Source organism: Dreissena polymorpha, chromosome 13 (assembly GCF_020536995.1).
Source record: "Dreissena polymorpha isolate Duluth1 chromosome 13, UMN_Dpol_1.0, whole genome shotgun sequence".
Taxonomy (NCBI): Eukaryota; Metazoa; Mollusca; class Bivalvia; order Myida; family Dreissenidae; genus Dreissena; species Dreissena polymorpha.
Window position 1 is genome coordinate 3,281,557 of NC_068367.1, and position 125,771 is coordinate 3,407,327.

A 125,771-nucleotide genomic window follows, 5' to 3' on the forward strand; every position below is an offset into this window, starting at 1 on the left:
AAACAAATGATAATTCTGTCTAAATGTAATACGTTAACAAACACAATAAAATCCAACCAAATCTGGTATGATTTATTGTAATGGCAGAGATTGTATGTGAGAGCATGGAACGACAAGTCTGCGTAAAACTATGAATCTTTGTCCTTTGTGCTGCCCCCGGTCCCAAGTTGGGAACGAGGCACCTGCGAAAGTGGGTTTCTTTTTGGTTTAATACTTTGTGCTGAGTTTTTCTTAGGGATAAATAAAACAAATCAGTTTTCCAGAAAGAAACAACATGTTTTAGTTAAGTTAACAAACATTTTTCGTCAAAAAGTCCCAATCAGCCTTATGCAAAAAGCCCATGGCGTATGTATTTTACATATGTTAACATTTTGTATTACAATTGATTTGCATTAAAACCTTATTTTCTAGGGAACGTTGATGTTAATGAATTATTTTGTATTGATGATCGGGTTTTTCATGAAGTTACATGTAGTATTTTTGCTTATAGAGGTATATTCGGTATATACTAGTAAAACATTGCACATTGTAAGGATTAATAATTTTTTTGTATTTTTAGTAATTTACCGCATGTACATCAGTAATATATATATATATATATATATATATATATATATATATATATATATATATATATAAGAGAAAAAAGACGGATTATATGGACTTGGTAACTGGCGTTATGTAGAATACTGCACATCCTCCATAATTACATGTTCTGAGCAAAGTTAACGACTAAGATACAATAGCAATCCATTAAAAAGTTATTACCAATACTGTATTTGCAGAAACACAACGATGAAACTATTGAAAATTCGGGGATGGGGCTGCATTTATATTCGGTATGTTATAGCTGATAAGGTTAGACAATTTATAGGTTTTAAAAAACAGAAAAGTGCACGAAACGTTTCAGAAATCAACAATTGTGAAATTTAACTTTGACCTACTGTTGCAGTCGTTGGTAGAAAGCGATCTTCCGAAGGGCATACAATGTCCCGGATGGAAAAACGGGTCATTTGCTGGTATGGGGATGTTCAAACAGTTCACACTGAAACAGTAATATGTTCATGTATGCTTATTATCTTTTTTATTTAACTTTATGCAAAGTTTAAGGAAGCTATACATTACAATGACATTCAAAAAAGATAAAAAGAAACAACTTTAACGTTCGCCTTATATTTTCTCGCGTGTACTTTATTTCGAATAGTTAATATACATGTATATTCTACATTGCTTTTTGTTTGTCCTTCTCCTTCAATACAAAAGTACGCTTATTATATGATACTTGAGGGAAAACGTTACACTTACTTGCTTATATCCCTAGTACAACATAAAAGGCGATTCCGTCGTCTCCTGTAACACGGTTTGAATACATTCACAATTATTATTATTATTAATATACCGGATTTATATAGCGCCCTTTTCGTGCAAGAGTGCACGTTCAATGGCGCTTATAGTGTATAGGAATATTCGTATTTCTATAGATGTCAAGTGCCATAGTCTATAAGAGTAAGAATATTTCCATGCAACAAACCGCAAGAGTTTAAAAATAAACTATTACCCTAAACAGTTTTCACGTATTTAACTCCTATGTACAGTTGTTCAACACTCTTCGGATTCATATTGTTTAAAAGTCAAATGGAAATAATCAGAATGACCCCGTTGTAGTTTGTCCAAGCAATTATCATCGTCCGCCTAATTTATATATAAAGGGTTTATTTTGACAATCTGCTTCTAAGAAGGATGGTGTAATAATCAAATATAAAAGTTACATTAGCCTAATCATATATGGCCATTTTACGATTTATAATTAAGCTGAAACACTTACGTCTTAACGTTTCCGTAAGGACAATATCCTGTGTAATGAACTGTCCAAACTGCATGACCATATAGCTGAAATGCTTCTCCAACGCCATGTATACTCCGGCTGCATGCATAATGTTACTTACGGTCCGTGGGCTCGGGAGGGGTGTCATGTCGCATCCCCTGCTTCGCGGAGAGCCCAGGCCTGGTTGACGAGAATGGGAATTAGTGCAAATTGTTTATTTGTATATATGTTCGTTGGTATCCTCAGTGATACACATTAATTTTTACAATGCACTGTTAGAATGAAAACTTGTTCAAACTAATGCAAGACAAGTTTAATATTCTAAATTTGTTTTATATTGTGTTTTTCAATGTCAATCAACACTGCATCCCACAGATATCCAGTTGCAAGCATTATTTATATTACTAACAAAAACTTCAAATAATATTTTAATACGTTTGTTTATCAACCTACCATCGGCATATGCATTCGATAGAATCCTTGTCTGCAGACCTCGCGACTTCCCCCAATTAGGATTGGCCAGATTGTTACACGTGCCGTCAATCGTTCTTAAACGATCGTTTTCAGAACAAGTCACGGATGAGGGTGAAGGGCACCTTGGCGTCACTTCTGGTGCTGCTATTGCTCGAATAGCCCGCAAGAACGAAGGTTGGAGTGAAATACGAACGAGACTGTCACAGTGGCCTATGCATTGAGGTCTTTAAAAAAAATCGTTTTAGTGCAGTATGCATTCCTGGCTAAAATGCATTGTGATGCGAGTTTTCATTTAAATACCAAACATTTTCACATTTCAGTTTTAATTACCTTTCTTATCCACGTATATTCAACGTGTTCTTGATGTGTGATTTAAAGGGGCCTTTTCACAGATTTTGGCATATTTTAAGTTTGTCATTAAATGCTTTATATTGATAAATGTAAACATTGGATCTTAAAATCTCCAGTAAAAAATCAAGAATAAAATTAAAAAAAGGGAAAAAAAGTAGCCGGTACCAGGGCTCGAACCAGTGACCCCCAGTGTCCTGAAGTTAGTCTGAAGTAAAAAACGCATTAGCCCTCTCGGCTATTCCGCCGGGTATACTAAGTTCAAGTATTTTATACCTTATATAAGCAATCTTCGTAGTTTCGTAAATTTAAACGACAACAACAGAATTCTCCAAATTATTCAATCGTTTCGCGTTGCAACGCTTTATAATTTTTAGGTTTTCAAATCGTCAAAAGATACATATAATGGCTATATTGGACTATGGTAAATGTTCAGTTATACTGTTACCTCACAAATATCATAACTAAAACGAAAATTTGCTAATCTGAAACAACTTTTTTCAATTTTGTCAATTTACCAAACCGTGAAAAGATCCCTTTAAAGTCAGATAACAATTTTTATCATGTATAATTAACCTCCCCTAGACTGGAGGTTTTCAAGAAAAAAAACATGGCTTGGTGCAAAACTGTATTTATAACTTAGGACCAACCTTTCCCTAACTGTAAGATTGTGTTTAAGTAAACTGCAGTCGTAAGAAACAGTAGCATAATTGATGACAAACACTACCTTAATGACAGATTCTTATGATTTAAGCTTACATAATTGAAAAGGACCACTAGCTGCAAGAGTTTCGAGTGTTTAGAAGCTCTACATATCGGTATTAATAAATTGCTAGTCTCACCGCCAAAGATGTCATGACCCGTGTTCACAAAACGATTTTGCAATAGAAAATCGATTTTAACTGACATCGCTTTTCATTTTTGCCTATCAACTACAGCGGAAATCCATTTTCAATGGAAAATCGATTTTAGATGCAAACAATGTTTTGTTAACACGGGGCCTGGCCAACCAAAATCAATCTTCTCTCTAGCTACCCTTTAACAGATTTGAAGAATTCTTAGTCTAACCTGTAGTTGTCCATCAAGGTATTTCTTATATTATCGTTGAATTAATTTTTCTTAGATGCGATGTTTTCATGAACTATCCGACAATTGGTACATTGAATTACCATTGATTCGGTAAAAGTGCCACTAGTGGTCCTTAATTGCATATAACGATATTACCATGACCATTGGAAAGAGGTATTCGTGAAATACCAAGCAGTGGTACTAAACGTACCCTCCTGGTAGTTGTTGACGTTTCTTCTCATGATGATAGGTGTTCATGAAATGTCATTCTGTGTAAATAGCATTATGTAATGACAGCGTTAACTGACACTCCGAAAGATGCGATCTGTTTTTGACTTATTCTGCAGTGTTACATTATAGTAATAAATTGGTGACCTTTTTTCGTCTATAACATATTTGAGGTGTTCTTGAAGTTTCATGCAGTGGCACGTAAAGTTAATTCCAATATTAATCATTTTGGCCCACATTATAATAGATACAAGATGTCCTTGACCTTTCCTGCAGTGGAACATAACATTATAGACAACTAAAGGTTTACCCTTTCTTAGATGCCATATATTCGTGCATTGCCTCGCAGTAGTACATCACATCATAGACAACTGAAGGTTTACCCTTTCTTAGATGCCACATATTCGTGCATTGCCTCGCAGTAATACATAACATCATGGACAACTGAAGGTTTACCCTTTCTTAGATGCCATATATTCGTGCATTGCCTCGCAGTAGTACATTAAAGAGCCTCCGTGTGATACGTGAAGCAGATCATCGCACAGTATCATCGGTCTGTCTGAAAAATGTAAAAATGTAATAACAATTCATTAATTAACAATAGAGTTAAATGGTAATGATTGTAAAAAAAATCGTACTGTGTGGTATTCATGATCGGCATTAAAACACAACAATCTTCGCGCATATGTTTTTACAGATTGAACCAGAAACCTGAATTGAAAACACACATCCTTATGCTTATGAAAGGAAATATATTAAGCTTCTATATTCATCAAATGAAGCGGAAGCTTACACATGTTTCTTGACTATAGAAGTTCACAAATGGCAATATAGCAAAACATATCACGGTCTAAACATAATGACTGTTTAAACGTTAATAGTTTTAACAAAAAATATATAAAACAAATAATAATATTATAAAAACAATGCGTGTATAAGTATATACACTTGTTCGCATTATCACGTTAATTTAGTGTGTACTTATTGGATCCAATATACAGATGAGCGTCATGTATGAGTTGGTCACAGGACTTGTTCTCGGCTCCCACAAATGAGGTCATCAGCAGAATCGTTGTGACAAGCGTCAGACCAATGCTGTATGATCTAGCACTCTCACCCATTTTCAACCTGGCTTTATGTTACAATTAAACAAAAACCGTGAAATGCCATTAACGATTTTGGGGGAAAATTCAAAAAGACATCAGCATTTAATTGAAAAATTATAACTACCCGTTGAATAATGAAATACCCTATCATTTTAGGTTAAAATTGAAATCTGTATATTCCATCTGTATTGCCCCTTCAAGATAAAACAGGCATGATGAAAATGAATGTTCCTTGGCTTGAACAATGTTTTGTAATACAAAGTTTTTAAAAAAGTGTTTTTGCTTGGCAAATGCTCTACACACGTGTTAAACGTCTCGCTATGACAGACCTAAAGCGTAATACATATACTGACGGAAAAAAGTTTAGCTACATGGTTTATGTTACGGTATAAGAAATATCAAATGACCTTGGGCTTCGTTTATCTTTGCATTTCGTTTGGATGTTGGTCCTTAAATCGGTTCAATATGTTTTCGTGTGTAATACTGTTCCTTGAAAGCATACGGGCGGAGAAACACAAAACCACGTCGTGCACGTGCACAGCAATGTATGGTTAGTAAAAACAAAAACGATTTGAATGTGTAGATTGGTAGAAGAGTGACATAAAGAAAGCCGGATAAAAAAATCGATATTCCAAATGGGACGTGTTCCAGGACTGACGTTGGAAAGACGTCAACAAGCGCTTGGAATGCTTGTTGCTGGCATGCCCGTAAATGACGTCGCCAATCACTTTGGTGTCAATAGATGTACTGTAGGTCGCCTAAGGACACGGTATTGGCAAACTGGAATCGCTAAAGACCGACCTCGCTCCGGTAGGCCTAAAAAGACCACCCAACGTGAAACAATTACATCGTGACGTCATCGAGGCGTCATCGATTTTGGACGAGTGGTAAGATTGCCGCTAGGCTGTACAACACTACAAAGGACGCTCGTTTGCAATAGGACTGTGCGCAACCGATTGCGAGCGTCAGGATTACGTGCCCACAGACCCTACGTTGGGGTGCCGTTGTCACAACGCCACCGCCAGGAAAGGCTCAACAGGACGATACTTAATCAGCGATGGACACGTGCCGACTGGAACGATGTTTTATTCACGGACGAATCGAGATTCACCGTTGATTTTGCCGATAGAAGAGTGAGGGTTTGGCGGCGTCGTGACGAACGGTTTCATGACACCAACGTTAAGGAACACGACAGATACGGAGGTGGCAGTGTTATGATGTGGGGTGGCATCAGTCACCAGTCAAGAACAGATCTTGTTCACGTCCCCGGGAAACTCACATCCGTTCGATATTGCGACGAGATCATCAGACCTGTTGTCGTACCTTTCATACACCAAGGACACGCCCGCATATTTCAACAGGATAATGCCCGTCCTCACACTGCACGTCATACACGGGCTGTATTACAACAAAACCATATTGTAACACTGGATTGGCCTGCCAAATCTCCAGACCAATTTCCAATTAACACATGTGGGACGTATTAGGTAGAAGAGTACGTAAACGTCATGACGTCGACAACGTAAACGACCTTGAGCGGGCCCTTCAGAGAGGGTGGGCTAGGATCCCTCTAGGAGTTATACGTGACCTTATTGGCAGCATGAGCCGAAGATGCATGGCAGTTATTGCTAAAGCGGGAGGCCATAACAGATATTGACGAGTATGTGACATTGGATTATGATATGCCGAAATTCACGAAACATTTTTGACCAGATGAACTTGAAGAAATAAATTTGTTTTGATACAGAAATGTGGCTTAATGGTTAATCTTTCAATATTAAAAAATAAATTGGAAACAATTTTAATGTGTCAATATATATATGCATGTGAGCACATGTAGCTAAACTTTTTCCGTCAGTATTTTAATATACGAATAAAGAGCGATATAACACATTTTTTTAAGGAACAATACGGGAACTTTGAAATATTGCATTTTGCGTCACTTCGATCTTTTATTGCCAATCAGTGTAACAGCAATTGTTGCGATAAATGTACTAGCATGCATTCAAGTCTTATTTCATGTGAAGCAATTATTTCCGAGATTGTTTGACCAAGTTGTATTTGAAATCGCCTTGACGTGTACGCACACATTATTTATATATCTATATATTCAGTTGATGGTTTACATATTGAATAACAACACTTCATAACAATGTCTTTAAGAATGTTCGATGTTTTCAATTTCCATTTTATTGAAGGACCCTTTCACTCATGTTAATATTCATAAAATGGTTTTCACTATTCAAACACGCCGAGACATGAACGTTGATGCAATACGTGTTATCTAAGAATGATTGAATATTATAATCACGTCATACATGTCCTGAATATTCAGAAAGGGATATCAATATGTATTAATATAACATGAACAACATTGCAAAAACTCTGCAGTTTACTATAAAATAACAAAAATCAAGTACACAATTTATAAATATGTCTCTATGTATTAAATAGAAAAAAATGTATACATGTATCTACTTTTTATGCAAATATACTCGCCAGATAAATGTGTGCTTATTATTTACATTATCAATGCATTCGCGTTATCTAATGTTGAAATTATTTTAATTTGTAGATCGTCTGATAAGTAAATATTTGTTGTCTGGAAATTAAGCGCTCAATTAATCTTTGTAAACGTGAAATTCAAAGGTGTAAACTAGCCTTTGCGGTTATAAAAAAAAGCATTTTTAAACAAAATTGATAAAAGTTTTAGGGAATTCTTGGAGATGTTTGTGATATTTATCTAAATTGTTCGCAAAGCCAAAATAAAACAATTAAAATCTCTAAGGTGAAGCGAATCGCGTGCTGGCAAAATGGACACAGCGGATGCAATAAATAGTGTTTAACTTTTAGATTTTTAACCGCAGAAAATCGGACGAACATATTATCAAGTTTTATTGGCGTAATATTTAAAATAATTATTTATTTACTTTGATATTGTTATTGTTTTAACATCCATCTGTTGAAATAATGTACATAATGACCAAAAACATGTACACATGTATCTTCTTTTTATGCAAATATACTTGCCAGATAAATGTGTGCTTATTATTTACATTATCAATGCATTCGCGTTATCTAATGTTGAAATTATTTTAATTTGTAGATCGTCTGATAAGTTTATATTTGTTGTCTCGAAATTAAGCGCTCAATTAATCTTTGTAAACGTGAAATTCAAAGGTGTAAACTAGCCTTTGTGGTTATGAAAAAAAGCATTTTTAAACAAAATTGATAAAAGTTTTAGGGAATTCTTGGAGATTTTTGTGATATTTATCTAAATTGTTTGCATAGCCAAAATAAAACAATTAAAATCTCTAAGGTGAATCGAATCGCGTGATGGCAAAATGGACACAGCGGATGCAATAAATAGTGTTTAACTTTTAGATTTTTAACCGCAGAAAATCGGACGAACATATTATCAAGTTTTATTGGCGTAATATTTAAAATAATTATTTATTTACTTTGATATTGTTATTGTTTTAACATCCATCTGCTGAAATAATGTACATAATGACCAAAAACATTATTAAATAAAATGTTTTAATTTGTGATTTTATTCTTTCTATCAAAATTATCTAACTAAACATTAAAAAGGTATTCGTCTTATGTTGGAAGTGTTCAACTAATTCGTACAACATGTAATAGTAATTGTTGTTAACGAATATTTTTGGGAGTTTTATTTTTTCATTTCATAATGAGCCAAACTGCGAATAGTTAAGTAGGGTGTTTGTAAATGGGATCATAAGTCACTTTTGTTGCAGATCAACACAACTGCTTATTCGCTTTATCAATATTATATACAAACACGTATTTGCAGCGGGTACTGTGAAACCATTTATTTTCGTCAGCACGAAATTTCGTCCTTTTAAAAAAATGACTATTTCGTCAGCACTTAAATTCGTCCATTTCTGGTTTAGACAAAAAATTCGTCCGATTTATTTGTTATGTTTGTAATCCATGTAATACGCGGTTGCGAAAAAATCGTGCTGGGGAAAGAGGGGTGACACTTGGTAGTCACTTGCAGGAGGTGGGCCTTGTTTGGCATATGCATATTAACAAGTCTGTTATTTCAGGTGATAGTAACTGTCCCTTATTATTTTATGTCATTGACACGTTCTTTGTTATGATTAGCGGATAAGTGGGACTGAATAACCGTTAACGAGTGTTTAAAACAACGAAGCCAATTGCCAATTAGTCTTTTTCCATTACAATCACGGACAACCAAACACAAATCAATATGTTCTTTATTAATTTGTAATAAAAGCGCAGAATATATTTCAGTCAGGTGTTGATCACACATCGTCAGATTTTAATTGCGTTTAATAGTATTGTCTTTAATCTGGATTCGCCGAGTGTTGGCTGTATAATCTGCAACACCCCTGAAAAACACAATACACACAATGGGTAATAAAGTTGTTTACAATTAGCGCTAATCAACTCTATTATACCTAAACGAAGTCGACGCATTCGATACAGCCTTATTGCATTCGCGTTTTACAGGAAATGTCAATTGTCAGTACACTGTATAATGTACACCCCTTTGTGTCAAAACCGGATTTAACTTGAGTGTGAATAGTCGACTGTTTCATGTCCTTTGTATCAATACCATCCGGGTATCTGTACTATAAGTATACCAGTCTCCAAACAAGGTGCGCGCTTCCGCATATAGGTATTCGGACGTTCAAAAAATTGACCTACGGTTTAGCGTTCAGGCCGTCGAACGCATTTAGCAATATAACTCGTTTTTTCACTATTTCTTTACTTGCAAAAAATACTAGTGGCTTATAACTTACCTTGCAATCTTTTTTTCTCGCATTTTGCGAGTGTGCGAGTGTTAATTTCGAGCCCTGTGTATATGCGTGGATTACGCTGGATTTAAATGCCTCATGCCTACGGTAATTCAGTCTTACTCGTTTTAAATATGGGACATGATTGTTCGTTAGGATCTTGAATTCGTCCATCGGTCGAAGGACGTAAAAGACGAAAATTAATGTCTGACGAATAATAATGGTTTCACAGTATATTAATTAATGTATCCTGCCTATGTTGCAATCATTGACCAAATAAAGCAGGACCGAATACATTTTCCTATCTCAAGTCAACAGGAAGTAGTGTATTCATACGCACGATGTGACATCACATGTTCTTAAATTTGACCTTTGGGATGTAAACAGTCGTTAAACTGCTGGACTACTGACATCCTCAGTCGAGCGCTACCGGTCACTGAATGTTTCGACCCTTTAATCTCGATACATTCTCCTGGTGGTGGTTCCGCAGGGGTTGATCAATCCCCTACGTTTCAGTAGACGGCTGCCAGCTCCTCTCTTCTCTCCTTAGCCAGAGCCATCTCGATGCTCTCTCCGCTGCATCCCCAAGTCTGTTGACCGCTCGCTTTCTGTCTCTTCCTGTCAGGCCAAGTGCAGTGAAGAGTCTCCAGAGAGACTTTGCCGGAAAGCCTCGGACGCCGACCTCCACTGGGAATAGCCATGTGTGCCACCCCTTCTCCATGCATTCCCTCTGCAGATCAGCATATTTCGCCGTTTTCCTCTCCATCGTCTAATCACAGCGCGACTCCCAAGGAACTGTGAGTTCAGGTTGGGTCGTCAAGTTTTCCCCATCTGTGCAGGTTTGCTGTTGAAGGTAGCAGGTCGTAGACTGACCTGAGCAGGAAACTGATGCGTAGAGGTTCGCTACGCCAGATATCCCCCAGGTCATCTTCTTTCCTGTAGTCTGCCACTTTGTCCAAGCACCCTGGCACCCCATTGCCACTGTCCTTATGGCTCGATCTTCTTCTTCGGCCAGACGTACCTCTGCCTGGACCATCTCCCTCCTTGTCCTACTGTCCGCCTTATTCCAGCTCCTCAACTCCGCAGAGCGCAGACCTTGTGTTCCAACTGCTGTTGTTCCCACAATATCTTTGTGTCGCAGGCGGCTCTCGGCTTGCGCTACAGTCTGGCTTGCAGACCACTTTCTTCCAGTCCTACTCTCAACACCTGCTCTTCGGACCATGTCATCCCTTGAATCCTTTAGCGTCATGACAAGTCTGGCCTTGGACACCTTGTACTCCTCCACCAACGAACTCAATGGGAGCTGTAGTTGATTTGATCGTCCGTAGAGCCAAATGTTGCTGAAGCTGGGTGGTACGCCAAGCCACTTTCGCAAATGCCTACTAATGGTTCCCTCCAGTCCTGCCACTGCTGTTGTTGCTACCTCATGGTTGGTGCCGAGAAAAATATTTTCTTTTTCTAAGCCTCACCGGATAAACTTTCTCCATCTCGGCACCAACCATGTATTCTCTGTTTAAGTACCATTGAGTTGCATTCATTACATAACTAAGTGACAATAAAGTTAATCTAGTTAAATGTTTACAAATTATTTACAAGTTATTTTGCTGCTACACACGAGTTGTATATATGTAGATTTATGTGTGTATTTCGACGTGTATATCAATCCACTCCTGTAGCTGCATTATAAAAGAATCCGGGGTGCATCCCAGCACTTTCTAATTAATTTGTTAAACTCACAAAAACTAGAACCAGTGTATTATTATTTATTCAATGTCCAGCTGTTTACCTTTTTATGGGGGGCATTCAATGTGTTTGAGGTGATAAGCTATGTTGGAAAACGGAGTACCCCAAAGATAACCCCACCCGTCCGGTTCAGTGATCACCATCCAAAGGGTCGAAGCAGGGTCTATTGAGCCGGGGTCACATAAGCAAGAAGCACATGATGGCGTTTAACTACTACTGCACTAACCAGAAGGCCTCGGTATAGATACTCTAGCTCGTCTATTAAAGGGACCTTTTCACAGATTTTGGCATGTATTGATGATTGACATTAAATGCTTTATAGTTTATATTGATACATGTTAACATGGGATTTAAAAAACTCCAGTAAAAAAAAAATAAGAATAAAATTAAAGAAAGAAAAAAAGTAACCCTCAACTGGGCTCAAACCACTGACCCCTGGAGTAAAATTCTAACGCTTTAGCCACACTATGCCATCCACGCTCATACAATAAGTGATGTATTTTATACTGTATATAAGCAATCCTCGTAGTGCCACAAAATATAACAACAACAACAGAACTCTCCAAATTATTCAATCGTTTCGTTTTGCAACGCTTTATAATATTTAGGCTTTTAAATCGTCAAAAGATGCATATAATCGATATTTTAGAGCATGGTTAATGTTCAGTATTGTTGTTTCCTCACACACATAACTACAACGAAAATTTGCGAATCTGAAAAAGAAATTGTTTGTAAATTTACCAAAACGTGAAAAGGCCCCTTTAATACACGGCGGAACAATTGAACGCGTTGAAGTCAACGTGAAAATTAAGATCAAGATAATGTGAACGTCTATATTTTATGGTTTTAAGTAGTTCTGCGATGTATGTTTTCATTGTTCGATGTCGCAAAATCATAAAGGCTTCAGAGTACCATTAGGGATTATGCTTAACAGTAATAATATGTTTCTTATAGTCTATGTAATTATCGTTTTTGTGAAATGAAGATAAGAGATACAATTGTGCTCAAGCACAGATTTAAACTTATAATATAATTTGATTGCAAAAAAACACTTTAAATTTGTTTTCAATGAAATACACCAAATACGCAAACAAAAAAAACTGGTATTACAGACTTGATTGTAAATTAAGATCCGTACGCGTGTCGACGTTTAAGTTACTTGAACCAAATTAAAGATATAAGGGAACAAGGCAAAATAATTTTTCACAGCACAATCAATAATGCTACAATAGAAATAAATACATGTTAAATAAATATTTACATTTTTCATACGCATAGTTATTTTGTTATAACATTTCTTGTAAATATGGTCACATACATATAACGACACGTCTAGCATGCATTCGATTTTCAAATAAACACAATATATAATGAAATTAGTAAAATTAGCATGGCGATAAACTGATACAATTCTTCTTGTTTTGCAGGCTTATTAACGTAAACATACATATAGATTTTCACCATATTTTATTCATCAAAAATATTTATGTAAGACACAAATAAGTGTTAAATTGAAGACGATTTTGTCTATATAAAACATGGCATTTTCTTACTGATTCATGTTCACGCTAGTTTTTTAGTAAAAATCTTGTTGTTTTTAATTATTATTGGCTCACCATTTTTCAATTATTTTATGACACAGAATTATTTCAAAACTATAAACTAAGAAATCCTCAAAATTGCTCCGATAAATATACTGCATCACCATTTAAATTCATATCGTATAATTAGACCCACCAACATAGTTGAAAATTCAATTATAATCCTTGTGAAACGTTGAAATATTATCTTTATTAAGAAATTCTTGCACACGTGCATTGTTGTTTTGCTGGTTTTTAAGCGCGCATTATTAAGTTTACCTTAAAAAATGAAATTTTGTTGAAAAAATAGCAATTCTTCTGCATGCGTATTGCTGGTATTTATATTTTAAAGACTAACAGGTAAAAGTATACTGGTGTTGAAATTTTGTGGTAACAAAAGTCTGTTAATCCTTTTACGGATTTTATAAACAGGACAATGGCAAATAGTCATATTGACATAAGAAGTTTTATTCCCTGCGTCCAACTCACTTTAATCGTCAACAAATTTAAGTAACATGTTTATTGGAATTTCGTTTCTCGATTTTGTTTCTTATATGTGTTTTGCATATGTTTTGCAGATCTGCTTTTGTTAAGTTGTCAAATAAAAAAAGACACGAAAAAGAGCTAAATCATTTACCATTAAAAGTGTATGATACAGGCACATATATCTGACAAACACATAATATGCTGCTTGATATTTCAGAATTAAGACGGGATTGAATTAAGTTTTATATCCAATGTTTTGAAATCTCTTACTCGCATTACCCCGTTCTTAAGATAATAACAAATAAACAAATTTTGTCTTTTACCATTGCAATAAAGATTTATAACATCATAACAAATAGTACGGTTATTGTACATATTTATAGAAAAATATATTAACCATTTTTCCTTGTTGTATTTCACAAAAATAAATATTCTTTTAAAATTTAACCACTCACCTTCAGAAGCCAGTGAATATCCAGCCAAATCCTTCTAGAACGTTGAAAATGTGTGAAATCACACAATAATATAACTGTAATTACGAGGGGAAGTTCAAAATGTTTTCACTTCTTGAACTTAATGTCATATCAGAAGAATATGAAACATTATGGAAAATGGTTTTCCATTAACATTTCCACGCAATGTTTGCGAATTACGCGGATTGCGGGCATTTTGGCTATATAGGATATATTGTTTCCGTTCACAAACGTTTATGGAACAAATAACTATTACGCAGATTGCATGCATTTGTCTATATAGGATATATTGTTTCCGTTCACAAACCTTTATGGAACAAATAACCATTACGCATATTGCAGGCATTTGGCTATATAGGATATATTGCTCCGTTCACAAACTAAGATGGAACAAATAACTCATAAGTGTAGCATTTGAAAAAGTAGATAGTTACAAATTTCTATCAAACAAAACATCGGGAAATTGTCAATCTTACAAACGTTTGTATCATCCCTTGAACCGGATTGTACATTTTGGAGTAGACTATGAGTTGGCTGTTTAAAGCACCAGCCCACCGAAAAGTATGCAGTGCATGCTAATATGACATTAGAAAATGAGGTGTATTTCACGAAAACTATTTCGTTTGCGAGAAATAAATCCTATGATGTTGATATGCTTTTGTTCTAATGGAATATTCGTTAGTGTACGCTTGGTATCGGTTAACTGGTGTACTTACCCAAAATGCATCCCACGATATTGTGGGCACAGAAAAATTATACGATCAATTATTAAAAAATGATAAAGATGTCTATTAAAATATATTTCTGCAGTAGTGCTCTAACAATATTTTAATAGTGGGACTTTAACAGCCTTGATCACATTGTAATTTTAACAAGATAATTTATGAATATGTGAAATGTTAACAAGCCCCTGTCGCCGGTGCTCATGTCCGCGGGTTATATGACTTCGATTAAAGTATAAATCAAATTGAAAATAAACGTCGAAGCGTTGTTACTGCCCCTGGGTAGTAGACAAGGCGGTTCGTTGAGCTTACACTTGTTGCCCCGGTTGTTGGATTCAAGTAGGCGAGGCAAACGTGCACACAAAGTATGCACCATGCGTATCAAGATACGCTTACCGCTCATCGGTTGGTTAAACCATGATATGAGTCGCGTTCTTAGAAAACTGGACATCCCAGATTAGCCCTTGCAGGGACGACACTTTCCGCTTTAATGACATGTTTCGTTAAAATGATGTCTCTTCTTTTAGCTAAAATCCAATTTAGGTTGAACGTGTCGTCCCTGATTAGCCTGTGCGGACGTGTGCATTATGCCTAGTTTTCTCAGAACACGACTCATATGAAAACGGGTGGTCTGGGTCGTTCGAGCATTTGCAAGGTTACTAAGTTATTTGATCCAAGTTTAGGCCTTGATCAGAATGTTCTTCTACAGGGAATGAGTAATTCACAATAAAATTTGCAAAAAGGGCTTTGGTAGTTGTGGGAGCCTTATGACTGCAATAAAGGACTGTCTTGACATAACTGGTAATGTGGTCCGTTATTACCACCTTTTCTTTTATCAACTTTGATATAATCAATGCAAATAACTTGCATCGGCTTGGCGGTCTGTATAGAAACCGAATTTCCAGTGGGAATAAAGGATGTTTTCCTGCAAATACAAATCCTACGGTGAGAAACATGACTGTCAGTGCACTGGTGTATTCATGGCCAGTAAAATCAGAGGCCGGAGTGACGTGTCACGCCCTTTATGGCCAACATCATCATTCCGACTTCGACACGCTGATCACTTTTCTGGTATGGCACAACGAGTTGTTGAACGTGTTCGCCATGTAATGTTGAATTACGATACATAACTTCATCAATAAGGGATAGACGACCAAATCCGTAATCAATGTTTTTACACTGATTGAAAGGTCACATCTCTTAATTTGAGCGAGAAAACAATGCTACCACTGGGTATTCCCCACATTTCCTTATGTGCGGATGAAAGTTGCTTATCTATGAACAACCACAAACAATTAAGGAGAGGCGCAGCAATCTATATATATAGGGAGAGAGAGATTGCTGTTCCTTTCCTTATTTTGATTATATATAATTTGTATATAGAGTGAGAGGTGATAGCGCAAAAAAGAAATAAGCACGAAACAAAGCTCTGTATGGGAGTAAAAATACAGACTATCACATCCGCATACTGGGATTGTAATTGTTATGCAAGTCAATGTGCAAGAAAGACATTAATAAGCTGATACATGTGAGAGAGAAGCATTCATGGTTCTAGATACCCCATATCAAAGCCAGTATTTGTATAAAAACAAAACAGGAACATCTTTTTGCCGTTTGTTTTGAAGAGGTTGGCGACTATTTTGTTTCAGGCTTCAATTTTCAGATTTTCAAGTTTGGTGTTTTGAAGTGGCATGTTATCTTTGACAATTTATTATCATTCTTGATTAATAATGGTGCAGTTTTATAAATTTGTTTGTAAGTGATTTAAACTAAAATTGGTCCAAACATACTTATAAGCGAAACTCAGTAAGATTTCTAGTAGATGCATTTTATTATTTAAATAAAATTTTACGTGTAAAATCAAAGTTTAAAGCTCTAAAAAACGTATTTGAGTTGTTCTCAATATTTACTAAACTGATTAAAATACGTTATTTTGTTTTCTTAATATATTAGTTAACGATAAAAAATATTCAACTATGATGATATGATGCCTTAAGTAAACTTTAAAAGTTGCAATAATATTCGGTACATTCCATAAATGTATTAATATCTTTATTAAATTTTCACTATTAAGTTTAGATTTAAAATACACAATTTCAACACGAACAAAAAATAATTGATGTTTTTCTTCGATAATTACGGATTGTCAATTTAAGCAAGATACTGGTCTTGAACAAACATCTGCGATCGATGCACGAAAGCATTCCCTCAGTTGGAGACGATATGTCCCAAAAGTGGATTTAAAGTATTAATCGGTATGTCTGTGACACCACATGTCTGTACATGTATAGATGCAGTTATTAAGATAAGATACCATGCTTCACCTTTTAAAGCGATAGTATGGGCATTGTTCACTGTTGAATTGAGCTGAAAATAATTAACTGGTCAAAAGAGTTAGTTAAAATGTGGTAACTGACCAAGTATCTGCAACTCATCTTGCTACCAGTTATTTATAAAAAATATATATATTATATTCGATATTTTACATGACTCAACCAGTTCTCTAAGCCGAAATGATCCGTAAAACAAAATAGTGTCTGTGTGTCGTATGAACGAATCTGCACTGAAACTAAATTGAGATTAACATCGTACATCGAATCATTTCTGTCGTCAGTTGTCAAAACGAAAGTACGGTTGATATTCAAATGCATTATTTTTCTCTTTCCGGGATATTGTTTTAGTACGTTGATGCTGCATTAACAAATATACATGTGTATGAAGTGAAAACACCAAAAATAAACAACGGTTGCGTTAGACACCTATAAACTGTTAGATGTCCATAATATCACTTTAATAACTTGTAAAATGACAAGCAATGCATCATTAATGCTGAGTTTTATGAATCTGAAAATTTAGATGAAACTAGTTTCTATTAATCAACAAATAACGGATACAATATTTATTTAATACATCCGTACTATTATCTGATGATCAAATCTATAACATAAAATATTAAAATCTTCAGATATATCAAAGAAACTTGCCTCATTTCATTTTATGGTTCAGGGACTGATATATATATATATATATATCTATATATATATATATATATATATATATATATATATATATATATATATATATATATATATATATGTCATATAGATTTAGCTTTTTTTAAGATACCTGTATCGTTCTTTAGTACCGTAATGGCGGCACATGAGAGTATGCAGCGGCGGTAATTAGGATGTTATCGATTTCTGTGACTGTCTGTAATTTAAATAAAAACAGACCCAATAACTGCTTTCACTCGTCTGCTTAATTTAATGGATATTTAATATGGAAATTAATCATTCAAATTATATAATTTAGTTTTATCTATTCATCAGGTTGAAATGTTAAAAGATTCCATGAATTATAAACATTATCTTTATTTTGTCTTCATTATTTAAATTTTCATCACTTGAGCTTATCGAATTTGGAAAGCAACTTATTAAAAATACATTTCAGATTCTACTAAGTAACTCCCCTTTGACAACTGATGTATTCATGATAGTCAAATGTTTGTATCATTTATTTGTCGATTGTTATTCAAAGTTAAATAATTGTTTGTTTAGGACCATCCTACTTTTGTCTGACTAAATTCGTACCTATATATATAAGAGATTATAATTTACTGACTATACTTTTATTTCATATAACTAAAGACTATTTTGACTATTTGCGTTGATGATGATGATGATGATGATGATGATGATGATGATGATAATGATGATACTGATGATAATGATGTCATCATTATCATCATCATAATCATCATCATCATCATCATCGTCATGATCATTATCATCATTATCATAATCGTCATCATCATCATCATCATCATCATCATCATCATCATCATCATCATCATCATCATCATCGTCATGATCATTATCATCATAACCATCATTATCATTATTATTATCGTCATCATCATCATTATCATCATCATCATCATCATTATCATCATCATTATCATGGTGGTGATGACGATGACGACGACGACGGCGGCGGCGGCGGTGGTTATAGTAGTAATAGTAGTAGTAGAAGTAGTAGTAGTAGTAGTAGTAGTAGTAGTAGTAGTAGTAGTAGTAGTAGAAGTAGTAGTAGTAGTAGTAGTAGTAGTAGTAGTAGTAGTAGAAGTAGTAGTAGTAGTAGTAGTAGTAGTAGTAGTAGTAGTAGTAGTAGTAGGGGGTGGAGGAGGATGTGGGGGAGGAGGAGGAGGTGGAGGAGGAGGTGGGGGAGGAGGAGGAGGTAGGGGAGGAGGAGCAGGTGGAGGAGGTAGAGGAGGAGGAGGAGGTGGAGGAGGTGGGGGAGGAGGAGGAGGTGGAGGAGGAGGAGCAGGTGGAGGAGGAGGAGGTGGAGGAGGAGGAGGAGCTGGAGGAGGAGGTGAGGCTGGGTTTAATAATGTTACAAGTTATCTCCAAGGTGTTAGTGTTACAAACGGTTCGCCGATTAAGTATAAGTTTAAAGGTTGAGAAAGTAGTTCCAAACCGTTTTAGAAAAGTCATCTATGAAAGTGTTATATTACCATGAGAAAGTTACAAGTTATATGACAAGGGAAGGCACTGACCAAAACATGACTGGATATATCGCATTAATGATCTTCGCTGAGATTATCGCTTAGTGTGTAAAGTAAAATATGTAACGTTTACAATTACTTGTGATTCGTGGGCTTAATTTGAGTTATATTATCAAAGCACATGCTAATCAGGGATCTAGCTTTCCGCTTTAAACGGAACTTTTCGTTTAATGGAAGCCTCTTCTAAACGAACATTGAGTTTAGGCGGAAAGGGTCGTTCCTGATATCCCTGTGCGGACTAAAATGGCTAATCTGGGACGACATCTAACTTATATGAATTAATCTCTGTTTTCCAAATCTTTTAATATTTTAGATATATATCGTTCGTTTACAGATAATCATTTATCTATAGGATTGCATGCCAAACTGTGTGCTATGTTGCAGGAATTCAGAAAATACTATAACTTCAACATACTGTTTAAACTTCTAAACACAATAATAAATTCAGACTTGGCAGGTTGTAGCGGGTTACATATCTCTCTAAAAAGACACGGATTTAAATACAAGCGAATGCACTTCTGTTCAACTTCATATTCTTAATCAAATAGTTCTTTTAGGTTTTCCCAATTATCGTTATCGTGATGAACTGTATCAACAGGACGCACACCTGTAATTAAATTAAGTTATCTAAAATGCTTACATTTTCAATAAAAATCCGTATGCATTAACACGTTGTAACAAGGTATAATCTTCATTTTAACTACATTTAAGTAACAACTAAACACAATAAGTTAAACTTCTCCTACTTAAAAATCCTCCAGTTATTGCAAATAAATTTACTCGGATGGACAGGGTATTTGAGTGGTGTGTCAAACAAAAATCTCTGCGCGGTGATTTCACTTATTTACATCAAATCCTTGTGAACTAGGCCATGCCAGCAGTCCGCACAGGCTAATCAGGGACGAAACTTTCCGCTTTTATGATATTTTTAGTTTCAATGAAGTCCCTCCTTATCGAAAATCAAATTTAGGCGGAAAGTGTCGTCCCTGATTAGTCTGTGCAGATTGCACAGGCTAATCTGGGATGACACTTTACGCACATGCATTAAGCCCAGTTTTCTCAGAACACGACTCATATGGTAATCGGGCTGACCGATCATGCTTGTAACCGACAGTCATGGGTCACTATGACCATAGAAACTGGATAAGATTACACTTGTCGAAGTCGTTAATTGTGCAATAATTGAAAACGTGTTTAAAACAGTACATGATTTTATTTAACAAATAATACAAATAGTTATTACAGTATGCAATAGTTGAAATAAATAGTATAATCTATATATATTATATATGTGTATGAATGACCGATGCAATCTTTAAAATGTCTGTATAGTTATAGTACTTCAGATCATGTTGATAACGTGTGATAGTAACTAAGCAGTGATCTGTTAGCAACAACGTTTAAATGCTGCATACTGAATTTCTTTGTTCAGATTATTCTTTCGTTTTGATATAATATATTTAAGCTACTCCTCTTCATTATCAAAGACCGAATACAATGTATAGAATATAAACACACAAAATATTATCAGGTCCGAAACAGTCAAGAACAATGCAAAGTTAATAAAATGGAAGTCCCATTCAATAACGAAGGACGGGCACTCTAGTTTCATGGCTCGGTAGTTTCCAAAGCACCATGCCATTCCTGCAATGAAAGAATAATATTCGACTATTTGTGCCGCGTCGTGCGACAATGGGTTAATGCCATATGCATCGCGCAGACTGGTCGGGAGCCTCCTGACCGCTTTTAATTCATGCAATGTTTCGTGGTCTTATTAGCCAACATGGTAGCTCCTTACCAGACTGCGCGCGTATGCACAGGCTGCTCTGGAGCTACGCTGGTCGCATAAACCATATGAACTTTTTTCGCATGACGCGGCTCAATTTATATATGCTACCTTACGCGAGTTAGTATTACATACCATATTTTATTGTATTGCTCCAAAAATAAAATCCTCATCACATGATAATCATGTTTTAATTAGACTGCAATTTTATCAAATCGCCGCACTTACGTTTTAGCGATTCAGCCGCTTCATTCAAATGAGTACGTTAAAGAGTTTGCAAGGAGTAATCGGGAATCGTTGTGTATTTGGATGCATGACAATAAAACCTTGATTAAAAGCTGCGGGTACGTTTTACCTGTTCAGAGCAAAACCTTATTTCGTTCTGGAAGGATTTTAAATGAATATGGTGTACAGCGGCAACACGAGCAGGAATTGTGTCACCGGTTTTTATATGAAAAAAAAATGCATGTAACAAAAAAATGGGATTTTAAAAACGTATTTTACCCTTGATGCTTACAAATATTGCTTTGCTATTTGAGGATGAGAAGTGAGTTAGTATTTTTGTCTTTTAAACAAAAACGACGACAGCTTACGTGACATAGAAACCGCTCCAAATGGTAGGTAAACAAATAATAACTTTAAGCGATGTTGTAATTGCTGAATTTCCTTAGCACTGTAAAGCAAATCACATCACGGAAACATCAGTCTAAGATTAATTGCATTATACAAAACATTAAATTAATCCTTTGCATGCTGGGAAATTTGTCGTCTGCTAAAATGTCGTCTGCAGAATTTCTAAAATTAGCATTTTCTTTGATTTTTTTCAAAGAATACTATCAGAATAGCAAACATTCTGTGGCGTCTCATCTGGATCCAAACTGTTTGCAAAGGCCTTTAAAATTCAGCTCCAGCGCTTTAAGGGTTAAAGACGTTTTCTCATTTGAAGGGTCAATAAAAAGGCTCATAAAGGTAAGTGTAAGAATGCCTATATGCTAATGATTATAATATGTAATTATACTTCGTGTATACTAAATATAAGTGAAGTTTTTGCTTATAAAAGGTATAACTTTGTTAAAACAATCTACGATAAATTTCAATCAGTTGTGGAAAATTATTTACTAGACATCATACCTACGATAAACCAAACAACGGCGAACAAGAAGTCAACGTATATATAAATCTCCACAAACAAATTTTTCAAGGCTCTCTCCATGTGTCCTTTAACCCCCAGGACCAGAAAGGCGATCCAGAATATAAAGCCTAACGTGGCTTTTACGATCAAATATGTTCCGACGTTCCGTTCTTTTTCACAGTCAGATCCAAGTTTAGTGGCACCTTTAACAAATAAATAGATCATGCTTATGTAAACATTCACAATTGGAATTAATGGGTATTATTAATGTTTTTAAATTAGGTTTGGCTTTTAATGTTGTTACGTACATGTATATTTTAAACATACACGCTTGGTTGTTGCTGTTGTTGTTTCTTTCATACTTTATATTTATGTGTTCAATATAACAGAGACGTAGATAACTGTTATCCACGTCTCTGAATATAAGAACAATCATGCTGGTGAAATATCTGAAAGTATCATAACGAAATGATATATCATCTTAAACAAAGACGGTATAAAGTATTGGAATTTTATAAACGCTGGCTGTGATACAATTTATGATATATACGTGATCAAGTAAATAGATGAAATGTACAATATTTTTAAAACGTTACCTGCGACAAAACGGGCAACTGTTATCAGAAGGAAAATACCACATATAATGCCTGTAAAAAGAAACAAATACGTTCATTAATTCCCGATAGAAATAAAGGTGGCAGTTGTGTATGTATGTGTATAAAGTTTAATGTAAGGACCATAAAACAAAACACGGAGGCGCAAGTTGGCAATTATGCAACTCCGCCATTATCACCAAGGTGATCGGGAACTGGCAGGGGCACTCTCGAGATCTCAGCAACAACCAGTTTACGGATTTATATCAGTCTGTCAACGATTCAGGTATACAGATTAACGTCGAAATATACGATAAGGAACATAGTGTGCATAACAACCGGGGTAAAATCGTTTAATCAAGTATTCGGATCATCTTTTACAAATCGGATACTCGACCAGTATTCGGATATCCGGATAATTGTTACCACCAATAGTATAAACGGTATGTCTGTCTGACGTTCCATCCGTTCTACATGTCGTCCGTTCGTTCGTCGGTCTGTCTGTTCTCTGAAAAGCAAATGTTGGTAATGTCTTTATTTCTATGTGCTTGCATTTTGCATGCTAAGTGGGTAGGTAAATGAGTTGCACTCTTCCTGATATGTCAATCAGCGATATTGAAAAATTGACAGTTAGCATGTCACTTGGCTGAGCTTATGAAAAACCAGAATTCTTAGCGAGGTTAGAAAGTGTATTTATAATAATTGAGTCTGTAGACATTAACTCAATAGCATCAAATCCGACATTAAAAGGATTACATTAATTTAGAAAGCACAGCATACCTTTGTTGCGTTCGTAGTGGTCCCTTACAAATCTGCGTAGAACATTTTTAACAGTCTGTCGAAATTTGTCTGCAAATTAGATTATAAACGCCTATATTTCAAACAATCGAATTGAAATGTAAAGGTGTTATTGTTATTAGAGTTGGGGGTAATATTTAGAACATAAATAAATTGTCAGCAAAAATATTAAGTGTTTATACAAACATTACACAAGCAATATTGTCCTGATTCATACCTCTGTATTCTCTGGCAGTCGCAATCCTCCCGGGAGAACTACTGCAAAGAAATCATACGATCTGTAACTGACAAATGATGACAAGATAACGCTTTCGTGCTCATAACGAGTTCTAACATATCGAATACCATTTGCATAAGAATAGTAAACGAAAACACGTAATGCCATCCTTTTTCGATTTCCCGCATAAATCGTGCTTTCCATATTCTATTTTTTATGACTAAGATTAACGAAAATCATTGTCTTACAAAGTACTAGATGGATAGTTCCATAAAGCCGATAATATAATGGTATAATGACAAATACTTTTCTGCGTGAAAACTGTACTTATTTGATTTTGGAAAATGCCACGATAGCTCTAACTGAAAACGCCACATGAAAAGTGTTGAAAATTTCACTTACGGCACCGTGGGAATTTGACGCGTATTTATCATATCCGACACTGGTGGTGCGGAAGGCTGGGGTCTCAATTGAACAACTGAAGTAGAGGGCGGTTGTGGAGAGAGTGGGACGTTTGGAGGAGACGTAGCTTCTAGTATTCCCTGTAGGGCAAAGTTTGGCGGAAACCCGTTGCTAGGGACAACGTGTTGACGTCGGCAGTTTGGACAGGAAACCTGGTTTCTGTAATAAATAAGCTTAAGCCAATTCAATAGTTTCCCTATATGCAAGGTTCTTAAAAATAAATATTCACATACCGGGTATCTCTAACTCATGAAACCCAAAGTATATATTAAGTTGTCTCTACATTATACATCAAAAACAGGCGAAAAAATCTTTTTCATAAAATTTAGCGAGTCAACTAACCCATATGGACGATGGTCCACCGTCGCCCAACTAAAAATAGCATGTAAAACCAAGTATGCGCATGCTCAGTGGCGGGCGCAGTAAATGGTTAAAGTGAAAGTAGATGTCGCCGCCATTTTGAGTGGTTGGTAAACTGTGGTTTGTGTCCAAATAATTAGACGGTATCTTTTGTATATTGACCCCATACTTATGTTGTCATTGCATATATTTTTATTAATGGGTTTCGACCCGTAGCCTTGTGTTCGCACTACATCATGTTCGCCTTGGGTTCTGTTAACCCTTCGATTCAGTGAAAGTAATAAACGGAGAAAAAAAACATTTTTTTAAATTGTATTATTCATAACAGTAACACAATTGTATTGGTTTTGTGTTGTACATATTTGATATCTGATACGCAAACATATTCTTGAAGTGAAATATTTTGCCAACAATAGTTCTTCCCCATAGTAAATACTGGAAACCATACATTATCCTACCGCACCCCAAATTCGACGACACCTAAATTCGACGATGTTCTATTTATATTGATTAAATGGATGATTATTGTCTTTGAATCATTTCAAAGTAATACAGCCGATTTTAAAATTATTATTTTCTGCTATTAAACATTTCATTATTTCTTTCATTATTTGCTAAATATTGCTTCATGTAACCGTTACATCGTCGAATTTCGGTCCATTACATTCGGTTCTTTACACCCTTCGAATTTGGGTCACACTGGGATATTGCATACATGCATCTAGTCCAAATTTTTGACGCTCTTAAATATTAAGCTACTTTTTATATGGGTAAAGTATCTCGCGCGTCTTATAAATAAGACTAACATGCAGAATGCAGAGATCTCCCTCTGGTTTAGTTCAAACCTGTATATTTTAGTTTGATTGCATAGGACTTATTTAAAAAGGTGTAAATTTTGTTTCCGGTGCCTAGAACCAGTACTTAGTGTCTATAGGGAAGATCTAAAGAACGCTTTCACAGTGGGGATCGAACCCGTGACCTCCTGGTTGCTAGGCGGACACCATATCCTTTACGCCACAGCTACCTCAGGGTTTGGGGTAACGGTACAGTTTGTCAAGGTATTCCGAATCATTAGGCATTCGGAATCCACATTTTCATTTAAAAAGTCTTAACGTTTGGTATGCGATTTGAAAGGTTATTGTTGTTTCTAAAAATTTAATCCCCCAGCCTGTAAAGAATGAAGAATCATTGTTTTTGATGAAAATGTTGATTCAGAATGCCTAATGATACCTGTACCCTGAGGCGGGGGAAATAGGGCATCATTAAAAAAAAAATTTGGACTTTAAACCAAACATGAGAAACAATATAATATGTTTTTTTAATCACCGCCAAATTAAATACATAACAATTCTATTTAGTTTTAAACATTTTAAACTTGACAATTCTGGGTCTAGGGCAATTAATTTGCTTGAGTGTCGGGTGAATTTTTATCTGGGGAAAAATTAATACTTTTTTGTTGAGGGAATGGGGCCTTATTTTGGCCAAGTCTTGAATCGTTATAAGACGGTATATAATATTATATTTACCTGTCAATAATATCTGCAAGGGGGGTTAGACAGTATAGATTGATATATACATGTACATGGTCACTCTTAATGTCACTCAAATAGATAAAGTAATCAGTATTGCTATTTAATGGTATGTTTTTTTCATGAGAATAAACTTAAGGTTAATAGTGATTACTTTGTAAAATAAAACAAAGCATGTGCAAATATTGCAATAAAATATTCATTTTTAACACCATTAAAAAAAAGTTAACAATATCTATACACATTCCTTGGTATTTTACCCTAGCATAACAGCTTCAATCACATAATCATTATTTCAATCAATTAACTGGGTCCGTTATCTCATCATCTCTTAATAAATCATATATATTGATAGCCACCTGCTTCGTACACATTTCAAACTAATATTTCAGACACCAAACGCAAAGCCTATCCCAAGGCAATGCCCCATTTGCGTGGTAAAAGGCAACACGACTGTGTACCTCCGGGTAACAGACCACGTTCGCTGGGTGCAAGCGCTGACGGCAGACCCCATGAAGCCGTTGATGTCAGAGGCACGTGCTAAGACCGGTCGGAAAGTGAAGAAGATAAAGCCGAGGAATTACTACTCTTGCTGGCTGTGCGACCGGTCGGTGATTGACCTGCTGCGTCATCTAGAACAGGAGCACAAAATGGAGGCTGGGACATTCAATTTTGTTTACACAAGAGGGCCGTTTCCGGAAAGTAAGTGTTAAATTGTGTTCGTGTGGTTTTTGTATTTAATTTCTCATATTTCTATCAATGTCTAATACAAAACCATACCAAACGATTTGTAACTTTTACATTTAAACGTCATTTACAGGTCGCGAAAACTTCAGGAAAGGTGACCAGCAGACTCGCCACTCATGATGACTCGGCATAGGAGGATGAGAAGGTGGAGGATGAGGAGGAGGAGGAAGAGGACTTTTCATTCCTAATGCCGAAATACTGCCTGAGCCTGGAACCCAATGCAAGGGTGATGCATGGTCGGAGAAGCTGCAAGTAACAATATGGATTGCTTATATAGTGTAAAGTTTTGAGTCCGTTTTCGGGGTAGAACCAGTACTTGGTGCATTAAGCCCTGTTTTCCCAGATTTTTTTTTAATTATATACATTTCAATTGATAGTCATTATTATTGTTACATGTATATATATTAAAAACCGTGAGGAAATATATATAAGTACATTAAAATTTAAGATAAATATTATTTATTTATAATACTTTGGAATTACTGGTTGTTAGTTAAATTATATGCGATTTCACCATCTAGCATAGAATATCATCCAATAATACTTGTTGCAGTTTCAATCGTTGACTCATATGTAGACTACATGTTCCTGCGGAGCAGGCCAGGTGGGTTGGCAAACGAGTCGAAAACACAAGAGGTCAACATGAAGATCAACCGGTTCCTGGCCCTGTCTGGCTACTTGGAAGGAGTGGTGTTGAGTGACATGCTGTTGTGGATGGGCCATATGGAGGTCCACGACAGTTCCTCAACACCACTCACCAGCTGAAGACGGTGCGGAATGCACTAACGGCAATCAAGAACTTCCTGAAGTGGTGCGAGGGAATGGTCTAGCGGACGCCCGCACATTGAACAATGTAAGCGTAAACTTAGGATTTGATTTATGTAAATTATTCATTCTTCTTGGACATCTACTTATTAATGTTTTGGCGTTGGCGTCTTTCTGTCTGTTCTTCCGTCCATCTTTCCGTCCGTCCAGCACTTTTGTGTCGAGAGCCATATCTTGAAAGTGCTTTGGCCGATTTCATTGAAACTTGGTATGAGTATATATATGGATAAGAGGACGATGCACGCCAAATGGCATTGTACACAGTCTGTTAATTACGGGGTTTTGGCCCTTTGTATCTTGAAAAAATGCTTTTTTGAGTGTCAAATATAACACTTTTGTGTCCAGAAGCATATTGGCGGGGGATATCAATTTAACAAATTTGCTTGTTTAGCTTTATTTTTTTTTCGGCCGATCTCCTTCTCACAGGCTTCCTGACCTCAACCTGCCTGGATAAGAGCCGTCGCGAGGTTGTTCGGAGGGTAGAGGAGAGTGCGGCCATCCTGACGGACGCAAACCTGGAGCGCCACTTCACTGAGAGTGAGCATGTAGTGAAAACGATCAAGGTGATCCAGGAGCCCCCAGCTGGCACACCTGAAAGATATTCGGGGAATAATCATTAAACTGATAGCGCTCTATAATGCCTCCTGAACTGGCAAGTATACAAACCTGAGGGTATGTAATATAAATAAGCCTAGTATTGATTCGAAAAGATAACCCTAAATTACTTTTCAGACCAGAGTTGTTTTTCAGTAGCAATTGCATAGAATTGAATGAAACTTGAAGTTAATAGGCATTAAAATTGGGTTTATTTAAGTATACAACAAAGCTGTTCGCCTGTTAATTGACCGACTTGTCTTATGTATAATATTTTTACCAGATTGTTACCTTGAAGACAGATAAACTATAATGCAAAAGTTCATTTTGACATTCCAAATTGGGGAAAGGCCTTGAAGCCATTGTAAAATTAAACTGTTATGGCCCCTTAATTGATTGAAAATGTCAAATTTCTGTCTGCATATGTGTATGAATTTAGTGAAATTCAAATTAGATCAAATTTGTTATCATTTTTCAGTGGTTCTTGCATAAGAGTCATCAGGATGATTTAGTCATTTCAGAGATGTACCCTTTATAGCTCAACTTGAGTTATTGTTGCTGGTCTTTGTCTGTTTTGCGATGTGTGTCTATATGTCAACATTTTTACTTAAACAATATCTCCTACTAAACCTTTGGACAAAGCTTGATGAAACTGGCAGGAATATTCCTGGCATGAAGCTCCTTCAATGTTGCTCCAATAATTGTTTTCCATGAAATCCTTGTTGCCCTGGCAACCAAAAGGAAAAACTTAAAAAATCTACTCTGAAACTGCAAGGCCTTGGGCTGAGATATTTAGCATGAAACATTGTGTGGTGGACCTTTACCTGTGGGCAAGTCGATTTTTTGTCGAGCCCACTTATGGAGAGCTCGACATATTTGTCACAGTTGGCGGTTTGGTGTATGTGGATCAGTCCGTCAGTATGAAAGTCCGGGTTAGGCTTGTCTGGAGCGTAAGTCTGTTATTGATTGGAGGAATTTCAAATAACTTACAATAAATGTTCACAATCATGACACGGCCGGTCACTGCTCAAGAAAACGTCAATATCTCAAAGGTCAAGGTCACACTTTGAGTTCAAATGTCAAAAATGGCCATAAATGACCTTGTCTGGGCCATTATTATGTCATTCATTGTCAGAATTAAATTCAATTTAAAATCATGTGTCACCATAATTTGACGGTGTTGCATGGGAAGGAATAATGTCGAAATCTCGAAGGTCATGGTCACACTTTTAGTTCAAAAGTAAAAAATGGCCATAAATGAGCTTGTCCGGGCCATAACTGTGTCATTCATTGTAAGATTTTAAAATCATTAAGCACATTTGTTCACCATCACTCGACGGTGTGTCATAAGAAAGAATTACGTCAAAATCTCCAAACTCAAGATTACACTTAAGAGTTCAAAGGTTAATTGGTGGGACTTGTACCATGATTGTTCAAACTATGTTCCTGGGGTCAAAATTGCCCCACTGGGGAGGGAAATGTAATTTCCTTATTAGTATATTAAAAAACCTCAAAAACAAAAATTTTCTTATAAATCACAAGGCCTAGAGCAAAGATATTTGGCATGAAAGTTCATCTTGTGGACCTTCACCAAGATTGTTCAAGTATCATTGGATCATATTTGCCCCACCCTCGGATCAAATTTGTTTTCCTTCTATAATATATATATAATGAACACTTAAAAATATTCTTCTCAAAAACTGCAGTGCGAACATACATATTTTGCATAAAACATCATCTGGTGAACTTCTATACAGATTTTTCAAATTATCAGCTGGGGGTACCAATGATGAATTCATTGAATTTACCTGCTAAGATTCATTTGCTTTGTGGAAATGCAATAACTTGCAATGTTTTTAAAGTGATTGAATGGTTCAACATTAACTTAAAATTAAAAAGAAAAAAACTATTTCATACATCATATTATACTTATAAAAAGCCATAATTGTAATGCTTTCATGGAAAAAAATGAATGTTTGCTTAATTTTCAAAAATATTAATAAATCTTTAATGTTGAGGATTCTTCATAAAGGTTTTACGTGTGCACAGAATGTTATGGTAATCTCCAAAGCATTCCCATTACAAAATACATCCGATGTCTATGGATAAGTTATTTTTATGCCCCCTTTCGAAGAAAAGGGGGTATATAGTTTTCGCACTGTCTGTCAGTCTGTCACACTTTTCGTGTCCGCTTTCTAATTCAAATAATTTTCATTCGATCTTTACCAAACTTGGTCAGAAGTTGTGTCTAGACAATATCTAGGTCAAGTTCGAATTTGGGTCATGCCGGGTCAAAAACTAGGTCACGGGGTCACTTAGTGCATTTCAAGGATTTAGCATGGTGTCTGCTCTCTAATTGAAGTAGTTTGCATCAACATTCATGCGCCTGTCAAGTATCGGGCATTCAGCGTGAGAGTCGCGCATTTACGCAGCAAAACACCCTCTCACACAGCCAAATCTTATGCTCTCCTTTTTTTATACGCCCGTTTTTAAAAACGGGACGTATTATAGTTTCACCCTTGGCGGACGGCGTCCACAGCAGTGTCCGCTCTCTAATTTAAATTGTTTTTATCCGATCTTCACCAAACTTGGTCAGAAGTTGTGTCTAGACAATATCTATGTCAAGTTAAAATATGGGTCATGCCGGATCAAAAACTAGGTCACGAGGTCACTTAGTGCATTTCAAGGATTTAGCATGGTGTCTGCTTTCTAATTGAAGTAGATTTCACCCGATTTTCACCAAATTTGGTCAGAAGTTGTGTCTAGATGATATGTAGGTCAAGTTGGAATATGGGTCATGCAGGGTCAAAAACGAGGTCACAAGGTCACATATTGCATTTCAAGTATTTAGCATGGTGTCCGCTCTCTTATTGAAGTAGTTTTCATATGATCTTCACCAAATTTAGTCAGATGTTATACTAAATGATATCTAGGTCAAGTTTAAATATGGGTCATGCCGGGTCAATAACTAGGTCTCGAGGTCACTTAGTGCATTTCAAGCATTGAGCATGGTGTCCAAAACCTTCGAAAGGGCATATCTTGTGACAGTTTGGCACTCTTGTTTAAAACTGACGATGCATGAAACTATTTTCACTCATATTTTGTATGTAATTTAAATGCCAAAATTTAGAAAATGCATATGAATGTGAAACGAAACTGTAAGTAAGTAAATAGTGTTACAGTTACTGTACAAACAACCCATTTTTCAAAAGAAGCATTTTTTTTGTAAACTGTACTGATGGTTTTGCTAGTTATGCCATAGGTTGTTGATAACTCGCGTTTGTTCAGCTAATTTCATTATTTCTTTTATAGCCATTAATGTGTTATCATGGTCATTGACGTGAACAAAAGCAAACTGTTATTTTTACAGCATCCAGTAAAAATACCCATATTGTAAATCACACGGGTACTACTGCTCTAATGTTTGATCAAGAATGCATCTAATGGATAATCAAACTAGTGGTTTCACTCAATTGATTTTTGCATATATAGGTAGGTGTACCTAGAGATTGAGCTGGAGACAGTGAAGGTGCTGACCTCTGTGTGGAACACTTAGAAGCTGGCAAGTTTTCATATTGAAGGGTATGGTTCCCAACCGCCCATCACACACAGAATGAAGCTTGTCGTCTTCCGCAGTAAAAAATGGTTAGTGCTCCACAATGCGATACCTGGTTCATATGTTTGTTGCTTGAGTATTAATTATTATTATCAAGATTATCTTGTTTTATATTTCTTGATTATTTGCTATTATATCCCCAGAAACATAGTATAGTGGGGTATATAGGAGTGACCTTGTCTGTCTGTCGATGGCTCTGTATTAAGTGTCCCCTCTCTAATTCAAGGTGTTTATTGGATCTTCACCAAACTTGGTCATAAGTTGTATGTAGATGATGTCTAGGTCAAGTTTGAATATAGGTCATGCCGGGTCAAAAACTAGGTCACGGGGTCACTTAGTGCGTTTAAAACATTCATCATGCTGTCCGCTCTGTAATTTAAGTAGTTTTCATCCAATCTTCACCAAACTTGGTTAGAATTTTATCTAGATGATCTCTAGGCCAAGTTTTAACATGGGCAATGCCGGGCTAAAAACTAGGTCACAGGGTCACTTTGTGCGTTTTTTAGCATTCAGTATGGTATCTGCTCTCTAATTCAAGTAGTTTTCATCCGATCTTCTCCAAACTTGGTCAGAAGTTTAATCTAGATGATCTCTAGGCCAACTTCAAACGTGGGCCATGCCGGGCCGAAAAATTAGGTCATATTGATTTTGACTTTAGGTCCTATAACACTGGCTTGCGACACCTGTCGACAGGCTTTCAACACAAATTTTTGGAATAAATAGTGACTGAATATCTATCTAAGTTTGGTTGTGAGTTTATCTGGGCCATAACTATGTCATTCATTGTGAGATTAAACAAAAAAAATGCACATTTGTTTACCATCATTGAACGGTGTGTCATGCCAAAGAATTGTCGATATCTCTGAGGTCAAGGTCACAATTGCATAATAACTCTTAAAATCGCCAAACATGTAAATATGTTTTTCTTATCTTGTGAAGACAGCATGTGCTTGACAGTATAACGTAAGCCATCATGGAGAGGGGGTATAATGTGTGTGTGTGTGGTCATTTAATAGATATTTCAAAAAAAAGAAAAAAAGAAAAATTTGAGGGGGGGGGGGGAGTCAAGGTCATTCAAAAGTCAAGGTCAAATTCAACTTGCCAGGTACAGTACCATCATGATAGTAAGAAAGTATTTGAAGTTTGAAAGCAATAGCCTTGATACTTTAGAAGTAAAGTGGATCTAAACACAAAATTTAACAAAATATTCAAAGTTACTAAGACAAACAAGAATATCAATGAAACTGATGGATGCTCCCTGATGATGCGCTTTGTCAATGTATGTGTTAATAAACACCTAAAAAATCTATTATTAGCCTCGGTGACCTTGACCCAGTGACCTCAAACCTCATCAAAAGGTAGAGGTCCATGCAAGGTACCTACATGCCAAATATGAAAGAGATCGGTAAAGTATTGAAGGCGCTATGAGAAACGGTAGCAAAAGTGTGACAGAAGGAAGTCTATTATTAGCCTCGGTGACCTTGACCCCAGTGACCTCAAGCCTCATCAAAAGGTAGAGGTCCATGCAAGGTACCTACATGCCAAATATGAAAGCGATTGGTTAAGTATTGAAGGCGCTATGAGAAACGGTAGCAAAAGTGTGACAGAAGTAAGGAAGTAAGTAAGTAAGGAAAGACAAACTGGCAACTATATGCTCCACCGAAAAAGGGGCCATAATTCTGTCGCAATGCTTATTACAGTTGTCTGATCTTGTTTATAGATTGGGATCATGTTGGTAAAGAAGTACGCAAAATTTGAAAGCAATATGTCAAAGGACATAGAAAATATTTGAGGTTGTACGCAATTTTTAACATAGATTTATCAATAATATTCATATTCTAAGTGAAAAAAGGGCCATAATTCTTACAAAAATGCTTGATTCAGTTGTCTGCTCTTGTTTATAGATTGGTGTCATGTTGGTAAAGAAGTATGCAAAATATAAAAGCAATATGTCAAAGGACATAGGAAATATGTGAGGTGGTACGCAAACTTTAACATTCCAACGCTCACGGTAACGCCGACGCCGGGGTGAGTAGGATAGCTCCACTTTATATATATATATATAGTCAAGCTAAAAAAAGTTATCCCCACGAAACTTTTTGTGGGCGCAGGAAATCGTAGTAGTATTAACATATCCAGCTATGGGCATGCTCACTGACCATAATGAATAATGGAACAGTAGTTTTGTGTAGAAAATATTCATTAAGATTGTGAATGTTGTGGGCAAGATTTCGATCCCCATAAGCACTAAGACCATAATGTAATCATATTTTTTTGGCCCTTCACTAATCTTTTTAAACGATTTCATCAATGTTCCTTATACATGTACATTTATTTTTCATAAAAATCGGACATGTGGAATGTTGAATATTTGCCATTGCATAGAGAAAAACCATTGACATGCCCCCTTAAATTGATTGCAGAAAAAGTTGTAAACCAAAAACAAATAATAACAAAGAGCAGTGAAAAAAATTGGCCATTATTAATTTAATTTCAAAGAACAATGAAAATTTAAGGCAACAAGAGCTGTCAGAGGACAGCGCGCTCGACTATTCGAGTGCTTGACAGTATAACGTAAGCCATCATGGAGAGGGGGTATAATGTGGGTGTGTGGTCATTTTATAGATGATATTTAAAAAAAAAATAAAAAAAAAAATTGTTGTCTTTTTTTTTTTAGGGGGGGCGGGGGGGGGGGGGAGTTCTGGGGTGGGGCATGGGGGATGGTTTGGGTGGAGCCCATTGTGGTATGTCAGGTAAGTGTTGTTTTGTCAAAGTATGAATCAAATGTGATCATAAATCCCCTCCGATGAAACCGGTAGGGGACAATAATGAGCGGATACAAATTTAAAGGATAGAACTGAATGTTCAAACCTTTTATCTTGTTTGAACCTGATTGGTTTTGCAAATCGCATTAATTAATTGTGGTGAGCATTGGTGTTTTGTTTCTTGGTACAATGAAACGGGATATGTGATTTACTAAGAAGAATCAAAATCATAATGTGGCAAATGAATATTTATCTTCAAGTGTGAGTGATGCCAAATCCAAACTCTGCATATTGAAACAATATGGTCACCATTTGAGTGAGATTTAAAAGAAATATTTCTTAGTGGCCTAGGACCTTTGACCTGAAAGTATAAATTCAGCATATAACCTGATTGTAGCGAGTTGTTGAATGAGCTTTCTTGCATATATACTGGTATGTGAAAATTGAGTATTAAGTGTGACTTTGACCATGAGACGAGTTATTCCAAACCTAAGCTTTCCATTTTGGCTCGTTATGCATTTATACTTCACATTGCACCCTCTTTCAATTACCTTGAAGACTCTCGTCACACCTTGGGGAGGTTGCTGCTGGGAGATAATTTTTAGGTCCAGGAAGCGCTCGGAAGCAGTCAATATAGCAGTAAGCATCTTCCAGCACCCTGTTATGGAGAGAAGAGTATTGGGGTTTATGGTGAGAACTGTGAGTGTCATTCTTTTGTACAGTTGTAGTGGCAGTCATTGTGTGAATACTCATGTAATCACTCTCACTTAAGTATCAATAGCTAATTATATATATATATATATATCATTCGGAAACCATTTTACTGCTTCAGGTCACTGTGACCTTGACCTTTGACCTAGAGACCTGGAAATCAAAAGGGGTCTTCTACCAGTCATGATCAATGTACCTATGAAGTTTCATGATCCTAGGCTTAAACTTTCTTGAGTTATCATCCGCAAACCATTTTACCGTTTCGAGTCACTGTGACCTTGACCTTTGACCTAGTGAACTGATAATTGAAGGGGTCATTTGCCAGTCATGATTAATGTACCTATGCGTTCTTGAGTTATCATCCGGAAACCATTTGATGGACGGTCTGACCGACATGTGCAAAACAATTAACTCCCTCTTCTTCGAAGGAGGGCATAATAAATTAATTTTGTTCAATCTATCTATTTATCCATTAAAAAGTTCACACTTTCAAAACAAATATAATACAAACTTGGTCATAAACAATAATAAAATACCCCTGCTGTCCCTGTGAATGTTTATGAGCGAGGATCAAGGAATCAAGACCATTACTCTTGGATGTGAAATCAATGCAAATAAAAATTGTGTTTTGAAAATCTTCTTTTCATGCTGATCACATATTTACAAGTTTGAATGGATAGACAAATCCACAACAGACCAACCAACATACAGACTCCAATATACCAGGAATAACCCCACATACCGCATTGACACATGAAGATTGTACCCCTACACATGAAGATTGCCATTAATATCACGCAGGCGACATCGATCTCATTAACATGCGTATGTCAACTAACGGTACACGTGACGCTTTATATTACTATCACGTATGTGACATGGATGTCTTGAACAAGGGTACGCCAACTAAAGATATACGTGACGCTTGATATTACTATCACACAGGCGACATGGATCTCTTGAACAAGGTAACACCAACTACCGGTACACGTGACGCTTGATATATCGCGTATGTGATATGGATTTCTTGAACAAAGGTACGCCAACTAAAGGTACACGTGGCGCTTGACATTTCTATCACACAGGCGACACCGATCTCTTGAACAAGGCTATATATGTACCGCTTGTAATTGATATAACACGTGTGTTATGTATCTTGAACACGGGTATACAAACTACTGGTACACGTGGCGCTTGTCATTAATATCACGCAGGCGACATGGATTTCTTGGGCATGCGTATGTCAACTAACGGTACACGTGACGCTTGCCATTAATATCACGCATGCGACATGGATCTCTTGAGCATGCGTATGTCAACTAACGGTACACGTGACGCTTGCCATGAACATCACGCAGGCGACATGGATCTCTTGTGCATGCGTATGTCAACTATCGGTACACTTGACGCTTGTCATGAACATCACGCAGGCGACATGGATCTCTTGAGCATGCGTATGTCAACTAACGGTACACGTGACGCTTGCCATGAACATCACTCAGGCGACATGGATCTCTTGGGCATGCGTATGTCAACCGCGTTACAAGTGACGCTCGTCATTTATATCAAAGTACTAGTACATGTACCGCTTGTAATTGATATCACACGTGCGTTATGTATCTTGAACATGGGTATACAAACTACTGGTACACGTGGCGCTTGTTATGTCACGCATGCGACATGGATCTCTTGAATATGCGTATATAAACCACCGATACACGTGACGCTTGAATGATATCACGCATGCGACATTGTTCACTTGAACATGACTATGCCAACTAAGGTACAATTGTCTCTTGTAATAGATATTACTTGAACATGGGTATGCGAACTATCGATGTACGTGCCGCTTGTACTTGATATGGCACATGAATTTATGTAACATTTGTATGAAACTACCGGTAAATGTACCGCTTGTAATCGTGTCACCAGTTATAACAATGTTTAACCGTATAGTAAATCTCATTGTCATTTTTAAAACCTAGATATGCCCGATACACCAGTCACTCGTGTCAACCTGTTCACTTGAAGGAAAGTTGTAATTTGTATTGATATGGCTCCTTTGAGGTAAGAATAATAACACATTGTATGCATAATAGTTATATTGATCAAAAAGTGAAACAACATGATACCACCATACATCACATTACAAAAACTGTATACAAATACGAATATTTATTTGCAGTCAGGCCACAGGGCCATAATACATAGTTTAATTTCATAATTATATAAAATAACCTGAATAGTTAAAGAAAACAAAGTCATATGATGCAACACGCATGCACTTTCGTAGAACAAATGCTGCTATACATTATAATACCACCAAAACAAGGATTACTTTATAATTAACTACCTATAACATGTAAGCATGCAAAATAGTAACATACTTATAAAGTAACCTAAGAATCAGTATTTTTTATCAGATATAAATAAACAATGCAATACAAGCATGCAGAATTAAAATGACAGCTAATTTGCATGATAATTACGTAGTTGTTATATATTAGCATGCACATACACACATTTTGCAATCAAAAATATGTGCTTGTCATTTTCATCGGCCATTAACATATTGAACAAACCAAAGTTTCCATTTCATTCAAACACAGCGGAATAAACAAATCATATCTGTGTTATATAATGGGCACTGCATAAACACAGGGTTCTCATCTTCTACATTATAAACATGTCGCATAAGACAAAATTTACAGTATCTATGATCACGTATATAACATACAACAAGAATATCAGTGAAACTGATGGATGCTCCCCGATGATGCGCTATGTCAATCTATGTGTTAATAACCACCTTAAAAAATTCTATTATTAGCCTCGGTGACATTGACCCCAGTGACCTCAAACCTCATCAAAAGGAAGAGGTCATGCAAGGTACCTACGTGCCAAATATGAAAGAGATCGTTAAAGTATTGAATGTGCTATGAGAAACTGTGACAAAAGTGTGACGGAAAAATCTATTATTAGCCTTGGTGACCTTGACCCCAGTGACCTCATCAAAAGGTTAAGGTCCATGCAAGGTACCTACATGCCTAATATGAAAGAGATCGGTAAAGAATTGAAGGTGCTATGGGAAACTAGTGAGGAAGGACAAACTGGAAACTATATGCTCCGGCGAAATTGTATTTCGGGAGCATAACAATTAGGAAAAATATGAAAAATAACGAATTTCAAGAATAAATGCTACAACAGAATCAGGAACACTGATAATAAAATGGCTTTTGTAAGGTGCATGAAGACAGCGAAATGAATACTGCAAATCATACAAGTCACAGAACATATAATTGACAATTTTTCATAAATGATTCAGCTATAAAGGTGCCATGATGACACTATATCGCTCATCTGACTGTTGTTCTTGTCTATAAACTTGAACTCTCTTCCTGGCCATTTAAAAGAAGTGTTCACTATGAGCAAATAAGGACAAATTTGCCTGTGAGTTGGGTATAGCATATTTTGAAATTCACAAAGGAGGTCAACCAGACGATGTTTTATGCCAAATATATAAGCTTTCCTTTTGGTTGCCATTGCAACCAGATTTATGCATGGAATGCATTTCATTTAACAACTTTGAAAGAGGTTCATGAAAGAAAACTCGTGCCATGTTTCATTAAGATTGGCACAGAGGTTAGATGTTGTTTAAGTAAAAAATGTTGACCCATGACGGACCAAGACCATTCACAATAGCTCACCCTGAGCACTTTATGCTCAGTTGAGATATAAACACAAAACAATTATTGCATAATAATACATAGTATGTGTTTACTCGCTCAGTCTTTAAATAGAAAAAAGCATCAAAAGATGCAATAGTAAGTATTCAAAGTTCAGATGAACTTAAAATTATAGACCATTTAAGAATCACATTAAACTAACCCAGCTAAAGCAATTCTTATCTTTTTTCATATGATAACTTTTTCTTCTTATTCCATTCATTTAAAAAGAATTGTAGGTAAAAGCAAAAGTGTGACTGTGACATCTGACGGGCCAACCTTTTAATGCACTGTATAAAGCTGTTGAATTGTTCACATATTTCAGATTTTACAGATTCAAAGCCTTGAAGTCTGCTAGCTGTAAAAGCACTAGAACATTTGTGGGAGTAGCCATGGAAAATGTCATGAAAAAAATGTTCATTTTTATAGTATCCACTTTCTCTGTTTAGGCAATATTCTTGAAAATTACATGCAAAGCCATAAAACACGTATTGTGGAGGGGTTTCTAAATAGCTATAGAGTGATAATGCGGGATCTTTTCTTCCTTCTGCCCCAGTCATGTGGAAACCATAGCAATGTCCATGGTCTGCACAGAACCAAAGAAATAATGTTGATGTTCCTCGAGCAGAAGTTTCAACTTTAGAATAATCTATTTTCATGTTTGAAGCCCAACTGAACCAAAAATTAAAAAAAACTGTTTGATCCATAAACCTAGCCTTATTGTGGCGAGTTTTATACATCTCATTTTTAAACTGGCAGTAAGAGGAAAAAGTGCAACTAGAATTCATAACCATAGATACAAATTCCCACCCTATTTCATCTCCTGCTGCTGTATCCCTACTTAATACATGTAAACAATCTAAGTCCCCTTCATCCCAAAGAATTCTGCATGGCTTACTAATTGAATTATAGCATTCACGTATATGAATGTCACATTTTACAGGTGCAAAATTTGTGTAAATATTTAATGTCCTTTGTCTTTCGTGTATGGTCAGTCCATTTTCACTGTAATTATCGTCATCTTCTCGCTTGAGCCAACCGCTTCCACAGGGACCGGTATTGTCTGGAATATCTGGAAATAATACAGGTCCTTTTAGGCAGCCATCTGAACATCGAACAAGGTTAGAATCATTCCACTGATCACGTTTTATGATATTTTTCCTTAACTCATTATTGTCTTTAAGTCTGGGAGAATGTTTACTTCTACACTTAAAATTCCAAAGTCCAGATTCCTCATTGAAGTTATTGTATGCAGCAGTACTTAATGTAACCGAAACAGGCATTTCATCATCAATATTGTCATCAAATAACTGCTGTTCTTCATCATCATTGTTATCAATATTTGTATGAATTAAATCTTCCCACATGTGAGTATATGATTTAAATAAGTTTAAGTGCCTACAAACCTTCGAATTTAATAAAGTACTTATATTTCTCTTATAACCAACCAGACAGGCCAAAAACAATATATTCCGATCATTTGATCTTGGGGCATACAAATAGAAAATGGTCAATATATAAGATAATAATTTCAAACTAGCACCTTCCTCAAATTACCCTAACCACACATATAATATATATATATATATATATATATATATATATATATATATATATATATATATATATATTTATTTATTTATAGAACATTAACAAGGTTAAAATTCCTCTGATTAAGGAACTTGCCCACTATTATTGTTTATTATAAGGCAGGAATATCTCACCGGTCCAGGGTTAAGTTCAACGTCATTTGAAAGAATAAGAAGAAGCTGTGAAGTGTCTACATCTTGTTGGGGCGTCTCGTCAGTGTCTCGTTGGAAAAAGAAGTGGGATGGCACATTGACTTTATCTTCATTTGCGGCGTTGTCATCTTGTTGGGGCATCTCTTCAGTGTCTCGGTGGCAATGGATGTTGGATGGCACGTTGATTTCATCTTCCTATAATAGAATAACCCTTCCTTTAATACAATACTTACTAGACAAACAAGACTATTGCCAAGCAATGTATGTCCCCGACAGGTTCCACCATTATCAGATTTTTTTGGATTTTTTTTCATTATATATATTTGTTGCCATATCAACCAGAAATTTTGATGAGGAACAAAATGAAATGACGTACATAATGTCCATATTGCCATATATCCATGTTTCAAGAAAAAATATGAAGAACTTTTAAAGTTATCGCATGATCCAGAAAGAGTGACAGACTCACAGAATGACGGACACACAGAGCGCAAACCATAAGTCCCCTCAGGTTAAACTGTTAGGGGAGAAAAAGTATTATATTTTTTCATTCAAAATCTTAAGAGTATATTTACATAACATAAAGCTATACAACAATATGTGTTCCATTTAAAAACCTGATTGAAAAGTGTGTCAGGCCTATCAACTTTCCATGATGAATGCTTCGTTATAAAATGGTCGAGCAGGGCATCTTCAGATGAACAGCACACCCTGCAGTTTGGGCAATTGTAGCAAGGGACCTAAAAAATACCACTCAGCCTGAGGATTCTAAAATCGCATCTAAGTAATATTTGTGAACAACTCATGGAAATTGAAACAAAACAAAAACATGTACCACAATTGGTTCATACTTTAGAACATCTTAACATTATAATGAATTCAATACAGGCCCAGGACTGGTCCTGAAAAGCTTGCACATGGAAGACTTACATACACCAAAACCCCGCTTAACAGGTTATTGGTGATAATCAATTATACCTGAATTGTAAGAATACCAGCTATTTAGACTAATTTTATAAGGTTCTTTGTGTCGTCTTTAAAGCTTGGTTTTACTGTATTTGTAGAACATCTAAATGACCATACATGAAAGGATGAATGTGTGTTTTAAAGGATCTTCTTGAACAAGTTTTGTTTATCTGACAAGAAAGAATACTTTCTGTCATTGATTTACCTGTTTGTTCTTCTTTTTCGTCATGGTAGGTTTCTCCCTTTTAACCTTACCAGTCTTGACTTCCATCTTCTTGCGTTTCTGAAAAGTTATTATGCTATCAAGATGGAAAGTGTTAAAAAGTATGGAGCATATCGTCATAAAATTAGTACCAAGCATAAGCCATTCAACTTGTATGCAGGCAGGAAAACAGCCACATCTTCAGTAATGTCAAGGTAAACAAATTCACTGCAGCATGACCTTTAATGCATGACGAAAAAACAGGATCATTAATGCAGTGTCTGTGAATGCATAATCATGTAAAATTAATATTCATTCAGGCTAAAAATTGCCATCCAGTAAAAAAGGGAAACTATGTCTGAACTATATTTTTGTTGTCCCGGACAATATTGGACGACCACTAATTCCAATGACCGTCAATATAAAACTAACAAAACGATTAAACCTATTTGACATAAAACTAACAAGAGAGTTACTGCAGTAATAGCATTCATGCAGCAAGTTTTAATATAAAACAAGAGCACCGCATAACGGGTGCCATGCTCGGCTGCAAAAGCTTGTCAGAGTGATCTTGATCTTTGACCTAGTGACCCAAAATGGGTGTGGTGTGTAGAACTCATCAAGGTGCATATACATATGAAGTTTCAAAGTTGAAGGTGGAAGCACTTTGATTTTAGAGCCAATGATAAGGTTTTAGCACGACGCCGGTGGACGACGAGCAGGCTATGACAATACCTCGGGTTTTCTCCGAAAACAGCCTCGCTAATAAATATTGTTGGGGTGTCTTAAAATAAAGCAACAATGAGTGCCTTATGTTGGCATATGTTTATGTTGTATGTAATTCCATTAAGAAAGGTGATTTTTATGAAACTACTTAAGAATGCATTACATTTATGTATATATAGGTAAACAACAGCTGTCACCATAGGATGACTTATGCCCCCTATAAACGCTTGATAGAAGTTATGAGCTTTTTTCGAAACTTAAACACAGATTTCGAAACCTAAACGCAGACCCTAAGTTCAAGGTCAAGGTCACAGGGGTCAAAATTTGTGTGCGCATGGAAAGGCTTTGTCAATATACACATGCATGCCAAATATGAAGTTGCTATCTGAAGCGACATAGAAGTTATGAGCATTTTTCGAAACCTAAACGTAAAGTGTGACAGACAGACTATATGCCCTCCTTCGGCGGCATAAAAAGATGTGCCAGAAATTAATGACTTCAAGGATATAATACATGTAAATGTTAACAAATAGATTTTTTTCAACGAAAGCAAAAACAACAAAACAAAATGCACCAAACAAGCTTCCTATTCCTTGATAGCATGTATAAATCTGCATTTATTTACTGTGCTTTCCCTATCGGTATTTTATGGCTATTTATTTCACACATATTTCACTACCAGTAACATGATGATGAATAAAAACAAGAGCACCGCATAGCAGGTGCCAACGCTCGGCTGCAGGTGCAGTTTCTTTTTTTTAAGAGTTCACAGTGATCTTGACCTTTGACCTAGTGACACAAAAAAGGGTGTGGCATGTATAACTCATCAAGGTGCAGCTACATATAAAGTTTCAAAGTTATAGGATGAAGCACATTAAACATTGTGGCATTTCTTTGTTAACTGAAACAATTAACACATGCATGTACATGCAAACAAAAATTTCAACAATAACAAATGCACCAATCAAGCTTTATATACCTTGTGTGGCATTTCTTTGCCAACTGAAACAATTTACACATGCATGTACAGGCATGGCATAAGTGCAAAACCTCATCCACCAAAGTTGACTATTTTGAAAAATAACAACAATTATATAATAATATGCAGAAGACAACAGAAAGGAAAGATGTCCTCAAAATAATAACACTAATATGGTCTTTTACTTATATTTTACTTTCAAAATAGGTTTGGTTAAAACAAAAAAAAACTTGTTTTAAGAATTAGTAGGACATTTCCACAATGAAACAGTGAGGGTTATCTGAAATTAACAGTATTTTTTACCTTTTTTCCATATCTTTTGACATTTCTGGTTGCAGACCTCTTAGCTCTGGCTGTGACAACCTGAGAATGAATTGTGTGTGTGAAAATATGGAAAACAAAATTATATAAACTAACTAGTTTATTTTTTATACAATTACAGAATGTTATGTTCTGATATAACTGAATGGTTATGACATCAACTCTATGGTCTGGCTTTCACACAAAGACATCTGTTGAACTTTTCATGTTTACCACTTAATGACAAACAATGCTCTTTGATGATTAAAGGCATTGCTTTAAAAGTATAGGACCTGCAGTCCAACTATTGCCTTACAGCTACCAATAATGAAGGGCATTATGGTGCTGATCAGGGGCAAAAAGGCGAGGCTAAAAAAGAGACATGACAGGGTGCCCAGCTTTACGGCTCTAGACATAACATTAATTTATAGGCTGTAACAAGCCATATGAGCAATCAATACTGGATTGCAATCACTTTATAAATGTTCATTAAGAATGATGAAATATCTGTACGATTAAATGCATAGAAAAGTTACCGTTATTTTATGTGTCTGAGGCTTAATGTCCCTGGGAACTGGTACTTCACTTGCATCCACCTTGTCTTGAATCTCTGGTTGAGCTCCCTACAATTTATTTAACCATAATACAGGTATTATACTTTTTTTAAACGGCTTATTTTAATCAAAAATATAAACATTACAGCAAAATCAAATTGTTATGAATATTTGTAGGTGGAAGCGCTTTGATTTTAGAGTCAATGTTAAGGTTTTAGCCTGACGCAGAATTGCAGTTTTGTGCATAAATCACATTTGCTTATGGCTCATAAATGCAGTCCACTTTGTTGTAGCACTAAACTCACAGTCTGCACAATATCCGAAAAGAGTGCTATGGTGCTGTCATGCTCCTGAACCGGTACTTCCGTGGCTGAGAGAGCTGGCCATTCTGTAGGATCTTGAACAGCAGCCTCCACACACAGCTGGTTTGGCAGGTCGTCATGTATGGATGCTAAACACCTCCTAGCCCCTTCAGCACTCAGATGTAGTCCATCATGGGACAAGTACAGGGACTTCTTAAAATTAAATTTTGATTATTGATAGTTACCGTACTAATTTGTTTTAAACATAACTAAGATATTAAAGCAGCAAATTAAATGAACTGGTTTCCCTCAACGAATGAAAAAATATTTTAGTTTCAATCAATTAGAGTGTACAACTCTGAACTGACCAAAATGATCATCCTGACAAAACTTATACAAGAACTTCTAAAAAAATGATAATACATTTCATTAACTTCCATATTACAGCACAGACAGATATCTTTAATTATGGGGCTTTACTTCTAGAGCTGAAACCAACAAAACGTGCAAGTGTACCACCACAAAGTAATACATCTATTTTAAAATTCATGATATTTCATGTAAAAGTTATTAAGAAACCAGTAAGTGCAACAAAACTGCTCAATGAGTCAATTTTCACCAATTAAGGAGGCATATCTCTTGAGCAAAGAAGGATGTCTGAACAGAATTTGGGATTGGTCCACCGCAGTATAATGATGCATATATTTATTTTAAGTTTCATGATGATGAAATTCCATGCAACAGTTGCTGAGAAACTTCCTATTTCACTCTAGATCTTTCCCTATACCTGTTTAGTTGCTGCATAGTCCATGTATCTCACAGAAGGCACATGGTGACTCAGTTCCCACAGCATGCTGTTTGCGCTCCTTATCCACTGGCAGTAGTTCCTCAACTGTGCCCCTGAGAGTGGCCATCGGGGAAACATTCTCACATCAAAATCACGTGGAAGAATCACGCAAAGCACCACGTGTATTTCAGTGCACACACTGAATACAACATCAAGGATCTCAGTCACACAACTAAAAATAACAAGCAAATTCATTGAATTGATATACCCTGCCAATATGCTTCTGGACAAAAAAGTGTTATATTTGACACTAAAGAAGCATTTTTTAAGAAACAAAGGGCCATAACTCTGCTATTAACAGATGGTGTACGATGCCATTTGGCCTGCAGCATCCTCTTATCCATATATATACTCATACCAAGTTTCAATGAAATCCGCCAAAGCACTTCCAAGATATGGCTCTGGACACAAAAGTGCTGGACGGACAGATGGAAAGACAGACGGACAGACAACCCCAAAACAATATCCATCCTCCTATGGCAAGGGATAATAAGGTAATGGTATTAGTTGCTCATTGTATTATCTTCCCATCACAAACAATTATTAAATAGAGATGTGTTCGTCAGAAACACAATGCCCCATATTGCGCCGCTTTGTATTTATTTTTTTACCTTTGACCTTGAAGGATGACCTTGAACCTCCACCACTCAAAATGTGCAGCTTCATGAGATACACGTGCACACCAAATATCAAGTTGCTATCTTCAATATTGAAAAAGTTATGGCCAATGTTAAAGTTTTCAGACGGACAGACGCCATATATTTGACATTTGACCTTGAAGGATGACCTTTCACCAATTAAAAATGTTCAGCTCCATGAGGTACACACGCATGCCAAATATCAAGTTTCTATCTTTAATAATGCAAAAGTTATGGCCAACGTTGAAGTTTTTTTTCCCGACGGACGGACAGACTGACACACATACTGACTGACGGACAGTTCAACTTCTATGTGCAACCCTACCGGGGGCATAAAAAGTTACAAACAACTACAAAAATATTTGAGAAACTAACTTATTTTATTTCATTAAAATGCCAATCCAAAAAAATCTAATAAGAAAGTGATACTAAGTTGATCAAGCTCATTTTTATTCATGCTGCTAAGCTGTTCAGTGGCGGATCCAGGGTTTCTAGTTAGGGGGTTGGTGTGGACATTCAATAATACAGGCCAATGTAAAAGCATAATGGTGTAGTGGATGTGGTGTCCGCCTAGTGATAGGGAGTTAGGAGGTTCTCATTATCTTCTCCATAAACACCAAGTTCTGGTTCTTCCCAGGAACAGACTCGAGTGTCTCAATAAGCATAGTGCGTTCCCTGCAATAAAGCTAAGGTAAAAAGGTTAAATAAAAACTATAACTGAAAAATTACTGTTCAACATACCGGTAGAAATTGCTATCCTTGCAGCAAACATCGTTAGAGCCAAGATGCAGGTACAATATGTCGTAACAACCTGACATCAGCTCTTGATGCAGCAGCTTTCTAAAGCCCTTCCGGTCAGACACATACTTTGCACCTGCATTGTAAAATAAGATCTTCCATTTGGAATTGGTTTTCATTTGCAATAATTTTTCTTGAGTTGTCATTTGTTATTGAATATTATGAAAAATAGTCATCATTGCTATGTTCGAGACAAGCAAGCTTATCTTTGTTAATATTTATCTCACTTGTTCTATGTTGCGTCAAATTTCTGGATTTGCAATCTTTTTCCCCATTTTGGTTACAGCAGAAAGGGTATTTTGCTTGATTCCATAATACATGTTTTATCAGTGTAATAATATACATGACGTGTACATGTAAATACCATGAAACTGTTAGGGTAAAATATCTTTTTGGGTATTGAAGCAATATTCAGTGGAGTTTTAAGCATTTCTTTAAAAACAAGAAATGCGTTTGTTGGAAACACAATGCCCCCTATTGCACCGCTTTGAAGCCATGTACATGTATTCAAACTTTGACCTTGAAGGATGACCTTGACCTTGCACCACTCAAAAATGTGCAGCTCCATGAGATACACATGCATGCCAAATATCTAGTTGCTATCTTCAATATTGCAAATTTTGACCTTTGACCTTGAAGGATGACCTTGACCTTTCATCACTCAAAATGTGCAGCTCCATGAGATATACATGCATGCCAAATATCAAGTTGCTATCTTCAATATTTAAAAAGTTATGGCCAATGTTAAAATTTTCAGACGGACGGAATATTTGACATTTGACCTTGAAGAATGACCTTGATTTTCACCTTTTACCACTCAAAATATTCAGCTCCAAGAGATACACATGCATAAAAAAAATCAAGTTGCTATCTTCAATATTTAAAAAGTTATGGCCAATGTTAAAGTTTTCGGACGGACGGAATATTTGACATTTGACCTTGAAGAATGACCTTGACCTTCACCTTTCATCACTCAAAATGTTCAGCTCCAGGAGATACCCATGCATGCCAAATATCAAGTTGCTATCATCAATAGTGAACAAGTTATGGCCAATGTTAAAGTTTTCGGATGGACGGACAGACGCCATATATTAGACATTTGACCTTCACCTTTCACCACTCAAAATGTTCAGCCTCAGGAGATACACATACATGCCAAATATCAAATTGCTATCGTCAATAGTGAAAAAGTTATGACCAATGTTAGTTTTCGGACGGATGGACATATGCCATATATTAGACCTTTGACCTTGAAGGATGACCTTGACCTTCACCTTTCACCACTCAAAATGTGCAGCTCAATGACATGCACATGCATGCCAAATATAACGGTGCTATGTTAAATATTGAAAAAGTTATGACCATTAAAGTGTTCGGACGGACGGACAGACTGACAGTTCAACTGCTATATGCCACCCTACCGGGGGCATAAAAACAATTATTTGGTACACAAAGCTTCAAATAAATATTAAAATTAGCAACCTTTTTTCCAAAGGCAGCAACAAACACTGCAGGGCTAGATTGAACTTTACCGGTACGAAGTTGTTTACAACCATCGACAAAGCGGGGGTTTGGGGGCGGTATCCCCCGATACTAAAGAAATATATAGGATAAAAGGATAATAAGGTGTTGCGTAAGTTGTTATGTGTTAGGTGTTAAGGGTTAGAGTACGCTGTTTGATGTTAAGTGTTGCGTACCGGTAAAGTTCAATCGTCCCCACTGCAGTATAAGACAGTAGCTAAAATAATTATGCCAACGCAAAAATCATCAAAAGATTATGGCGGCAATTTATATAGACTATTTAAGACAGTAAAAGGGGTAATATAAAGCAGCATGCCACAGAAACATTTTGGGTCTCACACTCAACTATAAACAGTTAAAAATTATTCACCAGATACGGGCAGAAAGTCAATCCTTGCATTTGGAGGACATGCAGACTTCAAACGATGGACATTGGAATCCCCGGCAATAAGAACACGAACATCGCTGCTGCACCAGACATGTTCTTCACCTGAAACAGAATAAACGGCTCTAGGAGAAGTGCCCCCCGGAGAACTGCCCCCCCCCACAAAGATTTTTCACTGGGCGGAGAACTGCCCCCTCACTCTTTTTTTATAGGGCGGAGAACTGCCCCCCTGCTGATTAATAAGGGGCGGAGAACTGCCCCCCTGTCAGAATTGATGACCCGGAGAAGTGCCCCCTAATTAAAGAAATTTTGCGGCTATATATAAAACGAGTATTATAATGACAATAACGCCAGTAACTTTCTTGCTATTATGTCTGGAAATTGAGTGAAATTTCAAAAGTAATATAAAGTTGTACAAGTATTAAAGTTATAAAACGGCAAAAAAATACCTGCCTCGGCATGGACGTCGCCATCTTGATAATCACGTGATTTTCGTCTATGTTAACAAAGAAAAACAAATCACTTTTTGCTAATAAAAAGTTTTCGCGGCTGAATTATTTGATATTTTCCCCGTAATCAAAACAAACAATTAGCATGCAATTTAATCCATCCGTATGCAAGCTGAAAACAATAATTTATTTGTTTGTTTTCGCCAATTACGGATTTGGACGGTTCAATATAATAAACCCGTATGCCGCTTTATTCAAAGCTAACAAGTTCTTAACAATTAAGGTCGGTCCGGTCTACCAATTAAAAGATCGCGGTGCTTATCGTTAACGGTAACAAGTTCTCTGCCTGCCTAATTAGCTGCTAATTAAAGCAACTGTTACCGATTTTGTTTGTTTGGCATGTCAACATGATCTGCTCAAAATGCTAACTGTTGCAGATTGTATGTATGTATGAATGTATGTTTTGAACGTTTATGTAAGCATGTATATATTTTTTAATGTATGTCTGAATGTATGTATGTATGATTGTAACTGTGAATGTATGTATGCATGTAATGTGTGTATTTATGTATGTTATTTTGTATTTCACATGAATTAACTAAACAACATAAATAAATTGATTATTAATTCGACTTCACTTTACTTTTTTCTTCAAGTCAGCTAAATTATTGCCTTTGCTTTGCCTATTAATTTACTTTTTTATACGTTTAGTTACGTTTTTTTTTCCATGGGTCAATACTATCTTTATAATGTAAATTAATTCCGATGTAACTTTTCCTCCATAAGTACTGAGTTGCACGTCTATATATAGTTGCGACACATGGCCAGTATTAACATGCACGCGTTTCCTGTGTGGATCTCGACTATGTTTCGCGCTCTTATTAAAGCACGACTTTTACATGGCATTCATGTATAGTGAGTGGTGAAGATGCGTACCAAGGGCCTTAAACAGTATTATCACATGCCTCTAGACAATTTGTGTTATTCAGTTCGATAGATGGCAATATACTTGTACTTAAATTAATTTTTTACCGGATAAAATGTGTACAGCGATAACGTAAAATTACCCGTAAGTATTGTTTTCACTACGTAACTAATAACTAATATGACACCGGGGGGGGGGGGGGGGGGGGGGGGGGCAGTTCTCCGCCCCTACAGATTTGATGGGGGGGGGCAGATATCCGCCTACTAAATTCTGACAGGGGGGCAGTTCTCCGCCCCTACCGATTTGCTGGGGGGGGGGGCACCTCTCCGCCACCTTTAAAATAAGGGGGCAGTTCTCCGGATTCCAGAATAAACAAAAGGCTTCCCGAATCAAATCAAATCAAAATTTATTTATTGTCGGTATGAGAATAACAAAGGACATCGTTCCACGAACCCTGGGGAAGTTTAAAAACTCAAAATACAACACGACAACAAACAAACGCCCGAATTCAAATACAATCCGAACCTGGATTTTCCAAACAAGTTTAACAACGTTCAGTTTTTAAATAGGTAACGTCGCGAAATCAAATTACAAATTCTAAACGAGCACTTTCAAACGATTAAATGTCACGCAACGCGGTTCTCTTAAACTGCAACGTAGTCTCTGGTCAACAACAGCTGTTTTATAGTATGTAAGCTTTGGTCAGTATAAAATACTGACGAGAATAAAATTCTCTGGACTCTCTAAAAACCCTTGTTAAGGTTACAATACACTAAATGATCGCTGTACTCTCTAAAAAAATATCATAGTTGACAGGAAGGCATGTTTTACACGTTTTACCATTATTCGGGTGTTATCTTGCGGAGATAATGGTAGGGAATGAATAGGTGTTCACTACTGAATCCCTGAAATATGATACACGTGAAGACTATAGTAAACCATTGCACTAGAAAAGGTTACATTCCACTAAGAAACGGCCGAAAAAAAAGTTGCAAAAACAGTCGATTTTGATTTGTGTCAAGTTCTTTCTTGCATTGTACATGACATATCCTTTTTATTGCATAAATAGATTCCGCTTAGAATGGCCTTTAAGAAAAGGTATGGTTATGGGGGTCTCTATGTGCAAAATGTTGCATTTATTTTCGCTCAAAGTTGTCGCTTTTACATTGAATTATATAGGGAAACTATTTAGTGTATTATGACCTAAACGCAAAACCAGGCCTAGTCACAAAGGAGCTGTATTTACAGAAAATCATCATTTTTTTAGTGGGATATGACGCGTTTTGGCAAATTTCACGGAATAAATGCGTTTGTTTTACGAATTTAAGGAGCATCGTGAGTTTTTAAGAAGAAAATACGTTTTCAGAGGAAACAAAGAAAAACACCGTACAAAAACTCGTCTTGAGCATCTCAAATCGCAACAATTTGTGCTGAAAGAGCTCATGAACACGTTTTAATAGTTGTTTACTTCTTTTTCTACATAGCTTGTAACAATATTCCAGTATTTTGACCGATTGTAATTATTTAGGGTAATCGTTTTACGCCTGAACGCCCGTTATAAATCAATGCTCCGAACGCGAAAGCCACATGGCTTATCAGGCGTTATAATAAAATGCATTTTCGAACATTTCTACGTGAAAGATCGGTCTGAAAATTGGCATGCACATAGAAATTAGGTTTATAAGTATCGAGAAGTGCTTATTTTTCGCGATGTTAACAGTAAACGTTGTCTTATAGGTTACAATACACTAAATGATCGCTTCATGTAGGGCTGTACTCTCTAAAAAAATATCATAGTTGACAGGAAGGCATGTTTTACACGTTTTACCATTATTCGGGTGTTATCTTGCGGAGATAATGGTAGGGCATGAATAGGTGTTCACTACTGAATCCCTGAAATATGATACACGTGAAGACTATAGTAAACCATTGCACTAGAAAAGGTTACATTCCACTAAGAAACGGCCGAAAAAAAAGTTGCCAAAACAGTCGATTTTGATTTGTGTCAAGTTCTTTCTTGCATTGTACATGACATATCCTTTTTATTGCATAAATAGATTCCGCTTAGAATGGCCTTTAAGAAAAGGTATGGTTATGGGGGTCTCTATGTGCAAAATGTTGCATTTATTTTCGCTCAAAGTTGTCGCTTTTCCATTGAATTATATAGGGAAACTATTTAGTGTATTATGACCTAAAACAAGTTCAAAACAGAAAGGGAGATCACCACCACTTACTATAGCCTATCCTCTCCCCTGATTCAAGATCAGTGTTCTGATTGGCCAAAATGATTTGGGCGACCGTGGACCAACAGGCCTCTGAACCCCAGGGAAAAAATACATAAAAAATAATTTATAAATACTCCTTGAAAGTATTGATAGCAAGGATTGTTTCGTCGGATAACTTTTAATATGACAAAAGCGAACGGATACCAGTAAAATAACAAAATCAATCGGATAAATATTAATAATTCAACGAGATCACCAACGACTTTTAATGTGTGACAGAGCGTAGTTTCATTGGTTGCATTCCTTGCAGAATTTTACAAGTGACCAGACATACGTCTCCTCACATTCTATACATAGATGGTGACGTCACTACGTTATTGTCAGAAAGACCGGTGTGAACACAATGCGTCTCCTCATGAATTCGACCTTTTTGCTAATCAATCCCCCCACGGTCGATATGGAAGCACCGCGTATTTGTGTGAACGTGGGTTCCGACAATTATATATTTTTGCAACTATTTTTTTTTATTAATTCCAACACATTCACGCCGAAAATTGTTTAAGTATAATAAATAATCATGGGCAGTTGAAGGGTATAGTAAAAATTGCAGTCAGATCACAGTGATGTGAACAGAGGTCGAAGGTCGAGGTTGACATAACTCTTCGATTGGGGAGAGCAATATTTACTATAACCCGAAATACGCCTTGTCATCATTCTATACATAGATGGTGACGTCACTACGTTATTGTCAGTAAGACCGGTGTGACACAATAGCCTTGTCATGTATTTTATTACACTAAACAAACATTATGTTATTTAAGTTATACATTATAAGTACGTTCAGATTTTTGGACAATCAATCAAATCAATCTACATCAATGTGTGTATATATGCTCATAAGTGTCTACGAATTACTATCTAATGCGGATTTTTCGGCAAACTTGTGTTGAACATTTAAAAAAAACACGCGGGTTATACTAACAAATTACAGGTCAATCGGGACATATTACTTTTCAACGTCAAAATTGTGCAAAGGTAGATACATGGGATACGGCAATTCGACACGAAAGTGACGTATAATAATTTTAATTGAACATATCATTTTAAGTTGCAATTGTTACAGTTGGTGAATGTTTAAACACTATACAATATTAAACTGAAGGTATTACCCAGATAATATACAGATGGTCCTATGTCAATATTTCAATAAACTATAAACGCCCTATTCATTCCTGGCTTGGTCGATTCTCAATGATTGGTGTTTCTTAATTAGTTGAGACTCGTATTTTGTTTAATTGATATCTAGCATTTATAAATCCAACAAACATAAGAAGTAAATTCACGGTGTCAATTGAAAGGTATTGACGCTTTATTTGTTTAATATCTAATTATCGCAAAACGGTTAACACATCTATCTCGCAGCAAACAGCATACATGATGACAGTGCTCCAGATAACATGCGTAAAGGCGTAAAAACGAATTAATTTTCTTAAATAACGATTTAGATTTAAAATCTTTGCGTAAAGTTACGCGTTGAAAAAATAAAACACGAATTTGAAATTTTCGAACATGCGTAAAAGTTCCAGTAGCAAATTATATACGGTAAACATTTCATCCCAATTCTGACTCGTTTAGGCGCTCAATAAAAACATTAAGTCAACGTCACTCAAGCGTTTGCTGTGAGGAAAAGAGCCACACCTAAGAACAGTCGAATGGCAAAACGGTCTGTTCTCCTAATATTGCAGGCGAGTCATTACTGCTATTGTACCTTTTTAATTACAATCATTCACTAATAATAAATATTGTAATTTGTATACACAAGTTATATACTGTATACCTATTCAAAATGTCATTAAAATCAAATGTTAAATATAGTTTTTGATATGACTTTAACGGCGACCAACAGGCCATTATGACCTAAGCCGAAGTGTCAGTAAGCGTTTTACATAAAAAATCATAATGGTCGACCGAAGCGGTGTATCGAAGCGGGGAAGGCAAAAAAAGCCATTTCAGTGTAAAAAATCCACGCTGCATGCATTCTTTCAATTGGATTCTCATGAACCAAACACCCAAAGCATGGTTTCGTCAATAATTGATGAATGTATAAGCTCTTGCGTAAATGACTGAATCTAAAGCAGTTAAAAACAAAAGGAAAGCCAGGCTTTTCCAAGACTATAAACCAAAATTTTAAATTATTGATGTGTCAAAAACCATGAATACACAATTATTTGGTAATATATTTTTGAAGAATCATTACTTTTATAATAGGGCGTAAAATAAGAATTCATTTTTAAAATAGGGTGTAAATAAGAATTTAACCAAATTTTTATCTGGAGCTCTGCATACATGTATATATAATAGCGCTAAATCAGTGAGTCCTTTATGTGGTGTGTATGCTCGAGTACCATAAACTTGAAATACTCGTATATTTGATTTGTTTTTCTGCTAAGACAATAAAACATGTCTACAAATATTACGACAAAATCGACTGACACCGATTGAGATTGTTCACGATAAACTAAAGCTGTCTGTAATTAATAAACTCTCCACTCAACACTTAATTGTGTCATGACTTTATGTTTAATTTCTCAACGTGTAAACATACTTCATATCTTTGTAAAGCTAAGTCGATTTGATCGATATTTCGATTAGGGAGGGCATTGTTTCAATTGTTAACTCCAAACATTTGAAGTGTTTGTTTCAAAATAAAGAAAGCACCTTCAAACGAACATGTATTTGAATCATCGAAATAACGGGGAAATTTTTCTGCGGCGATGCAGTTGATCACCTAAATTGTATTAAATTTTCTATGATCTTCATCGCTTCACATGTCACAACTAAAAGTGTATATCTATTCGCACAAAGGCATTTTAAAATAAGAAATGTTGACTCTTTACTAACCTAGCATCTTTCGGTAAACCTGACAAACATTCAGCGCAGTACGTGTGTTGGCAAGGCAACATGCGCGGATTGGTGTACCGATCCAGGCATATCCCGCACTCTAGATGCTCCTCTAAACGTCTTGTTTGGGACGCCATCATATCTGAAAACAAGCTTCAACATTAAAACCAGTGGTTGGTATCACCATTTGGTGACAACTCAAAACAAAGTTACATCAAACATTTAATAACTCAAGCTGGTCCGCTTTCTTTTCGGCGTAGTTGTCTAACCCAATTTATGTTAAATGAATGTTGAAGAAATTTCTCGAAAGTAGACCCGAATGAAATGAAATATGATATTCAATTAAATATGAAATTGCATAGGCTAATATGAGATAAATTATTTATATATTTTTCTAGATGAATTATTAATGTATGTATTGATGTATCAAAACATAAACAAATCAGTAGAATGTTTAATACATTTGCTGTGTGTACTATTAATATATGCACATATAAGTTTTTTATGTTTACTATAAAATCATTGTTCATTTAAAATGTGTGTACAAATGTTATCTATTTCCCTATTTCTAATTATATTTGCTCACAATCGCTTTAATATAAATGTAGGTTCTTTAAGCGTGAAACTGACGATGCAACTGCGAAGACGAGAAGCGAAAAAATAATTTAGACGATGTATACGATCCTTAACATATTAAAGCGAAATTTTTACCCGTAAATATTTTTAAATACTTCTTTGAAAGGTAATGTTTTACACGGGGTCAGATGGCTGTGTATGAAAAAACAACACTGTTGATAATTACTACTTACGCCGAAGATCTTTTGTACGACTATTTATGGGTTCACAAAATGATATATTTGAGTATTGGAAGAGTCTCTGGATCTATGTAAGTACGGCTCTTTTCTAATGCACAATTTCAAATTTATCAAAACTAATGCCATAATTTTTGATCATCTAGTATTACTGGTTCCTTTAACTTGACTAAACAAGCGCATTTTTACAAAGTTTACGTTTCGGAATACTATATATGATCGGGTTTTGCCCGACACAAAATTATGTTAAATTTTATGCTTTAAAGATTGCCATTAAAATACATGATTCAAAACAAAAAAGTTATGATATATTAAATATTAACTTACAGTTTCTCTTGTAAGCTTTAGATATATAATACGACCAATCACGCTATACTTCCTTACAATTCGTAGAATTGTTTATCAGCTCACGGATTTGATATGTACCAATTACCTTCCTTCTCCTCTTAAATGATATTTACATTTCTTGTCGTAGTTCAATCAACTATTCAATAGAATATTGATCGGCATGGTTTTGCCAATGATTTTACAATAAAGCTTATCTTCGGTCGTTGATTTTTCATGATTGACAAACGTCATACACAATTGATATATAATGATTTTAAAGTTACTGTATGTATATTTGACACATTGGGAGTCGAATCGAGTTTGGTTTTAAAATATTGGAAACAAGACAAGAACAAATAGTAATGCAAACTATTTAAGATAATATATGTGCTATACTCTTCTGTAGTTCGCTTGCAATTTGAATTGTTTACATATATCACCCAAAAGAAGCTTATTGCGTACGCTGTCCGATGTTTGGGTTCGACTTTTTCAATGGTTCGATCCCCACTGTGGGAGCGTTCTTTAGACTCACCTAAAGACACCAAGTCTACCCTGGACACGGACTCGGTAACGTTTTAATAAGTCTTATGCTCTGGATGCAATGAAGATTTAATAATTATGTTAATGAAAACGAAACATTATATTAGTGACAAAATATAACAATGATGATAGTCTATAGTTTTCAACTCTGAATTAACATCATAATTGCTTGCTTGTGTTTCAAAAAACATCGTTTTTCAAACAAACTTAACATTTTCTATAAAATCTATATAAAAAAGGTACAAGCTAAAACCCAATTAGCCAAAATAAATCATGTTTGTTTCCACAAAACAACTTAAACTAAAAGTGCATACGTAGTTTTTTTTCTAGTTATTTCCTTTATGTGAGGGTAATCTGCCAAATACAAATAAAAAAACAAGAGCACCGCATAACGGGTGCCACGCTCGGCTGCGGGTGCATTTTTGAAAAAAATGAAAGCTTGTCAGAATTTTTTTAGAGGTCACAGTGATCTTGACCTTTGACCTAGTGATCTAAATATGGGTGTGGCGTGTACAACTCACCAAGGTGCAGCTACATATGAAGTTTCAAAGTTGTAGGTGGAAGCACTTTGATTTTAGAGCCAATGTTCAAAACCTTAATAAAATGTTAAGGTTTTAGCACGACGCGGACGGCGGACACGACGACGGACACGACACCACACGACGAGCTGGCTATGACAATACCTCGGGTTTTCTCCGAAAACAGCCGAGCTAATAAGGGAAAACGAAATAGTTATTTTACGCATATGATCGAATTTTGAGAAAAATATTTTTTTTTAACTCAACCTGAAATTCAACAAAATTTTAGGATCGGCACACACAAAATTGTGTCGGTCGGGTAAGTGGTAATTTGTTTGCGCCTTTTTTTATATAAATATTGTTATGAATATCATTGTTTTAATAAAAGTGTGTATATTTAAATTTTAATAAAGTGTGTATATGTATTACTCACCTCGTTGATTTGATACTTCCCAAATAACTTCCGCGTTCTCTTTGCTTGTTTACAGTTAAATCAAATATGCATTTTAATATTGTTATATTGATCCGCCTGGTTTTAACAAATGTTCTTATCTTCACAGACACTGATTTTCCATTGTCTGTACATAATTGACATGAACTGGGTTTAAAGTTATTACAATTTGCGATTCGGATCAAATTTGGTAAAAAGGGACTATGCAAACCTTTCTGCAATACAAATTATATAAGATAATTCAAATGGGATACCGCGCATACAGCTGCAGGTACTCGTTTATTAATTTATCAATACATAAATATACCTGCATGTAATGTACCATATTTTAACTATCATATTTTTGTTACTTTTAAAATACAGTAGTACTAGTAGTGATGGTGGTGGTGGTGTTAATGGTGGCGGCGGCGGCCGCCGAGGCGGCGGCTTTGGCGGCGGTGGTTGTGGTGTTGGTGGTGGCGGTGCCGGCGTTGGCGATGGCGGTGGCGTCGGCGGTGACTGTGTCGGTGGGGGTGGCTGTATCGGTGGTGGTGGTGGTGGTGGTGGCGGTAGCGGTGACTGTAGCGGTGGCGGTGGTGGTTGCGGTGGTGTTGTTGGTGGTGGTGGTCGTAACACTGCATGTTGTGGTAGCAGCAGCAATATCTTCAGTAGTCTGTAGCAATAACAATACCTGTAGCAGTCAGTATAAGTAGCAACAATAGCAGCAGCAGTACGTGTAGCAGTAACTAGCAGTAACAGAAGAAGCAGCAATGGTAGAAGTAGTATTTGCAGTAGCAGCAGCCGCAGAAGAAGCACAGCATGTAGTAAATTGGGAATTCAAAACATGAAACTACTAAACCCCTTCAAAATCTAATTGAAACAAACCTTTGAAAAGCGTATTTCGAACAAAGCAATAAAGAGTCTTTTCAATATATTTTTCTGAAAGAACTTGATGCGGTTACAACTTATAATATAGATGTCGTGAACAAGGCTGTTTGATTTGGTTTTTTGGTTTTTATTGTTGGCAGTACAGTGAATGTTTTGTTAATCCTGCATGGTTTAGTTATAAAAACACATCTGAACTTTGATGTTAAATTCGTAAATCAACGTTTATATTATTTAACTTATTATTAACAAACATTTCATACATGTGGAAAATAAAGTTATAGAAAATATAAACGATTCCCAAATATTTGCAATGCCAACAGCGCCCATGTGTTTCGATAAAAAGGAATTCGTTATTGTGTTTATACTTAGGCGACTAAAATATATTCAAACGTCTTTAGAAACTGGTACCACGCAGGGGCGTAACGTTTAAAAAATATTTTACTCGGAATATAAAGAATAGATTTCAATAAGGTTTATAGCTGTGTGAAGTGACGTATATGACCACCAGTGTATTCACACTAAGTGACGTATATGACCACCAGTGTATTCACACTAAGTGACGTATATGACCACCAGGGTATTCACACTAAGCCCTGGGCTTTTGTTCAGTCAAATTGATCAATGGTTCAACTTATGCACACTATGTTTAACAGTCGGATAACTATATGTGCTTCCGTTACATAAAGGGGTGTTCGGAGAAAACAATGAAACCTTCTAAAGTCAGCCGTGTATTTTAGAGTATTTTTGACCATCTGCTTGTAATGAAAGATATCCCGATACATGCTTACCAAACACCAGTTTAAGAAACCGATACAATTACAATGTTCAACTTTTGTAATGAACAATATTTACGAATAGTTCCTTCCAGTTATCGTCATAAACTATTATCGATTTTCATCAATGTTTAATATTTGATTTGAAAGTGGCTGGAAAGGCAAGTGTGAATTTCATTGCAATTTTATGTTTTTGTGCTTGACAATAATATAGAAATATTGAAAAGAGAATTTCCTACTGAATCAAGCATGCGTTAATGCCCGGACTCACGTTATAAAATCACTGTGTGTGCACTTCAATTGTTATAAGCAATGTTTTCTGTGCTGCGATGCTTATATCATAACAGCGACTGCAAAAAAGAAAAACTATTTAAAGCATCGTTATGTGGATCCACCCATTTTTTCAGCAAATTAACAAATTGCATCATATTGTTGACGCACACATGAATATATGTTTGTTCTTGTTGGCGGAATAATGTCATTGCACGAGGCAAGTTGGTCGTAACACCTATTTGACATGTTATCTTCAGAATAAAACTTCTCGCTGTTATTACCCCTCCTACGGAAAGACGGAAACCACTGAATTCACAAAAAATCGTGTTACATCTGATTAGATTATGGGTTTGGGGCTTTTTCAAAATGAACTTAACTTTTCCACAAAATGGCTTCGCGTTGTATGGTTTACATAAACAAATGTAAGGAAATATATATAATAACGACCCTCGAAGGGTGATGATGGTTGATTTTTTTTTTTTTTAATCACACCATTCGTGGATCAGCCGGTGTAAATGTACTAACTAATCATACATATAAGTGACAACTTCCTGACTTAAGACGGGGAAAATAGCCTTACAAATAATTTCATGACCAAGTTAGCGGTATGTAACCTTCGAATCTATTGCACAACTTAGTGGCATATAGCCTTAAAACAGTATGGTGTGGAATTATTATGTCAAATTTACCTCCCTTGAACAAACTCCCGCGAAATTTGACATATATCGAACTCAAAATGAGTAAATCTAAGGATTTAAATGGTAAATATATCGGTCATATTTCAGATAATTATTTATTATTTGAAAAAGAAAAACTACAGTATGAGTCACCATATAATATGCCCGATGTTAACCATTAAATGATAATTATAGAACTGGTCAAACGTTTCTTCTAGGGGATGATGCCTTGATGGACGTTTCGTGCCACTACCAGTTCGTGCCACTGATATTTGTGTAGGGAGACATTGGACGTTTCGTCCCACTGATAATATATAGGCGTATAGTTGTGAATAATACCGTATATCAGGTGTGAATCATAATGGGAAACGTTCGTATCTTTGATTGTCTCATACATGCCATACATCCCGGATTGTCCGGGATTGTCCCGGTAATGAAGAACGTGTCCCGCAGTCCCAGAAATCTGTCAAATGTCCCGGATTTTACAAAATCCATATATACATGTACCTTATCTTAGGCTTAACTGCACCTCGAATCTGTGTACCCACTAATCCGCAGCATCTCCATGGCAATACTAGTCCAAATAATTAGACGTAAGCTACCCCGCGTCGATGTAAATCTACCTCATATTTATAGGAGTATGGCAATACCTACCCATATAGGTTACTACGCTACGTGTCAAAATCGATCAATAACAGGGGTCCTCTTATCATATCGATTGTCTCACGTTCGCAGTCAAACCGAAAAGGCTGCATTGTTTAATGTGATTGTAAATTGGCTTGAATACATGAATACTGATTTTACAATGCCTACCAAAAATGCATATATGTTTAAAGATATCGCTTATCGATATATGTATACATGTCCCGGAAAATCGGCAAAAGTCCCGGAAAATTGAGCTCAATTTCCTGGAATTTGTCTGAAAATTTATGGCATGTATGGATTGTCACCTCTGTGTGTTTACAATAAAAGGAACTGAAACTAAATAAAAAGAAATGTCAAAACAAAGACAAAAGATTACCTTGTACCCAGCTTAACTCATACCTTATTTTGCATTCATGATTAATTGCAGATTTCATTGATGGTCCACCCCATGAAAGGTTTTGCAAGGTGTTTTTTTAGCATCCCTAACATTCAACATGATTCCCTTGTTTGTATGTAAATATGGATACCTGGACTGTTGGGCCGTAAATTAGCTCAGCTGTAATGGCCCTCTGATAAATGGTCTCTTCTTTAGAATCTCTCTCTGATATGTAATATTTTGTTAAAACTTCTCTAGAGTGCGCTTAGTAAATATTAATTGTTAAAATTAATTAATTTACAGATGGGTTAAACTTCTTAATGTTCCATTTCTCAGAATTTAGCAACGATTTAAATTGAATAACACTTGTGGCAGCTATTGTTGATTCTTCCAAACAGTTCCAGTAATCAATTGATCTTTGACTAAAGGTGTTGAGTCTTACATTGCTTTTGGAATTCTTGCCTCTTAATTTGACTAAAGCTGTTGAGTCTTACATTGCTTTTGGAATTCTTGCCTCTTAATTCCAAGTGATGACCACGAAGATAATCCTCAGCCAGATGGAACAATTTTTCCCAGTTTAAATCATCCAGCGCATGTAAAGATTTGAAAATTTGGATCATATCGGCCCTGTCCCTTCTGTACTCAAGTGTGACTTGGTCGATCATTTGAGGAAATGTATTTTAACAGAGAATCAGGAGACTTCAATTTATTTTAACATTTACCCATTCCACAATTATAGACACACATAATGCAAACTTATGATTACTGCATAAATATGACTTTTCCCATCTCTATAAATTACTCGATAATTCCATCTCTTTTCTTCTTCAATTGTTGATAATTGCAATCGTCCAACTCGATCGCAGCTATTAACCCACTGGATCGCTGGGAGTCACATTTAACCATTCCACAAGTATAGACACATATAATGCAAACTTATGATTACTGCATAAATATGACTTTTCCCATCTGTATAAATTACTCGATAATTCCATCTCATTTCTTCTTCAATTGTTGATAATTGCAATCATCCAACTCAATCGCAGCTAATTACCCTCTGGGTCGCTGGGAGTCGCAACTGGTAACAAGATTTTTCATAGAAAAGTGTGGCCCGGAATCCAAGCAGCACTTTAATCGTTAATATAAGCAACATAAACTATTTTCTGGCATAAATAAACACAAACAGAATATACATAATCACTAATGCTCCAACTAAAACAACTTACTTGATTTGGTGTGCCACATAATAATGATATTAATCCAAATTTTCAAACATGTCAACGGTTCATGAAAATAAGTTTTTGCAATGTATAAAGCCCAGTATTTAGAATTAAAAAATACGCAGCGAAAATCTTCCGCGAGATAGATCTCGTGTCTAATCAACCAATTGTAATACAATGTACACAGACTTTCTCTGGAACCTCCGAAAGATGGAACGAATAGTCAATTCAAAACTCTTGCTTTCTATTTGATAAAGGGTTTTGTGTAAAGTTTTTATTTTGAGTATTTCTCCACAAATGACTCGCTAATTGATATCGATGACAGGTATTGAGTTTGTTCTGATGTATTAATTCAGCTAATGGAACTCAAATTTTATAGATATACGTGAGAATTTTTTTTACATGGAATTTTGTTTTATCAGAAAGAACTCAGCTGTACGTATGTTCTCATAAAAGCTCAGAGCATTCAAAAAGAACAATTGTTGAAAGCAAATCTGGCTAATATTGACAATTGAAGTGATAATCATAAAGAATTTCATAAACACAAACATAAGGACAGGTTATTCCAACGGAACACATAAATCCCCTGACCCAATTTTCGCGAAAAGTACAGCACCTCTGATATCAAGGAAGTAAAATAAGTTGTTGCCACAAATTTGCACTAATTCTGAATTGGGATATTTACATGTCATTGACACTTGGATCAAATGTTCTTATTTTGCAACAATTCAACAGGCAACAAGAGTCATGGCATTCTGTGCTTTTTCAATGAGCCAGATGATTATTCTTCAGCTAGATTTTATTTAGTTAATTAATCTTTTGTTTACAGCGTCAGCTGCTGTACTGGACTACCTAAACAAACAGAATCGACCCTACAGTGCCATAGATATTTGTAACAATCTGCATAAGGAATTCGGGAAAACTGTAAGAAACACTTGTTTGAAGTCGACTTCCTATTATTGAAATTTTTATTTCTCACTTTTGAACACTTTAATTTGTTTTCACTTAAGCATGAACTTTTTATTTATAAATTTGAAGATTAAGGTAGATTTTACTGATTTATATTCTGGCAGATTTAAGTGCCAAAGAAGGTTTAGGAAGAACTTACAGATAAGCCCATTTAAGAAAACTTTCTGAATGAGTGAAAACCAAGACTAGACTTTAAGCAGATAGCATCATATTTTGTGTTGTCATATTAATTAAAGTATAATATTTATACCTGGTTGTAGGCTATAGTTAAGGCGTGTGAAAGTCTTGCTGAGTCTGGTCAGATTAAAGAAAAGGCTTATGGCAAACAGAAAGTCTATGTGGCTGACCAGTCACAGTTCCCTGAGGTAAGTCTATGTGGCTTGCCAGTCACAGTTCTCTGAGGTAAGTCTATCATGTGGCTGACCAGTCACATTTCCCTGAGGTAAGTCTATGTGGCTGACCAGTCACAGTTCCCTGAAGTAAGTCTATGTGGCTGACCAGTCACAGTTCCCTGAGGTAAGTCTATGTGGCTTGCCAGTCACAGTTCCCTGAGGTAAGTCTATGTGGCTGACCAGTCACATTTCCCTGAGGTTAGTCTATGTGGCTGACCAGTCACAGTTCCCTGAGGTAAGTCTATGTTACTGACCAGTCACAGTTCCCTGAGGTAAGTGTATGTGGCTGACCAGTCACAGTTCCCTGAGGTAAGTGTATGTGGCTGACCAGTCACAGTTCCATGAGGTAAGTGTATGTGGCTGACCAGTCACAGTTCCCTGAGGTAAGTCTATGTGGCTGACCAGTCACAGTTCCATGAGGTAAGTCTATGTGGCTGACCAGTCACAGTTCCCTGAAGTAAGTCTATGTGGCTGACCAGTCACAGTTCCATGAGGTAAGTCTATGTGGCTGACCAGTCACAGTTCCCTGAAGTAAGTCTATGTGGCTGACCAGTCACAGTTCTCTGAGGTAAGTCTATGTGGCTGACCAGTCATAGTTCCCTGAGGTAAGTCTATGTGGCTGACCAGTCACAGTTCCCTGAGGTAAGTCTATGTGGCTGACCAGTCACAGTTCCCTGAGGTAAGTCTATGTGGCTGACCAGTCACAGTTCCCTGAGGTAAGTCTATGTGGCTGACCAGGTAAAGTTCCCTGAGGTAAGTCTCTGTGGCTGACCAGTCACAGTTCCCTGAGGTAAGTTTATGTGGCTGACCAGTCACAGTTCCATGTGGTAAGTCTATGTGGCTTGCCAGTCACAGTTCCCTGAGTTAAGTCTATGTGGCTGACCAGTCACAGTTCCCTGAGGTAAGTCTATGTGGCTGACAAGTCACAGTTCCCTGAGGTAAGTCTATGTGGCTGACCAGTCACAGTTTCCTGAGGTAAGTCTATGTGGCTGACCAGTCACAGTTCCCTGAGGTAAGTCTATGTGGCTGACCAGATGCAGTTCCCTGAGGTAAGTCTAGACTATGTGGCTGACCAGTCATAGTTCCCTGAGGTAAGTCTATCATGTTGCTGACCAGTCACAGTTCCCTGAAATAAGTCTATGTGGCTGACCAGTCACTGTTCTCGGAGGTAAGTCTATGTGGCGGACCAGTCACAGTTCCCTGAGGTAAGTCTATGTGGCTGACCAGTCACAGTTCCCTGAGGTAAGTCTATGTGGCTGACTAGTCACAGTTCCCTAAGGTAAGTCTATGTGGCTGACCAGTCACAGTTCCCTGAGGTAAGTCTATGTGGCTGACCAGTCACAGTTCCCTGAGGTAAGTCTATGTGGCTGACCAGTCACAGTTCCCTGAGGTAAGTCTATGTGGCTGACCAGTCAAAGTTCCCTGAGGTAAGTCTCTGTGGCTGACCAGTCACAGTTCCCTGAGGTAAGTTTATGTGGCTGACCAGTCACAGTTCCATGTGGTAAGTCTATGTGGCTTGCCAGTCACAGTTCTCTGAGGTAAGTCTATCATGTGGCTGACCAGTCACATTTCCCTGAGGTAAGTCTATGTGGCTGACCAGTCACAGTTCCCTGAAGTAAGTCTATGTGGCTGACCAGTCACAGTTCCCTGAGGTAAGTCTATGTGGCTTGCCAGTCACAGTTCCCTGAGGTAAGTCTATGTGGCTGACCAGTCACATTTCCCTGAGGTTAGTCTATGTGGCTGACCAGTCACAGTTCCCTGAGGTAAGTCTATGTTACTGACCAGTCACAGTTCCCTGAGGTAAGTGTATGTGGCTGACCAGTCACAGTTCCCTGAGGTAAGTGTATGTGGCTGACCAGTCACAGTTCCATGAGGTAAGTGTATGTGGCTGACCAGTCACAGTTCCCTGAGGTAAGTCTATGTGGCTGACCAGTCACAGTTCCATGAGGTAAGTCTATGTGGCTGACCAGTCACAGTTCCCTGAAGTAAGTCTATGTGGCTGACCAGTCACAGTTCCATGAGGTAAGTCTATGTGGCTGACCAGTCACAGTTCCCTGAAGTAAGTCTATGTGGCTGACCAGTCACAGTTCTCTGAGGTAAGTCTATGTGGCTGACCAGTCACAGTTCCCTGAGGTAAGTCTATGTGGCTGACCAGTCACAGTTCCCTGAGGTAAGTCTATGTGGCTGACCAGTCACAGTTCCCTGAGGTAAGTCTATGTGGCTGACCAGTCACAGTTCCCTGAGGTAAGTCTATGTGGCTGACCAGTCAAAGTTCCCTGAGGTAAGTCTCTGTGGCTGACCAGTCACAGTTCCCTGAGGTAAGTTTATGTGGCTGACCAGTCACAGTTCCATGTGGTAAGTCTATGTGGCTTGCCAGTCACAGTTCCCTGAGTTAAGTCTATGTGGCTGACCAGTCACAGTTCCCTGAGGTAAGTCTATGTGGCTGACAAGTCACAGTTCCCTGAGGTAAGTCTATGTGGCTGACCAGTCACAGTTTCCTGAGGTAAGTCTATGTGGCTGACCAGTCACAGTTCCCTGAGGTAAGTCTATGTGGCTGACCAGATGCAGTTCCCTGAGGTAAGTCTAGACTATGTGGCTGACCAGTCATAGTTCCCTGAGGTAAGTCTATCATGTTGCTGACCAGTCACAGTTCCCTGAAATAAGTCTATGTGGCTGACCAGTCACTGTTCTCGGAGGTAAGTCTATGTGGCGGACCAGTCACAGTTCCCTGAGCTAAGTCTATGTGGCTGACCAGTCACAGTTCCCTGAGGTAAGTCTATGTGGCTGACTAGTCACAGTTCCCTGAGGTAAGTCTATGTGGCTGACCAGTCACTGTTCTCGGAGGTAAGTCTATGTGGTGGACCAGTCACAGTTCCCTGAGGTAAGTCTATGTAGCTGACAAGTCACAGATCCCTGAGGTAAGTCTATGTGACTGACCAGTGACAGTTCCCTGAGGTAAAGGTAAGGCTCAGCCATTTTTCTCAGCTTCCGCCCCAAAAGTTGCAAATGGGCAATTTAGTTTGCGAAAGGGGAAAATATATAAAGATTCATCTAAGTTCCTGTGTCAATTTCTTACTCGCAGGTATTTCTGGTTTTATGCCATTATCACTTTGCTTTTAAGTGGGAAAGGTATAAGGGGATACCATTCATATGCCATTGTTTAGGTTGTTTGCTCTTTTTTAAAGCCTATTTGTGCAAATACCATTCTTATCTGCAGCTGTGGTTCTGAAACGTTAATATTGTAGCAAACAAAATTGTAAACAAGTTCAGGTGGGTATATACCCTAATACTGTCCTTGGGCTCAAAGGGTCTATGAAATAATTGTGTGTGCAGGTGGATGATGCTGAAGTCAAGACAATGGACAGCAAGATAGTGGAGCTCACTGGAAAACTGCAGTCCACCTTGGAGGAAGTGAGACAACTAGAATCAGGTAGTGTGTGCATACTAACCAGTAACAGGTTTTTAGCACATCTCACCACAAGGTTATTAAGGCTGACAGTTTTTTATGACAGAAAAAAATACCAAATATTTTACCTGATTTTCCGTTTTGCAAAATATATATTTTAAGGTTTGAATTTGAAATTGTTGCATCTGCTTTACATGTGTGTATCAGGTAAAATGTTGTCACTTACAACCTGTACAACTTCGACATCTGGCTTAGTTGTTAGAGCGCTGAATTATTAATTGAGGATTGCAGATTTGATTCCTGGCCCAGCCACATAATTATGATGATAACTTGTGTGGTGATTCCAACTAAATTATAATTAGAATGAAACCTTCAAATTTTCAAATACTTTAAAATAGCACATAATTTACCAGATTTGTCTGCCTAAATACCATACCTCTGCGCCCTTTTTAGAAGCACCTTTCAAGCTATTCTGCCTACCCTGACATCATCCAAACTAGTTTAATGTTTTGAAGCTAGTTTCTCAAGGTTTTTCTTCAACTTAATTTCTCACGAATAGCTTGAGAGATTTCATTCAAACTTACAAGATTTATTCCCCATATTAATACAACCCCATAGGCCATGTTTGGTCACTCTACTTTGAAATTTGTGAAAATTAAAAAATGTTTTAACCTTAGGAGTTTTCATAAATGATAATAAAATATGTAATTATATACATAAAATAGGCAGGTGAACAATTTATATGTAACCTAGTTTCTCAGGATTGACTTGAGGGATATCATTCAATCTTATTACTTTAATAGCCCCATTAACTCTGTAGACCAAGTTTGTTAACCCTGGTTTGAAATTTTACGTTGTAAAGAGCCTTTTTAAAATTAGACATTTTATTTATGAGATATATAGACAGGTAACAGACAATCAAATTTGGTGTGTAGATATCTTGTACCAAAACATCTTCCTCTTTGGGATTGCATATGGGATGGTTGCGTCAAGGTCACTGTTATTTAAAATAGCCAAAAGGGATTCCATCTAATTTTTCAATAACAAATAGGGTTATTATAATGATACTTCTCATATTTCTCCGTTGTACCCTGACTCCGCTTTGGTTTACACATGACATTGATGGTGTTAATGTCATATTTAGTTAGAAAAAGGTTTCTACTCAATAATTCACCAAAAAATTTAGAAATGGCTAATGAAAAAAGTATATATATCGGATCTGGCACGAGTTGTCATATCATACCATATTCTATTAAACGAGTTCAGGAATTTTGTTAGTAAGCGAGCCTTTGGCGAGCTTACTAACGAATTTCCTGGACGAGTTTAATAAAATATGGTATGATATGACAACGAGTGTCAGATCTTTTTTATCACATGCTTTTAAATGAACAAATTAAATAAATATTTACGCAAACATAATGATAAATCCCGAATGATGCTTACATTTCGTGACTCATTTGACGTTGCAACGTCATTTCAGCAAAATAACAAAATGCGATTGGTCAATAAACGAAAACTAAGCCAATGAAAACGCTTAAAAATGTTGTATTACACATGTGTAATAAAAAAAATATGTAATGGTTGTATTACATGGGAAACAGGGTATAGCATGTGATAAATGTGTAAATGTCATGCTACATGTACTTAAGCTTAAAATGGAAAGCATTGAGGCTGGTTAGTAACTCAAAAACAAATTGACTTATTGGCCTATTCAACTACATACATAGATGCCTTCCATCAAAACTTAATTTGAGATTTCAGACAGGGTCAAGGTCACTTTTTCTATGTACATGTATAGATAAATGGTTTTCACCTAATAAGTAAATAACACATTAAGTTCTTGTATTTGTTTGCGTACATGAATGCCTCACGCTGGTATATCTAGTTCTAACATTGGGTTCAATTAACTATGGGTTGTGTGTAGTCAAGTTCACAGTTTATAGATGCAGAAGAATTGCTTGTACACAATAACTTGAAAATATCGAGAAATTGTTAAGAAACTAACAAGAACAAGTCAAGTGGAATTCTACAGCTCATTTTATTTTTGTGACTGTAGATCTTTCAAGATTTATATTTCTGCAAGAATGCTTTTTTTTTCAGATCTAAAAATGTTCAGTAGCTGCTTGTCAACTGAAGAGGCCAAGATACAGCTACAAGAGACAACAGCCCAGGTACACACGTCTCTGTGAAGTAGTAGTTGAAAGTAGTCCATAAGTCCCTTAACCAGTGAATTCTTACAAGATCATTATCTAGGCTTGTAAACTTTCTTGACATAATCTTTAGGTCATGTTTTATGATTGGCCAGATTGTGTCAGGAAATGTTGAGCTATCATGATTCAATTTATCTATCAGTGGCAAACAGAAATACTTTTAAGAAGAAAAAAAAATACCTTTTTAGCTGTTCTTGTTCTCTTACATCTTTGCCCAACAGTTTTCACTCAGTCTTCAAAATTTGATAGTCCTTTGTGATAATATATCTGCTAATTTCAGTAGCATGCTGAGTAAGTCAAGGTATTGTGTTATTGCATCTGCTCCATACATGTCCACTGCTATTCGTTTAAACTAGGGATGCAAGAGGTTACAAACAAAATTAACCAGTTAACCTTTTGCCATAGCCGATTATTAACCAGTTAATTGAAAACCTAAGTAGTAAAAATGATTAAGTATATGTTAAACATGTCATATTGCTCTTACCTGTACAGTATAGAAATTTGAGATGGCCTGTGTTGAAATTATATCCGTTTCTTAATAAAAATGTATTATAAACAAAAATAAACTTAATATTAAAAAAATAATTATTAAACAAGTGCAACACTATCTAACCGTTCAAACAAATCAAGAAACATACATGTATATGCAGAACATGCACAAAACAAAAGTATTCATTTGGTCAAGAAAATGACTTTGTCCACTAGCTTGTGGCTGATTCGGATGCTAGCCTTGGTAACAAAAGGACATGTTGTCGATAAAACTTGCTCTGATTGCATGGATGTTGATGGCACAGACGAAAGCTTTAAACTGATTTATTTTAGCTTGATTGCATAAAAAATATCAGGCTTATAGAAACACTCTCAAGTCCGTTTCCTGGGTTTAACCTTAGTGTCCTAGGAAGAGATCTAAAGACCACTCCAACAGTGGGGATCAAACCTGTGACCTCCTGGTTGCTATGGAGACACCATATCCATCTCTGTTCTTGATAATATATCTCTAGATTACTTCAACATTGTTCATGATATTTTAAATTAACATTCCTTAAACAAATATTCACCATGCATAGACAGCATATCACCTATAAAGCTAGCTCAAAGGTCAAGGTCACACTTAGATTTCAAAGGTCAAGATCAACATTATACAGTTTTTCTTAGAACAACTTTATTTTTCATCATGCTGTTTTCAAATAACTTACCTCAGACGTTAGTGTGACATTAATTCCCACCATCAGTTGTTATCAAAATGTAGTGTAGTCAAAATAAGTATAAACTGTCATCGATTGACTGATAAATGTTGAACTTGACTAACTCTATTGAAAGGTTGGCTTTCTCAGTAATTTAATACTTACAGAATGCACTTAAAAATCATTTTGCTCTCATGATAAAATCTTTAGGGTTTGAGCTTGTTTTGCTAAAGTGCAAACACTAAAAATAGTGAGGGAACTTGTTTGTTTTGTAGTGTGCCCACTACAAAAAGAAGCTGGCACATCTAAAGGATGGTGGAAATGTGGTCTCACCAGAGGAGAAAGACAAGGTACTGAGGCTGTTGAAGAGGAACGTCATAAGTTGTATCTTGTATTGTGTTTTTAGATAATTTTATGGACCACATTACTCACATTGGGTACAATAAGCAAGTTCCCCACTGTTCATTTATTGAAAAGTAGAACCTAATAATACTAAATGAAATAAATACATGCTTATGTGTTGCAGAGAAATGACAATTTCTGTATTACCTTATTGCCTTATCTGCTCCAACTTGTTTCAAGGCCATTGCTTCAATATCAGGGTGCAGAATCAACAGGGTTTTCAGGGGTTTACACACGGGCTGGACAGAATATAATCACACCATTAAGAAGTTTATTTTTGCAAATATCTCAAGTTATTAAAATACATTTGCAAAAATTATTAGTGCATAAAAGACAGTTTTTCTTGCAGTTTGTGCCGATATCTTAAGGCAGGGTTTTTTTTCCACTTTTTGGGAAGATAGCCCATGGCTTTGGAATTGGAAATTTTATCGGCATTTTCATGAAATTGGGAAAATAAATTCATTAGCCTTTTTTTTTCACACGAAAAGTCCACTGATTAGGGAAATACTAAATTTTACATTACTCTTTATAATCATTCAAATTAAAAGAACAAAATCATATAATACTTTGTTAGGTGTAATTGAATTAAAATTGAGATAAAATACGCATTAGACACTTCTTTCTAAAAAAAAAAATAATAATAATATTTTTTAATTTTATTTTTTTTTAATTGGGATTTTTTTGCCACATTTTGGGGAAAAAGTATACTTTTTGGGATTGGGAACATAGCCGAATTTCGGCTATAAAATCGGGCCAAAAAAAAACTGCTTTAAGGTATATGAATAAATCTTTAAATACGTCTCCATTCGGTGACAAAATTTCATGTTGCGTAAAGCATAACCAAGTAGTACAAATCGAATTTTGAACAAGAACACAGGCTTATTAAGTGAATTAATCCTAATGCATTTCACATTGCCTTTAGCAGCATAAAATCTGTCTTGTATGCACTAGTTGAAATTCTTAAGAAAAAAATGTATTAAAAAAGTAATTTGAAATTAAGCACCACTCACTGTCGTGCTTACATACCTGAAAGTTAAAAGAGGGAACCCAACAATCCTGCACCCTGATATTGGTGCATTGATTTCATAATCCTGTGTGATAGACAATTCATTGAAAAATAAAATAAACATTCAAGTATCAGGAACAGATTAAAACAAAAAGCGTTCTAGTAACCGTGTTTTTAGGGAATCTTTCATGTGGAAATAATTGTGATTAAAAGTTGTGGAACATCTTTCCACAGCAATGTGCAGGAACAGTAGTGTGTTCATGAGTAACCTTGTGTTTCTTCAGGTGTATAAAAATAGGGAAACATATGTTAAGGCATGGAAGAAAAGGAAACGCATGGTAAGCAAGCCGTTACTTTAGTGCATCTGTGTAATTTAAATCTGTACTCAATATAGGAAATGGTTTAAATTCATGGAAACAAATAAAACATGCGCAATATCCTGGTAATTTGTCTGTATTATAAAAATGTACATATCTTTACAAAAATCGTACAGTTTTTACATACATGTATCTTAAGTTTAATAGGATCAAAAGCCTAAGTCCTATTCAGTCAGCCTTGAATCAATTTCCTGGATAGAACCAAAACTTGGTGTTGTTAGAGAATCCATGTCCTTCTGATTGCTAAGCAGAAACCGTATCCCATATGCCACCACACTGTTTGTTGAAGTTGCATGGTTATGGGATGTACAATAAAAAACAGGATTTACAAGCCCAAGTTAGTAAACAAACTATTCAATTACAGAAATGAGAACTATTTAGACTATTGTCCTGAGGTGTATAAGCAACACAATGTTCTGTTATCGGTCCATTTCCCCTGAAAGGTCACAGGGGCCGGTCCGCACATAAGGCAGTCGTGAAGACGCAGCGATACCTGTTAATAAACTCTGACATTCACACACCGTTATCGGTCCTAGATAGTTTTCAAGTTTACCGTATGTCGGTTGTAATAATATACTGCTATGTTTTTTATCCCCCAGACAAACGACATCTTGAATGCCATATTGGAGGGCTACCCAAAACCCAAGAAGCAGTTGTATGTAGGTATCTAATTTGAGCCTCTTCAAGCAAAAATAGTTCTTATGTCATATGTGGATAGTGTTGCTCCAGACCAGTCTACACAATTGTGCATTCTAGGCATGAGCTACCCTGTCCACTAATGAGACCAGATTATCTTTTGTGACTATAGGGGACATGGTAGTTCCGTACTCGAGAACTAGCTAGCTGCTGATGGCAAAACCTATCTTTAATGACGCAGCTCATATAAGTAGGTGACTAAAATAAATGATACCCTATCGGCTGTTTGGCTATGGCATTACATTTGATTGGTTTACTCTCATCTAGGTAGTTGATCTGTGTGAGTGTCTACCCCCCCCCCCCCCCCCCCATCTTTTCATTTTCAGTTGTTCTATTGGTTAGCGTCCCGCATGATAAAAACTTTAAAATATGCATATTAACTTATAGTAAAAATATTTAAATATTAAAAAATAATTAATCTGTTTCAATGTGTACAATTAGTCTTGTGAACATTCTTATAGGCTAAAATATATAATGTTCAGTGTGTCCGTATGCAAAATCAAGTGTCCTAACAGTTAGTACTTAATAAATGTGTGCTCTGTTATTGTTCGTTTCAGGAGGACATTGGAATAGAGACCGATGAAGATTGCAGCGTTAAACCTCCTGACATCTAGACTAACACAATTTTTTAGAATATATTATTTATTTGTTTCAGTTAACAATATGTTACATTTTGCTTTGCGTAAAATACCATTTTGTGAGTTAATTTTAACTAGTAAAAAGGATTTTATTGTTATGGAATGCTGTTGATATAAAATACAGTTTTCGTTTATCTGTGTAAATGTATGAAAGTGTACTTTTATTTAAATATTAAAATTGTTATTGTGATATTATTGTGTACATATGATCATGTCAAGCTATAATAAATTGTGCTAAAAAAACTTACTGAAATCATTATAGCTCCCGTGAACTTCACCTGTGTACATGAAGTATGGTTACTACACGTATTGAATTGAGTGTTCAACATGCAGTCCAACAGAAAGCCTGTAAAGACTCGTGTGTCCAAGTTGACGGGAAAAGGAATTTAAACATCACGCATGCCTTATTCATGGAAAAATGAAGTTATTGTGTGTGTTTTATTTTCCAGTCTTGTCATAAAACAATTGCACGCATTAACATTGACAAATAAATAGGTTAATAAAAAAGTTTTTTTCAATGAACGTTTACCTATACGTGATCAAAAACGTTGGAGGTGTTATAGTTATTTTCTATCTCGAATTAAATATACAATATATGTTTTATAGACTGTCTTCAAAATTCCTCGTCCAATGTATGTCACTGTTAGAAAAAAATTAAGTTAATGAAAGCATGTGTAGAAGAACATTTAGTTGAGGAAAGAATCCATCTACACTATTGTGTGAATTGATGTAAGTTCGTTTTCCAGTGCTATTATGAACCGCAAATGTAAAGCGATCACAAAATTCGTACTGGTAACAAGAAAATGTTCGAAAAAAACAGCTAAATTCGCGCGGGCTCTACCATAGTCACTCATCTAGAGATATTTTATATAATATTTGAACCGTGCTCGGGAAAAAACAGACTTAATTGATGTGTGAAAAGTATCGTCCGTGATCAGCCTGTGGAGTCCGCACAGGCTAGTCAGGGACGACACTTTCCGCTTGGACTGAATTTTTGTCAAGGTGAGACTTAAATCTATTAATAAGTGTCGTCCCTTACTAATCGGTGCGGACCGCTAATCACGTGCAATACGTTACACACATGAATTAAGCCTGGTTTTCCCAGAGCGCGCTTATTTCGTTCCAGTTTATAGACCATTTAAAAACATCCTATGCATTCTAAACATAGATGGTGACGTCACTACGTTATTGTCAGTAAGACCGGTGTGTACACAATGACAACCTATGGCCAATAATTCTGTTCTTAGGTGGTTTGCCAATGATTTTGAAGAAGAAATGTTATCACGCAATCGTGTTCTACTTTTTATTTACCACTTTTAAATAGCCAACTAGATCCCTTTTTGTAGTAGCAACTGCGCTGTTCAAATGAACTTACTGTCGCTGCTCCAAAAGAAGCGAAAATACGCATGTCTGATCCATTTGTCATAACAAAGGCGCAGCGTTATGAAGAACACAGTGTGAAACAACTTCATAATTTATTTCACAATAGCATACTTAACAGAAAGAGACATGAATAATATTGCGTTACCTTGTGTACGGTTATAAATAAAATGTTGTTGTTTTTAATTGAGTATATAGTAAGCATGGCATTTTCGTCCGATAACCATGAAGTACAAAATAAAATTTTAAAATAAAAGTTATTTGTTTATAGCAGCTATATGTAATAGATATACTATACACCGGTAAACAGTTTCGTTTAAACTAGGATACAATTTATAACAGACAAGGTCTCAAAATCATACAGATAATACAGCGTGTATGTAGTGTATTTACGCAATAAAATCAGTAAAGTGAACCTTGAGCATTTAACACGATTCTTCATGTGTGAACCCAATGCATAAAATTTGAGTGAAACAAACAGGCGGCATTTTTTGTTTCAATATAAATAGTTTCAATATACAATTAAGCCCCGGCTGTGGGAAAACCCGGCTTTATGCTTTATGTGCGTAAATTATCGTCTAAGAATAGACGCACAGGCTACTCAGGGTCGACACTTTCCGTATTCATGGAATGTTAGGGCCTTTCACGTTTTGGAAAATTGACAAAATTGACAAAATTGAAAAAAGTTGTTTCAGATTCGCAAATTTATATGCATCTTTTGACAATTTAAAAACCTGAAAATTATAAAGCGTTGCAAAGCGAAACGATTGAATAATTTGGAGAGTTCTGTTGTTGTCGTTATATCTTGTTAAACTACGAGGATTGCCTTTATAAAGTATAAAATACATGTATGAGCACGGATGGTCGAGTGGTCTAAGAGGTAGACTCTTATTCCTGGACTCCAGGGGTCAGTTGTTCGAGCCCTGTTGAGGGTTACTTTTTTTCTTTCTTTTTCTAAATTTACTTCTTGATTTTTTACTAGAGCTTTTTAGATCCAATTATTACATTTACCAATATAAAGCATTTAATGACAAACATCAATACATGCCAAAATCTGTGAAAAGGCCTCTTTAAAGAAATTATCTTATAAACGAAAATCAAGTCTTGACGTTAATGCCGGTTTTAACAAATCGCGCCCCAAATTGTTTGACTGACAACAGTTTTATGTTATCTTCGATACCCACGGTACATATTTATTCGTTGTCACACCATTACATCAAGATTGATTGAATTATGGCGTATTTGAGTGAACGCGGGTTACGGCGATGACTTGGGTAAATTCGAGTAATTGCACCCTTATTCCTTATTGCAGTTCAATAAATATAAAAAATACTAATCCCTAATTTTAAAACACGAAATGAACTTTTATAAAATCAACACACAATACATCAGCGTCTGTAGGCGGTCATAGGACGCCGGAAGTCCTCTCGCTCGAGTCCCCGGTTGTGTTTTCGTACTTCCGTTACCAAATCGGCGTAGCTCGTCTTTCCAACAGCTTTCAGACTCGACACTAGGAAGTCGGCCATTGTTGCGCGCGCATACCTGCCATGTGAAAAGGCGATTCTGGTCACATTTTCAGCACATATAGAAATATAAACCAGTAAAGATTAACTGGCGTTTTCACAAGAAGTATCTAGTAAAATGATCGATTATAGGGTGATCACATACACATATATACGTGTAATTGCTACCGGACATAAACTTATAGTTAAACTGATTGTTTAAAAAAAATCGAAAAAAATATTAAATTACAAAGCTTAACATTGTTAAGTAAGAAAACACAAAAAGAAGGTGATGTTCGTTTTTGTAGTTGCACGTATACATGTAATTGTCGTTTTTTGTTAGTTAGCACTGCATATCAGTAATAGAACATAGCTCCGAAATGTTGACCAAAGGAAATCCATAAAATTCCTTAAGTCTCGACAATGTCGTGTTTTATGTCTTTCATAAAATAATTTTAAACACGTAAATGTTACTAAAAATATTTATGTTGTTTGTTTTTTGTATAAAGCATAAAACATCATATTTATAATGGAAAATGCGCTCTCAAATTTTCATTTAGTACAAGTTAAACTGGTACCCTATGACCTACCGGCTGCGATAACAGTTTTATCAAAATATCATAACCAATATGTGGCAGTTCTACCTGCCCCTCCACTTGCAAAGGATCTGGAAATTGGCGGCGACTCGGTCCCTTTGTGCCGCCTCCCGGATCTGACGTAAGTGGTCGGTTTTGACACCCAGTTGACGGCCCAGCTGCTGGGCTTCCTCGAACGTGAGCTCGCGGGCAAGCGACATCAGACTCTCCATCTTGAGGATCTGAACCGCGGCTGAAGCAGAGATCAGCGGGAACATTTGAGCCGCGTTCCGGGAAATCAGGGCTTAATGCATGTGCATTTAGTGTCATCCGAGATTAGCCTGTGCAGTCCACACAGGTCAATCAGGGACGACACTTTCCGCTAATGCAGACTTGTTCGGTAAAAGGAGTTTCTTCTTCACAAAAATCCAGTTAATGTAGAAAGTGTCGTCACAGATTAGCATGTCCACAGGTTACACACATGCATTAAACTATGTATTCACATAACAGCGGGATTTTTAGATCTCGGGTAGCGATAAAACCAGTGTCCAATAAAACAAATTCGATGCCTACTGAAATTGCATCATTTATTCTAAAACAAAGAAAACGAAGTTCATTCAAATGAAAACTAATGTGTTGATAATACATTATTTTAATTAAATTTATACTCGAGAGCGCTAAGTACGAATATATATAAATAATATATCCTTAACTATTACCTTGGTACAAACGCATTTTATTAAATAGTTACAGTTAATTATTTAAAAAATCCTAGGAATTAAAACTAACCATTTGACTGATTTCGATAAGGTTTAAGTATTTTGGTTAATAAGATGACCAACGGAAACGATTCTGCAACTTAAGCCCAATTAATGCAATCTCGATACGCTCATGACGTTTGTTCGATATAAACAATGTATTTATTGTTCGCAGTGCGAACCGGTAGACACCCACCATCTTCCTGTTCCTTCTCCTTTCCGATCGCTTGTGGCCCCATGTTCAAGCCGGACCGGGCCGTGATAGCATCTGTAACAATAAATAGAAGTTGCTAATTAGCTAATTTAGGTTCACTCTTACTACTTACGACGAATTGCAGTACTTAAAAAATCAATTAGTTGAAAATGACATGTGAATTTTCGCTGTCGGTTGCCGCATTCTACGAATAAAAGAATACGTCGATTAATGTATTCTCTATTCCTAAGAGTAATGTGTTCAACAGGGGACAGACAAACTGACCAGTGGGCAGCTCGGACAGGTCCCTGGTCATCAATGCCACGGAGTGGATACTATTAGGGATCCCGGCCAGTTGGTAAAATATCATGGCATCTGGGAGCTTCTCCGGGTCGCGCTTCACCTCGGTTGCTATAGAAACGCTGTTGTCGCAGCCCTGAAACACGAATTACGTATTTACGAACTTTCGAACTATTATCTCTTCACTATATGTCTTAGAAACATTTCCTTTCATAAAACCACAATTATTCAAACAAAACAAACAACTAAACACGTTATATTCCTTCCAGTACATCATGTTTACAGTTTTGTACCATGATACAATTTGGTAAGAAAACAAAGAGTAGTACTTAATTTTACAAGACCTCTTATATAACATTGGATTTCATAAGGTAAACGGTGGTATGTCGCTAAAGGCTAAGAGGATACGGGTCGCTGAGCCGCAGTGTATATGGTGTCACTCTAGCGATAAGCAGGTCTCGGGTTCGATCCCCATTCAGGCAATGTTTCCAGTATCTTCGTATAAGACACAGAGTATCGGCTCTTTCCAGAAAATAGATTCGATATTGTGTCAATAAGGCTTTCGATGCAATCGAGATAAAATAGATTTCAATTTAACAAATCAGAATTAGTTCAGTCAATATTAAAATACTAACAAGACTATTGCCAAGCAATATATGTCCCCTACCGGCTTCACCATTGTCAGATAGTTTTGATTTTTTTATTTGTTGCCATAGCAACCAGAAATTCTAACGTAGGAACAAAATGAAATGACGTACATAATGTCCATATTGCCATTTATCCATGTTTTAAGTTTCATGAAAAAATATGAAGAATTTTTAAAGTTATCGCAGGATCCAGAAAACCACCATTTTCAGCAGTATTTTTAGTCTATTTGTTGCCATAGCAGCCATATTTTTTGACGTAGGAACAAAATGAAATAACATGCATAATGTCCATATTGCCATCTATCAATTTTTCAAGTTTCATGAAAAAATATGAATAACTTTTTAAGTTATCGCAGGATCCAGAAAAGTGTGACGGACTCAAAGACTGATGGACTGACTGACTAGCACAAACCATAAGTCCCCTCCGGTTAAACCGGTAGGGGACAATAATGCTTTATATTAAAATCACCTGCAGGAAGCAGATCGTCTGCTGCTGCTCTGACATCACTTCCGTTACTCTCATCTGCCCATCTATCTGTACCCGGATGCAGTCGCCCCTCTGTAGAAGGATCTCACGTGACCGACTCTTCCGGACCTCTATCAGACCTGGAGAAGAAATGTACTTCGGAATAACAAATATAAACTTGGAAGAAAGTACCGCGGTATCAAATTATACACTATAGTACATATCGTTTCTAAACGTTGTAACACATTGACGCCGCGAGCGGGCCGTTATTCGCGATCGCTCGGCTTCAACTGAAAATAATGGCGTCAAAATTGAGTCTGAGCCAACGATGATCAATGAAATAAGCCACAAATCAAGGAAAGAATAGACCGATTATAGACGTCCGGCCCAGCTCTGTCTTTTTTATTGTCTTAATACATACCATAGGGGTTGTTTAATTCGACTATGCTTGTTTGCATTGTTTGTACATTATAACAACGCATAACCATGAAAACTTTCATGTGTAGACGAGAACGTTTTTATTTGTCCTCTACACCCGGTGCAACCTCCGCGCAGAGATTTGACTGGAACCAGCATAGCTGGACAAATCCCTGCCTTCATAACCAGCGCATTGATGAAAGCCTAGCCACTCGATACAATAATTTTACCGTTGTTATTTTTATTTTATTTTAATTTAGAGTTTTTTTTATTATGAACCTAAACTTATACACTACTTTCAAAATATAAATTAAAATGATACTACGTTTCATACTATAATGAATCTATATATATGAATCTGGTAGGATTTACTTGTGATGGCAGAGATTGTATGTGACAGCATGGAACGACCACTCTGCGTGGAGTTTGCACTCGGTGGGGATTTTTAATATAACTTTTTCCATATCCGTTCGTCCTTTAAACCCTATGTCAGTGGGATATTTGTTTCACGCGTAACTCAAAAAGCATTGGTGCTTTGTGATGCAACTTACATATGTATCAGCTTGTATTTTGGTTCATGTTTTGAAAACATAATCGGAGTTTTTGACCGAATTAGCAAAACAATCACATTTTAAACCTGTGTTGCGCGAAACTTTAAGTATTGCAGCTAGAGTGATCTAACTTAACAAAACAGCATGTTGACTTGCGCAGCTTTTGGTTCTGTTTGTTTTTCAAAACAGCCTTTATGCCTTTTAGAGGGAGAAAGACACTTATATCGCGTCAAAAAGTCAAAAAATATCGTTACTGTAGTGAAGTCTATTCACAAACATTTAATTATCACGCGAATTTGTGGAGCGTCCAATTTGCATGGACATTTTTATATCAATGAAGTTTTCAGACAATGTGGGGCATCCGTGTCATACGAAACAAAATGCTCATCTGTAATTGTTGGCCAATATTCTTCAGTGGATTATACACGCCTTTATGTATATGACAACACAGACAGTAACTATGAAAAGGCACCAAACTGACATAACTGACATACACTTACATAGCACCCAGGCGGCTACGGACAGACATTCAAAGCCTTCAATACACAATCATTGTTAGTTATTTTAGTTTATTGCCAATACAAAATCTGCGCTACAAGCGGCTCTTCTCTGTTCGGCCCGCGTTTCGGCGCTCAGTTTTTTTTCGACTTACCCTCGGCTCTTCTCTGTTCCACTTGCGCGTCGGCGTTCATTTTTTCGACTATTTCCACGAGGAAGATCTGCGCCTCCTTGACCCGAGAGATGTCGTCTATGTAGGTGACGATATTGCACGGCGTCCGCTTCCGGTATCCGACCAGGAACTCCCTCTTGATCGTCTCTCTCATGTTCAAGAACACCCGGCGGATTCTCAATATTGCAACGCTGTAATGTAATCATGATTCCATTTTTGATTTTCTACCATAGATTCGGCGGACAAGTATTGCACAATGCCGCGTCATGCGAAAAGGGGCTAGATTAAATCTACACCACCTTTCGCATCCGAAAGGTCTGGTCACGAGCTATCATGACCGTTGTTAAGTCACGCCACGTGTCTTAGTTTTTAACAGACAGGGTAGCTTCAGGCTGATTAGAACTAACAGGGCTGCATAAGAAATGAAACCCATTTTCGCATGACACGGGTCATATGCAGATCAAATAATACGTAACACCACGATAGCTACGTACCACCAGAATCCTTTGATGTCCACGGAATACACGCCATTCCTGCCGGTTGTGTTTATTGCTAACTGCCGTCTATCGAGTACCTAAAAAAAACACGCGTCATGCGGTTATTGTAAGTCAAATGTTTTTTTCTGAGTCTGATCGAGCCATAGGGTCAAAATCTAATCAAATATTTCTTACAATAGTTAAACAACTAGGAGCTGTTCTAACAGCAGTCACTGTTGGAATCATAATACTCATGTAACAAGCATACCCAAGCGATGTCGAATGTATATTAACGATATAAATTGGCCAAATATGAGTACATAAAATGCGAACCCTTAAGTCTTAAGAATGTCATATTATATGGCCTGTCGCTGTCATATTATATGACCAGTCGCATTAAACTTCAATGTTATTATTTTATAAGACCTGCTTGATTTAAGAATCGCGAAGTCTGGTCATGAGCTACGCTGTCCGTTATAAAGTAACGCAATGTTTCGTTGTCACTTTTGCAAACTAAACATAGTAGTCCACAACAAGACTGCACGGGTTAGCATGCTTGGCTGGAGCTTATTTGCTTGCCGCATATGGCATAAGACCCATTTTCGCAAGTATCTGACCATTTTTATTCAGTCACTTTATTCATTCTCTTGGTATAATGCATGCGTCTTTATAAATTACAGTGAAAAACTAAGACAGGACCAACAGTTCATGCATATTCATTGCCCTCAACTCAAATATCCATAAGCTCATATACTGTAACTCACTTGCGTTGTTTTTGAGTCGTATCTCACTACTACCAGTTCCGTGTCAGTGAAATTGTGTTCGTCGTCCAACGGAAGCTCTACCGTAACCGGCTTGCGCATCGTGACCTCACCGCTCAGTGACGTCAGACTTAACGCCACCGACGCGTCTATAACGCCGACAGTGTTCACTCCGTGACTTTGCCAATCGAAATTCGTAATCTGAAGTTAGTCAACAGTGGCATTCATTCTGCAAGCAATATTAATTCTTTAGTGGAATTGTATTTTGTTTTTCTACGTTTCACAACATGAGTCGTTCTCTAGCCAAGTTTCATATTGCGAGCACGACGAAATGCATACGTACTTACGTTTCACACAATTTTGTGGGAAATACTTAAAGCTGAAAACAGAGGCAAATCTTTGCACTCTTATTGGGCGGCAAAACTGTATACACTGCATACCTTGATTTCTGGTCTACTTTTCAAATGATTTAATTAAATTCGCATATTAACGTCCGCTCCTTAAATAACCGCTAATAAGCATAAGTTTCAGACTTATGATGTTTGTTAACCCATTTATGCCTAGCGTCTAGAAAAAAGGACTTGGCAAACAGCGTAGATCCAGATGAGACGCCGCATGATGCGGCGTATCATCTGGACCTGCTCTGTTTGCTTAAAGGAATTTCTGTAAGAAATATTCTAAATAAAGAAATAAATATACTAGACATCCCTAATTTTGGAAATAAATTGGTCCAATTTAGAAGGATGGGGGAGTCCACTAGGCGTAAATGGGTTAATTTAGACTGACTTAAAATAGTGCTACTCGCTGATACTGAAAGGATCAGAATTACGTAAATATTTATGTTGCTGTTTGGTAATAGGCTATGAATGGATTCTATGAGGTTAAACGTTTTTTTGGTTTGTCTACAAACCTTGATGCCTAATTCAACGTCTTTGTAAAAACAATCTTTCGGCACTATGACCTCTACTTTTCCGTTTGCCGGACTGACGTAGGAAACGCCCTGTGACGTCACCAGAAGACAATCAGGTTTGTTATATGTCATCGCAGTGAAGGCATCGCAATTCCTCGTGCTAAACCAGACGAACGACTGGTCATCTACTGTCACCTTATTAAACAAAACACAAAGTTTCTCCCATAAGTCAGAAATAATACCTCAATACCTTACACAATCAAACTGGAACACAAAAACATAATTATGAGAAACAATTTAAAATTCGATGCAAGATGTTTTTCATCGAACTTCACGTAATGCACGCATACAACAACGTGTTTAAAGAAAAAAGTTAACGAACAAACAAACACAAGAATATAACACCTAAGCGGTAGAAATACATACAATTTCCGGGTTTGCAGTTTCCGTCCACTTTCCGTCCGACCGGACCCACAAGTGAAAACCCAAAGTCGATGACGACGGAAGCAATGGGAATTGTATAATAACGTCTTCAGGGACGTTAAGTGACGTAGGACCTGTTGTGACGGCAGAAAAATATACGATGTTCTTGAGACTTCACAAACAAATCAGAAAAACACAGGGCAGAGATCGGACATGAGGTTGATTACTCAATTGACCGCTCAAATACACATTGTGAAATATGTGATACACGTGAAATATTTTCTTAGGCATCAATATGTTTACATACTTGTAATACACATATTGACTAGTTTTTCTATCACAAATATCACTTGCATGCAAAGTAACATCCAACGCGTGCTTAGCTTTATTACATAACAGAGCTGTTCGTGTAAATTGTGTGTGACATTCTATATCGCATATGATAATGCTTGTCATATTCGCCTAAATTCACGATGTATTCAGGTTTTTCCAAGTACAGTACATTTTATTCCCTACCTTAATTGTTCTACATACTAAGCAGAATGTCGCATATAATACTTATATTGAAGCGGCAATTAAAAGAAGTCAATACTAGCGGGCCGAATAATCTTTCCAATACATGTCATTATTCCTTAAAATCGTTAGCATGATTTGATATTTAATACATGCGTAAGACTTTCTAAAAATTGCTAATAATATTTATGAATTAGGCTTCAATGTACAACTGTAAAATGTGTTCGCATATTTATCAGGTACAATTTGAGACCATGTTTCGCCATGCCTACCTATGCTGAATACGTCCGCCTGTAGGCTATGGTCTTCCGTGATCGGGAGACTTTTCAGCACTTCCTGTCGCTCCACAATCGTGCATGCGTCAACTCGGAGCTGCTGGATGTGGCGGTACATGGGGATCGGGTAGCGGAGCTCCACTGGCGCGCGCCCCCGAACTACTGGTAACCTGGGCGACGGGACGGGAAACATTAGGGAAACAGTTTGTAAACTCGTTCATTGTTCATTATAATAAACATACATGTATATATTGTTAGTCTTAACTGAGCACACTGTGCTTATGTGAGCTTTTATAATGTCAGTTTGTTTGTTGTGTTTATTGATGTGTGTACGTTTTTGTGATTTACACAAATTAGTATGAAAGATTCTGTATGATGCGAGTTTTGGTGCTAAATCATAGGAACAGGTAAGTTTGCCTTTGTTAACAAGTGTTGCTACATCCACTTAATGACTACCTACTATACAATTAAATATTAATCTAAACATCAAACTGCAAACAAAACATATTCTTATCTTTTGATTGCTTTATAAGTGAGTCACTAAATATTAAAACATTCGTTGTTGTTGTTTTTAGCTGCTTACAACGGAAACTAGTGCGCTTGAGATGATATTCATTTACAAGCGTGAATAAAATACTTTACCTCAACTAGAAATCACGACAAGGTGTTTTTTCTCTCGCAGCACTGCCAACGATTGCATTTAGTTACATGTCTAGTAACAAGCCACAACTCCATCAAAGTTTCATTACATTTCCCATGAACCTTACTCCTGTGAATGTCATCATACCTTTGCTCTGACGTTTAACAACTCTCATCAATGTTGTGTTACGTTTGCCCTGATTTCTAACAAATCCCGTCAACGTGTTATTACCTTTGCTTCTCTCTTGCCCCTGTGTTGTACCTATCGAACAGCGTCCCAAGTTTCTGAATGGTCTCTATGTGACCCTCCTTGACCACCGCTTTCTTCTCATTTGTCTCGTCATCCTTGCTGTGAAAATATGGAGAACAAATAAAGATCTTACTTTCAATTGCATCGGAGGAGATTGCCTTTTTGAACACGACTCGATAACAATGGTTGCGGAATGTTCGATGTTCAAAATTAAATAATATGAAAGGTCAAATAGCGATGTTATTTCAACAGATTCTACGTGATTCATACATGTATTTGTTTTAGTGTGTGTCCTTTTGATGGTTTGATCCGGTGGCAAGCAATTTATTGTTAACCTAAAATGCGTTGATCGTACTAAAATGAAATCAAATTAACAGTCGTTTTTTAAACCCTGAGTCTGTTATTACGGTTGTGATTTGCAATGTTTAAGTGGATGGTTTATGCATGTTCTTTACATCAATAAATATTTATAGCAATACTACTTTTCTAACTTACCTGTATAAAAAACTTGCAATAAAAGTAATGTATTTGTAGTGGGTGGAATAAATAGAAAAGATACAAAAGATATAACCAAGCCATATAAGTCAAAACTGCAAATTCGCCCAGATATAGGGAAAAAGCAAACTGCAATATTAGAACAGTGACGGATCAAGACAAAGCCAGTTTCAGTATCAATATATCATTAAAATGGTGATGTTGTTTTTCTGAATTGATTTGCATACCGTGTTATTTGTTATGTTCTGAAACATATAAATCAGATTTTACTTTTCATAAATTAATCAGCTTGACTGCATTTAGTGCGATTAATTTATGTCGTAATGCTATTAATAAAACTTTCAACAACACAAAATTAACAAAGAAATAATTCATTACTAAAACTAAGCTAACCGCGCTCTGAGAAGACCGGATCTCATGCTTGTGCGTTGAGTGTAGCCCCCTATAAGCCATTACGGTCCCCAGGGGCTAATAAGGGACGGCACTTTTCGCTTGTTTTAATTATTCGTTTAAAGGAAGTTTCTTATTAAGGTGCGGCCTGCACATGCTAATATGTGACGATATTCACCAGCACAAAGCCCGGTTTTCTCAGAGTCCGGCTCAAGTATAAAGTCATGGTATAAGTTAAGCCAGTAGGATTAGTAGAATTGGTTTGCCTGTGTTGATATTGAGTGGAAATTGCAAAACAATTTTTATGAGTTCAAGAAATCAAAGAAAAGTTGTTTTTGTAAATATATAGCAAATAAATATATCCTATATAAAATAATATATAATCCCCTCTATTATAGCAAAACTATTTCTTACTAAAAAGCTGAATTAAAGGGCACGCTAAACGTCCGTCACTAAAATATATAATAAGGACTACAACGCTGTTACCACGTGACTATGCGTAAACGCTAAACAAATTACCCATAAAAGCCACTTGTGCATCGTTATTTTTATGTCCCCCAGTCTATACTGTTGGTTTGTTTGTTGGTTTGTTTGCGTCAAACTTTAACATTCGCCATAAATTTTGCAATATTGAAGATAGCAACTTGATATTTGGTATGCATGTGTATCTCATGGAGCTATTTGTATCTTGGTATCTTTGTATGTGCCGATATCCCTCTGACACCGATTGACAGCCGTTTAAAGGGACTTGTTCACTGATTGGTAAAGGACGATTTTCAAAATAGTTGTCAAAAAACAATGCATACATTATGTTAAAACAAGAAAAATAACAATCCTGGCTAAACAAAATCTTAGACATATATATCATTACTTGACCATAATCATTCGAAAACAATTTTTAAAAAACGTAAGTTTCCGTTTAAAAAAAAAACAGAAATCTGTGAAAAGGACCCTTTAAAAAGTTCACCTTAACGAACTTATAGTGGCTGTATTATATCAAAGAGCTTTATTATTTGTTTATGGTCATTCATTATAAAACGTCATGATCACGTGATAGCAGCAGGTCAACTACATAAAGTTTATATCTAATTCTTCATCATTTGTTTTGTGTTGGGTTTATTAACACTTTGATATCCTTGGCTACAAGTCCGATATAATACCTTTGTTCTTGAATCTGTACTTTTGCACCATTCTTTTTGCTGTGTCGGAAATGCAATAGTTAATAGTAAATATAATCATTGCATATGACGTGTTTTATTTTAGTTATAAAATTCTAATATACTTTGTTGATATTAAATCATGTATATGTTTCTTATGTTTAATATACGGCATTCAACATTGTCAGTTCCGTGATATTGATGTGCAACTATTTTATATTCATTAGATTATTTTTCATAATATCAAAATTATAAAAGTATTAAATTAATTGATTAAACGAAATTGCACCTGTAAAGGTAAACCTTTGTAATTGTACCAAATTCGTATAGCCCTTATATGTACAACATGACAAACTATCTTTGATAGTGAGCGGGCAAATGTTAACTCTTTCAGTGCTGGAACCGAATTTTAAAGGCCTTTGCAAACAGTTTGGATCCAGATGAGACGCCACAGAACGTGGCGTCTCATCAGGATCCAAACTGTTTGCTATTCTGATAGTATTCTTTGAAAAAAATCGAAGAAAATGCTAATTTTAGAAATTCAGCAGACGACATTTTAGCAGACGACAAATATCCCAGCATGCAAAGGGTTAAACATCATTGCCAAGATGGCGCTAAATATCTTAACGGTGTAATGGGGACATGGTCAGTTTCTAACATCGGGGCATGATTTGAACAATCTTTGCAGAGGATAAGTATATGATATCCCATGCCATATATTAAAGATGTCATCATTGTAGTAATATTAATGTTTTATAGTAATTTGCTTACGAAAAATAAATAGTGTGGCGTGTCAAGTTTTTGACCCCAGAGACATGATTTCGAACAAGTTTTATACAGAAAATTATTCTAATGTTGAATACCAACTATCCAGGCTGTAGGAATTGGGGTTTCAGAGAAGAATATTGTTTAATCAGTTCATATAGAAGTCAATATATATCAGTTTACATTTGAAACATGACCAGTTTTTACACCAGTGTAATGTTTTTAACAATCAATGTATATTACCAATATGCTATGTTACAAAAATTGAAAAACTTACTTTTGTGGATTCAGGGAATACATTTTTAATGTTTGCAATGCAAGTCTATATAAATCATGTAACCGCTTGAGCATGGCAAGTTTTTACCCAATTGACATGATATGAACAAATTTAGTAGACGACCACTTTACGATGCTACCATTGCCGTTTCAGGGAAGAGTATTCAACCCATTTATGCCTAAGCGTCTAGAAAAAAAAAGGCATTGGCAAACAGCGTGGACCCAGATGAGACGCCGCATGATGCGGCGTCTCATCAGGGTCTGTGCAGTTTGCATTACGGAATTTATGTAAGAAATATTCTTAATATAAAAATAAATATACTAGACATCCCTAATTTTGGAAATAAATTGATCCAATTTAGAAAGATGGGAGAGTCCACTAGGCATAAATGGGTTAAAGACGAGATGTTATTTGAATACAACAAAAACGGAATTAGAACAACGGATGAACAACAAATAACGCACGACGTAGAAAAGACGATCCCAAAAGCTAACGATGTGCAACCTAAAAAGTTTCTTGCATGTTTAACGGCACCGAATTGTAGCTACGACAACGCACCTGCCCTGCTTGCTTTGTTGTATAGGTATAACTGGTGGTGTGCTCGGCTTCTGGTCGACTCTGTAAGGGGTTGACACACGCGGATAAAGTAAAAATGAATTATAGTTATTTAAACTAATATCATAGAGATTGAACGATGTTCGATACAATAATATACGATGCAAAAGAATCGTGTAAGGCGTAATTTTTTTCATAAATAATGAATTAATCAACAACATATAATAAATTTTGCATTCTTAAAAATACGTAAATGTCTATCGTTTAGAGCGCTTTACATACTCAACCACATTTGGTACGAAACATAGTAAAAAAGGGTGGATATACAACAAATTCTCGCAATAATGGCATAATATGTAAACAAGAAATGGGTCAATTCTACACATTATTGTATTAAAATCCTTATAAAAGATTTCATATTTGTATAGCCCATTTGCATTGTCTGTTTAACAAAGTATACGTCTAACGAAGAAAGTGAACTACTAGTAATAGAACAATACCATTGATTCCTTTTGATTTTGTGGACGGAAAAACATACAGCCATTGAACAATTGCATACGTATGTAATTGAAATTTTGTATCATAAGTAACGAAGGGATTTTATTTCTAGTGATATAACCTCAAGTAAGCAAGTACACACAGTATACAGTTTATTTTTAATCCATGTATGCCCAGCGTCTAGAAAAAAGGCCTTTGCAAACAGCGTAGACCCAGATGAGACGCCGCATCATATCAGGGTAGGCGCTGTTTGCTTAAAAGAATTTCTGTAAGAAATATTTTAAATATAGAAATAAATATACTAGACATCCCTAATTTTGGAAATAAATTGATCCAATTTATAATTGGGGAGAGTCCACTAGGCATAAATGGGTTAATGTATTTCTGGTTGGATTAGGCAGATAATGTGTAAGGTGATTGATCCGAACAAACATGTTAAAAATGGCAATGATAAAATCATTCTTATAGATATACGTTACATTTTAAGAAAGCTTTCCTTATAATGTCTTTTGAATTTCATTTTATTATATTTATGTGCATTATAAATAATACTTTCAAACGTTTACTTACACCAGCCCTTGCTTCCATTCGTCTGGTAAATTTTGATAAATGGCGTTTAGGTTTCCTATCAATTCTTTGAAGTCGTTGAAACTTTCTTCTGTCGACCTTGGGATAATAAAAACATACTCTTTGAAATGTATAATTACTAAGCTCTCCTCTAAGGGATTTTGTTTTATATTATAACACATTTGTTTGGTTGCCAAAGTCATGAATAGCAGTTCGTTTAATTGTCATTTATATGTGTCTTGTTCTGTAAAAATTGGGCAAAATGCATGTGCGTAAAGTGTCGTCCCAGATTAGCCTGTGCAGTACGCACAGGCTAATCAGGGACGACACTTTCCGCTTTAATGGTATTTTTCGCTTAAAGGAAGTCCCTTTTTACCGGAAACCTAGTTTTAAGCGGAAAGTGTCCTCTCTAATAAGCCTGTGCGGACTGCATAGGCTAATCTGGGACGACACTTTACGCACATGCATTATGCCCAGTTTTCTCAGAATAAGACACATATGGTCACAATGACGTATCTTTGATAGACGTATATCCGTTGTGGTTTGTTTACCAAAGGTTACTATAGTTATGATTTAAATGTTTTAAAACACACTTTATATTCAATCAGTTAAATGTTGCTGAAGTAACAACAGGATTTCCATTAATTCTTATACATATTTCCAGAAACTTTTAATGATCTGATGAAAACTGACTGAGTTACATCCCTGAAACCAAAAACACCAGACATACTGACGGAGTAAAATTGACGGAATGACGGACATTTCGGACACACCACTCCTGTCGATGGCATATAACACCAAGAACAGCCAATGAGTACAGTAGGCGAAAACAATATACATATAGGATTTAGTCGATGTTTCACAGACTATATTCGCCTTTACCCATTTATGCCTAGCGTCTAGAAAAAGGCATTGGAAAACAGCGTAGACCCAGATGAGACGACATATGATGCGGCGTCTCATCAGGGGTCTGCGCTGTTTGCTGAAAGGAATTTCTGTAAGAAATATTCTAAATATAGAAATAAATATACAAGATATCCCTAATTTTGGAAATAAATTGATCCAATTTATAAACATGGGAGAGTCCACTAGGCATAAATGGGTTAAGTGTCTTTAGGCTCACCTGGCATTTATATCTTGCTGGATGACCTTGACTGTGGTGTGGTGCAGGCCGTACAGCATCCAGCCCAGCAATTCTGTCATCTTGCCGACAGCCGTGTGCGAGTCCCTTATAAGGGGAAAGTATTCAGTCACACACTCAAATGGTATATTGGTTCCGGCACACACTCAAATGGTATATTGGTTCCGGCTCTGAGAGCCGACTTCGACAATTTTCAAACATAAGTCCCAACTTGACATATTGACCAATGGCAACGCTTGATTGTCGAATGAAAGACTAAACAGATCGCTGGATTTCCAAAATATGACCAATATGACCGCTTTCTTACCAAAATCTGGATAATTAGGCTGATATGATTTTCAAAACATTGACCAAATGGAACGCTCGATTCACATTGATAGAACGATTCATGTTAAGACTACGATAGAACACTTACAATCATTAACACAAACACATTTATAAAAAAATGTATATTATTTGTGTACACTTTAGTTTAATAGTAGATCACAGGTACGGGGTATGTACTATTTCAGAAATATATTAAATTCGTGCATTGTCGGCAGTACAACAACGAGCAGTTACTATGCGAAGGAATAAAACTTTAACACTATCTGGAACGTTAGTTCGAGTTATAAAAATAACATGAATCAGAATGACAAAAAACTGCTTATTATCCGCCAAACAACGTAAAGCAAAAATCATTTGATTTTAACAAACATTTACAAAACGTTTTGAACTAGAGAGAAAGATTGTATTTTAATATGCTGCTCTCAAAATCATCAAGAGCACTTTATATACAACGATATGCAAGGCTGAATTTATTATTAAAATAGTACTATAATTTCAAATAAAAGCATGAAGTACTTCCGATTACGTCAGATGTAATCATCAAATTACAAATGAATGCGACTTTTCTTTTAAAAAATATTGAAATTGAGAATAGCGTGTAAGGTGGTTATGTAAAAACTGGATCTATTGTTGCTATGTATGTAAGTGTTGTTTGCAAACCTACCCCAGCGCTAATGTCTTTGCGATAAGCTGCTCGATCGTTTTTGATACGTCCTCAGTCTCTTTCAGTACTGTCGATCGCAGGCTTTCAACGTTACTGAAATATACAAGAGTCGCGCTCTGAGAAAACTGGGCATAATGCATGTGCGCAAAGTGTCGTCCCAGATAAGCCTGTGCAGTCCGCACAGGCTAATCAGGGAAAACACTTTCCGCTTTTATCACATTTTTCGTTTAAATGAAGTCTCTTCTTAGCAAAAATACAATTTAGGCTGACGAACATGCATTATTCCCAGTTTTCTCAGAACACGACTCACAGTAACAATGTTTTCTATGAAATGTTTCTCAATGAATGGTGTATAAGATCAATAGGGTACGCCATGAATGCAAATACACGCACTATCGAACATAATTTAATTACTTGGGCGAAACTGAATGAGACATTTCGTTGTTGATACACAGAAACGAAGAAATTTCTAAATAAAGCATTTCAACAAACCGATTTTACATACTCAATGCCGTTTAATTAAAGACTTGAAAGTCCAATACTTAAATCAAGACATGTTTTTTTTCATTAAAGATGGAGACTCCGTTTCTATTCATGCGTGTGCTGTTGGGTTTAGTCTTTTGTGAGGAATCAATAGAGGACCTTAATGGCCCTTTATTAGACTTATCCCCATCTGTCGTAGATGGATAACCATTTTGTAAAGTTGTTAGTTTCTTTGGGGAAAACACAAATCTGTTGAATCAACCTTTCATTCCGATCGCACTTTTAAACAACCGCATATTGACTTACGCATGATTATGAAACGAATCTACGTCCAACGCTAGAAGAAGAAGCTTAACGGCGTTCGCAGCGAGTTCCGTCGTGTTGCTTAGCAACTCCTTGTGCTCCGACGAGTTCAACCATCCCCTGAAATGTAGAAACCAAATCATCAGTTGCCGGGTGTTGTTATCTGTCAACTTTAACCCATTTATGCCTAATGGACTCTCTCATGTTCCTAAATTGAATCAATTTATTTCCAAAATTAGGGATGTCTAGTATATTTATTTCTATATTTAGAATATTTCTTACAGAAATTCCTTTAAGCAAACAGCGCAGACCCTGATGAGACGCCGCATTATGTGATCGATGGAATTTTGCTGACAAAATGCTTGTACATGTAACGCAACAAACAGATTATTTATCAAAACGCATGGCGATAAAATTAATACGATGCATAGATGCCTATTAGGCTTTCTATTTTTAGACCAGTATTTATTTACCAAATAAGTATCTCCTTAAACAAGTGTTTGTCTCGGTGGCAATGGTTTTCTACATTACACGACTTGTAATTACCTTTTGAGGAAGTATGACAATATGGACAAAAACAAGTAATTATACTTTTTGCTGGTGAGTAGTCCATTGATACAATTTCACAATAGTTATGATATTGCAGTAGGCGTTTAATGTTGTTAATAGATGTCTAGCTAAATAACGTAAAACTTACGCGCTACGTATGATAACAGTATACATAATCTACATGACAGACCATGTCTTTTACTTACATGTTCTTATGTTTTTACTCGAGTTTTAAGTAGTTATCAATAAGTAATTTACTTATCGGGTACATACCGTTGGATGAAGTTTGAGGCAAACTCGTAGGCGAAGGTGCTATAGGTGCTCCAGATGCTTACTATAGAGGGACAGGTTGCGGTCTTGAACCTTGATATATAGAAATATAAAATGGCATTCGTTCTGGGATACCCGGGCTTAATGCAGGTACTTAAAGGGGTTTCTCAGATAAGCCTATGCAGACCGCACATATTATTAGGTACGACGCTTTCCACATTTACAGGATTTTCATAAAAACGAGATTTCTTTAAAAAAAATCATTTACGCCGAAAATGTCGTCCTTGATCAGACTGTGTGGACCTCACAGGCTAATCTGGTACGACTCTTTACGCACATGCATAAAGCCCAGACGTCAGAGAATGAGGTTCAATTAAACACTGAAAATCACATCTTTTCGGAACAGACACATAATGGTTATCTTCTTTTAATCAATGTTCAAAGTTTATTAGCAAATCGGCAAAAAAAATAGCAATAACATCAATGTTTACGTTTGATTTATTTATAAACACATATGCATACTTGGTAGTGGTATTACATTTCAACATCAATAAAACACAGAGTTTGGTTTTGAACTAAGTAGTTTATCTTGTAATACAAATATACATACAGCCTTTTCGCACACATATTAAATGCTCTTTTTAAATTAATAAATTATGGTCATTTACAAACAGTGTGCACTCTTTAAGCTACTCAATTCTTGGTGTAATCTGTGTAAAAACGGTGGGTTGTTGTTATTGTCATAATTATATTTTTAAATATATCCAACCTGTGCTCTCGTTCGTCGTTATCGTATATGTCTTGCCCATTCTCAATAAATGCTAGGCGGATACATGTCAAGGTTTCGTTCATTTCCGTGAAAGCCGAGCTGAAACTCAGGGCGTCATCCGAAGATACGCTGCAACCGAATATATGAGCCTCGTTGTGAGAAAACTGGGCTTAATATATGTGCGTAAAGGGTTGTCCCAGATTAGCCTGTGCAGTCAACACAGGCTAATCAGGAACGACACTTTCCGTCTTAAGTGGATTGTTGCTAAGAATAGACTTCCTTTAAACGAAAAATACCACACAAGCGGAAAGGGAAGTCCCGTACAAGCCTATGCGAACTGCCCAATCGAATCTGGGACGAAACTTTACGCACATGCATTAAGCCCTGTTTTCCAGAAAGAGGTTCTTATGGTTTTGAATATTATTCACATACTAAGTAGTCATGATGATTAGCTTAAACCGAACATTTGTTAATTATACGCATAACTAGTAATCGTATATTGATATGCTAAGGAAAAGTATAATGAATATATAAACATTGCATTCAGTCCTATTTGACAAGCTGGAAGAGAATTTAAAATAGGTCGTCCTAAAACACATACTGAGTAGTGAGTAGTAATACTTATCTGCAGTGAAAAATACTGCGATTTAGGTCAACACGAATCCTAAATATTAAAGTCATCAAATTAAAAGGTGTATGATTATATACACAAAACAACATCGATATAAGAATGCAATCATGTGAGCCATAATCAAATAAATAAGTTTATAAAGTTGATAAAGAACAAAGTTAACTCGCACTACCTTAATGTATGCTAATTTAGTACACAAACGAAACCATGACGACATAAAATATATTAAAACAAAACGAATTAATATCAGTTGGCATTATATTGGTAGGTCCTTCACCTGATTTCTATACGAATTTTTAAACACACATTTCACATTTAATAATAAGTGCATGAGCTAAGGTATAGTCCGCGGAAGAATGATATAAAGCATATTTTTTGCATAATTATAAAAAAGCAGTGTTTTAACATGGTCACGTGTAATATACATGTTAACTTTAAATTCTAGAAACAGCCTGCACATACATGTTTGTACAATAAAATTCGTCTACGTGCGTTGTCATGTTGTCCGAAAACGTATACATGCATACACATTTGTTTATTTGTCCGATCCAATTATGCCTGTTATGGATGTACATGTATGAATATACTAACGCCATACCACCAATTAAGTGACTTTCACATATTTAGTGTTAGCGTTTCATGCACATATTGACGGAAAATTAAAATAGTACTACAATAGTACCGGTACTCGCATAACAGTTGAGAACTGACACGCATGGGTACAATTTATAAGTTGGTACAAAAAAAAGAGAAAGAAAACCCCTATTTTAAACTTTTGATGCAAATAATTGTAAGAATTAATAACACCACCAAACAAATACGTACACTGTCATCAATTATTTTCTGAAAGTCATATATAAAAGCTTCGTTTAACGTCGCAGTTGTATTGGGTTCCAACCATGCAGATACAAGTAGTTTTCAATGGGATATTGCAAGATTAACACGTGTGTTGTGTAAGTAAGTGCTACAAACCCCAAATGACCGATTACAGATGCATTTAAAACAAGTGACCCGTCGAAACCTTCCTTCATTTTGCCATAAACTTACCGACAGCTACAAAGAGAAAACGCACATATCCGATATAAATGAAATTTCTTCTCAACTTGATCTTACAGTTAGTTCAAAATATTACTTAAAAATCAACCTGTGTACGCAATATATAAGGAAGACAACGTGTATACTCATAAGATGTTATTTCTTGAGCCGAGCCGTTGTCTTGTGAAACAATACTGGTGCCAGAAATCAGGGGCCACAGGTCCGACCCTTACCTATTAAATCGTATTTCTTACGAAACTATAAACCGAGGTGCAATGTTTTAAGCGGTCATTCAAAATTCCAGGATCGTCTCTGGAACGGCGTGTTTCCTGTATCTCGCACTGTCTTCCGTAACTCAACTAGCAAGTCTTGGGGACAGTTGATACAAAACTTCAACGAACACATATAATAAGGCCAATTAATATCGAGCAAATTATGAATGAAATAATATGTGCGTCGCTTCGGAAAAATAGGTTTAAATGCATGTGCGTAAAATGTCTTCCCAGATTAGAATGTGCAGTCTGTACAGGATTATCAGGTAAGACACATTCCGCCTTGAATTGATTTCCGCTTAGAGGAGACTTTATTCAAACGAAAATTACCATTACTGTGAAAAGTGTCGTCCCTGATTAGTATGTGTGCACTAGACACGCTAATCTGGGACGACAATTTACGCACATGCATTAAGCCCAATTTTCTTCGAGCGAGGCTCAAAATCCCAAACATTAAAACATAAAACTATACATTAAAAGTACCTTGAAAAGACTCTCAAGTCAGACTTAACCTTCGCTAATTTCCTTAGTGTGTTGTCAAGCCCAGTTTGCTCTATCCTCCGCCACATATCGCTGCAAAAGAAATATATATTTTTAAACATTAATTATTAATGTTTAAGATTATATGGTCTTTCATGGGTTGCTAAAGAAAAATCTGGTTTTGCGATGGTTATGTTTATAACAAAAAGGGGAAATAATAAATGGTGTTATTCATGGTGAAATGACAAGCAGATAACAAAATAAAACATGCCATTGAGAATAGTGGGAAACAATTAGTCAACACATATCACTGTATTGCGTTTTCAAATTTTTTAGTGTCGGAAGTATCACATGTTCTGCTTATAAGACTAAGGTGCTTGATATAAATAATACACCCATATATAATGATGAACTTTGTCTACTTTAATTTCGCATAAACCTTATTGAGTAATATAAAGATGAATCAAAACAGTTTTACATCTGTCAAACGTGTAACGCTGGCACAAGTGATTACAACCAAGCCCTTAATGCAAGCTCAGTTTTACTTGCTTAACATGGGCAACATCTTGAAACTTAAACATGTATTGAAAATAGCTAAAATGTATATAAAAAAATAACGAGCAACCCTCTTTGTCTTGATTTAGAGAAAGGATATAGCCTTTCATGGGGGATAATACAGTTACACAACTGAAAAGGGGAACAAATGTTTCAATAATAAAGCAATTCTCTTAATTATGGAGAGTTCTATAAAAAGAGGAATATGGCCTTAATACAAAACAATACCAAAAACACAATACAACATAAAACAACACAATACAACACAACACAATACAACATAATACAACACAATACAACATAACAGCCCCAACAACACAGCGAAAACAACACAACATAATACAATACTATTAAAATTAATACAAGTATGTTATGTGCGAATGCATACAGGTACATCGCTATTTATTAACGCTCTTTTTGAATATCCATTTGACTTAGACGCACTGGTAACATAGTGCTATCGCTCTTTTTTGAGTCGTGTTCTGAGAAAACTGAGCATAATTCATGTGCGTAAAGTGTCGTCCCAGATAAGCCTGTGCAGTTCGCACAGGCTAATCAGGAACGACACTTTCCGCTTTAATGGTATTTTTCGTTTAAAGGAAATCCCTTTTTACCGAAAATCTAGTCTAAGCGGAAAGTGTCGTCCCTGATTAGCCTGTGTGGACTGCACAGGCTTATCTGGGACGACACTTTACGCACATGCATGTTGCCCATTTTTCTCAGAACAAGACACAATTTGTCATAAATAAAGAGCCTTGGGTATCTTTGTCTATTCTCAATTTGACCATGTGTTGCATTAAATTGAGCGAGTTAATGTACTGACTCCACATAACAAAGAAAGTAAAAAACGGACACTTGAATAATGTTTTAATACCAAAAAGGCTCAAACAGTATATCGAAAAACTGGTGCATTTCAATCTAAGATTAAATCAATTTCTGCTCTCCTGCTAACGTGTAAACATTTTGTAATCGGCAGTTCATAATAAAGAATAAAACTATTAAAAAAGAAGTATATATTAAATAGATATTAATTAAGTTGAAAAGAGAATCTTAAATAGACAATACGAAAGCGATAAATATTCACTAACTAAGTGTTAATATCAAGCATACTATTTACGGATACAGAATTCAGGTAAGAACATAATATACGTAGACTGTTAGCTAACAAATTATGCCTAATAAAGAAAATTTTCAGTAGGGACGAATTTCCGACGTTTTAACTGACTCGAGCAACTCACGTATCTCTTGTAAAGTCAAAGAGATTGCAACAACATACACTCCAAGCGACCGAACACGCGTTTACCTATGATGGGCATTCATAACCCATGACGTCCACAAAAGGTTGAAGTCTTCTCTCACGTAATCAAATTCGCCGGATTGTGGTTGTTGTTGGGTGACTGGAGCGGACTTACTTCGAGGCGTCCTCGGTGTTCTAGAGACGATTTTAGAGGGAACTCGTAAGTCCCCACACTTGTAAACAATTTTTTGAGCATTTTTTCACAATATGCTAGCTCTCCTGGGCCCAATTTGTCAACCCAGTTTGAGAATTATGAGATCAAAAAAGACATAAACTGAAGAATTATCATATAATTAACTCGTTAAAAATAACGGCCAAAATGTGTTGTACATGCCAAAAGGTCAATATGGTTAAATTAGTTTTGTTTTATGGTGTTTTTATGACTCAATTCCGCTTCTAGTATGTTGAAACATTACATGTTGCAACAACAGTACGGTTCATTGATTATTCTTTAAGTTTTTACGTCTGGTGTCTAAGAATGCTATGATAAAAGACGACTGATTTATACAGAAAAACGTTGATATAGAGCAACACAACAAAAGCATATATACTTGCTGAGATACAAGAAGCGAAGCGGGGTGTTTGAACTATACGGAAATAATTAAAGTGCTATTTTTTACAGAAATACTAGGAGATTAACGTATGATGTTATAGCTTATATGGCTACATGATAAAGTGCATGGCGAAAACGTTTGTTTGTCTGACCTTGAGTTTTTTAACGTTTTTTTAACTTACGTTTAACATTTATAAATAAACATCAGATCCGTTAAAATTTCGCACAAGAAGTTCAGAAAAACAATATTAAATATTTACTCTACAATTTATAATAAAACGAGATGCAATGTACCAAAACGTTATAGCGAAAATTTATACGAATACTTATTTCAAATATAATAAAATTTGTGTCACAATTCACTTTTAAAACAAACTGTCATACGTTACTCAGTCAAACTATAGTAGATAGTATCGTTAATAAGTCGAAATAGGATTACGGTAGAAATAAAATATATCGACGGTATAGAAGTAACGCATAGCCATAGCAACCATACCTGGAGGTGTCGGGTTTCTTTCCGAGCTTTGGTCGTTCTTGACCCATTTTGTCTGGAAAAAATAAGTATATACCGGTATTCGATATTTGTGATTATATCCAAAGTTATTTTTTGACAAATTGGATGTTCTACACATCCGTACACTTAAAATATATAATATGTATTTGAAATCAAATCCATACTTATGATTACCAATACCATAATAATGTAAGGCCCTTCAAAAGAAATGTAACCAAAGGCAGTAACTCTGTTTACTTAACTTTACTTTACCATACTTTATTTTAAATTGAACATGGTCACGTGGTACAAGTGTATGAAATTCCACGAGCTGCATCTGCATCTGTGTATTGTTTTTTTATATATATAAATGTTCAAATAGAGTTTGGAAACATTTCAGAACAGTAAAGCAATCACATAAACTCTCTACGTATTGAAAAATATACATATGGTCTTAGTAGTATGCACTTTCTCCTAACGTCCTGTATCAAATGTCGTGGTATAGAAAATCGAACATTGTGTGTAAAATTGAACATGTTATGTCCCTCTAGTAATAAGTGCACAATATTAACTTACTTTAAGATAATAATTATAAGAGACCCTAACAATACAACCTTAATCAGGTGCATTAATCTCTCGATCGACTGAAAGAGATATGCACTCAGAATGAACGAGTTGCGAAACTTTGAACAAACTAAATTTAAACACAGATATATAAGTCACTTGCCCTTTAGTTTGATCACTAAGTCAAATCAAATTTCACTTTAATTAGCAAAATCCTCATGAATAGTGCATACAGATAAACATTATGACAGTCGTCAAGTCAAATCGTCCATATTGATATTTAATTTATTCATAAATCCTATACAATCCAACTCGAAAAGAAACGAATGCTGTTGAAACGTTACGTGAGTTATTACTATCGATATATTGGGAAGTATTGATGTGAGCAAAACTGAAAGTGATTTAACACAATCGCACATAAAAGCGTCTTTCAATGGACCATTATTTTCTAACGCTTTATTTATTATTAAATGTTGTTTTTGCTGCTTAGTTCAAACTTGAATATGATATAAGTGATTCAACACAATTGCACTTAAACGTGGCTTTCAATGGATAAATATTTTCAAACGGACAGTGGTAAATGAATCATTAAATGCTGGTTTCACACTCTCAAATCTTAGCTATAAAAGAATCTGAACATAGTCCTCCTCAAACGTAGGGCTGAATCAAACACAAAACTTAAAAAAATCTTTTGTGAGCACCAAAATAGAGCATGATGGTAAACTTTTCTAAACAATTTAGAAAAAACAACAACACTTTTTAGTTAAATCAGAAATTTGAAGTTCGTATGTTTGTGATACTATGTCATAGTTATAAAAAAAGGGAATTCCAGCCGCTCAACTTTCAATCACTATCAAACAGAAGTATACACATGTAGTATTTATATCTGGTTACCCTAAGAAGCGATACCACATCTTTTTTTGTTTCATAGCAACGTGACTATGCTTTAAATTGTGCAAACGTATGTCGTGCATACATAACTTAATTTACATACGTATTCACCGATTACAATAATAAATATTGAACTAAAAAAATCAGTAAAGTGTTAATTCCCAATTTAAACGCCTTTATTTTAACTTGGAAATCTCTACAAAGTGTAGGGACAGCGTAGCTCATGACTAGACTTGTCTGGAGCTACTCTGGCCGCATATGCTGTAAGACCCATTTTCACATACTAGAAGTAGTAGTAGTAGTTGTAGAAGTGGTAGTGGTAGTGGTGGTGGTAGTGTTAGTGGTAGTAGTAGTAGTGGTAGTAGTAGTAGTAGTAGTAGTAGTAGTAGTAGTAGTAGTAGTAGTAGTAGTAGTAGTAGTAGTAGTAGTAGTAGTAAGTAGTAGTAGTAGTAGTAGTAGTAGTAGTAGTAGTAGTAGTAGTAGTAGTAGTAGTAGTAGTAGTATTAGTAGTAGTAGTAGTAGAGTAGTAAGTAGTAGTGAAGTAGTAGTAGTAGTAGTAGTAGTAGTAGTATCATGTAGTAGTAGTAGTAGTAGTAGTAGTAGCAGTAGTAGTAGTAGTAGTAGTAGTAGTAGTAGTAGTAGTAGTAAGTAGTAGTAGTAGTAGTAGTAGTAGTAGTAGTAGTAGTAGTAGTAGTAGTAGTAGTAGTAGTAGTAGTAGTAGCAGCAGCAGCAGGAAGTAGTAGTAGTAGTAGTAGTAGTAGTCGTAGTAGTAGTAGTAGTAGTAGTAGTAGTAGTAGTAGTAGTAGTAGTAGTATCATTAGTAGTAGTAGTAGTAGTAGTAGTAGCAGTAGTAGTAGTAGTAGTAGTAGTAGTAGTAGTAGTAGTAGTAGTAGTAGTAGTAGTAGTAGTAGTAGTAGTAGTAGTAGTAGTAGTAGTAGTAGTAGTAGCAGCAGCAGCAGAAGTAGTAGTAGTAGTAGTAGTAGTAGTAGTAGTAGTAGTAGTAGTAGTAGTAGTAGTAGTAGTAGTAGTAGTAGTAGAAGAAGTAGTAGGAAGTAGTAGTAGTATAGTAGTAGTAGTTAGTAGTAGTAGTAGTAGTAGTAGTCGTAGTTAGTAGTAGTAGTAGTAGTAGTAGTTCGTAGTAGAAGTAGTAGTAGTAGTAGTAGTAGTAGTCTGTAGTAGTTAGTAGAAACTAGTAGTAGTAGAAGTGGTAGTAGTAGTAGTAGTAGTAGTTAGTCGTAGTAGTAGTAGTAGAGTAGTAAACAGTGTAGTGGCAGTAGAAGTAGTAGAAGAAGTATAGTAGAAGTAGGTAGTAGAAGTAGTATAGTAGTAGATAGTTAGATAGTAGTAGTAGTAGTAGTAGTTAGTAGTAGTAGTAGGTAGTAGTAGTAGTAGTAGTAGTAGTAGTAGTCAGTAAGTAGTAGTAGTAGTTAGTAGAGTAGAGTAAGTAGTAGTAGAAGTAGTAAGTAGTAAGTAGTAGGTAGAAGTAGTTCGTAGTAGTCGTAGTAGTAGTAGTAGTAGTAGTAGTAGTAGTAGTAGTAGTAGTAGTAGTAGTAGTAGTAGTAGTAGTAGTAGTAGTACAAGTAGTAGTAGTAGTAGTAGTAGTAATAGTAGTACACATCTACAACCTTTACACATCATCATCAATTAATAACTTTTTAATAGCAATATAAAACAGTTTTAATATTCTTTCACTCGCCGTAAATCGGTATGTTTACATGCACCAAATATGCATGCACTCAGTTGCCTTTGTTTGTCGCGTGTATGTGATTGATATTTTGCAATTTTATACTACTGCAGACTGTTTAATCTACAGCATGTTCTTTCCCTTCATGAAATAGCATACTTGAGCGTTAAGAGTCCTTTATTGTGTGTTAAATGATAATATGTATTTGTTAAACTCGATCTTTCAGATATTTTACATGCAGGCATGAACTGTAATTTTAAACTTATCCCCTACTTCTGTGATAAAATATGCTCATCGAAGTAAATGTACCCGTTTTGTTTAAACCGTCTTTATTTAGGATTTCATTTACAGAAATTATAGTTACCTGTTCACAGAATGACGAACTGATTATGTTCAATCCTATTTAGACAGATTCTCAAGTAAATCAACACTTGACGCAAAGACGCGAAAAAATACAGTCAATAAGACCAATGACACAGACTGAATATACTTCTTTCGTTTATCACTGATAACGATTTGACCCGCGTCATGCAAAAATGGGTCTAAATGGCCCTATTCTGCCGCGCTGTCTGGCAAGGGGCTACCATGTCCGCTAATGAGACCATGAAGCTCTCGTGACTTAATAACGGACAGCATTGTTCCAGGCCAGACAGTGCGAATGTGCGGGTTAGTCTGGAGCTGCGCTGGCCGCGTATGGCATAAAACCCATTTTCGCATGACGCGACTAAATTTAAGTGGATAAAATGTTAAAGGTTTTACAAATGCTAAACAAATAGATAATTTGGAATGTTTCTGCTGTTTTATGTATTTTTATGACAACTTGTGGGTCGCTAATACTAGTATAAAATGTCGAACGCAATGTCACATTAAGAATGATATATAGTGTCATGCGATAGAATCTTAATACACTGGATCTAACTTCGAGTCCCGGTTGCTCTCACTTTTTTCTTTCTTAAAATATGTTCTTGTTTCATGTTTTGATATTTTAGTTCAGCTAATATTTCCGATGCATATCAAATTAATGCATTTAAAATGCCAAAATCTGTGAACACCTCCAATAAATTGCTGTAAGATGTTTTTCTTAAATTGTTTAAATCATTATTTAAAAATCTAACCCTATGGGAAAATTGGATACAAATAAGTTTGGGATAAAAATAAAATGATTTTCGCGCCAAGACGTGAGGGTTAAGGGTTTCTTCTCAGCCTCTCTATATAAAACGTTTTCAACAATAACCAAGCGTTTATCCGTTATTCTAAATATGTATCACAAGAATTGTGACGATATACGTATGTATATTCTCGGGTATACGCATCCTAAATCGATTTACCAGTGTACATGTATTATAAAACACGCCAGTGAGTTTTGACAATCCGGGGCAGATAAAAATGACATTATAAACAAGAAATATATTTGACAAAAATGTTCAGCGTATATCGTTACTTTGAAATACGCGTAGAAAATTTACTTTTCAAAGTTATTAAATTTAAAACAAAGGTTTCAGTACTGTTATCCACTGCATGAAATGTTTGTCATGAAGTGCAAGTACATTTATATTGAACCACATACTAGTATTCGTAGATACAAATTTTACTACGTGTTAACACATCATATTTGTCCTCACGTGGCTTATTATGACTTTTTTTTCGTCATCGAAACTTTTGATATTTGATTAAGAGGCATTTTCTTCCCTTGCATAAGTCCCATTTTCGCATGACACGGGTCTTCAAAAATCTAATTGGGTCTTGTTAATTGAACATCAAACCACGATACTTCCCAATAGAAAATTGAAGTCACACTGTGTTATTTATAGCAAACTGAAAAATGTCGGTAGCCTATTTATGGCTCGCGGGAAAGATTTTCAGACAGACTGACCGCGTACGTCACATATGTGTGGCTAGATAATTAAAAGATTTCCCTTTTATCGTGGACACTATACTATTTCGGTAGTACCATGTGGCATTGAAATGATAAGGTACACGATACCTTTTTTGCACTAATCGGGCGATTTCATGTGAAAAGCTGGGTTAAACAGCTATGCCGAAAAAACTATGATTAGATAAAAAAAAAACTACATGCAAGTCTGTCATAACAGTATGTCATAAAGTAGGATCATCCATATGTGTTTCACGCACCTATTAACTACATGGATGAAAACGGATGTAATAATGCACCAACGTATGGTAGCTATCAATGTATTTTGACAAAGATTAAATAGCACACACATAGTATATAAGACAAGTTAATTTCAAAATCCATGTCCATTTTTTGTTGTCACTTTTTTAAATATCGGTTATGGACAACGAACTTTTAATCGAGCCTCCCATTTACCAAGATTAATATATAAAGTAAACTTGGTGCATTCTTAGTGAGATAATACACTTATAAAAATCAATCTTTCTTATGAGATTATATTATGTAGCCAACAGTGGACATTATTTACTCATTAAAACTGATCTGATACTTCAACGATTGCATAAACTGATTTGATATGAAGGCAAGTTAAACAGTATATAGGCGTTGTGTGTACATCTATGTACACAGTAGCTGTGCAACAAGATGCACATTATAAATTAATATGTTTACAGCTAAACCGAAAGCATTACTTTTTCGTACATACATTAACCATTTATAAAAAATACACACTACAGTTTATAGAAAAATACTAAATATTAATTAGAAAATGAATTTCGTAAATTGAATTCATAGACCATGCAATGGGTAACGTCAGGCAACGGTCGTGATGGTGATACAACGATAACATTTACGTTAGAAGTTGTTGCAAGTCATTTTATTGTTGTTAAAATGTGATAAAATCCATTTTGTGGTTAATCTTATTGTGTATGATAACATTATAAGCATTTTAAAGTTCAAGGGAAAAAATATCTTTTATGCTAGGTTTATATTTATAAAAAAAATACAATATGCATGCGATTAACTAGCTCTATATTAACATTAAACTCTAGGTTTCTGTTGTCCTATACGAATATCTAAATATCAACTCTACCTGAAATTATAGCTTTTAAATCCAATTTAATCTTCACACGTAAGTTAAAAGTAATACTCCAAGACTACTGAATCGACAGTGAATTGATTTATAAGTCACCTGATATATCTATCGATGAGCTATCAATGAGCGCTCGCAAAGCGGACGATTTCAGTTCTTAAAGGGACAGTATACAGTCAATAAGAAACATTTTAAGATTTAATGTGTGGCGTGCTAGAACTTAAAAGAATGCAATTCCAAAAATTCACTTTCTATGATAAAAAAATGTATGTGTCCAGACCCAACCTGAAAATACCCCACCCCATCTTCTTTTCTTTTAAGAATCTTCAATAATGATGAATAAATTATGATACTAATATGTATCAATCCTTGTGTTTCTCGACAACGCATTCTTAAATATATTAGGTCTTGATGTGCTACTAAAGTAAGGTAAGATCTATTCTACGACAAAAACGAATGCTTGTGCTAACCAATTCCAAATCGACGTTTGTATCAGTGTTACGATATCGTATATTGCACGGTAAAATGTTTATCAATTGTCAGTTAACCAGTTAAGTCAAGAAAACATACGAGGATACGAACAAATGACTATGGACCAGCACACATTTCATGTCTGATCATACTTTATCGGACAAAAAATAAAAATATTTTGCTTTTCCTGACCAACCGACAACAAAATGCCGCGAGACGATTTTTTTGTCGGATTCCGATGTGGTATTATAATGTTGTTACCAAGCTGTAAACATCCCCGGTCACAAACCTGATCGCACTCGGGACATATCGTTTCCAAGACAGACGCTCTACCTATACTGTAACTTTGTCCGATATAGTTTATCGATTATTTGTTTTTCCTCTTACTTCTACAAAAATCATATTAGGGTAAACTTAACAAAAATCTAATATCTTCGGTCGTGAGAGTTGAGAAAATATGCGAAGTACTTAAGAGTTGTTAATAACTTGCTAAATTCAATAAGATGGACGCATGTTCGAGTTCCCTTTAAATCGATTTTCACTGCATATATATACGGTTCAGGCACTAAAGACCCAGTGTTTATTAGTGCCGTTATCTAGTGAGTAGTACAATAATTTAGAGTGACTAAATGTAGCATTTTATTGTGAATAATAACAATACATTTTATACAAAAACTACGTTTACTTAGTTGGGTGGGATTTTTTGCCGGTCAAATATTATTTTAATCATTTTTTTTGCAACAAAGACTATACCTTTAAAAAATGGCGTTTAAAGACACGCAATATATTTTCCGGTTCAACTGTATCAAATAACATAGAAAGTCCAACTGAACACGTGTTTTACCGTAAGGAAATGTTCAAGGGTCATTGCCAATAAAAATTGTCAGTATAACATTACCAATAGAACTGATTTATTACCAAGTAAGAAGTATAAATCATGGCAGTATGACACAAAGAAAAATCGAACAAAAGTGGTAAAGACTTATTTTTTTAAATCAAACAGTGTACATTTCTGACACATGCAGTTTTGGAATAGACCAACCGATGGAAACACGGACAGACAGACAGACAGTCCGGCCTGAACAGGTAGTCAGAAAGGCAGACAATAACATACGTGAAAAAGACTTTCACTTATGTGGTCAGTTAGCGGTGTGTTTCAACTGCTTATTTACAACCTTTGCATTCAAAAGTATCCAAGGTTAAAATAATTGTTTAGTTTCTCTGAACATTTGTAAACATGATCTTTAATCGTTTACGGTACAAAATAATCAGCATGGTATAGGTATTTATAATAGCCGTTTATTTCAAACCTAGACTTTGGTTAGGTCAACACCAATATAATTAACCGTGCTTTTTGCTTCAATAGTAGGACCTTTGCACCTAATTTCAAGCTAATGGCGAGATTTTGATCATGCTTCAGACTCAAACAGAAATGATTCTGGGTTTTTTTCAAGTACGGAAGAGGCTTTTCAAGGCAGAAGAGAAGCAGTTGACTGCAGCAGAATGTCGTTGACATAAATAAAACAAATGAAGGGTATTTATACCATTTTGGCAATCCACTGGTAATTCTTTTTGAAGATGATATATCATCGACCTCTTGTATACAGGAAGAAATTTACATGAAACAAATTTAGCTCGTTTAAGGTTTAGTTTAGTTTATTGTTAAAAAATACATTAATATGCATGGGTAAATTTGGTAATTTACAGAAAAAATATGAAGTCTTATCCCACTTGAATTAAAAATTGTGCATAATGTTTTATGATCCATTTTACTTGAAGCAAATGTTTTTGTGTGTAAAGTTTTGCATAGTTAAAAAGTGTTTGGTTTTAACATGCGTGCTGTATATATTTCTGAGAAGTCACTGAAAAATGTGTCCGTTCAAAATTGTTGGGAAAATTAATTTATCACATGCAACAGCCTGTTTCCCATGTAATATAACCATTACATTTTTTTTATTACACATGTGTAATACAACATTTTAAAAAGTTTTCATTGGCTTAGTTTTCGTTTATTGACCAATCGCATTTTGTTAATGTGCTGAAATGACGTTGCAACGTCAAATGACGTCACATAATGTAAACAACATTCGGGATTTATCATTTTATCCCATTTTCACCGCGACATTGACGGTATAACACGTTGTGGAATATACTTGCTTGTATTCAACACTGTGGAATATACCTGTCGCGTGCACGGACTACTTTTTAAATGACGTCATGCGATATGCGCTAAAATCAGGTCGATATTTTTTGGTTCATTGATCGAATTTTAAGGTCACCCATTAGAAGAAAATGTGCATTTTTTGCAAAAAATATATATATATGACATATTCACTAAAAGAAATGTTGAAATAAAATTACACGATTTTTGTTTTGTTATTTTTTTATTTATATGAATAATAACTGAATGATTTTTCATAAGAAACAAAGTCAACAAAACTTAGGCTTCAAGATTATACGACCTTCAACCTTTAAATCTAGTCATATTTCATAATTTTTCACCATCCGTATAATGAATCAGCTGATTGATGGCGTCATAAAATGACATACTTATTGCGTCATTTTCCACATTTTTGACGATTTATTATAAACGCGACTTATTTCACATGTTTTCTACATGTACTGTATGTCGACATATCTGAATTGTCAATTGATCACATTTTCCTTATTTCGTGTAATGTGCATTGTTTATAACCAAAGCATATACTTTTGACATTTAACTTACATATTAAGAATGTACAACAAGCCATACACACATCGCACAGTTCATGAATAATCTGCTATGTTTGCTTTCCTATTTAATTCACGTTAGGCATAGAGCTGTGTAAAGTATAAGATGGTAAAAATAGCACCACACTGGAATTGGGAACGTCCCATTTTGTACACGGGTAATTTCTACTCATTTATCTGTTGTGTACTGGAATGTTTTCCATTCTTTGTGTATTTATATAGTAAATTATTTTCTCGTACAATAAGGGCATTTACCATAGATAAATAAAACATTGTGCAAGTTTAAACATAATTATGTTTGTATGCAGAAATCTGCAAATGCAACCGAGTTTACCAACGGCTATTATTAGATAAACTGCTCCGGTTCATTTGAACAGCAGTAATGTAGAGTACATGACGTAGCGTGTGACGAAGAAGAAAGTTAATCGCGTTCATAAATTCATTTGAATAAAATGATAGAATGGCATAAGGGTCTTTATTTAACTATGCTAAAATAATTATTAAAGACCCTAGATGCAAAATCGTCAATTATTGAGTAAAATGGATTATTAGATGGATTTTAAAGGATATTTAAAGGTAAGATACTAGTTCTTACGTGTTTTGATTTTTGTTTGTACTTTTGTCGTCCCCTGTTCTCGGGGAATTGATTTTAACATGGGCGCCATTGATGCATCGGATCACACACGACATACCCATAACATTATATAAAAAACACGTTCTGCGCGTCCTTAAATTAGTCGTCCGAAGTCGGAAAACGTATTGCCCTGTAGTCTATATTTTGTCAAATAACGTGTCAGTCGCTGCAATTGTCTGTTTACTCGTCAAAATTGTCAAGGTCGTCGATAGCTAAAGAAACTTCAGCGTACAATTTATTAAGTATTGACAGACCTGTACAAAGTCGCGCCAGTCAAAAATCATAAAAAGCGACATTTAAAGTTATGGTAGCCAGAACTAATTCGTTGATGGTGTACATGTATGTTGACATCGACAGCATTTTGTCAGGAGCAATCGCCGCCATATTGGATTTTGATCATTTTCTTTCGAAAATAAAATGAATTAGATCTATAGTAAAGTAAAATCTTCTTTTCGCGGTCGTAATGTGTTAAAATTTGCATACTGCGTAAAACTGAATGTAGGCATATGGTGATATTTTTACTTGTTTTACAGTTTGTGTGTGAATTTTTTAAAGACTATTTTGCGTACCAGAACAAATACATGTATATCACTACGCATGGTTACATATGTTAGATTTTAAGCGCTTTTATGACTGAATTAAAATTATTGTTAAGGTTATTAGATCTATTTATGTTAAATGTCACGTTGAAAAAATCAAATGGGATAAATAGAATACTAGGATTAGCGTTGAATACAGAGAAGTTTATGTTGCTCGGCTCGAACACCGAAAGCGCTCGCCAAGGCTCGCGCTTCCGGCGTTCTAAGCCTCGCAACATAAACTTCTCTGTATTCAACGCTAACCTAGTATTATCTATATGTTTGCGTAAATACTTATTTAATTTGCACATTTTAAAGCATGTGATAAACAAAAACTGACACTCGTTGTCATATCATACCATATTTTATTAAACTCGTCCAGGAAATTCGTCGCCAAAGGCTCGCTTACTAACAAAATTCCTGAACTCGTTTAATAAAATATGGTATGATATGACAACTCGTGCCAGATCCTATATATATCAAATACGACTGGAAATATGATGTTTATAAAAAAAATACACGATTTGTGTGGGAAAAACCAAGCACACTGAAAAAGAATTTGAACAAACCAGTGACCTATACAAACAAATAGGTCCCTAAACAAACCAAATACCTATAAAATACATTTTATAGGTATTTGAACAAACTAGCATTATAATGGCCAATTTAAAAATAATTTGCGACAATCCTTATGGTCACCCAAACTGGTACTTCAATGATATATGAAGCATTATAAAATATTTTATTAACGCTTTTTTAAATAAACCTCTTATCGCTCATTAGACGAGTGTTGTTTTACAACGCCTCTCATTAAAGGGGCCGTCCAACAGATTTTGGCATGTATTGAAGCTTGTCATTAAATGCTTTAAATGCTTTATATTGATAAATGTAAACATTTGAACTATAAATCTCCAGTTAAAAAACAAGAATACAATTTAAAAAAAAAAGAAAAAAAAGTAACCCTCAACAGGGCTCGAACCACTGACCCCTGGATTCTTGAAGTCTTGGAGTAAAAAGCCTCCCGCCTAGACAACTCGACCATCCACGCTCATATTCCGAGCGGATGTATTGTTTAGCTATATAAGTAATCCTCGTAGTTTCCAAAAATATCGAATCGCGTCGATACGACGCTTTATCTGTTGGACGGCCCCTTTAAATATACAAAGGTTTCGGTTATTCCATTTATAATAATTTCCTGTTACATCCCTGAGTTGTAAATTTGTTATATTCTGCTAGCGTACTGACTACAATGTTTGGATATAAAATTGATCGTTAGACGTTAGTAGATATAGTACCATGGACGAAAGCAAGCTATTTGTCCGCATAATCGAGAGAAATGACGGGCAGGTGATACAAATTAATCAGTGTGAAGTTGGTGATGTGGGTTGCGTGGTTTGGGCAGCTATGTGTAGATGCACATACTGGTTTTGGGATGCTGCTATTGTTTTGGCAAAATCCTTCGAAACCGAAGACTTCAATAACGGCAAGACGTGGAGAAATAAATGTGTTGTTGAACTTGGAGCAGGCACCGGCGTGGTAGGACTATTGGTGGCAAGTTACGGGTATGTTATTTATTGAAAGTAACCATATTTGCAATGTGTCTAATCAATGTAATTTTCCTCACAGGTGTTTCATATAACACATTCTAACTGTCTTGAATATTTCCTTTTCAGTGTCAATTATTCACTGATTCAGGTCCCTACCCATTATCACTTATGCTAATGGTCGAACTGCAATGCGACACTAGTCAGAGGGTGTTTTTTTATCAAAGCTTTGGTGTTTGACCCATGGTTTTCATTAAAAGCATGACAATAAAATGAATTATGCATGGTCAATGTCACCCACGCCACCCACCCACTCCAAAGTCAAAGTTACCCTTTAAAAGTAAATTCCTTTATATATTTTTAAAAATTCTCATAATTCAATCTAAATTCAATTCTTAATATTAAATGTTTAATATTTATTCAGCAATAGCTATATACACAAAATATACAATAATGCTATCAATAATATTCCTATAATTGTGGGTCAATTATAATTAAATTTTGACAACATACTGTTCATAGGTCATGTTATTATCATATTTTGTGTTATTTCAGTGCTAAGACTATTATGACTGACCTGGCAGAGTTTGTTCCATTAATTGAGTACAATATAGACTTCAACAAAACCTTGTTTCAAATGGAAGCTTCAGCAAAAACTTTGAAATGGGGTGAGCCAACGGTTGATACACCAGAATACAGAAATATAGATGTGGTCATTGTGGCTTACTGCATTTACTACGATGAGGTAGGGTTTATTGTACTTCACAAAAGTATTGCTATGGGCGAAACATTGTTTCTTATTGCATATTCCAGGCCCTTGAACCCCTGATAAACAGCATGTATTACCCATGTTTTGTGGACACTTCCATATATTGCTGTTATTACTCTTAATGTTGCTCGATTGGTTATTGTCGGCTCGGGTACTACTTACATGTACCCCGGGTACTCTTGAAGTATACTTACATGTACCGCAGTAACGGTAAATATACTTAAATGTACCCGGTCGATATTAGACTGTACCCGATTTGTACTCCCGCCCAAAATCCGATGTTGTGAAACGTGCTACAGAATACCGTAAAACAATATGGTTTATCTTAAACAAACTTCGCTTTAAAAAAAACAACTGCATCAACATGTTTTTTGAGTACGAGTTCCGATAATATAGAGGCCATTTAACAGAAAGTTGACATATATGTGAACATAATTAATTTTTAAAAATAGCCGACAACGACCGATTTAGCGTTTAAATTCCCGGGTTCGTTTTAGTATATTTAAGGTACCAAGTGTACATGTAAGTATACTTAAAGAGTACCCGGGGTACATGTAAATTGTACACGAGCCGACAATGACCAATCAAGCGTTAGTGTTAGCACACTAATGCTGCCCGGACTATTTAATCATTGCATGTTCCATTGACATCTGTGTACTGCTTTAATAACCGTAGTACATTTGTATTACCCTAAATAGTTCCTTAATAGATGTGCAATGCATTGAACAGCCATTGTCGTTGAAAACTTTGTACAGCTTGTGTTCTGTGGACACCTTGTATTTCTGTATTTGCCATAGTCCACTTTGTTTGCCCTGTATAGTCCACTTTGTTTGCCCTGTATAGTCCACTTTGTTTGCCCTGTATAGTCCACTTTGTTTGCCCTGTATAGTCCACTGTGTTTGCTCTGTATAGTCCACTTTGTTTGCCCTGTATAGTCCACTTTGTTTGCCCTTGAATTGCTTGCCAACATCATGTTTGACTCATGTTCTGATGATACCTTTTTACTGCTGTAGTAATGGTAGTTCACTTTTAGTTTTAATGCTCTTACTAGCTCCTTTTTTGTATGTTCCAGTGTACAGAAAACTTGATGAACTATGACCTGTGTTGTGAAGACACCTGTGTACTGATGTTATTACTGTAGTCCACTTAATCTGTCCTGTATAGTGCATGTACCAGTCCTGGTGAACGTCATGTATGACTGGTGTTATGTGGACTGCACCTGTAAACTGCTATAATAGCCATAGTATACGTGTACTACCTTTAATAGTTCTTTACTGAATGTTCTAAACCTCTAATCCCTTCAAATCTTGTTTAACACCATGCAATGCATGACACTTTAAATGTGCAAACCATTGTACACCTGTTATAACCATATTCCACTTATTCTGCTCTGAATTGTCCCTTAAAGCATGTTCCACTGTGTGCTGCTAGAATTACCACAGTTCTCTTAAATTATTATTATAGTTCCTTATTGTATGTTCAAGTCCCTGGAACCCCTGATGAACACCATGTATGCCCTGTGTTCTAAAGACACGTGTGTATACTGCTGTTATGAGGAGCGGACCACAGGCAAAAAACCAGAGCTGCAGAGGAGATTCATGCAGGTGTATTGAGATTAACAGTGCTGAGTATTAATATTTGAAGCATGGCTGCTTATCGTTGTTATTTCAATTCTTCTATACAAAGAATATTAATGTTTTCCACCTCATTATTTAGGGGGGGGGGTGTACTAATATTCAATTAATTGTAACTTATTCACCAGTAATGTTAATTAATAGTTAAAATCACCCAAATCAAATTACACTTACACTTCATAAAATATTTATCATGATGTGACATGTTATATTGACAAACATCTTTACAATTTGAAGTTTATCCTGTATATTACTTTATTACACAGTTAATGAATCTTATTACATGTACCGGAACAGCAAGGTGCCTGATATTAATTATTTCCTTAAATGAAGGTTTCATTTATTATTATCCCTCCGCCATTATCCCCGCCATAGGCGGAGGGATATTGTTTTGGCGTTGTCTGTCCGTCCATCTTTCCGTCCGTCCGCAGCTATATATTGGAAGTGCTTTGGCTGATTTCATTGAAACTTGGTATGAGTATATATATGGATAAGAGGATGATGCAAGCCATATGGCATTGTACACCATCTGTTAATAACGGAGTTATAGCCCTTTGCATCTTGAAAAAATGCTTTTTTTGTGTGTCCGGAGCCATATCTTGGAAGTGATTTGGGAGATTTCATTGAAACTTTGTATGAGTTTATATGTGGATAAGAGGATGATGCATGCTAAATGGCATTGTACACCCTCTGTTAATAACGGATATTTGGACCTTTGTATCTTAAAAAAAATGCTTTTTTGAGTGTCAAATATAACACTTTTGTGTCCAGAAGCATACTTGCGGGGATATCAATTCAACAAATTTGCTTGTTTTAATTATACCAATAAAGAGGATAAACCTTGAATTGCAAGGTGCCTGATATTAATTAATTATTTCCTTAAATTAAGGTTTCATTTCTTTCAATTAAACCAATATAGATGATAAACATTGTATTGCCCCAAAAAAAATTAGTATGCATTGCTATAAATAAGTGTACTGAATTTATATTCGCAGTTATCATCTGAGAAGTTTGAAATTGAGGAAATAGCTATCAGTCAACAAGACCCAGTGTTCTGCAGCAAAGACATTCACATCCTTAAAATGACCTTGAAGCCTTCGGATACCTGATTCCTTTGAAATGCAGTAGAATGGAGTTTATATGATAACCATGTGTCAAGGGTTTATGGCAACACAAATGTATAATCTCAAACAGCTTTGAGCTTTGGTACTTATTACATAAGTTGATTAAGATTCAAACTATGAAAGAGCTTAAAAATGGCCAAAATTAAGGGGCCAGGTCATGCCAAGCTGTCTGGAAAAAATGGTGGCATTTAGATGGAAGTCAGGTTCAGAAAATTCGGGAGGAGAAGAAGGAATGTTTACACATTTGTGAGCAGGACGGATGAACTTTCCTGATGTACAACCAATAAATTGACAACTTATTGGTGGGGAAACAGGAAATTAATATGGTCACATATCTGAGCATGCAATATTATCTTTTTTAACATTGTTATTCTTGTTCAAAAGGGAACACTTTTAGATGGAATCTTGTGGTATAAACAATTTTTCCTGCAGGATGCCTGTGTGTGTGCTGTCATTAAAAACTGGCATTTTCCTGACAGTCAGTCATAGATAATCTTGCTGTTGATAAAACCATCTTTAGATATAATTGTGTAAAAGGATCATATATGTTGTGTATATAAATGTTTACCGTACATGTTTTATGAAATAAATACAACTTGATTTAGGAAGTTTTATAAATCAATAATAAATGATTCTGAGTTCTTTTGCATGGGAATAAAGAGGCTAGGGCATTAGTTAGTATTGTATAATAGTAAGATGTATGCTCATTAAAAGTTGTATATTTACCGATAATTTATGATATTGTAAAGCATTGTTTTTGGATGTCTATCATGATCGTGTTAAATACATACACATGTGCAGCAGCATTTAGAATTTAATTTTTATTTACTGTGCTTAAGTTTGTGAAATTTTCTAATAAGACACATAAATTAGTACTTAAACAATTTAAATTTTGTTGTTTTCTCTTGGAAGATCAGCACTAACAATATTAAATTCTTAATGAAGATACATGTACACGTATAGGACCAAGAATACAATTCTGTGTATTGATAGATTTATATTTTGTATTCTGTTTTTGTATTCTTGTTTGTTTGTCTTTGAAAATCTGTTTTAAATGTTATTGCCATTTTAAGCTTCATCATGCAAAACATGGTTCTTATGCAATATGCGGCCAGCATAGCTCCACATCTGACTGCGCATCAGCGCTGTCTGGTCAGGAGCTAACCTATGAACTATAAAGTCACGAACAGTTTCATGGTCTCGTAACAAGACCGGGTAGGTCGAGACTAAACTGCGCAGATGCGCACACTGATCGGAGCTATGTTGGACATATATGGCATAGCACCCATTTTGCAAGACGCTGCTCATTTGAATTTATCGAAATAAAACTGTTTATTTTTTAAAGTGATTGTTCCATATACACTGCTGTCGCTGAGACAAATTTGCCTTATTGAATTTAAGATCTTTTATTTCAAACAGGATGTTAGAGTGAATTTTAACCATTCAAAATATGAAGCTGATATAAAGACTTGTGTGTGCTCTTTTGAAATACAAATACATGGCACTTACAGGCCTAGTCTAAGGAACATTAATCATTCACCCATGTTTTATTTCAGTATGTATTGCAGTTCTAAAACACAGTTTATATGCCACTAAAAATCTCTTAATCATAATCTTTTCTCTCAGCCGACCGCCCTAAGCTCAGATTTCCGCAAAAAATGCAGATTTCCGCAATTCCTCCGCAGAACTTTTTCCGCAATTTGTGCGGAGAAAATGCGGAGTATTGGACGCGGAGATCCGCAGCAAAAACCAGAGCGCGGAAGTAATGCGGAGAAATCTTACAGAGCGGGAAAAATGCGGAATGCGGAGTATTGGACGCGGAACTTTATTCTTCCGCATTTAACGCGGAAATTTATATTTCTACAGTTGTGGAACTTCTGCGGAAAATCTCCGAGGAAATAATCCGCGAAATTATGCGGAACTTATGCGGAAGATACCCGCGGAAATAATCCGCGTTTATTTACCTTCTTTATCCTGGAAATTAAGAAGGCCAATTAAACTGTATGAAATCCAAAAGCAAAAATACAGAAAAGCAAAAATACTTGAATCGTGTGGATGGGCAGACATTGAATGATCACTATTTTGTGAAAAATAACTCTTCCAAGACATTTTTCAAATTCCATCCTGTCCGAAATATTCCGCCTGGAATTGGCACGGAATCACAAACTAAATTCTGGGCATAACAATTATTTCCGGGCGCATTTTTCTATATATGATTTAATGAAGAGGGGCGGATTACATGCGGATTCCGGGCTTAATCCGGGTGGAAAACAGGGGCGAAAAAGGTAAATGAGGAGGGATGGAATTTAAAATTACGGGCGGAAAGCAGTTCACGGGCGGCATTCAGATTACCTACAGAATGTAATTTAGATACAGGGCAGAAATCGGATTGCATGCATTTTGTAAATATACCCATATAAGGCCAGGCCATTTGAAAAAAACAAAAGGCGATCGCAAAAGCACTTTGTGCTCAGGTGAGCTAAAAACTAGTCAAAATTATGACAAGATATATTTAACATAGTATCTTTATATTTATTTGAAGATAATACATTTTTTAAAGATGGATCACCATTTAATACTTTGTACTTCTGCAAATGCGGAAAAAATGCTGAAAATCTCCGCACTTTTCCCGCAGTCACAAAAAAATGCGAAACTTCTGTGGAAAACGTACACATTTTCGTTTCGCATTTCGAAGATACTTTTAAGATACAATGTAACTTTTAATGACATACAACAAAAATATTCATAATATATAATATATAATATAAAACAAATAATTTGATAGACATGTACTTTTTTAACAACAAACTGTTCTTATACACGGCCAAAATAAAAAAGTTCACTTTTTCACATTAAAGGCGTTTTTTAAACTGCTTTCTTGAGTAGGAATTCCTCTATATCACAGCATTGTTCAGGTCCGCGATTCTCCCCCATCCTATGGCATAATCTGAAATGCAAATTGATATTTTGAGTACAACTACAGTTCATCTATTGCAAATACTGTTAATAACCCATTAGTAGAATTAATCGCCTTTTCAAACTTTTTATCTAATCCACTGGCCCCAGCTAGGATTTGAAAAAGGCAGGGTCCAAATTTGGCAATAGTGCACTTTTGAACGCGCTTGGATATTATCCCTGTGGGATATTTTCAAAATTAAATGTGCTATGTATGCATAATTCTTAATATTACATGCATTTTCATTTAAAAAAATATTTTTTTAATTGATAAAATTAGTTTCACTGTTAAAATAAAATTAGTTAATTGAGAATTCATAGAATTTCCTGTAAAATAATGTGATCAGATCCAATTATAAGGGCATGCTGTGGGTCAATTTAGGGGGCAGGTTTGGATCTTGGTGCGGCAAGGTACTGAGATCCTTTGTTATTAGGCCTAGCCCAGGATCACTAATCGTATTATTCGAATTTATCTTTACTTTGAACTTAACTATTTCAAACTATTAAAACAATAACTTGTATATTAAAATTGTGATTGAATAACTATCAACAAATCCAGCATTCCTTTGTCAAGGACCGCTTTGTGCTCATCATCCGGGCGCGGCACTGTGACGGAGCAAATATTAAAGGTTCATTTGTTCACAAGATGTTTTTTTCAACTGTGCTTTCTTGAAAACAAATTCCTCCGAATTTGTGATGCGGCTTTCGGGGTCCGAGATGGGAAATGTTATGTCAACAGCAACCTTTCTCCCCAATCCTTAGCATGATGACATAATCTGAAATTAAATGTCAATTTAAGTACTAACTATATATTTTAAAGAAATGTGTGTATTTTCATTTTACTTTCAAATGATGTGTTGTTTTTCCTTCAAATGCCCATCTACTTTTCATCATCCTTTTATGTTTCCCATTGGGACAGTACAAAACTACAATTACAATTATATCAGTCATTAATCTAAATAAAAGAGGAATGTAAGAGTAAAAACACAAACCTTTTATGCTGTTATGAAGTATTCCAAAAACACAGGAATTTGGTAAAACCAAATCACAGTTAAAGCAACCACTTTGAACCTCTTTTGCATCAAACTTATTGTTCATTTCCACATTTTATTAAATGCAAATTGCTTTTTACACAATACTCCCAGCAAGGCATTTTTTCACTACAGTTTAGTCCTCATTTTGCTTAAGCAATGACAATTTAGTTCAGAGTCAGTAATTTGCTTTAAACCGCTCTTGTTTTCAATTCAAACAGCAACTTCTACCACTTTCTGTGACTGAATTCAACCAATTCATTGAAGCCTGGTAATTGCAGTTGGTTTTTAAACATGTACAGGGTGTGACTCAGGGCTCAGTGAGTATTGGAGCAGCAAACACCACAAGATCAAGTCAGCTCGGGTTATCAGTGTTTATCTGAGATTAAATTGACATTGGTATATTTATGTACATTTTTATGGTTTTAGACTGGGGAAATCTTAACACTATACATTTTTTTATTATAGAGTAACCGTTGATGCAGGGAAACTTCATTTATATTGATGATATAAAAAATATTATTAAACTAGACGGTTGTGTGTTAAAGGAAACCTTAACATGATAAAATCAACCAAGTTTTGTTATTGATAAATCCTTACAGTCATTATTGTAATAATGAAATATTATTTAAAAAATGAGCAAACTTTGCAAAAAATAAATGAATTATTAATGGATTGAATTAAAAAGAATAAGTGTAAGTAGATTTGTAATGCAATGTCATCCACCAGACTTAATGTAATTTTCCTAGTATAAAAATTTGGTAAATTTCCTAGTATAAAAAATAGACAATTATGCCACCATCAATTGTTAATACAAAAGAGATGACTAGACAAAGGTTAGTGAGTAAAGTAAGTTAGTGGAAAGTGGAAAATACAGCAATAGATGAAATATATTTAAAATTAAAACATTTTATTGTTGTTTCCTTAATTTTGAATTTTTTAACAGCTATGCAAAAACATGCCAAATCTAAATAAATTCATGATAATGCCATTTATTTATTTAGTAATGTTATGATTTATGCTGTATTAAGACGTCACTAGTCCAACTTACAAATCTGACAAGCCTGGGTGCTGGTTGAAGAAATGAAAATTTGTGAAATCATTAATTTGTGAATGAGCTCTTGATGTGTTCTTCGTTGATTATTTATAACACAAAAATAGTCATTGTGAATATTAGAGTAAATAAGAGAAAATGATGTTTTAGAAAATTTGTAATTAAATTAGCAATTTAATAGTAAATTAAATGTGTCACTTTACCATTTTCCTTTAAAAAAAGGTTTTGAAACGCTTTGCAATGTCTGATATATAGATATACACAATCTTGTCATTCTTAAACCAATTATAAGAAAACGTTCTGAAAAAAGTCCATTTTTCCGCATTAAATTTTCTCTAAGTATAAATCTCCGCATTGTGAAATAGTCAGAGTCCTAATCTCCGCAACTGAAAATCGTCTAAGTGTCCTTATGCCGCATTTCCTCCGCGTTTAAGGTGTTTCTCCGCAAAATGAAATCTACTTTTTGCTGAGATTCTGCGGAAAAAGAAGCTTTCCGCAACTTTTCCCGCATTTTCTCTGCGTTGTGTAATGCAATGCGGAAATCTGAACTAAGGGCAAGAAATGGTTGTGCAGGATTTTTATAATAAGCTAATTTATTTCAGAATTATATTGGGATGTTCTGTATTTATTATTATTATTATTATTACTATTATTATTATTATTATTATTATTATTGTTATCATTATTATTGATTATTTGAATATGGTGTAAAACATTTGCTGTTACTATTTTACTAAACAAGATTGCTTAATTCTGTACAAAGTATTTTGCATAACATTCCATAATAGTTTGCATCAGACAATTTGTGTACTAAAACAATCAGTTTGACCTGCCTCATTTTAATTGGACCTAATTGCGATGATGCTCTTTTTATATGCTACCGGTAATATTTGATATTTGTGTTGTTATTCAAAACAAGGAAACAAATGTGGTCAGTTTATGTACATGGTTATATTAAAGAATATTTATGTTAATTTTGTTTTATTTTTATGGAAGGGAGAAAAGGCCCCATATAGTGTTCATATATTTTATTTTTTAGCATATTTAATACTTTTCACCAATTTCACCAGCGTCAATAAGCATCACTTTGTGATGTGTGTACTCACAATATACAGAATATTAAGTAGAAGCCCTATCCAAAATAAGGGCAATTTAAGATGTATAAGTGTGTCCAATGTTCAGTTGTAGACATGTTAAAAAGTGAGAGATAGCTGTAGCCCAACGAAATTATGATATACCGGTTCATACATAAACTAAAACATTACCGAACAGTTATTAACTTGAATCATTGTCCTATAAGAGAAAATGAAGAACACACAAGTGGGATTAAAAGACACGCAATATATTTTCCGGCTCAACTGTAAAATTACATAAAAAGTCCAACTAAACACGTGTTTTACCGTAAGAAAATGTTCAAGGGTTATTGCCAATAAAAAATTGTCAGTATAACATTACAAATAAGACTTATTTATTACCAAGTAAAAAGTATAAATCATGGCAATATGACACAAAGAAAAATCCAACAAAAATGGTAAAGACTTATTTCAAAAAATCAAACAGTGTTCATTTCTTACAAATGCAGTCTGGGGATAGACCGACCGATGAAAACCCGGACGGACAGACAGATAGGCCTGAACAGGTAGTCAGAAAGGCAGACAATACCATACGTGAAAAAGACTTTTACTTATGCGGCCAGTTAGCAGTGTATTTCAACTGCTTATATGTTGATTTGCATTCAAATCAAAATAATTGTTTAGTTTCTCTGGACATTTGTAAACATGATCTAAAATCTTTTACAGTACAAAAAAATCAGTAAGGTGTAGGTATTCATAATTATAGCCCTAGTCGTTTATTTCAAACCTAGACGTTGTTTAGGTATGCACCAATATATTTAACCGTACTTTTTGCTTCAATGGTAAAACCAGTGCATGCTTATGGCGAGATTTTGATCATGGTTGAGACTCAAAAAGAAATGATTCTGTTTTTCAAAGTACTGGTACTTATGTCCGGTTTATATTAGGCAGAAGAGAAGCACTTGGTTTTGATAGCATTAGAATGTCGTTGACATTAATTAAAAAAGGAAGGGGTGTTTATACCATTTGAGCAATCCACGGGTTATTATTTTTGAAGATTATATATCAACGACCTACATGAAGAAATTAACTTGAAACAAATTGCCTTGTTTAAGGTTTAGCTTAAGTTTATTGTTAAAAATACGTTAAAATGCATGGGCATTTGGTAATTACAGAAAAATGTGATGCCTTATCCCACTTGAATTAAAAAATTTGCATAATTTCTAACGACTCATTTTACTTGAAGCAAATGTTCTTTTTATCAAGTTTTGCATAGTATAACAGTATTTCCATGGTTTCAACATGCGTGCTGTATATATTTCTAATAAATCACTGAAAATGTGTCCGTTCATAATTATTGAGAAAATAACATATAAAAAGCGAATGGAAATATAACATATTAAAAATAATATACGATTAATATGAAAAAAAGCAAGCGCGATGAAAAAGTATTTGCACAAACTAGCATTATAATGGACAATTTAAAACATAACTTGCGACAATCCTTATGGTTACCCAAACTGGTACTTCACTGATATATTAAGTTGAACCATCATTTTCGAAATGAAGCATTATTACATATTTTATTAACGAAATTTAAGTGGAACTTCAATGATATATAAAGTTGAACCATTATTTTCGAAATGAAACATTATTAAATACTTAATTAACGATTTTTTTGTGTAGTAATAAACCTCATTAACGCTTATTAGAAGAGCGCTGTTTTACATCACCTCCAATAATATATACATTTTCGGGGGTGCTGGAGGTTTCGGTAAATGACAAGTTCGGTAAATTGATTTATATAGTAAAAGCCGTGGAGGTTTCGGTAAATTGATTTTATAGAGGAGGTATACCTACAACGAGGTGTTAATGACACCTATTATCGGCTTACAATAACATTAGAGGCATTTATTTGCAAACTGTGGATTAATTTTGAGTTGAGTAATTAATGCTATGCCTAAGGTAAAGAATTAAGGGAAATGAATGAGCTACCTCTGAAAAACGAATTCTGTTAGGAAATTTTTGGTTAATTTTACGATTTAAATAACGCAATACTGTTGTTTTTTTTAATTGGTGCTTTTATTTAAATAACATAATAGTAATAAGAAGTAATGATTTATGGCGGAATCAATGTAAGCTCTTCAATTAAGTTTAATGCTATTTTAAAAAGTTTCTTGTAAAATATGATTTAATAAAAATGATTTCATGTTGAATTTTATATTTATTTATATGTTTTATTATTTCTTTCTGGTTGAGAAAAACACAAGAAAAAAAAACAATATATAAAATTTAATACGTGTACGTAATTAATAAAAGGTAATATAATGATACGCGTTATGTTTTATAATTATGTTAAGTGCGCGTGCCATTGAACGTTGAGTTAAGCGAAGAGATACACATAATTGAAAACTGATAAAAATGACATCTAACACAACGCCAGCAGAATGAATACACTGTGTAATAGCAAGCTGCTGTGATGATCATTATCTTATCAACTTAATACACAGGCACCTGGCTACTGTACTGGAACAATGGGTTTTACGGCCAAAATAACTGATATCATTTTTGGCCTAAACAAATCGGTTCAATAAAAAATAATAACTGATTTACTTTGTAATCCGTTTTATTTAGCAACAAGTATAACATGGATGCAATATATATATTTGAATAATTCATGTCATTTAAAACAATAATGAGGGAGTAATCACATATTAATAAGATACATTTTTGACACACTACAATATTAATACGACACATTATTATCATTCAGATTTTCCGCATGCTGATTTAATTTAATTACATTTCTAATACAAATGAGATACATGTACGACACAATTCAATTTAATGTTACATTTCAACCATATCAGTCGTTCATCGTTCAAGACTCGTCGTCGTCGAGCATGTGGTGAACCGCTGTGGATGGTCCCAGGGCATTGATGTGGCTGATGATCATTTCTTATTTGACAATGACCATTATAATTTTATAATGACCCAATTACGTAATAATGTTATTTTTACCACAAATAAACATCCTTTGATGTCACCACCAGTATTTTTGGTAAACATGATTAAAGAAGGAAAACGTTTGTTTATTTCACAGTTTGAAAGTTACTGGTCGTGTATGTAAAAACTCGGCCACCAGTGTTAAAGCATGTTCACGATCTAAACATACATATCTAGATTATTTTAAGAATAATACCTTATGTGCTGACCTGATTGTAGGAAAAAGAAGCAAGAAATTTATTTATATAAGAAACAAACATATTTGATCTTAGTATTTTAAACCACCGAAACTTAACCATTATATAAACA

General features: G+C 35.6%; 5 protein-coding genes across 25 annotated transcripts; 3 read left to right on the plus strand and 2 right to left on the minus strand.

The window, feature by feature from the left end:
* The first annotated feature begins 24,740 nt into the window (after window positions 1-24,740).
* Window positions 24,741-32,087, plus strand: LOC127856600 (uncharacterized). 13 transcript variants are annotated; one of them, XR_008038134.1, is made up of 7 exons: window positions 24,856-24,872; window positions 25,665-25,810; window positions 26,674-26,983; window positions 27,102-27,280; window positions 27,582-27,881; window positions 28,280-28,509; window positions 31,944-32,087. XR_008038134.1 is itself a non-coding variant. In XM_052392908.1 (6 exons), the coding sequence occupies exons 1-4, from the start codon at window positions 24,819-24,821 to the stop codon at window positions 27,159-27,161; spliced, it is 540 nt and encodes a 179-aa protein (XP_052248868.1). In that variant the 5' UTR covers window positions 24,741-24,818; the 3' UTR covers window positions 27,162-27,276; window positions 27,582-27,881; window positions 28,280-28,373. The 13 variants fall into 13 exon arrangements, 6 of the variants coding, with proteins under 6 accessions (XP_052248868.1, XP_052248867.1, XP_052248870.1 ...); XR_008038137.1 differs by having other exon boundaries at window positions 24,858-24,872; window positions 25,665-25,789; XR_008038135.1 differs by lacking the exon at window positions 24,856-24,872 and adding an exon at window positions 24,881-24,895.
* A 5,536-nt stretch (window positions 32,088-37,623) lies between these two features.
* On the minus strand, window positions 37,624-55,746 carry LOC127856598 (uncharacterized). Of its 5 annotated transcripts, none has more exons than XR_008038131.1 (13): window positions 55,725-55,746; window positions 49,210-49,329; window positions 47,262-47,394; window positions 45,823-46,054; window positions 45,039-45,248; window positions 44,716-44,802; window positions 44,183-44,242; window positions 43,880-43,902; window positions 42,327-42,414; window positions 42,178-42,255; window positions 41,654-41,746; window positions 40,989-41,197; window positions 37,624-40,336 (listed from the first exon to the last, which is right to left on the minus strand). XR_008038131.1 is itself a non-coding variant. In XM_052392897.1 (13 exons), the coding sequence occupies exons 1-13, from the start codon at window positions 55,729-55,731 to the stop codon at window positions 40,256-40,258; spliced, it is 1,455 nt and encodes a 484-aa protein (XP_052248857.1). In that variant the 5' UTR covers window positions 55,732-55,746; the 3' UTR covers window positions 37,624-40,255. The 5 variants fall into 5 exon arrangements, 4 of the variants coding, with proteins under 4 accessions (XP_052248857.1, XP_052248861.1, XP_052248860.1 ...); XM_052392897.1 differs by having other exon boundaries at window positions 40,989-41,201; window positions 41,624-41,746; XM_052392901.1 differs by lacking the exon at window positions 55,725-55,746 and adding an exon at window positions 51,234-51,360 and having other exon boundaries at window positions 40,989-41,201; window positions 41,624-41,746.
* On the plus strand, window positions 54,768-75,088 carry LOC127856599 (homologous-pairing protein 2 homolog). Of its 3 annotated transcripts, none has more exons than XM_052392903.1 (9): window positions 54,768-54,837; window positions 64,033-64,127; window positions 64,433-64,537; window positions 67,898-67,994; window positions 70,071-70,141; window positions 71,640-71,714; window positions 73,057-73,110; window positions 73,749-73,808; window positions 74,403-75,088. In XM_052392903.1, the coding sequence occupies exons 1-9, from the start codon at window positions 54,783-54,785 to the stop codon at window positions 74,457-74,459; spliced, it is 669 nt and encodes a 222-aa protein (XP_052248863.1). In that variant the 5' UTR covers window positions 54,768-54,782; the 3' UTR covers window positions 74,460-75,088. The 3 variants fall into 3 exon arrangements, with proteins under 3 accessions (XP_052248863.1, XP_052248862.1, XP_052248864.1); XM_052392902.1 differs by lacking the exon at window positions 54,768-54,837 and adding an exon at window positions 60,929-61,046; XM_052392904.1 differs by lacking the exons at window positions 54,768-54,837; window positions 73,057-73,110 and adding an exon at window positions 60,929-61,046.
* Window positions 75,089-75,941: 853 nt separating this feature from the next.
* LOC127856596 (uncharacterized) lies at window positions 75,942-107,004 on the minus strand. 3 transcript variants are annotated; one of them, XM_052392894.1, is made up of 24 exons: window positions 106,860-107,004; window positions 100,719-100,770; window positions 99,676-99,804; window positions 97,821-97,910; window positions 95,400-95,528; window positions 94,634-94,723; window positions 93,815-93,931; window positions 93,026-93,118; window positions 92,017-92,121; window positions 90,897-90,992; window positions 89,832-89,891; window positions 88,235-88,273; window positions 86,172-86,288; window positions 85,298-85,470; window positions 84,516-84,646; window positions 84,090-84,284; window positions 83,183-83,380; window positions 82,437-82,516; window positions 81,925-82,133; window positions 80,308-80,444; window positions 79,177-79,327; window positions 78,895-78,966; window positions 78,010-78,193; window positions 75,942-77,405 (listed from the first exon to the last, which is right to left on the minus strand). In XM_052392894.1, the coding sequence occupies exons 2-24, from the start codon at window positions 100,763-100,765 to the stop codon at window positions 77,252-77,254; spliced, it is 2,796 nt and encodes a 931-aa protein (XP_052248854.1). In that variant the 5' UTR covers window positions 100,766-100,770; window positions 106,860-107,004; the 3' UTR covers window positions 75,942-77,251. The 3 variants fall into 3 exon arrangements, with proteins under 3 accessions (XP_052248854.1, XP_052248856.1, XP_052248855.1); XM_052392896.1 differs by lacking the exon at window positions 99,676-99,804; XM_052392895.1 differs by lacking the exon at window positions 88,235-88,273.
* Window positions 107,005-112,608: 5,604 nt separating this feature from the next.
* LOC127855881 (protein N-lysine methyltransferase METTL21D-like) lies at window positions 112,609-115,198 on the plus strand. The gene is made up of 3 exons (XM_052391776.1): window positions 112,609-112,619; window positions 113,372-113,561; window positions 115,070-115,198. Exons 1-3 carry the CDS (start codon window positions 112,609-112,611, stop codon window positions 115,196-115,198), a joined length of 330 nt encoding a protein of 109 aa, XP_052247736.1.
* The last annotated feature ends 10,573 nt before the right edge of the window (window positions 115,199-125,771 follow it).

What these genes read in the sequence shown, in the direction of transcription:
- LOC127856600 (XM_052392906.1), top strand. Translation starts at nt 24,819, where the DNA reads ATGGTTAAAGTGAAAGTAGATGTCGCCGCCATTTTGAGTG. An exon ending in TGTCGCCGCCATTTTGAGTG is followed by an intron (nt 24,859 to 25,664) that starts GTTGGTAAACTG and finishes TCCGGTGCCTAG; the next exon opens with AACCAGTACTTAGTGTCTAT. An exon ending in AAGAGGGCCGTTTCCGGAAA is followed by an intron (nt 26,984 to 27,101) that starts GTAAGTGTTAAA and finishes CGTCATTTACAG; the next exon opens with GTCGCGAAAACTTCAGGAAA.
- LOC127856598 (XM_052392897.1), bottom strand. An exon ending in ACTATGCAGCAACTAAACAG is followed by an intron (nt 45,249 to 45,822) that starts GTATAGGGAAAG and finishes TTTAATTTTAAG; the next exon opens with AAGTCCCTGTACTTGTCCCA. An exon ending in AGTTGAATGGCTTATGCTTG is followed by an intron (nt 42,256 to 42,326) that starts GTACTAATTTTA and finishes ATAACTTTTCAG; the next exon opens with AAACGCAAGAAGATGGAAGT.
- LOC127856599 (XM_052392902.1), top strand. Translation starts at nt 60,962, where the DNA reads ATGTCAAATTTACCTCCCTTGAACAAACTCCCGCGAAATTTGACATAT. An exon ending in TACAAGAGACAACAGCCCAG is followed by an intron (nt 70,142 to 71,639) that starts GTACACACGTCT and finishes TTTGTTTTGTAG; the next exon opens with TGTGCCCACTACAAAAAGAA. An exon ending in GGAAGAAAAGGAAACGCATG is followed by an intron (nt 73,111 to 73,748) that starts GTAAGCAAGCCG and finishes TTTATCCCCCAG; the next exon opens with ACAAACGACATCTTGAATGC.
- LOC127856596 (XM_052392894.1), bottom strand. Translation starts at nt 100,765, where the DNA reads ATGGGTCAAGAACGACCAAAGCTCGGAAAGAAACCCGACACCTCCAG. An exon ending in GATTCGTTTCATAATCATGC is followed by an intron (nt 93,119 to 93,814) that starts GTAAGTCAATAT and finishes TGTATATTTCAG; the next exon opens with TAACGTTGAAAGCCTGCGAT. An exon ending in GGAGAAGGAACAGGAAGATG is followed by an intron (nt 78,194 to 78,894) that starts GTGGGTGTCTAC and finishes TCTCTGCTTCAG; the next exon opens with CCGCGGTTCAGATCCTCAAG.
- LOC127855881 (XM_052391776.1), top strand. An exon ending in ACTGCATTTACTACGATGAG is followed by an intron (nt 113,562 to 115,069) that starts GTAGGGTTTATT and finishes TGTATGTTCAAG; the next exon opens with TCCCTGGAACCCCTGATGAA.